Below are 144,179 nucleotides of genomic sequence, written 5' to 3'. Positions count from 1 at the left end.
AAAGAAATTAAATTATCTAAATTATCATAATCTAGGTACATTAATTTTAGGTGTCAGATTTGTGCCTCAAGATATTTATTTTTTCTTGTGGAGGTAAAATGCACTTTTCTAGCTTTCTGAAAAATTGAAGTGCTTGTTGGATCTACATAAAATGACACTACCTCCCTCTGGAAAGCCACTACTTACTTGAGGAAGGGCTTGTGGAATCTGTTTCTGTAGCTAGGATGTGAAGGTTTAAAAGAAGTTAAGTCACTGGGTGTCTGGTATTGGGAATAAATGGCTTGGTACTAAAGTGCTTTTGTGTTATTGGAAGTTTCCCTGAGAAAGAACTGTAGAGTGAGTTGCAATGTATGTGGAAACTTAGGCTTAATAAAACTCTTTATGATTATTAATTGTTTTAACATTTTACACTTTTGTTCAATTCCCTGATAATCCTTTTGGCAAGCACTTATTTAATTATTCATGACTCAGATTAAATGAAGGTTTTTAAAATTATTTTCTCACAATTCTTTCAGACAGATGTCAATCCTATCTCTTTCTGTTACTTTCATAGCACTTTGTAAATAGCACCCCTTTAGCACTCACAGAGCTGTGTGGTACTTATTTGTCATGTCTCTTTCTTCCAATAAGACTATGTACTTGTACATGACAGGGCCCTTTTGTTCATATTTATATTGATACCTCTCATCTGCCCTTACTATACAGGTGATAACTATTTGTTAAACTGAATAACATATAAAAGGCATTCAGGGATTGAGATAAGAAAATAGTAATGATAGGAACTAAGGATAGCTAATTAAGGAGTGGTGGAAAGTAAAGCTGGATTAGTAGGGCAGGATCTGAATAAGAAGGATGAGGAAAGTTAGTGTAAGAGCAGATGACTTAAACAAGGAGAAGTAGCTAATAACTGAAGATTCCTGAATAAGAAAAACCTTGAAACAATGTAGAGTGTTTTACCTACCAAAAAAGCACAAATTTGATTACCTTAAAAATTTCTCATAATCATAATATTAATATTCTAAAAAATACTTGAAGCAAAGTACAAAAGAAGCAAATATTTTAGGCTGTCCTCCCCTGCACCATCTCCCTCTCATATCTTAAGGATATTTTCTAAGTGCTGTGAAACTGTTTTTTTTAAAAAACACTAATATAAACTTTCAGCATTTGCTCTGAACACTGAAATTCTTTCAGAAACACTCAACAGTTTAGCACCACCATATAGATTTTACAAGAAACTTTTTCTTCATATTAGGTTTTGGTAAACAATGTGAAATCTTTTAAAATAGTATCTGGCTGCCAGAGGAGTGAGAGAATTTAATAATAAACAGAGAGTGAATGGCTTAAAATGTCTAAATCAGAATATGGAGATAGCAAGATTAGTATATAAAGTATCAGGTGACCCCAGTTTTAAAAAAATTTCAAAAATACTGCTAACTTATTGGAGGTATGGTAGAGTTATGACGCCTCCAAAATAATGGCATAACTATGTTGTGGAAAAATTATTATAAAATGAAGTTAAAATCTAATATACAAAACTCAAATTCAGCACAATCCAAAGCCAAAAGGACGCCGTTCATCGGGAGTACATCCTGCAAATGATGCGTTGCTTTATTCCTAAGTCACTCCTTAGAGCCTCTCACTTCAGCTCTAGACCATCCATTCCTGCTGCCTCTTAGAATATCTCACTGGGATCCCACTCATACTTTACATCAGACATGCTTAATATATAACTCAAATCACTCCCTCCTTCCTTTCTTTTTTTTCCCTCTCTTCCCTCCAACTTATATGTTTTGCCTTGCTATTATGTGCTAAGGACATGGAGATAAAGACACACATCTCTTTGTTCAAGGAGAGGGAAGATAGGCATGTAAACAAAGTAAATTTCATGTGATAAGTTCGATAAAAATGCCAATGTGAGCATTATTCTCCATTCATCTCCGCTTCTTCCTAGACTCCTTTCTGTCTTTTTACCACACAGGCAGGCACTGCTGAGGACACTATCTTTCAGACTCTCTTGCCACCTGAACTTCTGATAGTTTCTGCCAAAGAGAGGCTGCTCATGATGAAGGACAGGTAAACCCCGAAAACGGGGCTTAGCCCAGGAGGGTTCTTGACTGCACCCAGAAAAGAATTCAAGGGTGAGATAGTGGTGAAAGAAAGCAACTTTATTGAAGCAGCAGTGTATAGCAGCTGCAGAGGTACAGCTCCTTGTGGAGCAGGGCTAAGTGTGTCCACAGTAGCAGCATATGGGCTGTTGGCTAGCTGTATTTATATCCACATTTAATTATATGCAAATTAAAGGGCTTTCCAGAATTAGTGTCATTTTATGTAGATCCAATCAGCACTTCAATTTTTCAGAAAGCTAGAAAAGTGCATTTTACTCCCACAAGAAAAAATAAATAGCTTGAAGCACAGTTGACACTTCAAATTAATGTATCTAGATTATTGAAATTTAGATAATGTAATTCCTTTACTTAGAAGGAAGAAAATTTATTTAGAACTTTCTAGAAAAGGAGCAGGGAGTTGCTGATCTCTTACCTCACTCAGGTGTTTGCCTCTGGCAGTGGCTGAGTTCCACCAGGACAGAAACTCTCTTCCTCCACAGCTCTGGCTCTCACTGGCCCTAGAAACACTCCTTTCTCCTCTTGCTCCTTCATCCCTAGGGTTTGTGATGGCTTATTAACATTTTTAGTCTCTGGAAGTATCAACAACCTTGGTTTGTGCTTTTGTAAGTAGTTTCTTTATTTGAACCATATAGGGTGTTTTCTCCAAGCTCCTTCCTCATATAAAACATTGTAGGAGCTTAAGAGAAGGTTGTTAACTCCATCTGGGGAAGTTAGAGGAGTATATTTTTGTATTGATACTTAAAAGATAAATAATTACTTTCCAGGCATGCTGGCAGGAGGAGACAATTACAGATAGAAGAGACAGTTTCTACAAAGGAGAAAAGTATGAGAGAGCATGCTATGATCACAGCATTATTTATAAATAACTAAATATTTCTGAGTATGAAGTACAAGGCACAGGTCATCAAGAGTCAAATGCTTGAAGTTAATTTAGCTGATGTTCTCTAAATTGACTATTTTAGACAATTTATCAAACCTTGTAAAAGTTTCTTATTTTTAAAAATTATGATAACAAAAACTATCATTTGTCAGCAATTATGTATCACAAACTGTTTTACGTTTTTTGTTGCACAATTGCTGTGTCATATGCTGAAGTGGACAAGTGCAGGGTGGAGAACGGGAACAACTCTCAAAGAAATACCTAAGCATAATATTTAAAATGGAGTGTCCATGTATCTGCTATAAACAACGGCAAAGACAGTTTAGTCTTTAAAGCAAAAATATTAAATAGTAAAGCAAAACAGGAGACTGTAAATACTACATTTAGAACTCATCTGATGACTTGAATCCTCTTTATCAAGTCCATGCCATGTGGGTATTCCCAGGATATATGTAAACTCGGGAACAGGGAATAAAAAACATCTTGGAGCTCCTTTATCCTATCTTTGAACAATTCTGACAATAGGACAATCGTTCTTCAGGATGAGCTGAAAAATAGCTCCTCATTCTGTCCATTAGAACAGCATTGCAAAAATTCATTCTGTACTATTCTAACATTACACATGCTCCCTGGGAAAAGATTTCTAAGAAATATAAAAAGCACTGCAGAGTATTTACTTCATTTAAAAATTGCATAAGTAAATCTATTAAATGATATTTAATACAAAGTTTCCCAAAAATACTTGACTACTGAATATTTCTTTATTGTTACATTATTGCATAATTTAGTAACATCTGGGAACTAGTTGTTTTCACCTAGGTCCTCTAGAAAGCAAAGCCTGGGGCAATAGTGAAAGTGGAGATACTCCATGTAGGTGATTACAAGCCCAGGATGGAGGTGGTGAAAGGGGAAATGGAGTGGGTGTAAGTACAACGTGCTGACTGCCACTTCTCAATGAACCAGGAAACACAGAAGAATGCTCCACAGCGTCTCCCCCAAAAATGTGACTGTTCATACAAGGTACAAAGGAAGGGGAATTTATCTGTCATGCTTCCTCACACCTTCTTTTGCTATTGGTCAAGCACTACCCCAGGCAATGACTAACCCCTCTCTATCTTCAGGTTGCAGTAGCTGTCTCTCAATGGTCACTCAGGGAGCCAAATTCCAAGTTGCCTATTTGAATCCTAAAGTGGAGGGGATGAATTCTCAAGTGTAGGCCCAACCTGTGGGGTATAAGGGCCATTCAGGCCCCAGGCTTCAACCCAGACTCCAGCCAGCTCGTGTAGCTTGGCTTGTGCTGTGTAGCTGAACGGCATCTTCAAGGGGACATGAAGTTGAGTAGTTGAGTGAATCCAAGAAGCCACACGACACTGCCTTAGAGGCATGCAGGATTTGAATTCTCCTTTCACAGTCATTCTGTAAATATTAGTAGGTTGATGATATCTCTGAAGATTTGTAAAGTTAACATCCTCAATTTCTTAGACTGAATCCCCTTGTCTTCCTGTCCTTTGGTTGTTCTTCTATTTATTTGTAGTCTATTTTAAAAAGATACTCGGATCTCAAACCATGGCCTAGGTGTCTGAGTGGATTTGTCCATATTCTAGATAAAGAAGTACTTCTGTTCATACTGCCAGAGATGACACTGCTTTTTAACGGCAGATCCATCACACTCTGCCTTCATAAACCTCTGAACTGTTTCTTTTCTTACACTACTACCTACCCATCCTAGAGTTGGAGAGTTGAGATTTTTATTATCTAAGAGTAGTACTGGAAATTTATCTTTTTAAAATGTGCTATAGTTATTTTGAGTCTGTTGCTTCAATCATCTGGTTTAGCCTAGTATCTTAAATAGCTATCCTTTCAGATTTAGGTTGCTTTTACATTCGCAAAGTATGCTATCCAGCTCTTCATTTCCCATTATGCTACCTGAAATCTCCCTTTAGGCTTGCACTAATCACCTAGTCCAGGGGTTTGTAAACATTTTTAAATTCACCTCTTGATAATAAAAAAAGTAATTAAAAGAATTATATGTGTGCATAAATTACATAGATTATTATAGTGTTACATTAATCAATTCTCAAGAAAGCATCTAAATGTTGTCACCTTTAATGGAATTTTCTATTAACACTGGGATACATTTCAAATAACTTTAAATATCAAGGAAAAAAAAGAGGCTTGCTTTATGGTTTGGGTGCCTAGATTTTAAATGTCTTGGCAATTATTACTTTATGCTATCATTAATTAATATCTCAATACAGAATGTGCTTCATTAATTAAATATAGTGAATGGAAATTTGTATATCAAATACTAAATAATATTTTCTAAATTTAGGGTAAACTTCTTTTGGGATCTGATTAGATTAGCATTCTTTTCCCTTTGAATTTGGCTGACAACAACTTTGGAGTTTCAGCTCTGTCATTTTGCTGCTGTTGTTGTACACTTGTGTTTATGTTATCTATGTTATCTTCAATTTTTAATTTCTGTATAGGAATCTTTATAAGCCACTTATCTATTTTTTGAAAATATTAATTTGCTGATAGCCAGATAATGCAGTTCAATCCACTCAGTTCAAAACATTATAGTACCTTGAAAGCTAACGAGAGAGTGAGGGTGAAGCTTCAAACCACTCAGCCTTAGGGAGAAACTCTGTATATTGTATGTGATAAATGACTGTCTGATATGCAAACCTAACACAGGTGTCACTTTTAGTCCCTTATTAAATATTTGTAAGGTCTATTATCTTCATTATTTTTAATACAAACATACATATAAATATAACTTCTAATATTTTCTTTGTAGACACAAGGATAATTTGCACAAAACCTTTTGATGACCACGGTTTTCATACCTGATTTATATGATCAGTTGGGGCAACTAATTCACCTCTCTGCACCTCACCTTTTAGTAAAAATAAAGATAGACATTCCTGTTATAGTTTGGGGTCCCAATTACATATTACTTGTCTCCTTCAACACCCAGGAGTAGAACAGGGAGATAAGTGAAAGTCAGCGTCATCCTATTTAGGGATGTCTGTTACTCTCAAAATCTAACGTTCCCTGGTAAAGATGGAATGGATGATGTAGCTGATAAATGCAGTCAACATGGCTGCCTCCTGCCTCATCCCTCTCCCCAGTCTAGACCTCAGCAGCTAGCTGTGGGGATGAGCAGGGGCTGCAAAACCACCTCAGAGTACTTACTCTGTCTGCTGCTTAGAGAATCTGTCTGTCTCACAGTGACTGGCAGTGATGCTCACCAACCACTGCCCACAGGAGAAGACACCAGAGAACTCAAACGTGTACAGTGGGTGGCAGAATTTATCCTGGATCTGTTACTGCAAGGGCAGAGGGCACTGAACGAGTGCTCCATTTCTCTCACTTACCTTTTTTTTTATTATTATACTTTAAGTTCTAGGGTATTCTACTTTATATTTGCTCCTCCACAAGGGAGGAAGGAAGGGTAATGTGACTGGTGGGAGCCTCATATACATGTGCCATGTTGATGTGCTGCACCCATTAACTGGTCATTTACATTAGGTATATCTCCTAATGCTGTCCCTCCCCACCTCCCCTCACCCCACAACAGGCCCCGGTGTGTGATGTTCCCCTTCCTGTATCCAAGTGTTCTCGTTGTTCAATTCCCACCTATGAGTGAGAACATGTGGTGTTTGGTTTTTTGTCCTTGCGATAGTTTACTGAGAATGATGATTTCCAATTTCATCCATGTCCCTGCAAAGGGCATGAACTCATCATTTTTTATGGCTGCACAGTATTCCATGGTGTATATGTGCCACATTTTCTTAATCCAGTCTATCATTGATGGACAGTTGTGTTGGTTCCAAGTCTTTGCTATTGTGAATGGTGCTGCAATAAACTCACTTATCTAAGACACAAGCAGCTCAGGAGAGCCAAGAGGACCTTCTCTCCCACTGCCAAGAGGCCACAGTGCATGGGATGTGTGGGAGGTGACCTACTGGCTACAAGGCTCCCACTAGTCATATTACTCCTCCTTCCTCCCTTATGGAGGAGCAAATATAAAGTAGAGAGAATAAAGTCAGAAATATTCCATTCAAAATTTCCAAAACTGGGAGAGAACATGAAAATCCCCTTCTATGGAAATGGAAAGACAGAGGATAAGTGTTACTTCCTAAAAAACCTATCTGGCAGGACTGGCAAAATGAATGAATGAAGTATACATGGAAACCTCCTAAACACCATACACATAGTAGGCATTCCATAAAATTAGCTTAAAAATTAATAGTAGTCCTTGAACTAATTGTCTGAACTATGGTGGGAAGAAGCCAGTAATTACTAGTAATGACAATTTTTCTACAAGCACTTTAGTCACATTTTATATATTATTGCTGTTATTAAGTACCTAACAAGGTTTGTTGGCATAGAACAACGCATTGCCTTGAATTGAAAATAGGCAGGAATTGAATAGAAAAATTTATAGGCAGTGTAGATCCCCTTAAATTGAATTAGTTTCTTAAATATAGTACTTATAGTACCCTTGATGTAAGCTTTTTTAAAGCATTAGAGGAATCAAACAAACAAGATCTATATTTTTGCATAGGGTGTTTTATGTTCAATGCTACAATATTTATGTTTGGCACTATTCACTCCATGGGAAAATATAGGCTGTGTGTCTTTTATTTGCTTGATAGTTCAGACTCACTGATACCCAAGGGCTCACTACACCCACAGATTTTGTCACAATACTTATATTCCGAAAAGGAATTTTTACCATTCAAAAGCAAGCTAAGTCTAATTTTGTAATTGTTATATACTGTAAGATGTTATTATTTAGTATGTGAAGTACCTAGATCTGTCATAAGTGAATGTGACATAACATAATCTATTTTACACAGTAAAATGACTTGCCCGGATCTGTTTCATTTCTAACCAATGGCCAATTTAAAGAGTCTTACTCTTTTTTTTTCTGCTTTCTTAGCCAGTTATTAAATTTACTATCAAAGCAATAAAAAGGAAAGAAGCCAATTCTCCTATACCTATTTAGAATAAATGGAATCTGACTTCATGTCAACTGATGCTGCCTATAGACTATTTAAGCATTCCTTTCCTTGAGAAATCATGATAGTGCAGGTCTTAAAATAACAATAGTGAAGGTCAACTCAGCAATATTCCTACTATCAAGGGCTATGCAGCACACCAGTTTTTCTCTCAAAAATAGCAGGAGATATAGGTAAATGTGAGCCATGGTGGTTTGCTGCACAGATCTTCCCATCACCCAAGTATTAAGCCCAGCATCCATTACCTATTCTTTCTGATCCTCTCCTCCTACCACCCACTGTCCTCCAACAGGCCCCAGTGTCTGTTGCTCTCCACCATGTGTCCGTTTGTTCTCATCATTTCGCTCCCACATATAAGTGGGAACATACAGTATTTGGTTTTCTGTTTCTGCATTAGTTTGCTAAGGATAATGGCCTCCAGCTCCATACATATTTCTACAAAGGACAGGATCTTGTTTCTTGTTATGGCTGCATAATACTCCATGGTATATATGCACCACATTTTCTTTATCCAGCCTGTCATTGATGGACATTTAGGTTGATTCCATGTCTTTGCTTACGTGAATAGTGCTGCAATGCATGATGTAACAAACCTGCACATCTGCACATATACTCCAAAACTTAAAAGTTAGAACTTTTTAAAATATATAAAAAAATTAAAAATAAAAATTTGTAATAAGTTGGGAGTGATGTATGCTTTATTATAAATAACAATTAAGTTAATACGTTTTTAAAAATAAAATGGTTTCTCATGGCAAAAAAAAGAAAGAAATAGCAGGAGACAGGCACTTTATCTTGCTTTTGTTTGGAAGGATCCAGTGACGTTTATTAGTTGGAAGTTGAGGATAGTAAAAAGGGACTATTATACAGAAAAGATGCAGCAGTCAGGGATCTACAGACCAAAAGTCAGAGTCTGAGGAAGGAAGAAGGTTGGTGACTATATAAGGTTCAAAGCTTTCCAAAAGGAAGAACTTACATTATAGAGCTGTACTCTTTCTCCTTCAGATGTGCTAATATTTGTTCTGCCTATGTACCATACCAGACTAAAAATACTGATAAATATAGATGCAATCAACAACAACAATAATTGAACCTATCATTTTTTGAGTATCTTTTATGTATCAGGAGCTTTACAGATCGACCTATGTGCTTTTTTTTTTTTGTTTTGAGATGGAGTCTCGCTCTGTTGCCAGGCTGGAGTGCAGTGGCGCCATCTCGGCTCACTGCAACCTCCACCTCCTGGGTTCAAGCGATTCTCATGCCTCAGCCTCCCGAGTAGCTGAGATTACAGGCATGTGCCACCACACCCAGCTAATTTTTGTATTTTTAGTAGAGATGGGGTTTTACGATGTTGGCCAGGATGGTCTCCATCTCCTGACCTTGTGATCCGCCTGCCTCAGCCACCCTAAGTGCTGGGATTACAAGTGTGAGCCACTGTGCCCAGCCCTAAATGCTTTTATATATAAGGAAACTGAAGCTCAGGGAGGTTAACTGCATTGAGCAAGATCATGTAGCTTATAGATCATGGAGCAGGGACTCAAGCCAGTTCAAAACCCACATTTTTCCACTATACCATAATCATGTAAGAAAAGAGCTGGCCAGGTGCAGTGGGTCAAGCCTATAATCCCAGCACTTTGGGAGGCTTTAGATCAGGAGTTTGAGACCAGCCTGGCCAACATGGTGAAACCTTGTCTCTACTAAAAATACAAAAATTAGCTGGGTGTGGTGGTGCACGCCTGTAATCCCGGCTACTCAGGAAGCTGAGGCAAGAGAATTGCTTGAACCCAGGAGGCAGAGGTTGCAGTGAGCTGAGATCACGCCACTGCACTCTTGCCTGGCAACAGAGAGAGACTCTGTCTCAAAAAAAAAAAAAAAAAAGAAAAAGAAAAAAAGAAAGAAAGAAAAGAAAAGAGCTAAACTCATCATTTGTGTTTAATTCATATAATAAATCTAACCTATTTAAATCCTGGTCCATTGCCATTCACAAACAATATTTCTGTAGGGAGGAACTACACTAATTTCAATTCAACTATGCTTACTCAAAGGCAAGGGTTTATGATTATAAATACTTCTGTGATTTGAAAAGGCAACCATTCTTCCATTTTTCACATCCATCAATTTGACTGTTTGCTTAAAAATAAAACACTGCTAAACAAAATGTTTCATGTAGATGTAAGCTTTTTAAATAAATTGAATTAACACTAATTGTCCCAGGTTTTCTGTAAGAATTCACTTTCTCGATCCTAAAATCATTATATATTATCCTAAACTTTAAGGAAATGGAAGACATATTAGTTCCATTTTATACGTGAGAAATCAAAAGCTCACAGAGAACAAGTCAATCACCAAAGAACAAAGAGAGTGTTAGTAGTTAAGCCCTCTTGAACAACAGGTAGTGGCATCACAGATGCAGAAGTAATGAGACAGATCTGGGGTTCAGTTCTGGTAGGGCCCCTAACCATAACAATGCCAGGCTCTGACCTACACATAGGGATACCAAAAAAGACTACGTTGCTTGCACTTAATTAACTTACATGTAGCAGTTCTTTTGATGATCCAGTTCAGTGGTGTGGCTTTTGAAAGTCGTTTTTAAAGTTTTTATTTTATTTTTAGATTCAGGTGGTACATGTGTATGTTTGTTACATGGGTATATTGCTTAATGGTGGGGATTGGGCTTTTAGTGTATCAATTACCCAAATGGGAAATATTGTACCCAATAGATAATTTTTCAACCCTTGCCCTCTTTCCACCCTGTCCCCTTTTGGAGTCCCCAGTGTCTATTATTCCATGATCATGTCCATGTGTACAAACTGCATATACATGCTTATACATTTATAAATTAGAACATGTGGTATTTGATTTTCTGTTCCTGAGTGAGTTCACATAGGATAATGGCCTCCAGCTCCATCCATGTTGCTACAAAGGACAGGATTTCATTCTTTTTTATGGCTGTGTAGTATTCCATGATGTGTATATACCCCATTTTCTTTATCCAGTTAACCTTGATGGAAACTTACGTTGGTTCTATGGCTTTTCTATTGTGAATAGTGTTGTGATTAATGTATGAGCACAGGTGTCTTTTTCATATAATGATTTCTTTTCCTTTGGGTAGATACTCAGTAGTGGGATTGCTAGGTCAAATGGTGGTTCTATTTTCAGTTCTTTGAGAAATCTCCATACTGTTTTCCATAGAGGTTTGTGTTAGGCCATTCTTGTGCTGCTATGAAGAAATACTTGAGACCAAGTAATTTGTAAAGAAATGAAGTTTAATTGGCTCACAGTTCTGCAGTCTTTACAGAAAGCAGGGTGCTGGCATCTACTCAGCTTCTGGGGAGGCCTCAGTAAACTTAAAATCATGGTAGAGGGTGAAAGGAGAGCAGAAACATCACATGGCCAGAGCAGGAGCAAGAGACAGAGAGTGGAGTAGGTGGTGCCACACACTTTTAAATGATCAGATTTCATGTGAACTCAGAGCTCACTTATCACCCAGAGGACGGTTCAAGCTATTCATGAGGAATCTGCCCCCATGATCCAAATACCTCCTACCAGGCCCCACCTCCAACACTGGAAATTACAATTCAATATTTGATTTGGGCGGGGACAAATATCCAATATAAGTCAAGGATGAAATAATTTACTTTCCTACCAACGGTGTATAAGCATTCCCTTTTCTCTGCATCTACACCAACAAGCTGTCTTCTGACTTTTTATAATAGCTATTTTGGCTGGTGTAAGATGATATGTTATTGTGGCTTTAATTTGCATTTCTCTGATAATTAGTAATGCTGAGCAACTTTTCATGTTTGTTGGATGCTTGTATTTCTTGAGAAATGTCTGTTCATATTCTTTGCCCAGTTTTTAATGGAGTTGTTTGTTTCTTTCTTGTTGAGTTGTTTGAGTTCCTAGTAGATTCTGAATATTAGTCCTTTGTCAGAGGCATAATTTGCAAATATTTTCTCTCATTCTGTAGGTTGTCTGTTTACTCTGTGGATTATTTCTTTTGTTCTGCAGAAGAATTTTAGTTTAATTAAGTCTCATTAATCTATTTTTGTTTTTGTTGCACTTGCTTTTGAGATCTTCATCACAAATTTTTTGCCCAGGCCAATGTCCAGAAGAGTGTTTCCTAGGTTTTCTTGAAAGTCATTCGTAAAAGCTCAACCCAGAGTCTGTTTCTTCAGTCTTTCAGATAGTTTTTAACTATCTAATATCCTGTAATACATTCCTTCCTGCTTAAAGGAGTAGATTGGTTCTTTGCATTGAATTCTTATTGATACCCATGTGAATACAATGGATTCTGCATCATAGATTTACTGGTTAATGGAATATACGTTTTGAATCAGCCCACATTATTTATACTTTAGTGTTTCTTAATATTTTATGCTTTAGGCATCACAGTGAGGACTTGGCTTTTCTTTAAACTCAGAAAACCTGGGAAAAGATAGGACTAAAGAAAAAACAATGCAACAGATGCAGCAACCCAGGCAGGATAAGATGCCAGTTAAAGGGTTGCCTGCAACATTCTTTCTTCTTCTTTTGCCTTATCTCTTATCCTGTGTTTAACAAAAAGAGAAAGACCAAGGAAAAGAATAAAATAGTCATGGCCAATATTATAAAAAATTACAGACTAGGGGAAAAATCAGAGAACAGATCACACAGAAAGATAAAAACACGGGTCTAAAGAGATCATGTGCTAAGAAGTTCTGATTATCCCATCATCTTTGGTTAGCAATATAGTCTAACCTCAGTGAGGAGATTTCTCCCTTCTCCAGCTCCTGCTTTTTTATCCTCCATTTATTTCCAGAGAAAGCTTAAACTTTAGTTAGATATAATTGAGCTACAAAATTATACATATTTAATGTGTACATCTTGATGAGTTTGGACACATGTGTACACCTGTGATACCATCACAACCAAGGTACTAACACTTGTCACTTCCAAACATTTCCTTGTATTCGTTTGTGAAGGGTTTTTTTTTTTTTTGGTGAGAATATTTAACATGAGATATGAGATCTATCTTCAACATACTTTAAAGTGCACAAAGTCTTATTGTTAATTATATGTACTATGTTGTAGAGATGATTTCTAGAACTGACTCATCTTGCACAACAGGAAATTCATACAAATAATTGAAAAGACATCCTGTGTTCATGAGTTGGAAGAAATAATATAGTTAAAATATCCATACTACCCAAAGCTACCTACAGAATGAATGTAACCCTTATCAATATTTCAATGGCATATTTTATAGAAATAGATAAAAATCCTGAAATTTGTACAGAACTACAAAAGACCCCAAATAGCTAACATGATCTTGAAAAAAAAAGAACAAAACCAGAGACATTACATTTCCTAATTTCAAAATATATTACAAAACTACAGTAATCAAAATGGTATGCCACTGTCATAAAATCAGACATACAGACTAATGAAACAGAAAAAAAGAGTCTAGAAATAAATCCTCATATATATGGTCAATTGACCTTGGGAAAGGTTACCAAGAGCCCATAATAAGGAAAGAATAGCTTCTTAAACAAATGATGTTGAAAAAATTGAATATCCACATGCAGAAGAAAATTGGACCCCTATCTTATACATACAAAAAAATCAATTCAAAATGGATTAAAAACCTAAATATAAGACCTGAAACTGTAAAACTCCTAAAATGAAATGTAAGGGGAAAACTTCTTGACATTGGTCCTGGCAACGATTTTATTTTTAATATCACACCAATGCTCAAGCAACAAAAGCAAAAATAGACAAGGGACACTACATCTCACTAAAAATCTTCTGCAGAGCCAAGGAAACAATCAACAGAGTATAAGGGCATACTACAGAATGGGAGAAAATATTTGCCAACCATCTATCTGATAAGGGGTTAGTATCCAAAATATATAAGAATCTTCTACAGCTCAGTAGCAAAAAAACACAAAAACAAACAACCTGACTAAAAAGTGGGCAAAATACTTGAGTAGACATTTATCCAAAGAAAACATATGAATGGCTACTAGTTATAGGAAAAGATGTTCAGTGTCACTAGTCATCAGATAAATGCAGATCAAAAACCACAGTGAGAAACCTCACACCTATTAGGATGGCTATAAAAAAAAAACAAAAACAAAAACAGAGGAACAAAAAATAATGAGTGTTAAAGAGGACGTGGAGAAACTGGAACCCTTATACACTTTTCGAGGGAATGTAGAATGGTGCAGCCACTAGGAAAAACAACATGAAGTTTCCTCAACAAATTAAAATAGAATGACTATATGATTTAGTAATCTCACCTCTGGGCATATATCCCAAAGAATTGAAATCAGAATCTGAAAGAGATACTTGCACCCTCATATTCATTGCAGCATTATTTATAATAGAAACAACCCAAAAGGTCATTGAAAGATGAATTAATAAAGTGATACATACATACAATGGAATATTATTCAGCCTTAAAAAAGAAGGAAATCCAGCCATTTGTGACAACATGAATGAAACTAGAGGAAATTATGCTAAGTGAAATAAGCCAGAAAGTGAAAGGCAAATATTACGCGATTCCATTTATATGAAGTATCTCAAATAGTCAAACTCATAAAAGCAGAAAATGGAATGGTGTTCACCAGGGGCCAGGGAGAAGGAAAAGTAGGAAATCGTTCTTCAAGGGGTATAAAGTTTCTCTTATGCCAGAGGAAGTCTTAAGTGTATCCGAGTGAGTGGTTGGAGTCTTCACAATAAAATCAACCACTTTTTCTGGCCCTGTCCCTAATCACCCAAACCATTTAACTTACTGACTTTGTCTTACCCCAAGATGTCAAGAAACCAAATTATTAAACTGAATCATGGCCAAACTCAATGTAGTAGCAATTCTTTTTACAATATCCCTGAAGAATGACCATTTAAACTCTGACTGATAATTATGTTAATACTTTTGTTGCCTAATTAATTAAGAGAAGGAATTCAGGCCAGAGGTGAAGCATAGTTAGGTACTCTTCCTTAAAAGCAATTAGCCAGTTGATTTCAACATTTCTACTCTTTGAAAACAGTATGTTTATTTACATTATGCTTCCCCCAACTCCATTCAGGTGTAAACAGAGTGATACGTTAGCCTTCTCTGGTGCATCTGCCAATACAGTATTAACTTCTAACAGCTGAGGATGGCTGGACCTTCACCTCTACTTTATTTCCTCAAAATAACAGTTGTCAGATGCATAAATACAGCACAGACATGTCTATATAAATAAAACCCCAGAAATAAACATATGCAGAGAATCATATGCTCAAACTAAAATACCTTAACATAACTCGATCAATTGATATTTTAGCCATTTTGAGTTCCTGTGATAGTCAAATATTTATTTTCATGATGGTTGATGTGGTCAACCACACACAACGACAACATAGCTGGGAGCCCGTGAGTGTTTAGGTATGCCAGAAAGCAATACAATCATTTTTCTATATTGGGAACAGAGGTTGCAAGCTCCAAGCCAGTACACAGAGGCCAAGCAGATGATATAAATTAGGGAAGCAGTGAAGGACTGGGATCTATTGGAGAGGCTGTGCCCCTGCAAAATAAAGTTCACACCACTCAGCACTAACAAAGGTTTTTTTGTCAACGGATATAGGTTCAGTTTCCCAGATTTTTCTATTTTTAAAAAGAAGTCAGGCAACTAAAAAAAATAAAGAAAATCTCTATACTTTTAAGTGTTGGGAACAAATTCAACTTAAGAATAACCAAAACAAACCACTGACCAAATAAAATATATCTGCAGGCTCATGTACCTCCAGTTTGGTAATTTGTTTCAGACAAATGGGCCATTTTTAGCTTCTTTTCTAAAAGTCTATATTTACATTATTTATTTGTATTCTTAGACATGAATAAAATATTTCTCTAATTTTTAAAAAAGTGCTTAAGCTAAACTACATGGGAAATTTCTTTTAAATAAGTCATCTTAGAGCAATGACCGCTACTTGAGATGGAAGAAGTTGTGCTAGTTATGAGGACAGGGAAGCCAGAAAAAAAGAAAAAAGGGAAAAACACACTTTCTTGTAGAAATTATTATTAAAGACAATCTTAGGGTCACTATCCCATAAAAGTTTGTACAATGATGGAAACATTGTATATCTGCTCTGTCCAATATGATAATCAGTAGCCACATGCAGCTACTGAGAACTTGAAATGTGGCTAGTACAACTAAGGAGCATAATTTTAAATTTTATTTAATTTAAATTAATTTATTTTTAAATTTAAATCGCCACATACAGTTAGTGGCTGCTATATCAGCACAGCACTAGGTATATAACCTAGAATAGAACATCTTGTTCAAAAGATATTATTCCTATGTGCATCCTTACAGATGTCAAATTGATTTCCAGATTGGTTTTACTGATTTATATGTCTAACAATGATTTTTTAAAATATAATTTATGTTCTTCAACACTGGCATTGTCAAGATTTAAAATTTTTGATAGTCACTTGGGCAATAATGGCAGCTCTTGGTCAATCTTTATTTTCCTGATCATGAAGTTTATCATCTTATATTAACCATTTGGCTTTGTACTTTGAATTGCCTGTTCATATACTTTAAATCATGTTTCTACTGGGATATTTGCTTTTCTTTTCTCTCTCCCTTCTCTCCCTCTCTTCCTCTCTGTGTTCCCTTTTTCCTTCCTTCCTACCTAACTTATAGAAGCAATTTACAAATTATTAATTTTTAATCTTTTACCTGTTATGTGAATCAGAAATGTCTTCTCCCAGTCTGTGAATTTTATTTTCACTTTGTTTATGTTTTTTTTTTTTTTGATCAGAGGCTTTACAATTTGAATGTAGTATGGTGGATTTGTCATTTACTTTATGGCTTGTGCAGTTTATCCCTTATTGAAAAAACTCTTGCTGAACCAAAGTCTACTTTATCTGATAATAATATAGCTTGGCCAACATTCCTTTGGTTTAGGGTTGCTGGATTTAGTAAATAAAATTATAGTATACCAGTTAAATTTAACATTTAGATAAACAGTAACCTTTTTTTCCTTTTTTTTGTATAAGTTTGCCATATGCAATATTTGGGACATAATTATAATAAGAATATTCACTATTTATCTAAAATTCAAATGTAACTGGTCATTCTCTATTTCATCTGTCAATTGTATTTTGCTTAGAAAATATCTCTCCATGTATTTTTCTCTCATTTTTCTTCCAAATTTCCAAGAGCCTTATGCATTACGTGTCTCCCTCATAATTAGCATTTAAAAGAAATATAGTTCATTACCCAACATAAGGATCTGTCTCCCAAAAGGCAGATTGAGGCCACTTACATTTATTGTGGTTATTTCTTTTTAAATATTTATCATGCTTTTTGTTGTGTTTACTTTTCTCTTTTTCTGCCCTTTTCTATATTGATTGGGTTTTATTTATTTCTGGCTTTACACTCTACTAACTTGGATAATATAACTCTATTATTTTAGTTGTTGACCTTAATATTTTAAGCAAACTTTTTGTACCTGTAGTTATACTCAGTTATTTGAGAGATCTTCATGCTTTTTTCTCATATTTGAATGAAATGGTTCTCATTATTTGAATTCTTTTTTGTGTGTGTATTTTTCTTTTTGTAAAGTTTTTGGAAGACGGCAATACAATGACCACATCTATGCTTTACAAAGAAAACTCGGCATCTATATGAAGAATAAATGATGGAGCTAGGCTGGAGAAGTACACTACTTGAAGTCAACAAGAAAGCAGCTGGTGAAAGATGTTGAGACACTTATTAGAGGAAGAAGCAGTGAGGATGGAAGGGAGAGAAATATACACTAGAGGCACTGGAAAGTGCATCACCCAACTTACTGAGTCATCAGATGTGATATTCTGAATTTCCTGGGTTAGGTAATAATTAAAATGGAAATTGTAAGAAAATAGCATCTTATTTATTTATCTATTTATTTTTAACAAAACAAAAAATCCAAGATTTATCAAGACAGAATGTTGTTTAAAGATACTGCAAATGGCCAAGGGTAGATGGGAAAGTGAATAGTTTTAGCTACAGCTGCTGTCACATGGGAAAGTTACTACTGTCTTGGTTGGAATGGTGGGTGGGGATGGGTGGGTCGAGAGTGTTGGAAGATTTGGAGTGGGGTGAGAAGGCTTCCAGGGCACAAAGTTGGAAGTAACTCTACTCACACTGGAAAAACCCTCATGGGTAAGGTTAAACATATTGCCAAGATAGGGGGCTCCTGCTTGGAAAACCACTGGGTCCCCACCAAGAGCAATTGTGGTGCTGCTATGGAGTGTGGTTTAGATTGAGATGGCTGTGAAGCTTGGGCTTCAAGGATGAACTTGAAGACCCATTCTCCAGCCCTTCTTCTGCCTTTAGATTTCTCCTCCACACCTGTAGTTTACTATATTTTAAGCACTGGTATGTAATCTTTATATTTAGAATTTGTTATATCTATATTCTCTTGAGGGTCTAGTATTTAGAGCCTGTGACTCTTCCTCCCTGCAGATCAATCCAGAGATTTTGGAGAAGAGAAAATATTGCAGGAAGAAAATATTTTAATTCATTATCTTGAGGATATCAAGGGAAAGATGTGTCTGATATTAACAAAGAGGGCTTGTTCTCATATAGTAATGTCTTTGGCCAAAATACAGAATGAAGGAAGAGAAGCAGACACTTCCTGTCGTGCAGCTCAAGCTACTATATGCTTTTGAGGACACCTACATCACATTCTTTTGGTACCATCATTCAATTCTCCATATTAAAGAAACTTTCAAAAAGGGTTAGTTTTCAACATTTGGTTATCTTTGGATTTCTGGCAACAGTGAGGAGATGGAGTTGCCTCTCTTTATGCAGCCCTTATGCAGCCCAGAATTTACTCTATTTTTTTTTTTTTTTTTTAATGGCGTTTCGCTCTTGCCTTCCAGGCTGGAGTGCAATGGCATGATCTCGGCTCACCACAACCTCCACCTCCCTGGTTCAAGCAATTCTCCTGCCTCAGCCTCCCGAGTAGCTGGGATTACAGGCATGTGCCACCGTGCCCAGCTAATTTTGTATTTTTAGTAGAGACGGGGGTCCCCCATGTTGGTCAGGCTGGTCTCGAACTCCCGACCTCAGGTGATCTGCCAGCCTAGGCCTCCCAAAGTGCTGGGATTACAGGCGTGAGCCACCATGCCCAGCAAGTTTACTCTACTTTCATATGGATTTGTGAGGGCAGTAAATGCAGGTGGGGACATGATGGTGATCCAATATCTATTGGTCTTCTTGTCCATCCATTTTGTCCCTTCCTGGAGAGATGGAAAGGGATATCTGCTTTTAGCACAAACCTGTCAATTCTCTTAGGAAAGGCTCAATTAGCAAAGGTGATTTCCTCACTGTCTATTGGAGGCAGCTCCTCTGCTGAACTGCTGCTCCCCAAAGAGCAATAGCAGCATTTCAGCTGATTTAGGCATGATTGATGGAGACTGTGAGGTCTCAACTGTCAGTTCATTGTATCAATAAGATTGAGCTTTCCTTTGGGGTGTCTAAGACAGTGGATGCAGCACAGATCTCCCACCCTTTTCCACGAAGAAGAAACACCGTATTCAATATTCCAGATTCCCCTGTTTCATTATCTCACGGTCCTCAGAGACCTAGGATTTCAAATTTAAGTTTGTCCTGTACACTGAAGGTAAAAACCTGGCACAATGTACACAGGGTGATACTTTCCTAAAAAGCAAAACAAATGAACAAAAAAACTATATGTTTTCAACAAAACAGTGGAAATTAAAATTTTAAAAACAGAAAAATAAATCTATGTGTAGGCTATAATACAAATATAAACCAGAACCTACCTTTAATAGAAAAGCCCTTTGCCCGAGGGCTTTCTCTGATCACAAGGGCATTCTCATCTTATGGACAAGGAAGGCTGGAAAAGCTTGGGAAGAAAATAAATGAGGAGGAAAATAGAATTAATACTCTGACATTCTCAACCCTCAGGTGGGTTCACCCTGAGTAGTGCTCTGTATAGCCTTCCAGAGGTCCGTTAGCAGTGTAAAAGGTACACACACACACACACACGCCTCTAACAAGATTCCTATAAAGATTAAATGCAATAAAATATATGCAAAGTGTCTAGTTCAAAGTAGATGCCTAATATGCATCCTTACTATTCTTCATTTCAGGAGTTTTCAGTGATACAGATGATCTATCCATTACTTTTCCAGCCACTGGTAATCTCTATTCAGACCCAATTTTTCACACACAATAAATACTTAGAAATATATAGATCAGTGTTTCTCAAAATATGGTTGAGAAACCACTAGCATCAGAATCACTTATGGAGCTTATTGAAAGGGAAATGTCTAGGTTCCACTAAATTTGAGTCTTTGAGGATGGGCTCAGGAATGTGCATTTCATGAGAAGCAATTATTTGTGTAAAGCTAGGGAAAACTGCCTGGGAGGTCTGAGACAGGACTCCTCATCTTTCACCATTGGTAGGAGTCAAACACAACGGAGAACAGACTGAGGATCTGGCTTGAGACTTTGCCAGCTGAAAAATCATTGCTGTTAAGAGTCTGGGCTTTGAAGCTACAAACACTTGAGTCAAAATACTGGTTTTGTCACTTACTTGCTATTGAATCTTGAGCAGGTTACTTACTCATTGTGAATCTCAGTTTCCTCCTATGTAAGACATGAGTAACAATGGTAAACACCTCAGAGGATTTGGAAATGATTAAAAGAGATAATAATGCAGGTACTTTATAAAACCTGGCACTTGGCACAGAGTGAATGACTGCTAAACATCCATCTTTATCACCACTGTCATCGGATTGCAGGAAAGCACTGGAAGTATATGAGTAATAAAGTATTTATTGAAAACTCCCAAAAGTTGAACTGTGGAATGGTGGGTTCCTTAGTGGGACAAGACAGCTAGAAAATAAATCTTAGATTTAAAATTGGGGTGCCATAAAATTTACTATCCAACTACACCATTTATATCCAGGATAAATGCTAAAACCAATGGAATGCATGTAATAGCTGAAATCTGGGATTTGCACAGGCGAAACAGAATATGGTGTCACTTGATTCATAATCTGACCTCCACACTGCAGAGAACTTGTCTTCAAACGGAAAAATACCAGCATTGCACAGTCTGTCACTTTCTGCTGGCATCTAAGTAAAGGTCATCTGTATATGCCCCCAACTGTACAAAAAATCAGAGTTATAGCTATGCTTTCTATATTGGTGTTCAATAAATTACTTCGTTGTTTAGCAGGCTGTATTTTCCAGGAAAAGTTTCTTTTTAGGTTTGTCTCCTATGCAATTATTAAAATTATAAAAATACTGTGTGAGCATGTTATAACTTAGGTTCTGTAGTTGGAAGTGCAAGTATGAGGCAGAGGAGAACCATAAGTAAAGATTTACAATAGTTAGATTATGTGGCTTCTATTCTGGTGTCATCACAGCTGGCTGTGTGATCACAGGGAAATCACTAACCTTTGCTGTGTTATACAACTCCATCACCTGCAAAACAAGAAAAATGCCACCTGCCCTAAGTCCCTCAGAGACTGGTGATAAGATCAAATGAGATGTCAGAGTAAGTGCTTTGAAAAAGTATGACAAAAGAACGCTCATTTTTAGTAAAGAATGGAGACTCACTTCTTAAACAGTGAGCACCCATATCTCCTCCTAAGCCACCAAGTAGAATTGTAAGAGGCAATGTGTAATTATAACAAAGCTCAAAAGATCTGGTCTCCTGGGCCTCATCTTCCTCACCCTCCCATTGTTGTGGCAGGTGATTAATCATCAGGCTTCTTGACTTCTCTCTTTGCTGGCTGGCCACCCTAGGGTCATAGCCACTTTTCAAATCTGTCTTTGGGCTTTGCAGCTACGCAGGGCAAAAAGCCTTCCCTGGTGTTAGGGCATGCCAAAGCTGAACCTGGAGCCACCATTAGCCTAATTGACAGCACGACATTCCCCTGAGGAGAAGAGTGATAATCTAGCTATTTATCTTGTCTGTAGGTTTATCACCACTGTGCTAAGGCAGAGATGCTGAAATATAAAAATGAGGTAATGCACATTCTTCCCAGACTATGTGCTATTAAAGCCAGGTTGGGGGTCAGAAGAATAAAAGGCGAGCATCTGGGATTGTGGTACTCTCTGTTGCTGCTTAATATCTCAAGTGGCCTTGGAGTAAGGGGCTTCTCATGAGGGCACTAAAGGACATCTCATTGTAATTGGGAGCAGGCTGGAGCTGTGTGGTCACTGCTACCTATGGAGTGGCTGCCTGCAAGCGACTAGACTGCTGCTTTTCTGCAAGGCAGGAGAGGCCCATTAGAAACACGAAGGGGTGGTTTAACTCTGCAACAAGATGTGTACAAATGTAAGCCTCCTATTGAAACCCATGCAACAGCTTCCAAAGTTAATTAAAAGCTAATTTTCTAATGAGGTGGCAACACTGGCAACAACATGCTATCAGTATGAGAGCTACAGCCAGCAGCCGGTAAGGGAACAGGCAACCTCCCTCTTACAGGATGGAAGATCCTACCTGCATCCATTAATTAGTCTCCAGTTGTATTGTTTTAATGCTAGCCACCAGTATAGACTGCTATAAAAATCATAAATTGCTTTGGCATTGCCACGGTATTGTCGATACTTATTTTACAGCAAGGCTATTTCTAGGCATAACATCTCAGGCAATGAAACCCACTCCTGGAAATATTAAATCTAGGGGTAATGCCATGGACACTCCGTTAGGTCAAGTGCCATGGACATTTTAATCCTTTTGGCAATTGTTAATTGTAAGCCAGATTTGCAATTAGCTTTAATAGAGAGAAAGTGCCTTAAATTAACCGCACTTATGTTGGTTTTGCCTCTTGTTTCAATTTCAAACACATAGTCAAGCAAGATGACTCTTAGTCATTGTCTTAATGATATGGGTCTCCTGGCCATAGTCAGAATGTGCCAGACACCTGTGGCCATTCCTAGGCATTCTTCACAGGGAGTGTATAATGATGTCATGCAACTAGATGCTGAGCATCACCAAGAAACAACACACATTACTATAGAAACTCCAAGATTCTGGATACTTAGGAGATAGCTTGTTTGTTAAATTCTATCAGTAAATAGTTTGACGAACTATTTAGAGTCTCTAAGATAATCTAAAAAATTGAATAAAACTTTATCATATAGTCACTTAATGGTAAGCAGAAAGTAGAAAAATACTCTTCTCTTATTCTTTGTCATATATTCTCTTTCTCATAATCTCTCTTTTAGATTCTGCCTCATCTCTTCATTCATTCATATTCTCTCAATATCATGTTTTTTCATTGTTTCTTTTTACTCTTGCTGTCTTATACTTATATTCTAGTGCTCCCTAGAGTTATCTGAAGCTTAGAATATGGTGGTAAAGCTACATGGTTATCAATTCATTGAAACTTCAGGAAATCCCACCCCACTATTTCACTGGACAACATTGAGTCATATGCCCACATTCAAGCCAATTACCAGAAAGGGGAATGAGACCATATAGTTTGCTCAAAGTAATGAAGACTGGAGCTAGAACTGGCCTGACCTCTCCAGAAACAATGGCTACAGGGAGGAGTATGGATAAACACCTGGATAAACTTTGGGTTCTGTTTGGCAGGATAAAGGGGAAGATGCCTGCTGGAGGATTATAAGTGTCTGCTACAGAATTATAAGTAGTTTTTAGGGTGTGGCAAACAAAGAGGGGAGAAGAATCTGAAAAATACTCTCAGGATTGTTCCCAGAAAATAAGATGACTAAAGTTGGACCCTCTAGAGAGGAAGGAAGTAGGGCTCCATGTTCTGTGATACTAAAATCTGCACGTGTTAGCAGGTGTGAGCAGAAGTGAGGTTTTAGGAAGAGGAAGCATCACATATCATTGATTTTTAACAAATGTTTGTTGAGCGCCTGGCACTACAGATAGAGTATTAAATAGGACAAAGTACTTACTCTCAGAAAACTTATTCTCTAGTGGAGAAAAGAGATGAAAAGCAAATTAAACATATAAATAAAGTCATTTTAGATTGTGAAGAAACTCAGATTAATACAGCAGAGTTCTTGGCTTAGGACAGAAGCAGTTAACATTAGCTAGGTTTGTCAAGGAAGGCATCTCTGAGGAAGTTATGACAAAAATGAAGTAGTAATGGGAATTTTCCATGAGCTAAATATCTGCTACAAGTGACAATCAGCTAAAAGGCACGTTCCAGAAAATTCTTTACTTGACTTGTGCTGGTTTTACTTGACTTGTGCTTTCTTCGCTTGTGCTTCATTTCTGAAGTGATAATTTAATAACTGTGATTAAGAATCATTACTAAGGACATACAGTCTGCTACAATTTTGTTTAAGTTATTGATTCACTCAATAAATATTCATTAAGTACCTACTATGTGCCAGGCATTATCCTGGTCAAGTGGTGAGGAACAACATTAACAAAACCAAGGACATTCCTGCTCTAGGGGAGCTGACATTCCCATCAAATTCATCATAAACCCATTATAAAATTCATCATCAAACCCATTATAAAACAAGCAAACCAACAATGAGATAGATCCTAAGCACATTTGCAAAGGAGAACACTAGCTTAGAGATATTAACTACCTTGAATTACATTACAGTTCAAAGTACTGAATTTTTAAGTTATGCACACTGCCTTAAATAAACCAATAATACAAAACAACTGTGGTAGAAATTCAGGCAGTAACTAAATCTGATGAAGGTAGTCTTCAAATTATTCAGAGTGAAGACTTATGTGAAACATGAATGTATAGGTGCATTATTCCAGGAAGAAAAGCCCAGAGTATTTTCAAACGGGTTTGTTAATTCAAAACGTATCCAGAATCACCAATTTAGAAGTTACATATACCCCCCAAAGGGAGCTTTCAAGTAGATTCAATGCAAAAGGGAATATTAAAGAAGAGTACATACCAAGAAAGTAGCAGTGATTTCTAAAGAATACCATCAGTGACTCTAAGCCCCCAAATGTATTGAGGTGGGTGAAAATTCCCAAAGACAAATATTTAAAAGTTTTAGTTGTTTATGTTCCAAATAAGAGAAAGGTCAGGGAGGGAAGGTCCAGGTTTGCCTGTTGCTCAGGTCCAGTTGTATAACACTGACAATCAGTAGAAAACCAATCTGATAAGGCCCCTTGAGTTTTCTGCTTTCGTTGTCAAGGAGAATCATCTTCATATAGGAAAGGCAGGACAAATGCTGGTAAAAGGAAGTTGAAGCCCTAAGTTTATAAGAAAACTGTAAGAATTTGTCTGCCTCAATTGTCCCTTAGTGTTTATATGTTACTTATTTAGAACTTTAGGAAACTTAATCAGTTTATCCGTCTACCCTTGGTATTCTTAAGAAATCATGAAGAATTCAAGTTTTGGAAGACTAGAGGTAGGTAAACTTAGTCTTTACATACAAAAGGTCAGAGAACTTGACTCCAGGCAAGAGTCTAGAATGGACTATTTAAAATATATTTTGTGAGTACTTGAAATGAAGTCAACTTTGTTTAACAAAAACCTATCTTCGGCTCATTTTCTTTTGAGATAATGTTTCTCAAATAAAACGTTATGGAAATGCAGTAAACTATACTACATACCACACTGTGTTTAATCAATTCTCTATTTGGAAACTTTTTTTTTCTAGAGCATAGTACAGCATGACCTTAGATATTAAATATAAAAACTGGCAAACTAAATGGAAATAGTATGACCTACTCAAATATATCTCTTACTGAAAGAACAATTTAGAAGCTAAATAAATGTAGTTAAAAAAAACTGGCTCTAGAGTCAGACATTTTTATTTGGCAACCAAGATCCATTATTTCTAGAATATGATCTTGAAAAAAATTATCTAAGCTTTAGATTCCTCAAAGTAAATCGGGAATAACAATATTATCTATTTTCTGTGGTTCTGTGAGGATCAAAGACAATGATACACTTAAAGTGTTTACCAGTGGGCCTAGGGTGACAGAGTGCTCAATAAATGATAGCTTTCGTTGCTATTTATTCCTTGCTAATTAAACATAGTGGTTTTGGTAGTTGTAAACCTAAGCAATGCTCAAGGAAAAGGGGCCAATATAATAGCATAATAAATTTAAAAACTGTTAAAGAAATTATCATATGAAGAATATTAGTAATAAGCCCTAATCTTCTCACATGTTAATATAACGCTCCATTAAAATCATATTAATAATCATTAATGTTAATTTTATTTCAGAGTGAGCCCTGCCAAAGTAGTCAGAGAACTGTGAAGTCATGCATAATGAATGCCTAAAACATTATAAAATCATGTGAAAAAACAGTATTGATGCACACATAAATGGCTCACTGAAAATAATGAAGAAAACACGACCACTATAATTTGCATATTTTGGTGCCCAGTTAGAGCTGTGGAAAAGTACTTCCCCACGAATCTGTGCTGTACCCACCAGTCACTGAGATGCCTTGTTAAGCACCATGCACCCAACCAGACAAGAAATTCATTTTTCAGTCCTTAATTTGGGAGTGTGCTAGGCAGTTCTGGAGGCTGCTAACTAAATGACCATTTCCTAGTGACTAGTACTGTGCTATGGTAATATGAGGCACATTCCTATTTACTTATTCTTTATTCAATCCACTGACTGAGTTCCAGCTACAATACAATGACAATCTAGGAAAGAAAAAATTAGACATGCAGTCAGCCCATGGAAAGATAGCAGGCTACAGAAATAATTCTAATGCTTAACGGGCTGTGGAAAGTGCCTTATGAAAGGTACAGTTGAAATACTCTGATGAGAAAATGTAATTTCAGTTGAGTCTTGAAGCACCAATACTAGAGATCTGTGACTGAGTAGCTAGTGACAATGGAGAAGGAACCTAGAAAGTAGGCACAGAATGATCCAAGAGCAGAGAGGGGAATCATAGGTGAGCATCAGGGAATAGAGGAGGCTAATTAGATTGGGACTAGGGGTTCATGTAGATAAGACTTTGAAGAGCTAGAAGAGGACCTCAGACTGAACCCTAAGAACCACTGAATTTTAGGGCCAAAGAGAAAAAAAGGGAGGCCACAGAGTAACCTGTAAAGAATCAGAAAGGAAAGTGAAAAGGTAGGAAAACATGGTATGACAGAAGCCACAAGAAGGAAAGGTATCAAGCAGAAGATAGTTTCAAACAGTATCAAATGCCAGAGAAAAGCAAAGTAAGAACTGAAAAGTGTCCACTGAATTGGGCATTTAGGAGATTATTAGTAAGCTCAGCTAGAGCAGATGTGGTGGAGATGTAAGAATATAAGCATAAATACAATAGATCAGGAATGAAAGGAAGGTGAAAAGGAGATATAGTGAATGGAGATGAAACTTAATAGAGAAATGTGACATTCGGTTAGAAGAGAAGACAGAAATGGTAGCATTCAAGGCCTGAAATAAGATGCTCACAGTAAGGAAGAATAGGGAAGGATTCAACAGTGAGCACAGATGTGAAATGGACAGGATACGAAGCCACCACGGATTGGCATTTGGCTGAGAGGGAAGGAAGAGGAATTGTGTAGGTTTTTACAGAAAGATGTGCCATTAATAGAAGCAGAAAATGTTAGAAGATGAAGAGAACAGAGAAAGAAAGTAATGGAGTCTTCCTTTGGATGATCTCAATCTAAGGTCTTTTTGAATCTTATTTTCTAGATCAATGGTATCTAAAGTAGAGATTATGCATCTTCAGGCATTCAATATGTTCTCTGCTCATTGGCATCTCCGCAGTGCAGTTTATGTGCTACAATATTGCAGGTGGCTAATTTTGTAAAAATTAGAATTTTTATAATACTTTTAATGAAACTAGAGTTATAATAAAAATCTTTTTACAATGCAGAATTACAGAGGTTATCTTGTAATATAGTACTTAAAAGAGTGGTAAAACAAGAGATGTCACATAAAACTTAAGAGATTTCCTGGGCTTAATTTGCTGATTTTTAAAACTTTTTCATAGGACTTCTCTATTTTTACTCATTCCCCAGATTTCTTCAAATTTTATGGCTGAAAATGTCACCTTATATGACTCCCATATTTGCATTTCCAGCCTGGACTCCTCTCCAAAACTCAAGTCTTAGATATTCAACCATCTATTCAACATCTCTACTTTAACCAACTAACAAGTATTCTTTGAGCACTTACTGTACGCCAGGCACTAGTTTTAGCACTTTGAACACAACAGTAACCAGACAGAAATCTCTGCTCCTGTGGATCTTTCATTCCAGTGGAGGGAAAATGAAAATAGACAATATGCATAATAACTAAGCAGAATAGATGGGATGTTCAAAAGTGATAAGCATTGAGTAGTAGAGAGGTAATATTATGGCAAGTGGCTTAGAAGTGCTCTGGCAGGACAGGAGGCATCAGGTTGAAATCTTAAATAGGGTAGTTAGGGTGGTACCTCAATAAAGAAGGTGACATTTGGGGAAAGATTAGAAAGAGGTGAAAGAGTGTGTAGTACAGAAGAGTCATTGTAAAGCCCCTGAGGTCAAAGCATATCTGGAGAAATCAAAAGAAGTCTGAATTATGGTTGTGGCAGAGTAAGTGGGGCAAATGGAAATGCTGATCTCCCCCTTGTCTGTCTTCTTTTTCTAAATAGCACTTCTCACCACCTGGAATAAAATGTGTGTTATATTTGCATGCATTTTTTTTCATTTTTAAATTTTATATCTCTGTTTACCTACTTCTCCAGAATGTGAGTCCTATAATAGAAATTCATCAGTTTTAGTTTGCTGCTGTATTTCCAATAGCTAAAAAGTATCTTGCATGTAGTAGAAACTCAATAAATATTTGTTGAGTGAATAAGTACATTAAAAAGAATATAGCATCTACTAAAAATACAAAAAATTAGCTGGGTGTGGTGGCGGGTGCCTGTAGTCCCAGCTACTCGGGAGGCTGAGGCAGGAGAATGGTGTGAACCTGGGAGGTGGAGCTTGCAGTGAGCCTAGAGCCGCACCACTGCACTCCAGCCTGGGCGACAGAGTGAGACTCTGTCTCAAAAAAAAAAGAATACAGCAATACAATATGCTTGTATCTGCCTATATTTATATATCTTTTGATTTAAGAAAGCAAAAATTTGGGTGTTCTTATAATCAGACAGAGAACAGGGAACAAATAATTTACATATTTTTAAATGAATATGAAGGTTTCATGAAGTCTGGGAGGCTAAAGAGCAAAACCACAAATATATAAATATTAACAGAGGATATATCTGGGCAATATAATTTGGGTTTATTTTTTATTAGCTTTTGTATTTTTTGTATAATGAACATATAATTGTATGTTAAAGAGTAACAAAACTATAATTTTATCTATCTATCTATCTGCATATACATACGATCTAAACCTGTGATCTGCTGAATTGATTTGAACTTTTAAAGTAGAGACAAGCGGGTCAGTGTATGTGAGCCTTGATTTGGGATCTTATTATAATTTTTGGTTGAGTAGACTATAATTGTGGTGTACCTCCACAAGCCACAATTTAATGAACCTGGAGCCTCATTTCTAGGACCAAAGAGAATTGGGAACCTGGAGCTCGATAATGCTGTTTTGTTTCATTAAATGTTCTTACTGTCTGTGTGGAAATAAATGTGACTTATCCCTGACAGATGATAAAAGGCAGCAGACATCATTAGTGTCCATCACATGATTCCTGACACCTACCAGAGAAAGGGCCTCTTGCTCATGATCAGAAGTAAAATCTTTCTACCGATTGATTTGAAATTGCTTCTTAACTTCAATGTTCAGATCTAGCCATGAAACCAAGAGTGGTTTCCTATTCCAACCTTAAAAACCTTCTTCTGAGGTTTTAAATCATTTCAGCTCTGTATTTCAGGGTGTTTCAAGGGACAGCCATGTTCACAAAGGAAGGAGGCTCCGTGGAATGCTTTATTAGAATTTCAAAAAAGTGCCATCTCTCAAACTGCTCATTACCAGGAGCAACCTGATGCCAAGCGATTTATGGTTATTAAAACATATAATTTGCATTTAAATTAAATGAATTAATAAATAGCAGAGATTAAAATAATGTGTTATATTTTCTTATTGTTTGTTGCCTTAATTTTTACACATGCTAAAATAAAGAATAAAATTTATGGGTCTTCATTTATTTTTGTTTTTTTTTTGTATAGAGTAGGTATTGAGAAAAATAAGAATTGGAGAAATTAGTCTCTATTATTTCCAGATCTTTCATGAGAATATGTTCTTAGATGCATGTTTTCCTCAAAATATGGCTGCTTTAAAAAAGAACTATATTTTATTTGTTTTAGAAGATATTTCTCAATGTTTTCAATGTAAGAAACTTTTAAAGAACATGAATAACCCAAATGCTTTGCTTCCAGTTTCTTATATAAAATGCTTTCAATAAATAATAATCTTAACATCAAATAATTAATATTTATTGAGAAACTATCATGTGTAAGTTATTATACCAGACAGTATGGTGAAAATCAAAAGTATAAGACCCCCCCTTTACATAAAGTATTGAGTTCAATTATGGATATACAACTTAAGGCAGGCCTCAAAAAACTTTTTAAATGCAAAATATAAAAATTCTATAAAAAACAATTCCAAGGTGATTTTACTGCATATGGTCAACCTGGAAAGCGATTGATTCAAAAACTCTCTTTCCAAGTAAATTCTGAGACTTGGAAAAACGGTGCCCTCCTGAACCTGAATCTCTCCTCAAGTCCTCCCCACAGATGATAGTATCAAAAAACAGTGCAGATGAAATTACAAGTGATTCAAGACTTTAGTATTCCCAGGAAATAGAAAATCCTATGAACATCAGTTTGTCTATAAATACAGATATAAATGTCACATCACAACAAACCTCCTGACATAACTGTCAGCCCATGGGTGAAGAAGAAAGAAAGAAGAAGAGAGAGAAAGAAAGAGAGAAAGAGAAAAAAGAAAGAAAGAGAGAAAAAGAAAGAGGAAGGAAGGAAGGAAGGGAAAGAATGAAAGAAAGAAAGAAAGAAAGAGGAAACTAAGACACATCATAAAAATGTAGAGCACATAGACAAGGCACAGACCCCAGAGAAAGAAAGTACAATACTAAGTGGAAACACTCTGGGTATGGTATCTTGTAGTTCACAACACTTGGTATAGGAAAGATGTTTAAAAGTGAGTAGTATTAAAGCAGCCAGTAGCTTTGTAAAGCATTCCTTCTTAGAAAAAATCATAAAAGTAGAGAGAGAATTATGTCCTGATGATGTAGGAGAAATAAGAAAGAAGAAGAGGAGATAATTGAGGATCTTTCAGAAATTAAACAGTAACAGGTCATGCCAGTTCTTTGCTTCTCCCATACCACAATGACATTCATTAAAGAAATGGCCTCACTATACTGACAGAAGCAGGGATTTCTGGGCTGAGAACCCTACCACTACCCCCAAAATGCCCAGGAATAGGAAAAAAAGAAAAAAAAAGCCAATGACATATAGAGCTAATGGAAGAAGAAAACAGAAAATTTAAGTCAAAATACTTCAGCCACTGAAATGTTATTTATCAAAAAAGAAGAAAACTGCCACAAAACCAAAGAATAGTCTAACACAATTTTTTTCAGTTCAGCTTAATTTCAAATTTAATTAAAAAAATCTCAAACAGCTTTTGGAAATTAGATATAGATATGTAGATATCAATAAGGATATAAATATAAACTAGAATCAGAAATTTAAAACAAAGAATATCAGTGGAAAAAAGAGGAAGTAATGCAATAAAAGTTTATTGATCTTAGTAAAGAAATATAAGGAAAAGACAAGTCCATTTCAGAAATAAAAAATAAAAGATATCCCAGATTTATAACAGATTCTACTGAAAGTTTAATAAGGGACTTTGAAGAAAAGCAGAAAAACAACAAAGAGAATAAAAATAAGATAAATAAATAAAAGGGTCAAAGAAAAGATGCTTGAAATGGAAGATATGCAAAAAATGTTTAACACACATATAATTGAAGTCTCTGGAGAAAAATTAACAGTCTAATATAACTGATATATAAAACTATAATCTTAAAAATCAGAACCAAAAAAAAACTTATTTTTACATATTCTATGGCCCCATTGTATGCATGGAAAACTCAAAAGTAAGAAAGTCTGAGATGGCTCCTAGAAAACAACTAGAATTTAAAGAAAAAAAATCATTGAAGGTACACAGGCAATAAGATCAAGTTACTTACAAGGGTGAAAAATTAAACTGCAGAGAAAGCAGAGTAAGATTATTGGCTGTTTTATAAGTAATAGATGAGAGTAAAAGGGTATAATGTAAGATTTACAGTCCACATAGTAAAAGGTAATTTATTTAAAAAAGTATATTAAGGGCAATAAAAGTATAAATACTAAAGTAACCATTAGAATAAAATTACCCACTTTCAAAAACACCAAAATGTTTTTTAAATAGCAAGGAAGCACTGAACAGAGAAACACAGTATATATAACAAAATACACACAGTAGCAGCAACATAAACTTAGGTATAGAATTGATACCAACATATCAGCCACATCAAAAAGTAAGAATAGGTTTAATTCATCTGTTGCAAGGAAAATTTTCAAATTGGCTCATAGAGCAAATCCCAACTTTATTTTCTATGTGAGGGGCAGACAATATACAGTGATTCAAAAAGGCCAAAATTACAGGGATGGGAAACGATATAGCAGGAAAATTAAACAATAAAACAGGAAGAACTGCAATATTCATATAAGAAAAAGCAGAATTCAGGCCAAAGCATTACGGATACTCTATAACACTTAAAGCTGCAATTCAAAGATGTAACAGTTATGAATATCAACACAGCAAATAACAGAGTCACCACCTTCGAAAATCACAAAGTACAGAAGATGCAAGGAGAAAAAACATAATAAAAGATGAGTTTAAAATATGACTCTCAGTAGAAACAAGTCAAATTAAGAAAAAATAAGTAAGGATATAGAAGATCTATGAAGCATAATTAATAAGTCTCATTTTTTATATCAAAACTGGACAATATTCCTTATAATAGACTGTATCCCCTTCTTCAGTATGAAAGAATCATTCCCATAAATGGATCACATATTAGGTCAAATAGAAAACATCAGCAAACCTCATAAAACAGAAATATTGCAAGCAACTCTAATTACACCATGGTAAAATTTAAATTTAAAAATTAAATTTTAAACATAAAGCTCTTCTACCTGTAAGTATATGTATATGTACGTCTGTATAAATAAAAATAAAATGTATTTTATATAATATAAAACTTTCTATTAAAGAACTCTTGGATAAAACACATACATATATAAAACACACACACACACACACATATATATATAGCACAAATATACATGTAACTCCTTATTAAATGACACTTGGATAAAAGGGAAAATCCAAACAGAAATTACAGAATTTCTGAATGATGAATTTCTGTAAAAAACTAAAACAGATATATGAAAGGATATTTAACATCTTAAACATCTAGATCAGTAAAATAAAATAATTTTAAAATGTAAATTACATTTTCAACTTAAGAAAATAAAAATGTAGTAAAATACTAAAACCAAGAACAGCACACACAGTAGGTTAAAAACCATAAAAATATTAGATCAAAAAAGAAAAATCTTTATTCTTTGAAAATAATCAACAAAAAAACCACTAGATAAATTAATCAAGAAAAGGTGAGAAAATCCAAATATACAACATAAGAATGACAAGGGGAAATAATTATTGATACAGATAAAACATTTTAAATAAAAAGAGAATACTTTTCTAAGCTAGTAAGAGACTACTTAGTGATAACTTGAAGACCTAAGTGAAATAGATAATTTCTTAGGAAAATACAACTTACCAAAATTAACCTCAGTAGAAATACAAATTTAAATAGGCCAATTCCCAAGGAAGAAAGAGAGAAAATACCAAAGAAGCACTTCACAAAATAACAAGACATAGATGACTTTTCTTAGGTAGAAATAACACATCATAAATTGATTCAGTGTATATAGTGAAGAAAAACTCCTAAATTCTTTTTATAAAACAAGTGCAACGTTGGTGCTCACTTCTGAAAAATGTATCACAAAAAATTAAGGAACAATATCGTATATGACTTTGATGCAAAAATAAAAAATAATTAGCAGACACACCTCCTCATAAAAAAAGTAACACAGCAAGGCAAGTAAGATTGATACCAGTAATGCAAGGATAGTACAATATTATGAAATGTATCCCTATAGTGAGACTTTCACATAGAAAAGTAATATGATTATTTCCATAGATGCTGAAATATATGATGAAAACATTCAATAACTATTTTAGTAAAACTTAGAGAACAGAAATGTATGGATACTTCTTTAACATAAACATACACTGGATATATATATTCATGCATTTATTTTATGTATTCATGAATTATATGTAAATTATGTATTTATACATTATGTACTACATGTTTATATAAAATATATAAATACAGTTTTATATATGTAAAATTTTATTAATTATATTACTCATATACAATTATATATTCACTTATTTGTATATTATATAATGGTATATAATTTTATAAATTATATATGATAAATTATATATGTGATTTGATAATTTGGTAACTTATAATCCATTTTGTATTTTATATAATTGAAAAATAACTAATTACATACCATGGACTAGATATACGTATATATTCCCCCCCACCCCACCCCACACACACACATAGGCACACACAGAATCAGTCCTAAAGTAAAGCCAGATTTTTATTTAGTAGTAAAACACAGTAATTCTTAGTAAGGTCAGGAGTAATGATGGCCACTATCTCTATAATCATTTAACATTATGTTGATGGCACTAATTACTCAATGTTCTTAGATAAGCGGTAACAATTAATGACATAAATTGGAAAGTATGGAAAGGAGGGGGCAACTCAATAAATGGTACTGGGACAAGAAACATAGAACTAACATGAATGTGACAGGTGGCAAGAAGTGCTCGAGAGACAATTAAAGCAGGGTAAAGGGGGATGTCCCAGGGTGGGTGAAGAAGTTATGATTTTACGCTGGGTGATCAGGGTAGGCCTCACTGAGCTAGTATTAGGCCAATGGAAAAAAGTTAAACCTCACACCATGTACAAAATCAATGCCAGATGAGATTAAAGACTTAAGTGTAAGAGCAAAAGCACTGTAAGAGAAAATACAAACATATTTTCATGACCCTGGGGCAAGAAGCCTTTCTTTAAATCTCAGTAATTGTTTAAAATGACAAACATTGATGTGTTTGATTACATTAAAATCAGGAACTTTATTAATAGATACCACAAAGAAAGTGAAAATAGAAAACGCAATCTCTAATAGTATATTTGTGACACACAAATACACACATGAAACTGATGAAGATTAATATTAGAATATAGATATAAGTAATTCTTACTCTTTTTAAGACACAAAAAGTTTTCAAATGTGCAATAAATGTGAACAGAGCTTTCAGAGAGAAAATATAAATGGATAAAGTATATTGAAAGATGTTCAATTTCAATAGTAATAAATAAAATAAAAATTTTAAAATGAAATATTTTTATACACACTTCAAAATGGCAAAAATTAAAATAGCCAAGCAATACCAAATGTTGGTAAGCTGGGCTCTGAATACATGGGTATTCATTTTATTATTTCACTGACATATAGATATATATACAATATACGCATCTTTTATAAGTGAATCATTTCAGATTACAAAATGAAGAGAAAATGGAGATCAGACATGATTAGCGCGTCCATGAAAAAGTTACACGGTAAACTTTCAAAAACTCTCTAAGAATTAAATATCTATTTCTAAGACATTATTTAGCTATTGTATTAGTCCATTCTCACACTGCTATAAAGACATCCCGAGACTGGGTAACTTATAAAGAAACGAGGTTTGACTCACAGTTCCGCATGGCTGAGGAGGCCTCAGGAAACTCGCAATCATGGCGGAAGGAGAAGAGACACATTTTACATAGCAGCAGGGAAATGCATGTGTCAGCGCGGGAAAAACTTCCATTTATAAAACCATCAGATATCGCGAGAATTCACTGACTATCATGAGAGCAGCACGGGGAAAACTGCAATCACTTTCCACCAGGTCTCTCCCTCAACATCTGGGGATTGCAATTCAAGATGAAATATTAGGTATTGAAAATTCTACATTACAAAAGGTATTAAAAAAACTGCATCAGGAGTTTTGTCTTAGAGTGTGTCTAAAATTTCTTGAAAAAAACACTAGCTGGCCGGGCACGGTGGCTCACGCTTGTAATCCCAGCACTTTGGGAGGCCGAGGCGGGCGGATCACGAGGTCAGGAGATCAAGACCACGGTGAAACCCCGTCTCTACTAAAAATACAAAAAATTAGCCGGGCGTGGTGGCGGGCGCCTGTAGTCCCAGCTACTCGGAGAGGCTGAGGCAGGAGAATGGCGTGAACCCGGGAGGCAGAGCTTGCAGTGAGCCGAGATTGCGCCACTGCACTCCAGCCTGGGCGACAGAGCAAGACTCCGTCTCAAAAAAAAAAAAAAGAAAAAAGAAAAAACACTAGCTTATTTATTTGATAAAAGCAACATCTTAAAGTCTTTCCTCCTTTCTTTTGAAAACAAAACAAAGTTGCAGTACCACTAGGGATGTGACCAGCAAGGTGGGTTAAATGCAGACATCTCTCATCGTTACATGTGATGTCCCCCATCTCTCACAAGCACGGTAGTCAGTATAGGAATTGAATCAACAAATAGTATGGAATTAAGAGTGCTTGGACAAAAAATAAAATACAATGCCTCTAATAAAAGACTCAAAGTAACTGAAAAGAAAGTCTCATTCTACTCTTCCCGATTTCCACATTATATTCACTGGAATTTTCCCATAGTTTTCACATAATTTCACAGTGCTAGGGCAGTGGTTCTCAACAGTACAGATAGGGGTGATTCTGGACCCCACAGACATTTGAAAATGTCTGGAAACATTTTTGGTTTTGATAACAGGCAGGAGAGGTACTGCTGGCATGTAGCTGCATACTAGCATCCAGTGATGCAGCTAAACATTCTACAATGCACACGGCAGACACCCACAACAAATAATTATCTGGCCTCAAATGCCAATAATGCCAACATCAAGAAACTCTGTTCTAGGGAGTGTAGTATTAATTATTCAAAAATATTTACCGTGTGCCTGTTATGGGTCTGCAACAATGCTTGGCATCAGAGATACAGCAGTAAAACCCAGAGTTCCTTTCTTAAGGATCTTAGAATCCAGTGGGAGAATCACACAAATAAATTGATAACTATTGTGAAATAAATAAAGTCAAGTGTGGCTTTCCCTACTTGGAATACCGTCTCATCCTTTTTTTTTTTTTTTTTTTTTTTTTTTTTTTTTTTTTTTTTTTTGTTTGATGAAACAATCACCATCTCTCAAGATTACATCATAAGAACAGGAGTAAGTTGTGTTTTTGTTTTTAAGGTTCACTGATTTGTTGCAAGCACAAAGGACAGTGACAGGCATGTAGCAAGTGCTCAATAAGTATATTTCTTGAATGAACAATGAATAAACTCAAGTATCAGTTCCTTTTTGAAGTGTTCTTTAATTTTTCAGTGAATAAAGCAGACCCATCTTTTTTCACAGTGCTTTTGCTGTGGAATTGTGACAGATGACATATTAGCATCTAGAAGGGCAAGAGTTATCGGACAAATAAATATAGAATGAATGAGTGAATACTGAATAAACGAATATAGAATGTAATGGAAACTAGCAGGCAGATCTACTAGGTATATGGACTCAAGTTGTAGCTCAACAAAACATTTTCCTTCTAGTCCTCCCATAAGTTAAACACATAGAGACCGGAATCTTTAAACAAGATAGAATTGCTTCACATTAATATTTTATAACTGCTTTTTCACCCACTCCTAAATTAGACATTTACATTACTTTCACTTTTTTGGTCATAAACAGTGATGCGGTTAACACATTTTTGCATACTACTGTCATTGTCACATATAGACGAATTTCTGAAGTATATATGAAATGTAAAGCTTTTGAAACATAAGTGCGTTCCAGAAAGTGTGTGAGATTATCATTCCCTCAAGCAGTGAATGAAAGAGATTGTTTCTTCACATCCTTAATTAACACTGAGTACCAGGCTGCATGTTAGATTTTAATTTAATGTGTTATAATCCAACAGTATTTCCTTTATGATTTCTAACTCATCAATCAACGCCTAGAAATAATTTTCCCTACAAAAAGATTCTAAAAATGTCTACCTATAATTTCTTCTAATACTTTTTATGGTTTCATTTTTTATATAGAAATCATAAATTCCACCAGAATTCATCTTGTTTTAAGTCATGATATAGGCATCTTTTAATTTCTAAAAGGATACTAAATTGTTCCAATACATTTAATTAATAATCTATCTTTCCATCTGCATGACATATATAATGCATTAAATGAATATTTATATTTAGATCTGTTTCTGGACACTGCATTTTTTTCTGTTGATCTGTCTACTTTTCATTGACTATGACATTATTTTAGTTACTATAACTTTATAATATACTTTAATATATTGCAAATCAAGGTTTCCTTTTCTGTTTACAAAATAGAGGAAAATTTATATTTGTACAATGTTGAACCTTCCTATCCATGGAGACAGTTGGTGTCTTTTTAATTAAAACTTCATTATGTTATCCTGTAGAGCTTTTTTTTCAATGAACACTCATACATTTCTGCTAATTTTTTCTACATAGTCCATAATTTTAATTGCAATCGTGAAACACGTTTTTCTATTATGATATTTAACTAATTATTCTAATTATTGTGTTTATATAGAGAATAAAACTATTGATTATTACATACTTATTATCTAAAGAAACATGTTATATAAATCTTATACAATATTTTCTTAGTTTTCTAGTCAACCACATAATCTTAAAATTTTAGTTTTTTCCATTTTTTGCCATATTTATTATTTATTCCTGCTGTCTTAAAAACTGAATTACACTGGCTATCACTTTCAGAAAAATGTGTAACAGTGTAAAAGCATTAAACTGTCATGATTTTAATGAGAATACTTCTAATATTAAGCATGATAATTGAATTCTCATCTCAGTACTGAAAAGAATGATGATGGCAATGGGCTGAAACACATCATATATATAAAATATATAACTAGATTATAATAATAAAAGCAGCAACAGTAATAACAATGACAAATCTTCATTGGCCACCATTAGAGAGTGCTAATTCATTAATCTGAAATTTAATAAAGGGAAAGACTCAAGTATTTATCCTTCTTCTCCTGTATAAGCTGTATTTTCAGATGATCAAATAGTTGATAAAGAAGATTATTTTTAAAAATAATAATTCCACTTAATAAATGCTGAAGGAATGAAAGAAAATCACCATTTTGCAATGCCTAATGAGATAATGAATCCAGGAAAGGTGATGTTAATGAAAAAACCTTATTTTGCAGGAAATCACATTACTAGCACATCAACTCACTGGTAAGTCTAACATCACAAATGAGACCACCAAGTATTATGTAACTCATTAAGTACTACGAAATACTCTCAGCTTAAGAACTAACAAACCACAATCATAAAAAACTGGACCTAATCTAGCCTAATATCTCATTATCGGGTTATAGAAAATAAGAAAAATATAGGAATAAAATGACTAACACAATGAAAAGTACTAAATCTAGATTACTGGACATTCAAAAGGACAAATAAACAGCAAACAAAACTGCTGTTTTCTTCAGCAATTCAATGGCCTGGATTAATTTTTACAGAATAAAAGAAATTTAAGAGACATGCAACCAAATTCAGCATGGACTTAACTTTAAAATCTCTTGTAAATAGCCATCTTGGAAACAATTAAGGACATCTGAATATTGACAGTATTAGATTATATTAGGAAATAAGTATTTAATTCTACTAATAGCTTTCTGGTAATGTAAAAACAAGACAAAACAAAAAACCAACCAACAAAATCCCAACATTCTTGTCAGTTAGAGATGCATACTGAAATATTTACAGTAAAATGACATCATACCTGAAGTCTGCTTTAAAATACCTCAGTATAAAAACATGGTGAAAAGAGTGGGGATATATTAATAATTATTGAAACTAGGTAATGGGTAGATTGAGATTATTACATTATTCTCTCTACTTTTGTGTAATACATGTGGTTAGTGATAAAAAAGCAAGCAAGAAGTAAGAAAGTGGAAAAAGTAGGTGAGGATCAATGACGAGTCTAAATAAAAGGGTAGAGGTAGTTAACACAGTAAGTACATAGTTAAGTACATGAGAGTGCTAACCTATTAAAGTAGAAGTGAGGTTCAAAAAAAAAAAAAACTGAGAGAAGAGAGACTGCCTGGAACTTAGAATTAAGGCAAATAGGGTAGAAGTTGAAGAGCTGGAGAAGGGAGCAAAAGCACTCTTAAGCTACCTAGAAGGGCACTCCCTATCTGGATCTCAAATGTTTGGGAGCTAGCATCATAAAAGATTTTCATGTATGGGGTATTTCTCTTTAGTTTACCAACTTCCACACTGTTGTTTAGTGTAAAGCATCCTAATAGGCGCTAAGATTATAAACTCCACCTCATGGCCACTACAGCAAGAATTATATCCAACATTGTTTATAAAATCTTATTTTAGAAATTGCTGCAATTTAAGAGACTTTCAAGATATCTTCAATCTCACTATATCAACATGAAAAGAAAATCCCTCTGAATTTTGTGTTATCCTAGGACATACCTAGAAGGCAATCCAGTGAAGACCTGCCTTGTGACATTCAACAGAGTAATTGCGGAAGCAATTTGTTACAAGCAGATGCATAGTTGAACACTAAAAAGGATGATAAGCTAGAGAGAAATTAGATATTGAAATCAATTTCTTTTAGGCTTACCATGATACTTCAGTTTCACACAAACAATTGTATTTGAAGAAGTCAGGGAAAAAAATGCCATACTAAGATGGGTGCCCATGAAAACAGAACTTTACACATGCTATAGCCTTTATAGTCACCATTTACTTGATTGGTCCAAATATTTATAGTTCATTGTTATGACTGCCAAAACTGGCAACCACAAGGATTGTTGTCTCAATTAGGACAGTAAACAGATTGTCTCTTTTTTTAATGAAAAAATCTAAAATGTAATACTTCACAGTTTAACATGTTTATTCATCTAAACGAGCTAAAAAATAATGGTGCGACATCTGTTCGAGAGGCATTGGTACCTCAAATTTTGGCTGCCTCCCCACCAATTTGGTTGTTGTTTTAAAAAATGAAGAATAGGAGGGAGTACTGTCATCAAAAAATCTTCTGGCATGTAACGTATCTTATTTTTCTTGAAATAAGAATCACATATCTGTTGCTAGGGATAGAAAAGCTGTATAACAAGGAGGCACTATGCTGAATGCGGCTACAGTTCAATTGTTTAACTCAATTACTGACCCACTATGGATATTTCCATACTGATATAGTCCTTTACATGACTCTCCCATTTCCTTCTATACTTACCTTTAGCTAAAATATCAACAAAATGGTAAGAATGTTCCTGTAGGTTAAATTCATCTGCTACATTTTTTTTTTAACCGTGGGTTGCACTGATTCTAAATATGGTGTAAGTGGAACAAAATCTGGCAAACAGCATTCTATCCAGGCTGCATTGGAGCAATTCTAATAAAAGAAGGCAGTGCTGCTAAGGGAGAAGTGGTAGGAATCTCCCAGAGAAGCCCCAGGTAAGTGTAAAGAAGTCTAATTGTTGGTGAGGAGAGAATACAAAATTATCTTAGGTAGTCTCTGGCTCAACAACTTTATGTTATGGATGAAATACATTAAAATTGGCTGAGTTTAATTTCTAGAAGTTTATTTCTGATGCTCATGTATAGCACAATTTGCTCTACTGAATTATCATTGACTATATAATTTTAGAACCTGGAAAATATAGTGTTTTAGTAGTCACATAAACATTATAATGAAAATTGAGTTCTATTTTCATTTGGAGTGAAAATGCATGCTAAGTTGAATTCAAACATTGAGTATAGTTTTTAATAAATTCTAAGATAAAAATAGCATATTTGATTCCCTAGAAAAGAGCAATGTTTCTATTTTATAGCGACCTTAATGCTAGTTTTCTTGATTTAAAGAGAATCAGGATGAAACATATATATATATCTCAGTACAACCAAGGACCATAATTGGTAAACGCTGAGTTGATTGATATTGTGATTTTTAAGTTTTATTTATTAAATTCAAACATTTTTTGATCATTTACTTTACACAAAGAAACTGTGACAGACTCTGAGAGGACTAAAAGGCATCAACTTAAATTTTAACATGCATTTATTAAATTTATATGCAGATGACTACACTACTGCAATTACAGAAATGAGTCAGAACATACTCTCAAGATCTTACAGTCATTGGTTGGGGTGAAAGTATTTCTTCTGTCCTCATGAAAAATTAAAAAGATAGAAAATCTTGAAGTATTTTGCCACCTTAAAACAACTACCCACCCTACATTTGTACTAAAATAGGCTTTTGCTTGTTTTAAAAGAAATTCTAGATGAGGTTATATTTTTACAATACTGTATCTCGTCTCAAATAAACTTATACATTCTTTACCCTGTCTAAACTCGCATGCAAAATAAGAACCAGCAAGCCTTCAAACTTCAGTCACAGTATTCCATAGGCTATATTTTAAGTCTATTGCATTAGTTGAAATTTATTTTGCAGAGTATGTTAACAAACATATTCTAACATTTAAAAAATCATTAAAATTTTTTCTGTTTTTGTCTTCTAAATTACTCTGAGCAGTGAATTATTGGAGGGAAAATACCCATGTCTAAAATTTGTGTCTGGTGCCAGTCTCAGATTTATGCCAAACACCAGTAGGTATTCAAAAGTGTGGTCCCTTTAAAACAGCAGGCCGGATATCACCTTTCTGTCTTCAAAGATTCAAACCAGACTTCCAATCTGGGATTTCTTTACAGAGGGTTGGCTGCTTCCCAGTTAATGTGAGTTTTGCAAAATTTGCATTTCATGAAAACAGTGTTGTGTAAACATATATTGTGTCACTTTACCTGCTATTTACTAAAATCAGAGTTTAGCCTTTGAAATTTATGGTTCTCTGGAGCTATTATAAATCAATCAGTCATACGAACAGACAAGCTGTAGACTCAGGATATCAATAAAACTAGGCAGTGAAATTTGCCTATAATTATACTATATTTAGATTAATAGTTATCAAAAACATTTTTCCCCAAAAAAAACCTCAAGGGTAAAACAGAATGTTAAAGTTTTTTTCAGGATGATGACTTTTCAAACATTTCCAAGAGCATAATCAGCTATTTTAAGTACTGTAAACTCTGTTATATTTCATTTGGATAAGTATCTAATAAGCAATTATTACATATCCTCTCATTTAAATTACCACTGAAAACTAGAAATAATCTTTATTTAATACGACTGTTTTTAACACCATATGGAAGGGGAAACAACTGAATGAAAATTGTTCACGTAAATGTGATGGGAGTGGGGGGGTGGGGAGCAGTATTTCTTGACATGTGGCATGTCACTCAGGAAAGTAAAAGGCCCATCATATCCAAAATGCCAGCTTGGATATTCCCTTGCCACCCACTTGACGAACAGACATACCACATGGCATTAAATGCTGCAACCTTTCCTAAAAATGCCACTTGGATTGGTCCGCTGTGGTGAGTATATAAGAACTCTTGGTCTGTCTCTTGAGTTTGTGAGTTCAAAGGGAAGAATCTAGTAAATAACACTGGCTAAATTTTGCCCTCAGATGTTTGGCATAAATGATTTGTGAGGATATTGGAACCTTTGGCTGTTTTCACACCAATGAAATAAATTATGCTACTTGAAAAAAATTCTACAGAACATAATGCTACACAGTCACATTCGACTTTTTGCAAAAGTACCAAAGAGTATCTTTTAGAAACAGTGCTTATAAAGCCCCATATACTCCTCAGAGATTTCCCAAGGATTTCTTCTCTTGGCTAGTAGGAAAACAATCTTAATATTTTATTTATTCTTCATAAGTACAATGTATATAATATAAAACACTTTGTGCACATGTTTCCAACAATTTCATTTTCTATGCATCCTTACATAAGGTAGTAGCTAATAACTCTGTCTGTGGACACGTATTTTCCAGTTTTCTAAGCTTTATGTGTTCAAGCATTGTAAAAACATATTTAAAAATTGAATTACCAGTAAAAATATTGAATGTACAGGTCATTATGCTCCCACAAATACAAAATACATTGAAAAATTATATCAACAGATAATTACATATGAAATATGAGGCATATATTTTCTATTATTTATTTTCTCCCTAAAGAGTTCTAATTGATTAACTCTCAAGAGACAAAATGTAATTTTATAAAACAACTGTATTGTTCAGATTTAGGACACAACCTAAGAAGATGATTCTGAATAGGTAGGATTTTTGCTATTACTGTTATGTGAAAAAGACTGCACAATTAAATGACAAATTTTTACATATCTCCCTAACAAGAAGGGCAAACTGATACTACAAGCAGCCAGAACAATATAATTAAAATAGAATTCCAAGGTTATATTAATAGAGTAATAAGTTAATTAAAACCAAGATCAACTGAACTTCTATTTACACCAGTTCAGACAGCCCAAGAGGAAAAGAACTCTATTTTAGAGACATATGTGACTCTTTGAGCTTCTGTCATCCAGGTGCCATTTCTGATGGAGCACATGTGCACTGAACAGTTGGCAAAGAAGGAAAAAGATTACGGTAGATGTATGTGCAGATAGTCTCTGTAATGATATAAAATACATCCAGAAAGAAAGCAGGGCTTTGTTGTAAAATAAAAAATTTCCCATGACTTTTTGTTCTTTCTGAATGTGATTTGAGTATGTTTCTGTAAATAAGAATATATACTAACTTATGATGTATATAGAACAAAAATAGACTTAGTCATGGGGAAGTGATGGAATTATACACATAAATTGGCAATGACATTTGAAAAATTTAGGATCTGGTTTCCATTTCATCTAAATGTATCATGTATAGGGTGGCTGTCAAAGCAGAAAGATATATTAAAGTATCCAGTAGCACATACTATACTGCATTGCTAGGTAAGGTTCTTTTCTTCACATCCTATGCAACTATTAAAAATCATATGTCTGCAAACTGAAAATATTAGCAGAAAGAATTAAAGATGTTACAGTTTCAGTATTGAAAGTTTTGGTCCCAAAAGGTGCTTTCGTAAAGTCATTTCTCTTTCATGCACTGATTGTTGCTTAGCTAATCTTCATCTTGGTCCAGATCAGGGTCAACATCCGTGGTGAGTCTGAGATAAAAGAAAGCATAGAAAGCCAGTAGTAGTGCCAATATAGCTGCAAGTACAAGGCCAACTTCCTGGGAAGAAAAAAAAAGTAGACTTGAAATTGATGAAAAAAGATTGGTTAACGTTATTAGTTTCACCAGATAAAATAACCGTATTATTCCACAGTCTAGAACGAATAATTTGAACCTAACAATCATATCCATTTTGTTTACCATTTTTTGCCATTAAGAAACTTGTTTTGTACTTGGCAAGTCCCAATGAAATGGCAAATACACCAGTGGGTGGGTCATTGGTATTATTATTTCTAGCTAATTTGTTTTTTCCTAATAGTAATATTAAAAATGTATCATTTTAATATATTTTTATAGTTTGGATATCAGGATGTTCGATATAAGCAATGCAGTTTGTATCTACACAGTTGATCTGTTTTCTATTTGAGTGTGTTTAACTTTATTTGTGGCTTCAATACATTCAATATTAATGATAGCATTTGGGCACAGTTTTTTTTTTTTTAATTATCATTCCTTTTCATTGTAAAGAAACAGTCGTAACTGGTCTCTAGATTATATCTAGATGTATACATCCTCACTAAATGTGACTGTTGAAACTCTAATTTTTAAATTCTAAAGTCTATAGTTTACATTGCAGAGGAACAAAACAAAGTACTCTTCACTCATGAAGCATAATACAGTACATTTATCACAGCTTTGAAGCATGGGCCCAGATTTTTCATTTGTGATGTCATGTGGATTAAATTAATCAACCATATTGAAATAATGATAAAAATTTACTCATATATTATGATAAAAATCATATTCTCTCTCAAAAAGTATGTATATGTATATATCTCTGTGTGTGTATACCTTCCAGAACTTTCTTAACATTAACATATCATTTGGCCAAATCAAAAAAGAAAAAAAAAGCAAATAGAATGCCAGTTCAGTATACTAAAGGGCTTAATATTATATTCTAATTTCTACTGTATATTATGCCCTTTACCTGGCACTGCTTTACAGAGAAGCAATTCATTTGCATTTACATGAATGTAGTTTACATTTCACAAGAAGGTAAAATCAGTAATAATAAACTTTAAAAACATTAAAATGAATTTGGCTTATAATCAACATGGAATTTTTACGTGAATGTTGAATTTATAAATAGATATTTTATATAGATTTTTAGCTTCATAATTACATTTATTTAGATGTCCAAACAATGAAAATAAATATTAATAAACACCAAGAGGTTGAAAAACTCAGTGCCAAAGATTTTTGTAAGGTTTCATTTTTTAAATCTAATATACCAATATAATGTCAAAGGAAAGTGAATTTTTTCTTTGTTGCAGTTGAAACACTTTGGCATCTCAAAAGGGCATGGCAGCATCAGACAGGTTTCATTTATTTTCTTATATCCACAGCTGTGTTCCCAGACCCATCTGGTTACATAGCTACTAATTTTAAGAGGATGTAATAAACAAGTGACACACAACTGCAAACTCCATCTGTTCTGTATAGTGGACAACAAAACTCTTCAATAGCAGTCCCCATTCACCCAAGCTTAATGCAAGAATTAAGTTTGTACTCTTGATTGGAGGTCATGATTCATATCTTATTGATAGTCAGTTCTAATTGCTGCTTTTCAACTCCTTGTCCTTAAAACAACTCTGTATAATTTCACTAAGTATTTTCAGAACATCCAGAGGCATGAAAAGGCATTTAAGGGATAGGAAGCAGAGAATATTCATAGAACATAACTTCAGAAGACCCATTAATTCATTACATCTGTTCAATGTACAGTGTGGGCGTGGCTTAAAGGTACTAGGTGGAAAGGTATAGCAAATAATTTTCTTCAAAAATTATCTCTTCATTGAGGAGACAAGCATTGTAGAGGCTGAATGTCTGGAGAGTTGGAACAATGGTAAAATTTGAAAATAATGCTTGCAGGATGCTGGTGACACTAACCATAACTTAGAGACCTATAGGCATTTATGATTCCCTTGTCCCCTTTGGCTATTTTTAGCTTTAAATCAAAAAGAACAAAAAAGAACAAACATAACATTTCAAGCTGGCTCATCCCAAGGGGTTGTGGGCAGGATCTGGTTGGCACTTGAATATTTTATTTATGTAACAAAACTAAACTTGTGATCCGTATTCTTTCATTATAATTATACTTTTCATATAAACCTTTTAAATAAAAAAAGCTCATTAACAAATGTGAATCCTTTCCTTCTAAATGCTAGAAAATCAGTATTTGCATTCTGAAAAAAAGTTAGTGATGCTGTAATTCTTGAAAAAATAATCTTTTAATTGAGCAGCAACTAAATAGCAAACTTAGCTGTGCAAACATTTTTTAGGCGGCACTCATGGCATTACTGGGCCATAAATTATGGCATTTTCCTTGTATTTCTAAAACACAAAAAATAAAAAGTACCTTCTCAGTAGAAATCAAGTCTAGGTTTCAGAACAATGTATTAATATCTTATATGGAAATTGCTAACTGTTCCCTCAAAACGCTATTACTAAACATACATTTACAAAAAGCACTAGAAGCCTCTGAGGGTTAAGCCCCTATTGTATAATTCTGCATATCTCTAGCCCATGATTTCTCAATCAGTACTGTTGATTTGATATTGTAATTAAATCTATAAGTGATTTCTTATATAAGCTCTTCCAAGATGATCATGTCTTATTCATCTTTCTTTTCACAGGTGCTATACTATTATAATATTTATCGTAATTTATGAATAATGAAAGATTGAGTAAAATTTATATAATCTTTATACAGGGGTATCAAAATTAGTAATGTTTTTAAAACTTTATAACACTAATATCCATAATACTACCTCCAAAGCCAATCTAAGAACATTTTGCAATATATAATATGGCAACAAGATGCACACTTTAAGAGGGTATCTTAAGGCTGATGACAAACACTGAAGGAGAGACTTACTTACACAAACTGGGAATGGCTAATTCAAACAAATGTTTTCTCAATCAGCTAATAATTTATAAGTGACTTCTACGCATTCAATTTAATGTTCAATGTTTCTAGTGTATTATTGAACTCTCCTGACAACATTATGAGGTAAATGGCAAAATTTCCATTTTATAAATGTGCCAACTTAGACTTAGCTGGATCATGGCAAAAGGAAGAGGCAAGGGGGATAGGATTCTAGGCCTCCTTATCCTGAGCTCAGTGCTATTTTCATTGCTGTTATTTTTATATCCATGCATCTGTTCATATTTTCTATAGATTTGAATTAAATGAAGAGTATATCTACGATTCATTCAAAAGACTACATAGTAAAGTGATAAGATACCACAAGGTTATGGTCATTCTATATCAACTAGGTAAGAGTACAATACGCTCGATGTTCATTAGTCCTTAGTTGCTTCTCTGACGTTATCAATATGGATAAAATCACTCACTGGGGAAATTAAAAAGCATTAAATGGCAATTGCTGAAAGAAACTTTGTTATTTAAAATCCTATGCCAAAATGACAAAGCAATCAAAGTTTGACAAGGCAAGCTAATTAGTATGCCAGATTTGAAATGTAAAACACCTTCAAGGTTCTGATTCTAAAAAGTTTCATATCATCTTAATAGGCTCTCCACATAAATTGTCAAGCAAAGTAAGTAATATTTAAGGTTAAAGTTTTGTTTTCCACAGGTTTACAAATCAAAATGATGTGCTAGTTTATTAAAAAGGAGCTATGTTCTGCTGCCAGTTTCAAAGTTTTCTGTTGATACTTTAAATATTAAATAAAATCTAAGAAAAATGTTTTCTCATAGAAAGACTAGCAAATTCTACAGTGTTTTTAAAAAGACACTAGATAACTGCACTATAAGGTAGACCTTATCTCATACTGGGAACATTATTATTTCTTCAGATTTAAAGAATAACAACAATTATAAGAGCAAATGTATAAAAAAGATGTGTGTGTATAAAGGTGGTATATACATAAATAAATAGCTGCACTATTTCTCAAATCCTGATATTTAACTTATCATATTGTGCCACAAGAGGGTTTTGTTACCCCATATTTTTCTAAGAAACAAACAAACTAATTAAAACAACAAAAATCCCACTGTATTGTGAAAGATAAAAGTAAATGACATATTGCCTTTGAGGGCAATGACAGACCACGTTCTCGCTTCAAGAAATGATCATCAAGTAGCCAAATGTAAAATTAAAAAAAAAAAAACTCAACACTGATTTTAAAAAAGTCACGTCATAAAGAATTTTTCTAATGAATGAAATTTCACATGAAATTAGAAAAATACTTCAAAAGATGAATCTTCTCTCTTTTAAACAAAAAGGCAATTTACTTTTTTTCAATAAAAACTGACACACAGCACGGAAGAGATGGTGTTGTGCAAACACACTGCATCACATGGCAATGCTTGATCAAAATCAGCAATCAGGAGCGAAAAGAAGGCAGTGTTTCGTGATCATAATAGCAAATTCTGGAAGACAACCAAATATATCATCTGGCAGTTCAACAGCTGTTACAGCTTGGTAGTAATACCTTGGCATTTGCTGTAAGCTATAACTTAGAAAAATTGATTTTTCATCTGCCAGATAAAACCCAAAATCTCCTTTTAACATGTTAATATTTAAATAAAATATATGTACTGGTCATTTTTATTTTACACCTTTCATAGTAGAGTTGCCAAATTAATTCTTCTATTAATAGTTTAATTCAACTCTAAATACCTGGCAAAAGATTGACATAGGCAATAATGTAAATGCAATTTGTTGAGTTTCATTGTGTTAGCACATTAAATTAATATCTGCTAACATCATTCTCAGTTGCATTTATCCCTCTTAAGCAGATAAAACACTGGTATTCTGAAAGAACAAGTTTAGGAATGTCATTATAATTTCATCAGAGAGTACTGACAACAATAAGTAGAGTAAAATTACATAATTAATGATCTCAGTATATATAATTACAACTACAATTTAAACAACTATAAAATGAAATTTATTGAAAAATGAAAGAAATTTCTGATGAAGGCCACATACATCACCGAAATGTCTGAATAATACACACAGTAGCTAGAGAGAAAATAGATTGCACCTTTAAGTATAACTGATTCTCTTAAGTAACACTGTTTTAAGACCCTTCAAAATCTCAGAATAGGAAGGATGTTTTCCATTAAGTAAATTCTTTACAAAAACCTTCAAGTCTGGCATTCTATTTAGATTGTGAAATGTCATACAACATTTAGAATTCAACATTTATGCAATCCAGTTTTAGAAAATGAAATGGCATGCACATATCAAATTTTAAAGTTATCAAATAGAGGTTCACCTTTATGCCTATTGCTGTTTTCTTTGCTTCTGCTTTTAATTTGGTTGCTCGTAAAATAGGTTTAGTCTTTTTATAATCCTGTTTACCTAGAAAGAAATAGTTTCAGACAATGAGTTATGCTTATATATAATTAAGTTTAACAATCATTTGAAATGTCAAAGAATGTTTAAATACAGTGAAACAGGGACACAGAGTTGCAAAGTAGTTCCCAGTGGTGGTAACCATAAACTTGTCACCAAAAGGTCAACTTTTCCTTCTCTCTTACTTTTTCAGGAAGAAGATACTGACGGACATCTTCGATTTGCTGTATAGCGAATGTCAAAAAAGATAAAAACTTGTTTTAGAGAACACAAAATTTAAAGTAAAGAAAATAAGCCTTTTGGAAGCATTTGGAAACAGATGCACAAGTAAATAAGTATATGTAAGATCCCATTAACAGGTAAAGTTAACTTTGTCTTCCTAAGAGTAACAGCTCATTATAAATGTTTTTTATTATGGATACATTAAGCATTCAAAACATAAGTGAGAAATATCCCCATGTTTCCTTTAAGTAAAAGACTAAAGAAGAAATCTATAAATACTTAACTTTTAGCCCCACCCTGAATTCATTAGAAAAATATGTATTTGGCCGTGCGCGGTGGCTCACGCTTGTAATCCCAGCACTTTGGGAGGCCGAGGCGGGCGGATCACGAGGTCAGGAGATCGAGACCACGGTGAAACCCCGTCTCTACTAAAAAACACAAAAAATTAGCCGGGCGTGGTGGCGGGCGCCTGTAGTCCCAGCTACTCGGAGAGGCTGAGGCAGGAGAATGGCGTGAACCCGGGAGGCGGAGCTTGCAGTGAGCCAAGATCGCGCCACTGCACTCCAGCCTGGGCGACAGAGCAAGACTCCATCTCCAAAAACAAAAAAAACAAAAAAAAAAAGAAAAATATGTATTTAACTTTTATTTCCTCTTAACAGAGAACAAAATTAATATGGCTAGATAGAAGTTATAGGATAGCTACATTTAGATACTAGTTTCAATAATCTCTTCCACATTTCATAGCCAAAAATGTGCGAAACTGAGTTAGTGTCACAAAATTTCCTTTGTGTATCATCTAGTGACTCCGGCAAAGAGTAACAAGAGTGGATTACACAGCCTGGGGAGAATATAGGTTTAACAACAAGAACAAGAATAGTAAAAGCATTCATTACAATGATATACTTTTTGTAAGCCAACTCTTAACTAGGAACGGAGTCAAAATGAGCCTCAAACATAACAATATAATATGTTATTCTCAGGAGGAGTTAATACATGATTGTATAATCTCTCTGGCTATTTTATATTCTTATTTTGCTTTATTTTCATCTTTTCCCCTTCCTTTCGATGACCAGTTCCTTTACAAAACTCATCGCTACATTCCCTTCATCTAAATAATACAAATTCTAACTTTAATTTCCACACCTTCTTCACATTGAAATAAATTGAAAAGCAGTTGGTCTAAACTCAAGTATATCATAAAAATTTAATGTGCAATATATCTTAATGTGTCTGCTAATGATTCAAAAGTATCTTTAAAATTTCATACAGAGTTTTAGAACTAGAAATGGTAGTCAAATGAGAGTCAAATGGATGGGCGTAGTGAAGAAACACTATATTTGTGTCCATTAGACACATAAAAGTGTTTGTTTGGCTGGAAAGCAAGGTATTTTGTTTTTAAAGGATTGTATTCTCTTACCTTAAATGCTATTGTATAGCAATAACCCTGGATCAATGAGCATGCAGAAGCTTAATAAATATTATTTGATGATGGGGTCTGATGATCTAGAAATGAGCCAATGGTCATAATATGAATCAAATGATCTAAATTTAAATAATGGAATGAACAAAATACATGAGAAAAATGTTACTCTGACCCATTTTAAATTAGCAATATTTAATTTTGATGAAAAAAATCTTGACAAGTGTTCACTCTAATTTCACATCTCTACAGTCAAACTATTCATGTCATTATTCCTGCTGAGCTATAAACAGCTCAGAACAATGAAAACGGTGACACATCAAAGGCCTCTGGTCAGGGTTACCAAGCAAGTTTCTAACTGGAATTCCAAAAAATATTTGAAGATTGTAGATTTATCACAAAGTAACTTCTTGTTTTATCCTATATATGCCCTATAATAATCTCTTGATGCTATGGTGGGGGGTGGGGGGTGAGCAGTGGGAATAAACAGATGCAAGAGGATAATCTTTTTTTTTATTATTATACTTTAGGTTTTAGGGTACATGTGCACAATGTGCAGGTTTGTTACATATGTATCCATGTGCATTGTTGTTTTGCCGCACCCATTAACTCGTCATTTAGCATTAGGTATATTTCCTAACGCTGTCCCTCCCCTCTACCCCCACCCCACAACAGTCCCTGGAGTGTGATGTTCCCCTTCCTGTGTCCGTGAGTTCTCATTGTTCAATTCCCACCTATGAGTGAGAACATATGGTGTTTGGTTTTTTGTCCTTGTGATAGTTTACTGAGAATGATGTTTTCCAGTTTCATCCATGTCCCTACAAAGGACACGAACTCATCATTTTTTATGGCTGCATAGTATTCCATGGTGTATATGTGCCACATTTTCTTAATCCAGTCTGTCGTTGTTGGACATTTGGGTTGGTTCCAACTCTTTGCTATTGTGAATAGTGCCGCAATAAACATACGTGTGCATGTGTCTTTATAGCAGCATGATTTATAGTCCTTTGGGTATATACCCAGTAATGGGATTGCTGGGTCAAATGGTATTTCTAGTTCTAGATCCCTGAGGAATCACCACCTGACTTCCACAATGGTTGAACTAGTTTACAGTCCCACCAACAGCGTAAAAGTGTTCCTATTTCTCCACATCCTCTCCAGCACGTGTTGTTGCCTGACTTTTTAATGATGGCCATTCTAACTGGTGTGAGATGGTATCTCACTGTGGTTTTGATTTGCATTTCTCTGATGGCCAGTGATGATGAGTGTTTTTTCATGTGTTTTTTGGCTGCATAAATGTCTTCTTTTGAGAAGTGTCTGTTGATGTCCTTCGTCCACTTTTTGATGGGGTTGTTTGTTTTTTTCTTGTAAATTTGTTTGAGTTCATTGTAGATTCTGGATATTAGCCCTTTGTCAGATGAGTAGGTTGCAAAAATTTTCTCCCATTCTGTAGGTTGCCTATTACTCTGATGGTAGTTTCTTTTGCTGTGCAGAAGCTCTTTAGTTTAATTAGATCCCATTTGTCAATTTTGGCTTTTGTTGCCATTGCTTTTGGTGTTTTAGACATGAAGTCCTTGCCCATGCCTATGTCCTGAATGGTATTGCCTAGGTTTTCTTGTAGGATTTTAATGGTTTTAGGTCTAACATTTAAGTCTTTAATCCATCTTGAATTAATTTTTGTATAAGGTGTAAGGAAGGGATCCAGTTTCAGCTTTCAACATATGGCTAGCCAGTTTTCCCAGCACCATTTATTAAATAGGGAATCCTTTCCCCATTTCTTGTTTTTGTCAGGTTGTCAAAGATCAGATAGTTGTAGATATGCGGCATCATTTCTGAGGACTCTGTTCTGTTCCATTGATCTATGTCTCTGTTGTGGTACCAGTACCATGCTGTTTTGGTTACTGTAGCCTTGTAGTATAGTTTGAAGTCAGGTAGCGTGATGCCTCCAGCTTTGTTCTTTTGGCTTAGGATTGACTTGGCGATGCGGGCTCTTTTTTGGTTCCATATGAACTTTAAAGTAGCTTTTTCCAATTCTGTGAAGAAAGTCATTGGTAGCTTGATGGGGATGGCATTGAATCTATAAATTACCTTGGGCAGTATGGCCATTTTCACGATATTGATTCTTCCAACCCGTGAGCATGGAATGTTCTTCCATTTGTTTGTATCCTCTTTTATTTCATTGAGCAGTGGTTTGTAGTTCTCCATGAAGAGGTCCTTCACATCCCTTGTAAGTTGAATTCCTAGGTATTTTATTCTCTTTGAAGCAATTGTGAGTGGGAGTTCACTCATGATTTGGCTCTCTGTTTGTCTGTGATTGGTGTACAAGAATGCTTGTGATTTTTGTACATTGATTTTGTATCCTGAGACTTTGCTGAAGTTGCTAATCAGCTTAAGGAGATTTTGGGCTGAGACGATGGGGTTTTGTAGATATACAATGACCAAACCTACGTCTGATTGGTGTACCTGAAAATGACGGGGAGAATGGAACCAAGTTGGAAAACACTCTCCAAGATATTTTCCAGGAGAACTTCCCCAATCTAGCAAGGCAGGCCAACATTCAGATTCAGGAAATTCAGAGAATGCCACAAAGATACTCCTCGAGAAGAGCAACTCCAAGACACATAATTGTCAGATTCACCAAAGTTGAAATGAAGGAAAAAATGTTAGGGGCAGCCAGAGAGAAAGGTTGGGTTACCCACAAAGGGAAGCCCATCAGACTAACAGCTGATCTCAAGGCAGAAACTCTACAAGCCAGAAGAGAGTGGGGGCCGATATTCAACATTCTTAAAGGAAAGAATTTTCAACCCAGAATTTCATATCCAGCCAAATTAAGCTTCATAAGTGAAGGAGAAATGAAATACTTTACAGACAAGCAAACGCTGAGTGATTTTGTGACCACCAGGCCTGCCCTAAAAGAGCTCCTGAAGGAAGCACTAAACATGGAAAGGAACAACCAGTACCAGCCCCTGCAAAAACATGCCAAATTGTAAAGACCATCGAGGCTAGGAAGAAACTGCATCAACTAACGAGCAAAATAACCAACTAACATCATAATGACAGGATCAGATTCACACATAACAATATTAACTTTAAATGTAAATGGGCTAAATGCTCCAATTAAAAGACACAGACTGGCAAACTGGATAAGGAGCCAGGACCCATCAGTGTGCTGTATTCAGGAAACCCATCTCACGTGCAGAGACACACATAGACTCAAAATAAAGGGATGGAGGAAGATCTACCAAGCAAATGGAAAACAAAAAAAGGCAGGGGTTGCAATCCTAGTCTCTGATAAAATAGACTTTAAACCAACAAAGATCAAAAGAGACAAAGAAGGCCATTACATAATGGTAAAGGGATCAATTCAACAAGAAGAGCTAACTATCCTAAATATATATGCACCCAACACAGGAGCACCCAGATTCATAAAGCAAGTCCTGAGTGACATACAAAGGGACTTAAACTCCCACACAATAATAATGGGAGATTTTAACACCCCACTCTCAACATTAGACAGATCAACGAGACAGAAAGTTAACAAGGATATCCAGGAATTGAACTCAGCTCTGCACAAAGTGGACCTAATAGACATCTACAGAACTCTCCACCCTAAATCAACAGAATATACATTTTTTTCAGCACCACACCACACCTATTCCAATATTGACCACATAGTTGGAAGTAAAGCTCTCCTCAGCAAATGTAGAAGAACAGAAATTATAGCAAACTGTCTCTCAGACCACAGTGCAATCAAACTAGAACTCAGGATTAAGAAACTCACTCAAAACCGCTCAACTACATGGAAACTGAACAACCTGCTCCTGAATGACTACTGGGTACATAATGAAATGAAGGCAGAAATAAAGATGTTCTTTGAAACCAACGAGAACAAAGACACAACATAGCAGAATCTCTGGGACACATTCAAAGCAGTGTGTAGAGGGAAATTTATAGCACTAAATGCCCACAAGAGAAAGCAGGAAAGATCCAAAATTGACACCCTAACATCACAATTAAAAGAACTAGAAAAGCAAGAGCAAACACATTCAAAAGCTAGCAGAAGGCTAGAAATAACTAAAATCAGAGCAGAACTGAAGGAAATAGAGACACAAAAAACCCTTCAAAAAATTAATGAATCCAGGAGCTGGTTTTTTGAAAAGATCAACAAAATTGATAGACCGCTAGCAAGACTAATAAAGAAGAAAAGAGAGAAGAATCAAACAGATGCAATAAAAAATGACAAAGGGGATATCACCACCGATCCCACAGAAATACAATCTACCATCAGAGAATACTACAAACACCTCTATGCAACTAAACTAGAAAATCTAGAAGAAATGGATAAATTCCTCGACAAATACACCCTCCCAAGACTAAACCAGGAAGAAGTTGAATCTCTGAATAGACCAATAACAGGTTCTGAAATTGTGGCAATAATCAATAGCTTACCAACCAAAAAGAGTCCAGGACCTGATGGATTCACAGCCAAATTCTACCAGAGGTACAAGAAGGAGCTGGTACCATTCCTTCTGAAACTATTCCAATCGATAGAAAAAGAGGGAATCCTCCCTAACACATTTTATGAAGCCAGCATCGTCCTGATACCAAAGCCTGGCAAAGACATAACAAAAAAAGAGAATTTCAGACCAATATCCTTAATGAGCATTGATGCAAAAATCCTCAATAAAATACTGGCAAACCGAATCCAGCAGCACATCAAAAAGCTTATACACCATGATCAAGTGGGCTTCATCCCTGGGATGCAAGGCTGGTTCAACATACGCAAATCAATAAATGTAATCCAGCATATAAACAGAACCAAAGACAAAAATCACATGATTATCTCAATAGATGCAGAAAAGGCCTTTGACAAAATTCAACAGCCCTTCATGCTAAAAACTCTCAATAAATTAGGTATTGATGGGACGTATCTCAAAATAATAAGAGCTATCTATGACAAACCCACAGCCAATATCATACTGAATGGGAAAAACTGGAAGCATTCCCTTTGAAAACTGGCACAAGACAGGGATGCCCTCTCTCACCACTCCTATTCAACATAGTGCTTGAAGTTCTGGCCAGGGCAATCAGGCAGGAGAAGGAAATAAAGGGTATTCAATTAGGAAAAGAGGAAGTCAAATTGAGGATAATCTTAATTCATACTTTTTTATACAGATATGAAATATTTTGGATAATGTATCTGTCATAAAACACACTCAAATATCTAAGAGTCAATACTAAAATGAGAATTTTTCACTCTACTTCAACTGCCATATAACCATTGGTTACATAATGTATTCTATTTCAATTCAACTCTCATATTCTTAGAGAATAATACTTTCATATTTGTATTCAAGTTGATATTAACATTTGAAACTGTATTTATAATAAAAAGACAGTATTAAAAGTTATTGTATACCTGGTACTTTTCCAAGCAGTGGATCTGTCATAAATTTAGCATTCTCCTTGTCGACTATGATATCCAAAAGTGTATATTGCAAAATGTGGTTTTAGTTTACTAAGTGAAAACATTTACAGGAGTGTCTGCTAAGTTCTTTATAACTAAAGCCAGATCATTCCATTGTACCCAAAGAGGTTTTCAACATTTAAATATTTATGGCTTCAAGAGAGATACCTATGCCCACATGATTGTAAAAAATATAAAATATAGAAGTCCCTGATTTCTGAGTACTTACACCTAGTGGAAAAAAAAAACACAGTTACATAATCTAGATTTTATATGTAGACTGTTTCTTGAACACAACTGATTCTGATTTTGGTTGTATCAGTGATGCAATAACCAAAGTAGCTATTTGACAGTTGCTCATTAAATCGTATGTGGAGAAAAAAACTTGGTAATTCAAGCCTATGAAGCCAGTCTGGGGCCTCAATCAAGTCCAATGTCTGAGCCTCCTTAGGAACAGGTTCTACTGCATTTTTCTGTGTATGAACTACCCTATTAGTTCTTTATGTGTTTCATAATTTTAAATTGAAAATCAAACATATTTGATAATGTAATGTGGAAACTGTGCAAACTAGATCGCCCCTGAGGTTTGTTGTTACTGTTATTTGCTCTTTGTTGTTGTTGTTAGAATCCCTTTGTTTAGTAACTTTACTGAACTAATTCTATAGAGACTGTATTCAATAGTATACGGTCACTGAAGTCTCTGCACATTTACCTTAGTGGTCATCTGCTGTGGTTTAATGTGTCCCCCAAAATTCATGTTGGAAACTTAATTTCCAGTGCAACAGTTTTGAGAGGTGGGATCTGTAAGAGGAGAGTGGATCATGAGGACTTTGTCCTCATGAATAAATTAATGCCATTATTGTGAGAGTGGGTTAGTTATCAGGGAAGTTCATAACACAAAGATAAATTCAGCTTACTTCCTCATTCTGTCTTGTGCATGCTCTTTTGCCCTTCTGCCTTCGACCATGGGATAATGCATTCACAAGGCCCTTGACAGATGCAGGCCCCTCAAGCTTAGACTTCCCAGTCTCCACAATTGTAAGAAATAAATATCTGTTCTTTACACATTTGCTAATAGCAGTTTTGTTATAGCAGTTTTTTTTATAGCAGTTTTGTTATAGCAGCACCAAATAGACTAAGACAGAAAACTGGTACCAAGAAGTAGGGGTGCTGCTATAAACAAACACCTGGAAATGTGGAAGTGGCTTTGGAAATGTGCAATGGGGAGGGGCTGGATGAATTTGAAAGAGCAGGCTAGAAAAACCCTGTATTGCTACGAAGGAAGCCTTAAAGGTGATTCTGGGGGTGCTCAGAAGAAATGGTGAGCTGTAAGGAAAGTCTGAATCTTCTTAGGGATTATTTAAGGGGTCATAATCAGAATGTTCATAGAAACATGAAAAGTAAAGGCCATTTCGATGAGGTCTCAGATGGAAATGGGAGACATCTTATTGGGACCTGGGGTAAAGGCTATCCTTGTTATAAATTGGCAAAGAACATGGCTGAATTGCTTCCATGTCAAATACTTTATATGGAAGACAGAATGCACGAGCAATGGACTAAAGCATCTGCCAGAATAAATTTCTAAGCAAATTACTGAAGGAGTTGTATGACTGCCTTTGACCTCATATAGTGAGATGTGCAAAAAAAGGAATGATTAAAAGGTAAAATTTACAATTAAAAGAGAAACAGGAGGAAAAGATTTATAAAACTCTCAGCCTGGCCATGTAAAGAATAAAAAAAAAAGTGTGCTGAGGAGAGAATACTAAAGGTGTGACCAAGCAACCCTTTGCTAAAGAGATTACTGGGGAGAGAAGGGGACCAGGTGCTATTCATCAGGACAATGAGAGAAAGACCTCAAAGGCATTTTAGAGATCTCTGAGAATGCCCCTCCTAAAATAGATCCAGAAGATCTTAAGGGCAAGGTCTCCAGAGAGGCTTCCAGGGGACCTCTGTATTCACTACCTGGAGTTGCCTTGGGACTCTGTTTCTCACATTCCAGCACAGCACCCCTCAGCCATGCCAGCTGTGGCTTCAGCAGGCCCAGGTGAGGTTTGTGCTGCAGCTCCAGGGGGCAAAAGGGATAAGTCTTAGCAGAGTTCATGCAGTGCTGATTCTGCAGACTTGCTGATTTCATGAGCTGTGGGGCCATGGAGGCCTCCAACTAGACTTCAAAAGATGTTCTGGACAGCCTGGGGACCCAGGCAGAAACTTGTTGCAGGGATGAAGCCACTGCAGAGAGCCCTGACTAGGGCAATGCCTAGTGAAGCCACAGGAGAAAAGCCACCTCAGAGACTCAAGAATTGTAGAGCTACCAGTGTGCAATTACAGTCTGGGAAAGAACTAGGCAAGATACTCCAACCTGTGAGAGCTGCTGGGTGGTTTGAGCCCAGTAAAGCCATATGAGGAGGGTTGCCTGAGGCCCTGGGGGCCCAATGCCTGCCCCAATGTGACCAGGATATGGGACATGGAGTCAAAGGATATTATGTCCAGCTTTAAGATTTAATGTTGTTTTCCCTGATGGGTTTTGGACTTGCTTGGAATCTGTTACTCCTTTTTTCTTGCCTAATTCTCCCTTTTGGAATGGGAACGTCTGTGGTATGCTTGTGCCAACATTGCACTTTTTTTTTTTTTTTAGATGTTGTTTCATTCCTGTCTCCCTGGCTGGAGTGCAATGGCACAATCCTGGCTCACTGCAACCTCTGCCTCCCAGGTTCAAGTGATTCTCCTGCCTCAGCCTCCCGAGTAGCTGGGATTACAGGCATGCACCACCACACCTGGCTAATTTTTGTATTTTTAGTAGAGATGGGGTTTTGCCATACCGGCCAGGCTGGTCTTGAACTCCTGACCTCAGGTGATCCACCCACCTCGGCATCCCAAAGTGCTGGGATTACAGGCATGAGCCACCACGCCCAGCCCCAGCATTGTACTTTGGAAGTAGATAATTTGATTAATTCCACAGGCTCGCAGATGGAGAGGAATTTGCCTCAAGACGAATGATGCCTTGAGTCTTACCCACATCTGATTTTAAATGAGACTTTGGATTTTGAAATTTTGAGTCGATACTGAAAGGAGGTAAGACTTTTGGGACTACTGGGATGGAATGAATGTATTTTGCATTGTAAGAAGGAATGAACTTTGAAGGCCAGGGCTAGAATGCTATAATTTGAATGTGTCCTGAAAAGTTCATGTTTTGGAAACTTAATTTCCAATTCAACAACATTGAGAGGTGGGATCTTTAAGAGATTATTAGGTCATAAGGGCTCTGCCCTCATGAATGAATTAGTTATCACAGGAGTGAGCTCATGATAAAAGAATGAGCTTGGTCCCTTTCCTCTTGCTCTCTTGTATGTGCTCTTTTGTCCTTTATTCTTCCCCATTAGGATGATGCGTTGACCTTTCCAGACTCCAGAACTTTAAAAAATAGATTTCTTTTCTTTATAAATTACCCAGTCTCAGGTATTCTGTTATAGCAGCACAAAATGGACTAAGACATCATGTAATGACTGGACAGATGTTTCCTTAAATGCTTTGAACCACTAAGTCTCTTAATTTTGCTGAGGAGCTGTGTGACTATTTGTGGGTGTGTCTGTATATGTGCATGCGGGTATACGTATATGTTTTTGTGTTGGGGTACATCTCCATGCTACAATAGAAATTTATAGTTATGCCTTAGCCTTCACTTCTGCTTGTGAAGAGCCTTAAGTCCACCAAGAGGTAAGAGATTATAGGCTCCTCACATCTTTAATGGGCATGATATAGCCCTGCTGATGCACATGACCTTCTAGATTCTCAGGAATCTGTCAGACCTTTTAAAAAATTCTACGGGCATGTTATTCCCCTGTTTTTGCTTTTAAGTTCTTTGATCAGTCTCATGTTTAACCCCAACTAGTAATGATGCTTCAGGCAGCTACAACATTAAACACTTGTTGTTCGTTGTTTTTGTCAAATGCCACAGAGAAAGGGCTCTTCACACAGAGTTAGCTCTAAGTAAAGTCAAATAAAGACAAGTTTTGAGAAAGGGGCTTTTCAGTGAGTTTCCAGACTGGTCAAATTGTGACAAGTCTTGAGGATGGGGGCTTTGCATATCTCCAAATGCATTTTGCCTTCTCCAGTGGCTACTACACTAACGTTTTCCGTAACTACTGTAGTTGCAAGGCTGAAGAAAACAAGATGGCATTAAGACAAGTTAAAACACCACAAAGATTGCAGATATTACTGAGATTCACCTGTTTTTCTTGAATAAACACTCCTTAGATGGTTTTAAGATTTTAGTTAATTTTCAGGTTTCTGGAAAACATTGATTTTGATAGTTTTCACCAGTGTTCTCATTGGCTTTATATAAAAGCAGATTTTCAGAGGATTTTACTTTCCATTCAAGAAGTACTTCTCCTCCATAGCTTTACTTTTACTATCATCACATTTAAAGTTAGTATGTTGGATTTTTACATTAATTTTCATTCATTTACAATTTTTATAACCATAAAATAGGATACAATGGCTGAGTCAAACAGAGGTGCTGCGTAAAAGCTCAGTGTTGGTAATCTATCAGTTATTTCAGGCTGAATGTTTCAAATTCTTTTTTTGTTTTTTACTTAATTTTTGCAGGTACATAATAGGTATATATATATATTTATGGGGGTACATGAGCTATTTTGATACAGGCATATAATGCATGATAATCACATCAGGGTAAATGGGGTATCCATCTCCTCCAGAATTTTCCTTTCTTTGTGTTACAAACAATCCAATTATACTACCTTTTTTTTTTTTTTTCCAGAGTCTCACTCTGTCATCAGGCCACAGTGCAGTGGCACCATCTCGTCTCATTGCAACCACTGACTCCTGGGTTCAAGTGATTCTCCTGCCTCAGCATCCCGAGTAGCTGGGTTTACAGGCACATGCCACCATGGCCAACTAGTTTTTGTATTTTTAGTAGAGATGGGGTTTCACCATGTTAGCCAGGATGGTCTCAATCTCTTGACCTCGTGATCCACCCACCTTAGCCTCCCAAATCACGCCTGGGATTACAGGCATGAGCCACTGCACTCGGCCTTTTTCATTATTTTTAAATGTACAATAAGTTTTATCAAATACTAGATCTTATTGATTCTTACTAGGTTTTTGTACCCATTAACCATTCCCACTCCTTCCACCCCCTCCCCACTACTCTTCCCAGTCTCTGGTAACCATCCTTTTATTCTCTATTTCCATGAGTTCAATTGTTTAAATTTTTTTAGCTCTCACAAATAAGTGAGAAGATGCCAACTTTTTCTTTCTGTACCTGGCTTATTTCACTTGACCTAATGACCTCCAGTTACATCCATGTTGCTGCAAATGACAGGATCTCATTCTTTTTTCATGGATGAACAGTACTTCATTGTGTATAAGTAACACATGTTCTACAGCCATTCATCTATTGATGGACACTTAGGTTGCTTCTAAATCTTGGCTACTGTGAATAGTGCTGCAATAAACGTAGGAGTGTAGATATCTTTTTGGTATCCTGATTTCCTTTCTTTTGCGTATATACTTAGCAGTAGGGTTGCTGGATCATCTGGTAGCTCTATTTTTAGGTTTTTGGGGGAACCTCCAAACCGTTTTCAATAGTGTTTGTACTAATTTACATTCCCACCAACAGTGTATGAGGGTTTCCTTTCCTCCACATCCTCACCAGCATTCGTTCTTGCACCTTTTGGAATAAAAGCCATTTTAACTGAGGTTAGATGATATTTCATTGTATTTTTGATTTGCATTTCTCTAATGATTAATGATTTTGAGCACATTTTCATACACCTGTTTGCTACTTGTATGCTCCTTTTGAGAAATGCCTATTCAGATCTTTTGCCCATTCAAAACTCAGATTATTAAGTCTTTTCCTGTTGGGTTGTTTGAGCTCTTTATGTATTCCAGTTATTAATCCTTTGTTAGATAGTTTGTAAATATTTTCGCCCATTCTGTGGGTTGTCCCTTTCACTTTATTGATGGTTTCCTTTGCTGTTCAGAAGCTTTTTAATATGATGTAATCCCACTTCTCCATTTTTGCTTTGGTTGTCTGAGCTTGTGAACTATGATTCAAGAAATCTTTACCCAATCCAATTTCCTGGAGAGTTTCCCCAATGATTTCCTTTAGTAGTTTCATAGTTTGAGGTTTAAGTCTTTAATGCATTTTGATTTGATTTTTGTATATGGTAAAAGATAGGGTTCTAGTTGCAGTCTTCTGAATATAGATATCCAGTTTCCATAGCACAATTTTTTGAAGAGACTGTCCATACCTTAATGTATGTTCTTAGCACCTTTGTCAAAAATGAGCTCACTGTAGATGTAAGAATTTGTTTCTGGGTTCTCTATTCTGTTCCATTGGTGTATGTGTTTGGTTTTATGTGAGTACCATGCTGTTTTGGTTACTACAGTTCTGCAGTATAATTTGAAGTCAGTTAATGTGATTCTTCCAGTTTTGTTCTTTTTGCTCAGGATGGCTTTGGCAATTCTGAGGCTTTTTTGGTTTGATATAAATGTTAGGATTATTTTTTCTATTTCTGTAAAGAATTTCATTGGTATTTTGATAGAGATTGCATTGAATTTGTAGTTTGCTTTGCGTAGTATAAACAATTTAGCGATACTGATTTTTACAATCCATGAACATGGAATATTTTCCCATTTTTTGGTGTTCTCTTCAAATTTTTATCATTGTTTTATAGTTTTCATTATAGAAATCTTTAACTTATTTGCTTAAGTTTATTCCTAGGTATTTTGTTTTATTTGCAGCTATTGCAAATGGGATTACTTTCTCGATTTTTTTTCAGACTCTTTGCTTTTGTCATATGGAAATCCTACTGATTTTTGTATGTTGATTTTGTACAAAAATCACCTCCAGCAACTATACTGAAATTGCTTATTAGTTTTAATAGTTTCTCATAAAGTCTTGTTTTTTCCAAATATAAGACCATATCATCTGCAAACAAGGATAATTTGATTTCTTCCTTTCCAATTTGGATGTCCTTTCTTTCTTTCTTTTGTCTGATTGCTCTAGCTATGGCTTCCAGTGCCACGTTAAATAACAGGGGTGGAAAGTGAGCAGTCTTATCTTGTTCCAGATCTTAGAGAAAGGGCTTTCACTTTTTCCCCATTCAGTATGATACTAGCTGTGGGTCTGTCATATATGGCTTTTATTATGTTGAGGTATGTTCTTTCTATACACAGTTTTTTTGAGGGGTTTTTATCATGAAGGATGTTAAATTTTATCAAATGCTTTTTCACCATTAGTTGAAATGACCATAGGGTTTTTGTCCTTCATTCTATTGATATGATGTATCACATTGTTTGATTTGCGTATGCTGAATCATCCTTACCAGAATTTGGTTGAGGATTTTTGCATCAATGTTCATCAGGAGTGGCCTGTAGTTTTCTTTTTTTAAACATGTTCTTGTCTGTTTTTAGTATTACAGTAATACTGGCCTTGTAAAATGAGTTTGAAAGTATTCCTCTCTCCCCTATTTTTTGGAAGTTTGAGTAGGATTGGTATTATTTCTTCTTCAAATGTTTGGTAGAATCTAGCCGTAAAGCCATTGGGTTCTGGGCTTTTCCTTGTTGAAAGATGTGTTATGGATTTGATCTCATTATTTGTTACTGTTCTGTTCAGTTTTTGGATTTCTTCATGGTTCAACCTTAGTGAGTTGTATGAGTCTAGGAATTTACCCATTTCCTCTAGGTTAACTAATTTATTGGCATTCAGTTACCCAAAGTAGCTTGTATTTTTTATTTCTGAAATATCACTTATAATGCCTCCTTTTTCATCTCTGATGACATGCACCCCAAGTCCACTGGTTCTGAGCCCAGCAGAGTACCAGGACTTGCCAAGGAATTGCAGTCCTTGTGGCCTAGACTGCCTTTCATGTTTATCTAGGATCCCAGAGTCTTTTAGTCCGTGGTGATGGGGCTTGCTGAAACTCAGGTTCGTACCATCAGGATAGAAGACTTTCCTCTGGCTAGGACTAGTCTAAATGCTCCCTCTGTGGGCACCAGCTAAGTTCTTCCCTGTGTGGCTTTCCACTGTGACAGGGCAGCACTGAGTTCCAATGCAAATTCCCACAATCACTGCACTCTCCCTCATGCAAGTGCACAGATTCTCTCTTAACACCACATGGCCAATGATGAAGTACGGGAAAGGGGTGGTGTAGTTGACTCAGATTGTCTTTCAAATCCTCTTCAGTGCCTCTTTCCTTAATACGATGTTAAAGCCAGGTACTGGTTCACCTGTTTATTGCTTCTTATGAAGGTGCTTTTTTTGTGTGAATAGTTGTTCAGTTTGCTGTTCCTGTGGGGGGATGATCACTAGAGGATTCTGTTCAGCCATTTTGCTCATGAGGTTAATTTCTTATATATAGCCTATATTTAAGTAATTTTATAAAATTTCAATGTGAAAATCTGTCCTTTAGTATGTTTAGGTGTTTACATTTAATAAAACTATTGATATGTTTTCATTAAGGTCTAACATTTTTTATTTGTTTCTCTTTGTTCCCTTTGATTTTTATTGCTCTTTCATTTTCCTTCTTATTGTATTACTTGAAAACTTTTTAGTATTCAATTTAAATTATGTATTGTGATTTTGACTCTAGATTAATGTTTTAATGGTTGCCCTAGAAATTATAAAATATATACCTAACTTTCCAGACTAACTCAAATCAATTTTTATTCAATTTCCTATTTTTAAATATATTCTAAATTATGTTTAAAATTTTAACATTTTAAAAACTTTAGTAATCCAATACATTTTACATTTTAATGTAATGGAAATAAGAAGTGTATTTATTTTTAGTGTTGGCTTTGCTAATTATTGTTTATATCATTTGACTTTGCTGTGCTCATTTAAGAGCAGCTTTGACATTTGTCATTGGTTATGGAAGTTTTATCCAGACAGTAGATTTTTTAAATAATTCAGGCACTTAAATGTCTACATATAAAGAATTATACAAGTGAATATACTATTGTAGCACAGATGTTTTTGATCATTAAATGCCAGGCAAGACATTGGTGTCCCTGCTTGATGCATGTTCTTATTATAGCCTAATAGTTTTGCAATACAATGTGAAAGGTACATGCATAGTTAGGAGGATTATTATACTCTGGTTGCTGACATTTTATATTAATAATAAAAACTGCAGGCTATATGTGCCTTTGATTCTGTTGCAGAATAAAATTTCCTATTACTCTTTTCTCATGTTGTGATCTGTTTAATTGAAGAGTATCCTGAAATTGCTACATCTGTACTATTAATAAGATAGTTATCATATTTAACTATTTATTTGTATCAATAAATTTTTCTCAATAGTGTGTGATCAAAACAAAGTACAGAAATTAGTATTACGTTCAGGGTGATAACTAATGTGTAAATGAAACAGGTCAAGTGCCTGTTATCCCAAACCTTGTGTAAAAGACAAATAATAAACAAACAAAAATTGTTCAATTTATCAGGCGATAAAAAGCACTAAAAAGAAGAATACAGTTGGCAATGGGCAGACAATGAAAGCGAGATATGTATTGTTTTAGATATGGCCGTCAAAGAAGTCCTCCTTAATAAGATTTCATTTGAGCTTATACTCAAATGAAGTTAGGAAAGAAGCCATGTGGGTAGATGATAGAAGCAATTTCAAATATTGGAAATATCGAAGTGCAAAGATTCTAAAAACACTAACTCCTAGAAGGAGTTTAACAGATAAGTTGATAAAAAAAAATCAATTCCTAATGGCAGACTCAGTGATCCAGAACAGACCTTATGTTCATTTTCCAATTTTTGAATACATGGGCTCAAATGATAATGGAAATAGACAGGATCTCCAGCATGGTTCCCCAATATGTGATCTAACAGCTATTTTGTTAATGAGTGTGAAGTAGAATTATTACTTCCTTTCTTTGCTAAAATGGTAAAGAAAAGGAAATGTACACTCCTGGGGGAATTTCAGAGGTTGACTATATGATGAAAAACTTTATATGTGCAGTCACCCTGATTATTTTCACTGGCCTGTTTATTTCCTCACTGTGATTAATTATATCATGGAAACCAACTAAGTACTACTGAAAATTTAAAATTAGAGTAGAATTTTCTTACTGTAGCAGAATAATGAAGTCCCTAGCACATGGTCGTAACTAGCTAATTAATCAAGCCAATGCATTTTTCTCAGGCCTGATCACAGATACTGCAAGAGGCTGTCTGTCCTTACTGGAAAGGACAGCAGTGTACTTACAGTCCTACTGCAGGAGGAGATAAACTCCACATCTCAGTGTTAAAAATATGATTCCCAGAGATTTTAGCTGCTTCACAACCCCACAGTATACCACAATGACAATGATATGATGTAAGTCTTGGAGAAGCCATGCAAAGTGTCTGAGACATCTCATTCAGATATATACATAAGAGAGACAATAATAAACATTCTTTTGAAAGAGGTTTGCTACCTAAGTCTAATTTATGGAGGTCTGCATGTTGGAATTGTCTCCCAGAATTAAAGGTTAACTTGCCACACCCTATTTACCATTACCATCACCAGCAAGCATGGTGCATAGGCTCAACTTCTTAAAAAATAAAAACAACACTCACAACTTGATTATGTTACACATCCATACTTATGATACAACACTCTTCTACTAGGTATATGTTGCAGGGAAACTTGTACATGTAAACCGATGAACAGACGTGTCTAAAAATATTCATAGAAGCATCGTTCATAATAGCATTCATAGAAAAAAAAACTGAGAATAATCTATAACTGTCCAAAATCAGGAGACTAGAAGAAAAATACCAGTATGTAGAAATAATGGAATGTCATAGGAAATGAATGAACTATATCAACAGCCATGAACAAAAATAAAACTCTAAAACATGATGTTCAGTAGAAGCAAATTTTATAACAATATATACAACATGATTTTATTTATATAAAGATCATCTATATAAACTGACAAAACTGAATGATAGATTACTGGCACAAATTTAAGTGGCAAATACTTAAAGAGAATTAATACAAAATTAATATTGTGGTTATCCCTCGGAAAGATGGAGGGCATTGCAATTGCAATGGAGTATATAAGAGGCTTCTCAGCTACTGGTGTATTTTCAATTTTTAACTTGGATGATGGATACATGGTTGTTCATGTTCTTGTGTTTTAAACCTATAGTACTTATTTTATCTAGGTAGGGGACCTGAAAAGTTCCTAGAGTTGAGTAGAGCATGGGACAATAAAAGGTTCTCCAGTAGATTGCTGTGACAGATACTCTATCTCTTGGGGTCTATGACATGGTAGATTCAATGGAATCTGAAGTACTGTTAGCTAACTGAGTCACAGAAGCATCCCTTAAGCAGGTACGAATAAAAGTGTCAGTCTCTATGGTTTTGGAACAGTGCCATACCTCCCTTCAGTAAGTAGCATCTGCTAAGAAACAACTCCCGATTTCTACCAAATGGATGGAGAACTGACTACCTTGTCATGAGACTCAGGGATCATCTGGCCTGAGCTATCAGTCATGAACTGGAGGTTATCTAGTTCAATAAACTATAAGATTAGGTATTTTAGCATAAAACGTTTGTACATAGATCTTTATCATATTCTCACACCAACTAGAAATAGACTGCTATGGTATTAGAGCTATCGTTGAAGATGAACCCAAAGGACAATGAAAAAGGGAAATTGTCCCAGTGGCCAAAATTTGAGTAGTACATTTTGTTCAGTTAACCTGGAAACAGAGGTAACCTAAGAAAAGATACAATACTAGTTCTCCTGAATTGAAAGCTGAGCCAGCCACCTAGGCAGTTTGAATTCTACATACCTATAGGCAAACTAGTAAAATGGGCAATCATAGTGTTGGCTGAGGTAATTTATGCTGGTTATCAAGGTCCGTTGAAATGGTTTGTTAATACATAGTGCATGCTAAAAGGAATATAGGAAGAGGTAAGGAAATTCCTGAGACAACTCAAGTACTACTTTGACCAATGATAAAATTTAATACAATTTTTAAATTTTTAAAGGCAAAGACCCTCAGCAAACTAAGGTTCTTGAATTAAGAAGGGAAGTCGTAAGTTACAACTACTATGACCAACTAGAGAACTGAGATTGATAGCCTGAACCTGTATTTCTTTGCTTGCTCCTGGAATGTAACACTCATCTTCCCCATACAAACAATTTCCCTGTAAAGTCACCATTATCAAAATTTTAAAAACATTTCTTCCTCTTCCTTTAGGCCAAATCACAATAGAATAAAAGGAAGACTACTAACGCGGGTGAAACCTCGTCTCTACTAAAAAAAAAAAAAAATTAGCTGGGCGTGGTGGCAGGCGCCTGTGGACCCAACTACTCGGGAGACTGAGGCAGGAAAACGGCGTGAACCTGGGAGGCGGAGCTTGCAGTGAGCTGAGATAGCCCCACTGTACTCCAGCCTGGGAGACAGAGCGAGACTCTGTCTCAAAAAGAAAAAAAAATCCTGGACTTAATGAACAGCAGCTCAAGCTTGATTGGGATATATGTTTGGGTAGCTGTGGAGGATGCTGGAGATATCCTTAGATCATTTTCAGAATTATTTTCATTGTCAATGACAGAAATCCATCTTGAAATAACATGAAAATGGGAGAGAAAGAGATTGAGATTGATCGATTGATTCCAAAAGATAAGGGAAAAGGAAAAGTTTTTGTAGGGATTGACGTAAGTTGAAGTTTTGACACTGAAGGACTTTCTCTTTCTACCATCATTTCTATTTCTTGTTTTTCTCTGGAATCATGGCTATTTCCATCTGTGGCTCACATCCTATAAAACTAAGACCAAAGTGGAATGGATACTTCTGCCTGGGATCATTTTAAACATCGTTCTCATGCCCTAAAAGATCCTACCTTTGTGAATGGTTTCTTCCAATTACGTAAGACTAAGATTCACTTAACAATGTGTGTATAGCTACCAATTCAAGCAAATTTAACAAACGAAACTAGTTCTTCTCTGTGTCCTCCTGTTAAATATGGTTTAAAAATATATACTTGAAAACTCAAGGTAATAATCAACAGAATTTCCCGCTTCAAGTCTTAAACAGGGATTATGAGTATTAACTAAAAGCAAAGTCGTTATTAAAAAGTAAACTTTAACATAAAAGAATTTTCAAATTATTTCTGGAGTTTTTGATAGCAAAGATGGTAGCACACAACTTCATAATTTTTACTTGCGTATACAATACAGACAATCTGTAGTGTCAGCTTTTTAAACAAAATACTTTAAAAGCCATTTTAAGTTATAATTTCTAATTAGTAGCTGTTATCTGTTAAAAGTTCCTTTGCTTATATATTCAGTATGAATAAAACATGTTTAACTCTGGCATTAGTGCTGTCCCTATAAAAAAACACACATTTATGTACATACAAAGATATCTACTAAAACAAATATTAATATTGATATATAAAAACATATTTAATAAAAATAATAACTATTTAAATACCTTATTGTTATCATTTACCATTCCTCATATTACACTATTTTAGGGATGGATACAGTCATTTATATGTTCTAAAAAGTTATCTATGCCAGAAATTATTTCATATTTAAAGCAATCATTTTAACTGTGACATGGTTTTTCATAGGAGCTTCCTTAGTTTAAATAAAAAAAAAAATAGATTACTTTACTGCTTTTGGCTTTTTGCTGTTCAATTCCTTACCCTTGCCCAGAAACAAGACTACATCTTTGCCCTTTGTTGATATTGCTGCTCAAGCTCATTATCACGTGAATATCTGGTTATTGTTTTATAAATGTTCATTTTCTAGAAGCTCACTGTTTCTTTCTTTCTCAACAGTCGACTTTACACTAGCCACACTCATTATCATCATGTGGCAGTACTGCTCTTCCTCTGCCTTTGCTGCTTTAAAAATTAATGCACTGTTATTTTCTGAATACTGCATAAGCTGCTTATGAGTACATTATGCTATCAAGCAAGCACATGCAGAAAAGCTTCCTAAACTGTTATTCTTTCAATGAAAATACAGCTGGTTCTGCTTCAAAGGCACATCTTTTCACCTGCAAATGGACTTGCTCCTGCACTTATTCCTCAATTCATTGTCTTTTATTTGTGTCTAGAAATCTTTAATTGCCTTTAATTAGAAAAAGTAAATTCAGTGCTTTAATCTTGCAAATACATTCAATCATAATTCTGTCTGGGATGAATACCAAGTTCTATTCACTGTCTGATCTCTATAACAAAGATATATAATTTATTGTCCATTTATATAGACCACACCAATTAAGATACAATAGAAAAGCGGAGAGATAAGAGTCAAAATATTTGAAAAGAAAAATTTGCAATCTAAATTTAATTACTCAAATGAATTATTGGAAGATGAGTTATTTACAGCATGCCAAAAATACTGGCAAATAATATTTGGTAATTGACAATAAAGAATTTATATTTCCTTCAACATTTTTAGAATAAATCTCATCAAATGCTTCGAATCCCTCCTCCCTTTGTCAAAAAGCAGTACACTACCTGGAATCTTACTTTTCTTGTATTACCTAAGTTACATATAAAAGTAACACAATTTGTCATATAAAGTAAATTCGCAACTGCCATATGAACACAATTTTTAGTTATCATATTACAAACTACAAATATCTAAAGAAGACTAATTACAAAACTAGGGGTCAATAGTCTTTCAGATGGAATCTTGTTAAAAAAAACTCTAGTAACTATGTCAGTAAACAAATGGCCTGCATTTTAACACCTTCAGTTTGAATAAAATTACAAATGCTCACAGGAAAATAACTAGGTAAAAAATTAACCAATCAAACTGATAAAATGAAAATAACTAGAAAGCCAGAAATAATCCAGTAGATTACCATCAGCATAATGTACCTTTACATTTAATAAATCGTGCAAAGGATAACAATTTCCTTAAAGAAAAAAAGCAAGTATTATCTACAAAAGTAAACTATGCAAAAAGTAAAACTTTTCTCAGAATTATTTGGAGATATCCAGAATATAGAGAGCAGGCTGGTAAATTCATCATTGAAAATAAAAATCTCGTGCAAAATTTTCATTTTAATTTTGTTATAGAAACAATTCAAACCAATGATAATTTTTCAATGCTTGGACATAACAGCTTGTCATACATTACCATTACAGAAAACACATCATCATTTAACACCACATTAAGTACTAAGAAACAAGCACTAAGCTTAGAGCTGCTAAAGATAAACCAAGTTGCTCATAAAATATAAATTAATTTCCAAGAAAATTCATATTAAAATGCTAACCAAGCAAAAAGTTATACATGGAGGGGAATTATAGTTAAATAGAGATGTTATAAATAATATCAACTTTGGAGTTTGCAATTAGTGCACAAAAAAGTCCACAAACATTTAAGAAGTGGTTGTATCCAAGGTACCCATGGAGATGTAGAGAAGTAAAAGAAAGACAAACAACAAAAAGAATAACAGGGAACCTAAAACTCAAAATTAAGAAAAATTAAACAACAACATATTTCAGTAAGTATTCAATTTAGTTAAACATACTATTTCAAGAAAAATGATAAAATACTCAAATTAATGTAAACAGGTAAGGTTAAACAAAGGGTATATAAAATTGTAATCACCTAAGAATTAGGACAGTTGCTTTATTGATTATTTAAATATTTATTAAGTACCTTCTGTGAACATCATTAGAGATGCCAACAAAAATTAGATGGAGCTTCTGTCTTCAAGAATATTTAAATTCTAGTAAGTACAATTAAAAAAAATGTGAAAGATAGGAGAAAGTAATCACATTTAGAAGTTTAAAAATCCTATTGTCTGGGTTAAATAAGGATATTAATATACTTTATTAAGTCAACTATGAAAACTTGAGAATCTCCTCTCCCTTTCCCAAAACAAGGAAAGAAAAGAAAAAAAGGAATGGAAAATGTTGAAAATTTGAAGAATGAAAAAGAAAACATAGTCAAAAGTTTCAAGAAAAAAGGTTAGAGCGGAGATTAGCAAAGGAAAAATCACTACAAATGAAAAACATAAATAAAAATGTGAAAATATATCAAGATTTTTAATTCATAGTAAATTATATAGAATTAAATTTGCTTGCTTGAAAACAAAGATTCTCCAGCTATATTAAAAAATCAGTTATATCATTAATTTATAGATTAAAATAAAGGGATAAGAAAAATACCAGAACACTTAACAAAATAACAAAAAGTATTTTACCAATATTAATATAAAACAAAAAGAAGTCTAAACAGAAACTTCATAAGAACTTTATAAATAAAAAGGTCATTATATAATAGAAAAGGGGAAATCATCATAAATATATACCAATTTACAAATGCCAAGCAATGAAAACATAGCTTCAAATATATAAAGCAAAAACTGATAGCATTACAAGAATTGAAAACTGTAGTCTTAGGGTATTTTAATTCTCATTTTTCACAAAATGACAGCTAAAATATATAAAAAGTACACAATAGAATTGAAAACTATAATTAATATAAGTAGTACTGAATCCTAATGTTAGAGAATACCTATTCCTTTCAAGCACAGGGAATGCTAACAAAATTGACTGCATACTAATTCAGAAAGGAAATACTAATATCAAAAACCGATATCACACACAAAACATTGTCGGTGCAAGAAACAAGGCTAAAAATCAATTTGAGAAAAAGTAAGAGTGGAGCTTTTGAATGTTATTAAAGTTAAGCTATTATCAGCTTAAAATAGACTGTTATGTTTTATGGAAGCCTCATGATAACCACAAAGAAAAAAAACTAATAATAGATACAGAAAAGATAAACAAAAAAACTAATATTAGATTCAGAAGAGACAAATAGAAAGAATCAAAGTATACCACAACAAAAATTATCAAATTGCAAAGACGATACCAAGCGAGGAAGAGAGGAACAAAAGAAATACAAAACAGACAGGAAACAATTAGCAAAAAATGACAACAAAAAGCCCTTACTATCAAAAATTACTCTAAGTGTAAATATATTGAACTGACCAATCAAAAGATATAGAGTGCCTCAATGGATAAAAAAAGGTTCAGTTATATGCTGTCTATTAAAGACTAGCTTTAGATTTAATGACACACACAGGCCGAAAGTAAAGAGATGGGAAAAGATATTCCATGCAAATAGTAACCCAAAAACAGCAGGAGTAGCTATGCCTATACCTGACTAAGTAGAATTTAAACCAAAAACTGTTACAAGAGATGAAGAAGGTCATTACATAATGATAAATGAATTAACTTAACAGGAAGATATAACGATTATAAATTTAAAAATACAATATATGCATGTGTGTACATAAATAAATATACATATATGCATATATACATGTGTATATATGTACATACATGTATATGTATATATACATATCTACATACACAAGTATATATGTATATATACATATCTACATACACAAGTATATATGTATATATACATATCTACATACACAAGTATATATGTATATATACATATCTACATACACAAGTATATATGTATATATACATATCTACATACACAAGTATATATGTATATATACATATCTACATACACAAGTATATATGTATATATACATATCTACATACACAAGTATATATGTATATATACATATCTACATACACAAGTATATATGTATATATGAGTGTACATATATATGTATATGTGTGTGTAGACATATATATATATGCACCCAACATCAAAGAATCTAAATACATAAAACAACCATGGAACTGAAGAAATAGAAAGCAATACCATAATAGTAGGCAAAAATGGATAGATTATTGAGACAAAAAACTCAAGAAAAAAACAGATTTAAACAATACTACAGAACAAATGGACTTAACAAATATATACAGAACATTCCAAACAAAAGTAACAACATACATATTCTTCTCAAGTGTACATTAACATTCTCCAGGAAAAATCACATGCTAGGTCACAAAGTAAGTTTTAACAAATTTAAGAAGACTGAAATCATTCCAAGTATCTTTTATGAGCACAATAGAATAAAACTAGAAATCAATAACAAAAGGAAAATGGGAAATTCACAAATACACGCATTCAGTAAAAGAAATCAAATGAAAAATAAGAAAATGTTTTGAAAGGAATGAAAATGAAAACACAACATAACAAAATTAATGGGATGCAGCAAAGGTAGTACTGAGGAAAAAGTTTATTAACAATAAACAACTACATTTAAAAAGAAATATCTCAAACAACCTAACTTGATACCTCAAAAAATTAGAAAAAGAACAACCCTAAGCACAAAGTTGCCAGGAAAAAGCAAAATAGTAAAGATTCTGGCAGAAATAAATGAGATAGAGAATAGCAAAACCATGTGGAAAAAATCAATGAAACTCATCACACACAAAATAGCAGACATTACAACTGATGCCACAGAAATGAAAAAGATCATAAGGGGCATTTAGAAACAATTGTACACCAACAAATTGAATAAACTAGAAGAAATGGGTAAGTTCCTAAAAATATGCAACCAAGCAAGAATGAATCAAGAAGAAATAGAAAGCCTGAAAACTAGTAACAAATGAGACTGAATCAATAGTCAGAAACTTCCCAATAAAGAAAAGCCCAGTACTAGATGACTTCAATTCTATGAAACATCAAAAAAAATCCTTCTGAAAGTCTCCCAAAATATGGAAAAAGAGGGAACACCTTCAAACTCATTTTATAAAGCTAGCCAGCGTTACCTTGATTTGAATGCCAAAGACACCACAACAAAAGAAAACTACTGGCCACTATTCTCTTATGAACATAAAACAAAAATCCTCAAGAAAATATTAGCAAACAAAATTCAACAGCACATAAAAGAGATCATATACAATGACCAAGTAGGATTTATCCCTGGGCTATAAGGATGGTTCAACATATGATAAAGTACATTAACAGAATGAAGAATACAAATCACATGATGATCTCAACAAATGGAGAAGAAGCATTTAACAAAAAGTTCACCAGGAACTTAAACAAATATACGAGAAAAAAACAACCCCATCAAAAAGTGGGCAAAGGATATGAACAGACACTTCTCAAAAGAAGACATTTATGTGGCCAACAAACATATGAAAAAAAGCTCAGCCTTACTGGTCATTAGAGAAATGCAAATCAAAGCCACAGTGAGACACCATCTCATGCCAATTAGAATGGCAATCATTAAAAAGTCAGGAAACAACAGATGCTGGAGAGGATGTGGAGAAATAGGAATGCTTTTACACTGTTGGTGGGAGTGCCAATTAGTTCAACCATTGTAGAAGACATTGTGGTGATTCCTCAAGGATCTAGAACCAGAAATATCATTTGACCAAGCAATTCCATTACTGAGTATATACCCAAAGGATTATAAATCATTCTACTATAAAGACACATCCACACTTATGTTTACTGAAGCACTATTCAAAATAGCAAAGACTTGGAACCAACCCCAATGCCTATCAATGATAGACTGCATAATGAAAATGTGGCACACATACACCATGGAATACTATGCAGCCATAAGAAAGAATGAGTTTATGTCCTTTGAAGGGACATGGATGAAGCTGGAAACCATCATTCTCAGCAAACTAACACAGGAACAGAAAACCAAACACCGCATGTTCTCATGCATAAGTGGGGGTTGAACATGAACATATGGGCACAGAGAGGGGAACATCACACAAGAGGGTCTGTCAGGGGGTGGGGTGTAAGGGAAAGGATAGCATTAGGAGAAATACCTAATATAGATGACGGGTTGATGGGTGCAGCAAACCACCAAACCTGCATGTTCTGCACATGTATCCTAGAACTTAAGGTATAATAAAAAATAAAATTCCGCACCATTTCTTGATAAAAATTCTCAATAAATTAGATATAGAATGAATGTCCCCCTTCTTTTTTTCTAGTAGTTTTATGTCTTATATTTGCCTTTAATTCATTTTTATTTCTTGACATTGGTCTTGGCAATGATTTCTTGGATGTAACACTAAAGAACAGGCAACTGAAGCAAAAACAAACAAGTGAGACTAAATTAAACTAAAAATCTTCTGCATGGCATAAGGAGCAATGAACAAAATAAAAAGGTAATCTATAAAATGGGAGAAAATATTTGTACACCATGTATTTGAGAAACAGTTAAATCAAATTATATAAGGAACTTATATTTTACAATAGTAAAAAAGACAACTTGATTGAACATAGCTGACTAGAAAATGGTCAAAAGATCTGAATAGACATTTCACCAAAGAAAATGGAGAAAATGACAAACAGGTACATGGAAAAGTCCTCAACCTCCCTAATTATCAGAGAAGTGCTAATCCAACCACAATAAGATAATGTCTCACACCTGTTAGGATGACTATGTTAAAAACAAAACAAAACATAATAAATGTTAGTGAGGATATAGAAAAGAGAAAATCCTTGTATATTCTTAGTAGAAATGGAAAAAAATAGTATGGCGGTTCCTCTAAAATTAAAAATATAACTACTATATGGCCCAGCAATCTCTCTCCTAGGTATATACCCAAAGAAAATAAAATCTCCACATTTTAGAGTTACCACGTTCACTGCAGCATTATTCACAATAGCCAAGATATGGAAATAACCTAAGTGTCCACAGACAGATGACGGGATCAAGAAATTATTTTATACATATATAAAAATATATTTCACCCTTTAAAAAGGAGGTCCTGCCATTTGGGAAAACATGGATGAAAATGGAGGACATTATGCTAAGTGAAGTAGGCCAGACAAAGAAAGAAAAATACTGCATGATCTCTCTTATCTTTTCAATCTTAAAAAACAGGTGTCAAATATGCAGAAAAAGAGAGTGGAATGGTGTTACCAGAGTTGGAGGGAAGGGGAAATGCAGAGATGTAGGTCAAGGGTATAAAGTTGCAATTATGTAGGATGAATAAACTATAGATCTAATATACCACATGAGAACTACAGTTAATAATATTGTATTGTACACTGGATATTTGCTGAGAGTAGATTTTAGGACTCTTACCACACACTGAAAAGGTACTATGTGAGATGATGCATATTTTAATTGGTTTGACTGTAGTAATCATTTACTGTGTGTGTGTATGTGTATATGTGTGTGTATAGCAAAACGTCATGTTGTACACCTTAAATATGTAGTATAAATGTTCTTTTTTTTTTTTTGAGATGGAGTCCCACTCTGTCACCCAGGCTGTAGTGCAGTAGCACGATCTCTGCTCACTGCAAGCTCTGCCTCCCGGGTTCACGCCATTCTCCTGGCTCAGCCTCCCAAGTAGCTGGGACTACAGGCGCCCGCCACGACGCCCGGCCAATTTTTTTATTTTTATTTTTTTATTTTTAGTAGAGACAAGGTTTCACCATGTTAGCCAGGATGGTCTCGATCTCCTGACCTTGTAATCCACCTGCCTCAGCCTCCCAAAGTGCTGGGATTACTGGCGTAAGTCACTGCGCCCGGCCTGTACTATAAAAATTCTTGATTGGCTATATGTATTCTAAATATTTTTTACTTTGTTTGCATGTCTTTTGTTTTTCAGAAATATATTTTGCCTTATAGAGCATACTTTTTGTGTCTTATTTATGAAATAGATATATACTATATTTTGGTATCAATTATTTATATTTGTTTTCTGACTTCTAATGTAACTTCTTTGTTTATCCTTTAGTTATTTAGAAGTGTTATTTTTGTTAATTTATTTTGTATTTCCAAAGCAATGGTAGAGATGGAAAAAAAGTGCACTAAAGGAGAGGGTTGGGTGAAGAAGGGGAAGTTACCTTTTTGCTTCTAACTAATTTCTAATTTACTACATTTGATTTAAAAATGCAGTTATAGGATATTGATTCTTTATAACTTGGGATACTTTCTTTGTGACTTAGTATGTAGGTAGGTAATTTTTTAGAAATACTCCATGTATCTTTGAAAAGAAAATCCTGCACCTAGAGCTTAATTTAAAGTAGATAAGCTTCCTGTTATCTTCCTGTGCTAAGTGAGCTTTTCTAGTCCACAGTTCTACTAGGGTAGTATCTCTTTGAAGGTCCAAGTATATTTGGGAGTCTCTATTCCATCTACACATCCTTATTTCGAGTCTTCCTTAATCCTTCTTTCACATATGACCCCTGGAGAATTCTCTTTCTTTTTTTCTGAACTCAGGTTTCCATATAAAAGAACATTTATTCTACTTTATTTAGCATATTTTACAGGAGAATTTAGAAGTTATCAAATTATTGCCAATAAGAGTCAACAGAATTAAAAGTTATAATATGTATACAAAGGAATGATTAAATGGATTATAAAATCAAAAATGCTGATTATATAAAAGCATTGAGTCTAAAGAATAATATTTATTTTTTGTTTTACTAAATTAATTAAAATTATAAGAGCACTGAAAAATTGTAAGTACACGAAGTTCATATCTTTACTGGTAAGCAGGACTGCATTTAATTTTGCTTCCATAAAACTCTATAAAGTCCTTTTTCACTCATATATTTCTGTGTATCATATGCATTAGAGAAAATTTATTTTCTTAATATACATAATTGTGTTTTTATCTTAATTAATAGGAGTGTATCAAAGATAGTTCATTGCTTACCAATTTGTTTTCTGTACTGATCAACAGGAAGTTTTATAGTAGAAGCATCTTTTCTACCCATCTTTGATCTCCAAAATGCCTGCTGAAAAGAAAACAATTATAATGAAAATTTTTTTAAAAAGGAGTATCTATAAAATCCAGAAATAGTTTATTCTATAAAATTCATTTTTAAAGCAATGGGTACAAATACTTTTGACTTATTTCCATTAAATATTCATAAAGAAAACAAAATTCTTTTAAATAAGTTATCAATGATACAATTGCTGGTAATTAAATTTCTCAATCATTTGTTTTTGATAACATTCATCTTATCAAGTACTATCAGTGTTCCATTAAACCATATTGTTAAATAACATTATCTGTAAATATGAAAATCATGTAGTATTTACTTAGCTAGGTTGGGGCTTTTGGCATGCTTTTGGCAACATGTTTATTTCCAAGTATATATAGTTTGGATATATACTTACTATGTTACATTAAAAGTAAGGCTAAAGTTTGAATCTCAAGTATTTTGTATTTTATTTTAAAAAGCATGACATATACATACAAAGCAGATGAATTTCAGTTCTAGTTCTGTCCCTCTTAATGTAAACAATAAAAACTACTACCATTTATTAATATTTTCATGCTTATTACATTATATGCACTATTCGATTTAATCAGCCTATTTATATTGATATACAATACTTGTACCTACTTTGGGTGGATATATGTAATATTTTGATACCTGTATACAATGAGTAATGGCCAGTTCAGAATAATTGGGATATCCATCACCTCATTTACAAGTTCTTTGTGTTGGGAGCAAAACAAATCTTCTAAGTATTTAGAAATATATAATAAATTATTGTTAATCATAATTTTCCTACTGTACTATTGAATACTAGAAATTATTCCTTCTATCTAACTGCATTTTTGTATCCTTTAACCAACTTCTCTACCCTTCTACCCACTTCCCATCCCTGGCTCTGGTAGCCATTATTCTACTCTCTACCTCCATGAGATCCACTTTTTCAGCTCTCACAAATGAGTGAGAACAAGCAATATTTGTCTTTCTGTGCCTGGCTTATTTCTCTTAACATAATGACCTTCAGTTCCATCCATGTTGCTGCAAATGGCAGAGTTTCATTTTTAAGGCTGAATAATATTCCATTGTGTATAGAGACAACATTTTTGCTATCCATTCATCTACTGATGGATGCTAAGGTTGATTCCATATCTTGGTTATTGTGAATAATGCTGCAATGAACGTGAGAGTTCAGGTATGTCTTCCATATACTGATTTCCTTTCTTTTGGATATATACCCAGGAGTAGGATATCTGGATCATATGGTAGTTCTATTTTTAGTTTATTGAGGAACCTCCATATTGTTTTCCATAATGGTGTACCAATTTACATTTTCACCCACAGTGTATGACCATTCCCTTTTTTCTCCACATCCCCACCAACACTTGTTATTTTTTGTCTTTCTGATAGTAGCCACTGTAACTAGGATGAGATGATATCTCACTGTGCTTTCAGTTTGGATTTCCCTATTGATTAGTGATGTTGAGAATGTTTTTCATATACCTGTTGGCCATTTGTATCTTCTTTTGAGAAATGTCTATTCAGATCTTTTGCCGATTTTTAATTGAATTGTGTTTTGCTGTTGAGTTGTTTGAGCTCCTTATATATTCTGGGTATTAATCCTTTGTCGGATGAATATTTTGCAAATACTTTCTCATATTTTGTAAGTTGTCTCTTCCCTTTGTTGATTGTTTTCTTTGCTGTGAAGAAGCTTTCTAGCTTGATGTAATCCTATGTGTCTATTTTTGATTTTGTTGCCTGGGCTTTTGAGATCTTACCCCCAAAAATTTTTGCCGGACCAATGTCCTGTAGTGTTTTCCCAATGTTTTTTTCTAGTCATTTCATAGTTTTATGTCTTACATTTAAGTCTTTAACCCGTTTCGAGTTGATTTTTGTATATGGTGAAAGATAAAGAATCTACTTTCATTCTTCTGCATATAGAAACCAGTTTTCCCAGGATCATTTATTAGACAATCCTTTCCCACATTGTAACTTCATGGTACTTTTATAAAAAATGAGTAGACTCTAAGTTTGTGGATTTAGTTCTGGGTTCTCTGTTCTATTCTATTGATCTATGTGTCTGTTTTTATGCCAGTAGCCAATTGTTTCGTTACTATAAATTTGTAGTATAATTTGAAATCAGATAGTGTGATTCTCTGGCTTTGTTCTTTTTGCTCAGAACTGCTTTAGCTATTTGGGATCTTCTGGGGCTCCATGTGAATTTTAGGATTGTTCTTTAGGATTTTTGTGGAGAATGTCATTGGTATTTTGATAGAGATTGCATTAAATCAGCAGATCACTTTGGGTAGCAGAGAAATTTTAACAAGATTAATTTTATCATGAAGGAATGTTAAATTTTGTTGAATACTTTTTCAGCATCTACTGAAATAATCGTATGGTGTTTATCCTTGATTCTGTTGTTGTGATACATCATGTTTATTGATATGTGTATGCTGAACCATCCCTGCATCACTGGAGTGATCCAACTTGATCATGATGCATTATCTTTAGAACGTGTTGCTGAATTTTGTTTGTAGTGTTTTGTTGAGATTTTTACATCTATGTTCATCAGGGATATTATCTTGTAGTATTCCTTTTTTACTGTGTTCCTGTCTAGTTTTGGTATCAGAGTAATGCCAGCCTCGTAAAATGAGTTTGGCAGTATTCCCTCCTCTTCAATATTTTGGTATAGTTTGAATAGAAACGGCATTAGTTCTTCTTTAACTGTTCGGTAGAAGTCAGCAATGAATCTATCAAGTCCTGGGCTTTTCTTTGGTGGAAGATTTTTTATTACTGCTTCAAGCTCATGATTCATTTTTGGTCTGGTCAACCATTCTGTCTTGTCATGTTTAATCTTGGTAGGTTTTATATGCCCAGGAATGTATTCTTTTCTTCTAGATTTTGCAATTTGTTGGTATATAGTTGTTCTTAGTAGTCACTAATGATCTTTTGCGCTTCTGTGGTATCAGTTATAATGTTTCTTTTTTGTTTCCCATTTTATTTGAGTTTTCTCCTTTTTTTCCTTGGGCAAGCAAAGATTTGTTAATTCTACTTATCTTTTCAAAAAACAACTTTTTGTTTTGTTGATTTTTTGTATTTTTTGTCACAATTAAAATTTATTTCTGCTCTATAAGTTTTAAGATTTTTATTGAATTTAAATATTGTGGCAAGAGAGTACAACCTGATTACCACATTCATATTCTTCTTTTCTTCCTAGCACAGACTATATCTCCTAGTCTCAATTACAGTATGTCATTAGTTATAGAACATGAGTGTTGCAGTTGTAAGTATTCTTCAAACTGGTGTCTGTAAGTTGTTCCTCATTCCTTCTAGTAAGGCATTACAAGATGAAGATAAAGTCAGACAAGAACTGGTCATGTCACAAACAAAAATATAGAGAATAGAAAGTCCAGTAATTTGGGGCTAAAAATGTTGGAAAAGCCAACTTCTTCTGAGAACCAACAGGAAAAAAACGAAAACAGGCTTTGAAGAACAAAGACCCATTAAAACTTATCAGCTTGAAAAAAAAGAAAAAAGAGAGAGAGAGAGACAAAGAGCAGATTAGGGGTTTTCACTGTCTCACCTGAGCCTATCATTTCAGATTACTTCAAAGTAGACACTATTGGGTAGAAAAAGAGAAGCCTAGGAGTTCTAAAGCACAGAAAGAAAGTGGACATGAGAATTAGGTCTAGGAAAGAAATTGCACTGTGTTTGTTGGCACATGCAACTAAGTAGAAATGGTAAGAAGGTTACTAAAATGTGAGGGAACTATATTTACTAAGAAACCAGAAACATAATCTAAAAAAGTCTTTGAATGAAAGCCAACTTTTGGGCCTCTACATTTAAACCAGTATACAGCAGTACCCAAGGAAGGCAAACTCTATAGAGTTTATAACATCTACTTCACACATAACTAGAAAGGAAGAACCATCTAGAGGGGAGAGCCATGAAGAATGGACAAAAAGACCACAAACTGAAACTTCTACTTCAGTACAGTGGATCTTCTCAGTGGTCTCGTGAGCAGAGGTTTTATCATCACAATGGACCAATGACTCCTGTGGCTGTTTTCCATTCTTCACTTTATAAATGGGAATGATTATTGCAGGTATAACGCAGTTATCCACTGCTTACCAATTATCTCTTAGGGGTTTTGTGATGCTGGGGAGGAGTAGAAAAATGTCACAGGCAAATTGAAAGAGGACTGTGTGTTAGCTTGAGATCCTTGGCTTGGAGTTAGAAGCAATAAATGCTAGATGTTTAGGTTCTCTCTACTGGGGAGACAGAAAAAGATAATGTGCATAGTTATTTCCATGCCAGAAAGAAAAATTATTAAAAAAACTGTTGACTACTCACTAAAATACATGTTCTCTTTTTTTTTTCCTCTGGGTACACTTGACTAATCTCCCGGCCTCCTTTGATGTCAGTTGTGGGCACATCACTTATTTTCAACCAACAGAATGTGAGTAAATTAATGTTTCCTACTTCTAGAACTGACCTATAAAAACTTTCCTTGCATACTCATTTATCTGGTAAAATGGAGATGACCTCCAGGGTAACTCTGAACATGATGTGATGAAGATGATGACAGCCTGGATCATGAATGACTGCATGGAGGACAGCTATCCAACCAACTTGTTTTTCTGTTTCATATTGCTGTGATAAGAAAAAATAAATTTGCAGCATTTGCAGTACTATACATTTTTTGCATTCATTTGTTACAATAGTTGTCATCACTGAAACTAAAACAAACAAGTATAGATGTTTCCATATAAACTGATGCAATTATCAAACTGTAATTTTTCTAAAGAGCTTTATTAAGGTTCTGAAACACTGAACACATTTGAAATCTGTCAAGACAAAATTGTATTGTTTATCTACATACAGTCACACAGATAGTTAACAATGATCCCACCCAATACAGTGAAAGCCATCTCCAACTTAATAAGTTTTATCCATATGTAATAAAGTTATAAGTTCAGCTAAAAACCTATTTTTCTAATCATAATAATCTTCATATTTATGGTATTATTGCAATATCTAGGAATATTCAAATTATGACAAAGTCAAATAAGTTAAATTTTCATCTCTAATAAACCATGTAGTTATTACATCTAAAAACATTTTAAAATTCTGGCAATAAAACCAAGACAGCGCCTAATTCTATAGTCTTACTTCTTATAATTCAAAACATTAAAAATAATTCTGTCAAGACAAGCACCGCACTATAAAAATTGTCAATAGATATATTATAATTTATTCATATAGCAATCCTATTTGCATAGTATTTTGCATTTATTAATTGTAAATAGGAATCAAGTTATTTTAATCTTAATTGTGTGTGGCTAGGGAAGATACCACTCCATTTTAGGAGAGAAGTTGGATTAAATGAATAAACACTCAAGATACTATTCCCTTTTCAATTTAGTTTTGTTCTTTGCCTTTACAGACTATGCTTAATTTTTTTTTAAAGCAAATCACTGAGGCTATCTGCCAAAATGGTTACTCATTATGCTTCTCCCAATTCCTTTCTGGTCATTTAAACCAACATCCCAGCAGAGATAACACTTCAGAGGTCAATACTTTATTCATTCACTACCTACAGAAAATAAAAAAGTAAGAGGTTTATCAAAAATATATTTTCACCAACCCAGCTGAATTTTACTTATATGTTAATATACTTTACATTAAAAATTATGCCAGGGAAAAATCTAAAGAATCTAAATTTTTAGAGGGGCCTATGCTCTATGAACAGACATTTTATATGTATAATAATCACTGAATATAAAAGCTTCAAAAGAATTTCAACCAAGATACATTAGAGAAAAACTGGTTTAAAATTTCTGTTCTAGCTATTTTTAGTGGTTTGGTAATATTTAATCAAAATTTCAAAATTTAAACTTTCTCATTGTCTTTGAAATTATTATATTCTATACAGTAAGTAAAATAACGTTTTACCAAATGATAAAACAAAAAATGCTTATAGAACACATTCTTACATAAATTACTTACATTTTATTAGCTGCAAGAAACACACAAAAAATAGAAAGCATTTTGCCTTACTAATAAACACATTGAGGCTGTTTTAAATGACCTAAAGAGATACCTATTCATCTGTATGGTGCAAACTGTCAATGACTCAGACATGTAGAACCTTTAAAATGTTCTGACTTTTCTTTGTTCTTCAAAGCCTTGCAGTAATCATCATTCATTTTTATTGCTTTGATGGTTAGATAGCAAACTCCCAAGAAATCCAGGGAGACATTAGCACATACAGCCGCAATTTCTAATAAGACAGCTATTTGCATACAAGATCAGCCACAATTTAAAATGTGTTGTGATAGATGCGGAAAGGGAATAACAGACTTATATTAGCATGTACAATACCAAGATTGTTTTCACAATTTAATTCCTTGGAGATTATGTCTCATCACCTTCTTTTGTAAAGAACATTGCATTCCCTGAGGAACTAACTTGCTCTGAGACCTAGCTAAACTGAAATATGGATTAATAAGATAATATTTATTATTTATGAATTTTGCTGTAGGAATGATTTCAGATTAAATCATCACAGAAGTTTCCAACATTCTTGAAACTTGATACCACATATTTAAAGAAGAAAAATGCTGATTTTATTTAATACCTAAATTGGATATTAAAATAATTCAGATAATTTTTATCTAAACTTTACACTTATTAGGACTTTGAAGATTAAACGTAGCATTTTTGTTTTTAGTATGCTTTCTTAACCTGAATTTTCCAGAGCAATTTTGTCAACTGTATTTTAAAGCATAATACATGACCTTTAAAAACAAACAAAGGTAGTATTATATTCAATCACCTTCCGACCAAGTTATTTTATTGCTCATTTATACCTTTTTTATGAAATCCAGAAAGAACAAGTAAAGAAATAAGAAATCTGAAGCCTTCACATATGTCTCTGCTTCCAGAAAAAGCATTAAATCCAGACTGTGACATTTAAATACATATCAAAACACAGGTTATTAAAAAAAGTTCAACCCATGTCCACAGAAAAAATAATTACCTTAGTTTTTAAGGCTAAAAGAAATACTAAGAAAACTCTTCATTAAACATGAAACTATAGTTAGGCAGAAAAGGCATTTGGTTATGGCTGGATCAAAGTTGAGAACCGATCATGAAAATACAACCTAATGCTAGATGCTGAGGATATAATAAACAGAGAAGATATTTGTCCCCGATCTTATTGCACATTAACCATTTCCAGAGTATTACAAATTTAAAGTTGTTCATTCACTTAACATATTTAAGTCATTGAAATGATGACACATTTCCTCGATAAAGCAAAAATCCTTAATATTAAGAACCATTAATGATCTGAATTTGTCATGTGTTCCTTTCTCATGTTCCAGCGCACTAGGAAATTCAGCTTTTAGTTCCTTGACTTTGACAAGCTCATTCATGTTTCCAGGAATTTACTATGTTCTGCAATTTGCTTTAAATGTCCTTTCAATACATCCCCACTTGTGAAACCTATATATTGTAATATTGCACACAAGAGTTATCTCTGAGTAATCATTCAGATCTTGCCTAAGAGGCATCATTCATGATTCGGAGCTTCAGAGATAGTTCTCCACACTTAATGAAATGAAAAAAAAAAAAGGTCTTTTGAAAGACTATCAAGTGTGAAGTGGACAAGGTATACACAATTATAATATTAAAATGAAGTATTATAAGTAATATTAATTATTTCAATATTATAAGTCATATTAATTATTTCAATTATATGTATTACTCATATTAATAGTATTATCACATTGTCATTGAGACAAGTTATTACGTTGAGGAACAAATTCTTACTGTATAAAACCGGAGAGCCAAACAGTTGTTATTCTAAAGTTTTCAGAGATCAAAGTGCCCAGTTCACCTACACTTTGACAAACTAATTTCCTTTATAGCTGCAGAAAAAGTATCTAAAAACTGAAATATGTGAAAAGATGATTTCTAAAAATCCTGATCACTTGCCAACATTGATGTGAAAATTTATATGAAAAGTAAGTACAGGACACTTAATCTGTGTAAACCTAAAAAGTTTAAAAGATTTCCAGAAAAGAAATCTTAGTAGTTGGGACTCACCTTCCAGCCAAACTATGGAACTAAAACACAGTATTAGGAAATAGTGTGAGAACAAATACATTTCCTTAAGAAAAACAAAACAAACAGCCAAAAATATTTAACCCCTATCTCATATCATACACAAAAATTAATTGAAGATAGATCATACAACTGAACAAAGTAGCTAAGACAACAAAGTTACTAGGGAAAAATATCATATTCATGACTTTGTAGAGGCAAATAGTTATTGAAGAAAGCATAGTAGGGTATTTCATAAAAGAGAAAAAAAGGATGAACTGGATTACATCAAAATTAATATTTGCTTATCAAAATACACCAATAAGAAAATAGGTTATTACAGATAGATAGTATTCATAACATATGTATCTGACAAAATAATTTGAATCCAGAATGCATTAAAAAACTATTTAATAATATAAGGTATACAACCTAATAATTTAAAAAGGGGTCAAAAACTTGAACAGGAACTAGAAACTTCAGCAAATAAGATATATAAATGACAAGCACATGAAAAAGTTCTTAATACCAGTAGTAATCAGCAAAGAGCAAATTAAAATTAGAACTGAGATTCTACCACATATCTACTAGAATGGTTCAAATAAAAAATATTTCATATACAAAATATTGAAGAGAATGTGGAGCAACTGAAATTTCTGGTACAACTTCTTTATAAAATTGACAGTTTCTACAAAGTTAACTACCAGCAATTTTTGCACTTCTATTCCTAGATATTTATGTAAGAAAGATAAATGTATATGGTTACAAAAATACTTTCTACAAAAAAGGTCATGGCGGCTTTGTTCGTAATAGTTGAAAATTAGGGGCATGGTGGCGGGTGCCTGTAGTCCCAGCTACTAGGGAGGCTGAGGCAGGAGAATGGCGTGAACCCGGGAGGCAGAGCTTGCAGTGAGCCAAGATTGCGCCACTGCACTCCAGCCTGGGGAACAGAGCAAGATTCTGTCACAAAAAAAAAAAAAAAAAAAAAAAAAAAAAAAAATTGTAGATGTCTATTAGGTCCACTTTATGCAGAGCTGAGTTGGAAGCAGCCCCAATATTGATCAACAGAAGAGTTGATAAACTGTGGTTTATTCATACAGTGTAATACTACCCAGCAAAAAAAAAAAAAAATACTGAACATAGGCAATGGAGATAAATCTCAACAATATTATGCAGGGAAAAAGAAACAATGATGTCTCTGTACTTAAATGGTCATTCATCAGTGTTATTTATTCTCGCAGCATCACTTGACAATGGTGACCTCTACTCCCTTGAAAATACTTGAAAAAAAATACTTCCTACGGGCTAAAGAATAAATGTCAGGTGAGAAAGCAGAAATGAAAATTACAGACCAATCCATTATAAAATAAATACAAGGAAGGAGACAGATAGCATAGTAAGTAGAAAGGAACTGAGGTTGAGGAAGAGATTTTTTTTTGTTATGCTTTGTTTTTACTCTTTAGGGCTTGTTTCTGATTAAAGATGAAAATTTGAGTTGGTCTAAATAAAAATTGGCAGGAACAACCAGAAAGCGAGAGGGTGAAAATACAGAAAAAAAAAAGTAACAATGAGTGAGGTTTCCAAATAGAGAAGAAAGCATAGAATCCAGTATTCATTTCAAGTAATAATCATAGCACACTAAGTCCGTGAGTCACTTTAACAAGAAAAAGAGAAAATAACGGGCAAAATTACACATAAGACTTGAGGTCTGGTAACCAAAAGTAGAGGGATATCTATGCAGTAGCTCTGTTTTCACTATGAAGTAGAAGGCAAGATTATCTCCTCATGAGAGAAAGGAAAGGTGGGAAGTTTGGAGGTTTGCAAGTGCAGAGCTGGAATTAATGCTGTGGAGGAATGGAAAGAGTTGTCTAAAGAAAACAGGATTAACTGGGTGCAGTCAGTTGTGCCTGTAATACCAGCTACTCTGGAAGCTGAAGTGGGAAGATCTCTTGAGCCCAGGAGTTCAAGACTGCAGTGAGCTCTGATCATGCCACTGCACTCCAGCTTGGGCAACAGAGTTGAGGCCCCATCTCTAAAAAATATAAAAATAAAAAATGAAAACAGGATTATGGGCAACACTAAGAGACCAAAAAAAATTGTAACCATGAATCTATTATAGCACTGGACTATCTGATTGCAAATAATATTTTTCTTTCTGAGTGCTTAGCTACTTAGTGCTGACATAGGGAAGGGTGGTCTACTAGAGTAAGCAGAATTTAAGTTTTCCCAGATAGGCATGACAGAAAACTTTAGGATACCACAAAAAGTGGGTGACTTGATGTTCTATGGCATCTAAAGGTAGAAAAGGAAGTGAAGACAGTAGTGGTTTAGAGTTAAGCAGAAAGTGGAACAATCTTTGGACTTAATAAAGGTAAATAACCAAATCTGAAAGTAAAAAATAACCAAATAACAAAATTTCGGAGTAAAAAAATAACCAAAAACCAAATACTAGGAGTGAAAAATTAGTTATTTGACTAGAGAAGAAAGGTTATTAAAGGTCACTAGTCAGTGTGAGTGTGAGGTGATTAATATTATTATTGAGATGGAGTAAGTTTTGGTCTGGAAGGACTGAAGTGGTAGGAAAACATTATGGCAGATACGTTAAGGAACTGAAAGACCAGGATAATGCACACGTCATACATGTGAATAATGAGGGTACCCAGGATGGTAGCAGGATTTGGGTGAGGAAGCAAAGAAAGACTCAGAGTTAGAAAGACTGAGAAGGGACCTGGATGTCCATAGATAAACAGCAAGAAAGAGAGGTAGAGGACACTACAGTCAAATGGAATGAATCACCAAGGAGCTGGGCTTCTTGTTTGATTTGTCTCGTTTGCTTTTATATGCAGGAAATGTAAATGTTCTGGAAGTGGCGATAAAAAAATAAAATGATAAAAATCAACCTCTTGATCCACAGGTACGTGAACAATGGAAGAATAGTTTCCATTTAAGATGGCTTCAGGAAAGTGGTGTTTATAAGAAGAATCAAGTTCCAATTAACGTCAAGAAGTAAAATTAATAAAGCGTTTGGGATTAACTGGGTTCAAGGGAAATATAAAAAAAGAGAGGGAAAGGAATAGCAGGAGATTAGTCCATGAAAAACCAAAGATAATACAGAATAATATGGGCATAAGTATTTAGTGGAGGACCTATAACCAAATGGGCCAGGTAGGGCAGTGAGAAAAGTTAACAGGAATGTGTAGTATCTTGAACTACCCTTATCTCAAAACTGCAATGAGTACTCAGGCCTCTTCAGGAGTCAGTTGTAGCCTTGGTAAATGGAGGAGTTCTAATCCCTCCAGGAAAGGTCAGCTGGCTAGAATTCAGCACCACAGAAGAAAGCCTCAGATCTCAAGAGTCTAGTTAGTACCACCTATTTATTGGGAGAAACTGGAGGGTCCAGATCAACATTTGTCAAAGTATGGTCCATAATCACCATTAGAGTTGTCTGGGATACTCATGAAAATGCATATTCCTGGGCCCCATCACAGTCCTACTCAATCAGAATCTTAGGGGCTAAAGTATATGGATCTCCAGTTTTGTTTTGTTTTTAAATTTCCCGTGTGATTGCTGTCACCATTAAAGTTTGAGAACCATTGATGATCTTTTTAACAAGGTCACAGGCAATTCTTTTGCACAGTAGCATTTGAGAAACACAGCTGGAAGAAGATGGGAGGCCTGAGCAGGGACTGTGAAGCCCTTCAGCCTCTCTGGTGGACCAGCAAGTCCTGGTTGGTGTGGCATAATCAAATTGTGGACGTTTCTAACGATCCCCTGAAACTTTAGACTTTTTCTGAATTCAATAGGAAACCATAAAAGGATTTAGTGCAGTGAGGTAATCAAATCAGATACTTTTTAATAAGATTAGAAAGACTAGGAGGTTTGAAGTTAACTAAATAGGCTAGAAAAAAAAAAATCCAGCTAAGTTCCAAAAGTAATCTACTAAGTGATAAATCAATGCAACAAGTAGAAAGGAAGTTCTAGTTGGTGTTTTACTTTTTAGAATATAGCAACAGCTTGGATGGGGGCAATGAGGCAGAGGAAAAACTGAAGATGATAATGTTTTTCAATTTTAGTGATAGTTAGCTAAAACACAAAGTCCAGGCCTCACCCTTCAAAAATACCCAGTCAATAATGTTGGGGAGTGGCCAAGGAAGCAGCATTTTGAATATGCACTTACTCACTGCCAGTTTTCAAATTCAGGTGGCTAGTGGACCATACTTGGCAAATATTGCATTAGACAGATGGTAATGTCATTAACAAAAACAGGTAATCTAGAAGTAGGTATGGGGTGGCTGACGAGGGTGGAGGAGCATTAGAAATCTACATTACAAAATGTTTAAAACAAGAAATAAGAAAACAAAGCACTTGTTTCTCCCAAAACCTAATAGAATTAATTAATCTAAACATAATTGTGTCCCAAATAACCCAGCCCCCACCAAAAAATACCCACAAATATTTTACTTACTTTTATTTTAATGCTTTTTTGATGCACAGATTGTTGTGGCATCTGGACACATGACACACTTGAAAACAACACATTAAATTTATACTGCCCGGAATAGACAAAAAGCTGCCTTGTAAGCATCATCAACAATGCTCATTATTGGGGGAGGGGTGTGCTGCATTAGCTGGGTCCCATGGAATTATATTTTTAAATTCCAAACTTTTCACAAGTATAAAAGGGATAGGCACTTCAAATCTGAAAGGCCACATGAGGGAGATAACTTCTATTAAATAGCAATTTTTTCAAGTAGGAAAATGATTGTTATGATTCACCAGGGTTTGACTTCAACAGTATGGGAAATGTACTTGAGTTAATCTTCTGGATTATATTTGTAAAAGAAGATAGGTTAGTTAAGCTAGGATTGGTCTATAATGTAACTTTTAGTAGTCAAACTAAGAAGTAATTAATCGCGTAAATTGCACTATCCTTTAAATAAAGATTTTTTTTTATGTAAACTGTTCTTTCTAAAAGTTTTAAAAGCTTTCTAAAAGTTGTGCACATGTATCCTAGAACTTAAAGTATAATAAAAAATAAAAATAAATAAATAAATAAATTTTAAAAAGATTACAATAGGCCCAGCACGGTGGCTTATGCCTGTAATCCCAGCACTTTGGGAGGCCAAGGCAAGTGGGTCACCAGAGGTCAGGAATTTGACATCAGCCTGGCTAACATGGTGAAACACCTCCCCACCCACGTCTCTACTAAATATACAAAAAATTAACTGGGCATGGTGGTGCAAGCTTGTAATTCCAGTTACTCAGGAGGCTGAGGCAGGAGAATTGCTTGAACCCGGGAGGTGGAGTTGCAGTGAGCCGGAATTGAGCCACTGCGCTCCAGCCTAGGCAACAGAGTGAGACTAGGTCTCCAAAAAAAAAAAAAAGATTACAATAATATGGTACCAAACAAATGAAACTGCAGACCCTGTTTTCAGGATTACAAAGTGCTGATACAAGAAGAGACACATATCCAAACATGTAAAAAGAACAAACATCTACAATTCTGATGTAAAGCCAGTAAGGCAGGCAGCTTGTACCACTGCACGCTAAGAGCTTAATCAGACAAAAGGTATGAGAAGAAGTAAGGGTACCATTAGCTTCAGGGATTTTGAGGTTCACAAAGGGCAGTTTCATTTCCACTTGACTATTACCCAACAAACCTTCAGACTGCTTTTCCTGATGAGACAAAGAGTAATTGAAAATGGGGTTGTGATCTGGACTATCCGATTGCAAATAAAAATCACAAACCTTGAGTTTTCAATGCTTACAATCCCTCTAAATTGGATTATTTTAAGAAAATTAAATAAAACTCAAGATTGTTTGAATTATCACATGAATAAAAAACTTTATTTCATCCAGCTGGTACCAAAAACTGGGCTAAACAATGAAGGAAAACAATAAGCTCTAGACGTAAACATCTCAGATGGCATCTACTTTTATCTCTGTAATTCCTGACTAAATGGATGTAATTTCTTGTATCATAATTCCTCTATATGAACTGCCTTTTCTTGGCTCTAATGGAGTATTAGTGAATTCTTATGATTCAGGATTTTCAATAATTTTTTCTGAAACAAAAACTTACTAGCAAAAAAGACACTGCCTTTATGTTTAGCCCAAATGTTAATTGCATTTGACTAAGAATTTCTGAGTAATAGATCTGTGTTCAGTGTAAATGAAATGTTCTGATACACTTTAAATCTTATCAAAATCACTACTAATAACCAAATTTGTTTTATCCAATGTTAAAATTTTTATTTTTCTTAATTTATATGCATTTTACATAGAAACAAAATGTGAATCAAGTTCCCAAAATTTGCTAGTTTTAGGATAAAACTACTATTAACAAGTTTTGGAAATCTACTGAAAAACTTTTCTGAGTCTCTACATGTGCTCTTGTCAATCTAAGAGGGGGCTTACATAAGTCACATTACCCAATGTTATTTGCCCGATTTCTCAAACAGTGCACATTATCATCCCATGAAGCCTCTGTTTCATGTAAAGTTTGGGAAATAGAGGCCTAGATTATTGGAAAGCTAATTAAAATGGATTATAACAGAACGAAATAAGCATTTTGGTTAATGAATAAAAGATATCAAGAACTGGCTAAGAGACATGCTTATCACTTTCCCCAGCTTGTGATAAAGGAATATCCTGTCATCAGAGACCTGTAATAGGATGACCATATAACTTACCATCCAAGCCAGAACACTCTTGAGAGTGAAAGAGGGCCCCATTCATTACATCAAGATAAATTTAAACCAGGACCATCCAGGACAGCCCTTGCCCCAACTGTGAAGTACACAAGGACAGTTTACCATACACCATAGCTCAGTTAGTTTTATCACCCATAAGGTGTTGCAGTACGAGGAAAGAATGGCAAGTCTTCTTTTAAAATACTGCATTTCAGAAAACCAATTAATATTTTAGGCAATACCTGAAACAGATACGAGAATATCACAATAATAGGTTATGCTGAGATAAACTGTCCTTATTTACAAAATAAATCATCCTGTGGCACGTGGCACTACTGAATACTCTGTTGTCAAACTTCAAGCCGTAGGCTTCTAAGTCAGCACTTTCCTGATTCTCCTACATTTCAATTTCTTCTTTACTTCTTTCATTAGCATTCTTCCTCTAGCTGCCTATGAAACGATGGCGTTTGTATTCCCATGTTCCCCATAATTCATTCACTTTATATATTATGCCCTCCTTGGGTAACTCATTCCCTCAAATATATTCCAAGGGCCTATATACCTACCCCTAACTTCTTCAATCATGCATCTAGCATCATTCTAACAAAGCATAATCAATGTGAATTTCTCATTTTTCCTTTAACTAGCAAGTTTCTCCTGTTTTCTACCTTGTTTGTTTTAATTAAACTGACCAATACAGTGTTCTCATTGCATGCTATCCTCTTCTGACGGTGTTAACTTGGATCACTTGATTAAGGTGGCACCTGCCTAATTTCTCCACTGAGAGAGAATTTAGTCTTTTCCCCTTTGTAATTAATAAGTATTTGGTGTGGAGGTGCTTTGAAACTATGTGAATATCCTATTCATCAAATTTGCAACTACTTGGTTAGCATTTATTGATGTTTCTTGGTTGAATTAATTATACTCTGACAGGTGCCATGTGATGATTTTATAATTTCCTCATTTCTTCCGTATTTATTAGTTAGTATCCTACTTTATTAAAAAGCATTTCCTTCTCTCCATTTATTTATTCATATATGTGTTTATAGCAGTATGTACTCATAGTTTTTTTATTCAATTAGTTAGAATTAACGCATATCATTTTTAAAATTTTGATTCCCAAATTGTCCTGGATTTAGCTAGTGAAAGTTCCTTCAAGATGGTTTGTGTCCTTTTGGCATATCACCATCCTTTTTTAAGAACCTCTTTATTTTCTGACACACAAGATATTTACGGTTTAGCATGTGTTTTCTCTGCTCCTGCACTAGAACCTGCCATTTCTCTAAGGGGCCCAGTTCCGCTTTAGTAGAGAATGTTTTTTAGAAAGCAAGATCTGGGGACAAGATATGCTCATTTCTAATAAACTGATACTGTTCACAGGCCTCCTAAGTAGAGAGAGCTAGGAAATATATGTATTGGTATGAGCTCAGTACTTCCAATTTCCAATCCAACATCACACAGCTCTCATTCTACTTTGCCCTTTCCACATTTATATTTGTAGCTTTCCTATCTAACATTAGGAAACCTGTCAGACATTACTATCAATGTAAAGTTTTCATGTTTAATTTTTTGTATAATATTTTATAAAACAATTAATACCTAATATTTCTAAAATTTGTGAGTCACCTTTGAAACAAAGAATAAGAACCAATTTGAATTAAATCTACAGAATAACCTGTGCTCATATAGACCAACTTGGTGATAATGGTAATATCAAATATTAAATACCCCACAGAGATCTATCACCTTATTTTACACCTTACAGACATATGCTGCATGCTATGGCAAGGAAAATGAGACTGTGCTTAAACCAACCACACCTACTACTGAAGCTGGCCATGGGGTCTATTTCTCCTAAACATATGACTGTCTGCAAAAGGGGTAGATAAAAGAATAAAACCAGTGTTCTTTGAAGATAAGGCATAAAGATTCTAGAAAGAAAAGTAAAAGCATCATTGCTATGTGTAGCCACATACTGTATGTTTACATAGGTATTTATACATTTAAAAATATAGCTTGTTTATATCAGATTGCTAACATTCAAGATATATATTGTGAAATCATGTTTCTGTATATTGATTCATCACTTAATCTAAGGTTTAGACACAATGATTCTCACACTTCTGACTATAAAATACACAGATAACATATCATTCACTGAACCTCCTTGATCTATTTCAGCGGCAAGCATCGCTTATGCTAATTTTTAGTCATTTCTATGTGTATTATCAATTTCAAGTAATTAGGTTTCCAAATTCAACAAAAAAATCCTTAAGTGACTAGGTTAAGTCACTCAGGTCCACACAGAGAGAGCAGGAGAGAAAGTGTGAAAGAAATAAAAACCTCTATTGTTTTTGTAATGGTGGCTATTTCAATGGTGAATTGCAAAAGCAAGTTCTAGTTTGGTACATGGATAGTTTCCTAAAGACATTCAATGTTTATCCCTTGACAAAATAAAGAAAAGTAGGGTAATGTACCAGACAAGAAGGCATAAAACCTTAGCCATGTCTTTTCAATGAAAGACTAGACGACATTGACAAAGTCAATCAGTTTCCCTTCTTACACAATTGCTAAATTCTCTTCCAGTTTAAAAAACATAGAATACATAAGCATATGTATCAGGCTAAGGGTAATTATTTTCATGCCGAGAAACACATCCTTGAATATTAAGACAGAACTAACAATAAGTACATAACTTTTAAGCATATATACCTTAAAACTGATGGAAATTATGTGCACTGAAATAAGCTTAAGTATATAAGAGGAAACAAAGAGCTCAAGACAACAATAAGAAGGCCCTTTATGGAAATTTTGCTTCTAATATAATAGTTTCAAAATGCTGTATGACTTATTTAAAAGAGCTTTATTAGTAATTAACTGTCAAAAGTATAAAAACAACTGGTATATATCCAATTTCATAGAAGTTGTACTAAACACATTCATTATATTGAAGTCCCAGGTGATTATAGCATTAGCACTTTGTTAGTATTTGCAGACTGCTAGTTTTCAAACAGATTGTGGTATTATAACGTATATTTATCAACTATGACGCAAATTATGCTTTTAAAATACCACCGAATTTTTCCACTAGAGAAATACAATAAAGAATTTTGAGCTTAAAAAATTGAGAAAACAATGTGGAAAAAGGTTAATGGAAATAAGCACTAGGCTATTAGCTAATATAACTCTACAATGTAGAAACAAATAAATAAGTAAAAATAGATGGAACAGTACAATACGAAAAAGCATAAGTAGATTTCCTGTTACAATGGATTGATGGAGAAAAGAATTTCCCAAGGTAAACTGAAATACAAACAAAGAACTAGAAGTTCTACTTTGTGCCAGCTTTTTATCTTCCATCTCCTATTCCCTAATTCCCACTCTATCAAATCTATAAAGCCTTTCATAAAGTATTTCATTTAAAAAGATGTCAAAGTTCTGCTTGATAGTTAATTGTTGGCCTTTTTAAGAGTATTCAGTCTCACAAAAAATAATAAACAAAGAAAAGCTAGCAAATGAAAATATGAAAAATATGATTTTAAATAAACTGTTCAAGAGTAATAAAAGATTCCAACTTGATCAATGTTGTGAACTACAAATATTAAAACACTTCAACAGCAAATGTTTAGAAATTATTGCTAAAATAAAATAATCAGGGTTTTGGTTAAAAGCGTGTTCATTCTGTGAAAATTCACCATCTACATATTCTGTTTTGTGCATGTTCCTTTATGTACAGTATTATGCATCAACAGAAAGTTTTGAAAAATTAGTGATGTAGCTAAAGTGATAAGTAAGCACAAATTAGAAAAGGCCAAAGATTGAAAAATAATGAACCAAAAAGGAAATAATAGAAAAAGAATAAAGTCCTTCAAATTACAAAAAGTCATAAACTAAAAGCAATAAATAATTAAATTAAAAAAACAGAGTCAAAAGGGATGATCAACATAGACAAAAACTGAGCCTTTTAAAAATGATAACATGGAACAAACTCTTGTCCTGACGGAATAAGAAAGAATACACAAACAGTATTAGATATTTTAAAAAATGACTCAATATTCAGCAGAGATTAACATTATATAACAAGAAGATTCTATTAAAAATGCCATATCAATAAATTTAAAAATTAAAACACATTTCTTAAAAAACAGACTTACCAATAGCAGCTGAAGAAGGTAGAGATCAAATAGAATAAAATTCAATGGAACTATAATTTTTTTAAGTCAATCAATGTTTAAAAATCTACCCTTAAAAAATAAGACACGGCCGGGCGCGGTGGCTCACGCTTGTAATCCCAGGACTTTGGGAGGCCGAGGCGGGCGGATCACGAGGTCAGGAGATCGAGACCACGGTGAAACCCCGTCTCTACTAAAAATACAAAAAAATTAGCCGGGCATGGTGGCGGGCGCCTGTAGTCCCAGCTACTCGGAGAGGCTGAGGCAGGAGAATGGCGTGAACCCGGGAGGCGGAGCTTGCAGTGAGCCGAGATTGCGCCACTGCACTCCAGCCTGGGCAACAGAGCGAGACTCCGTCTCAAAAAAAAAATAAGACACACACACACAAAACAGGTAAGATTAAATAGTCAACAGGGAAGTTTTATTAACCATTCAAGGAACACATAATCCCTACAACAAGCTTTATAAGGTATATAAAATATTAAACTATTTTGAAGCCTAAAAATTGGCACACTTCTCAACTCATTTCATAAGGCTAATAGAATCTTGAAATGAGAACAAGGCAAGATCATTATGAGAATGAAAAATTACAAGCCAATCTTACTTATGAACAAAGATATAAAAATCCTGAACATAATATTAGACAACCAAATCCAGTATGTATAATCATAATGATAAAATTTTCCATGATGAAGCTGGGCTAATCACAAAAATGAAAGGACAATTTAACATTAGATATTATCTTAACAGTATTCTTCTTGTTAACTGATTAAAGGAGGAAAATACTGACAGACCTCAATCAATACAGAAAAATAAAAGTTACATTCAATACCCATTCATTATTACAGGGAGAGAGAAGGAAGAAAGATAGAAGATGAACAGAGGGAGGCAGGAAGGAGAAAGCAAAGGAATTTAGTAAATAGAAATAGAAAAGAACGTTTTACCCTGTTGATGCATAGGCAAACAGACAAAGCAAAGATTATCCTTAATAGAGAAAAATTAAAAGTTCTCTTTTAAAAATCATAAGCAACACAAAGACATTGTAGTGAGACATCCAGATAGCACAGTGAGACAAAAGGGGAAAGAGCATAGGGGATTGGAAAGGAAAAAGAAAACATTATGATTCACAAATAATATGACTCCCAGGTGGCAAAGTGGAGAGAAACTACAGACAAATATTTGAATCTGTATAAAATTATTTATAAGAGCTCAGCCAGGTTATGATATATAAAGTTTATATATAAAATTCTAATTTAGCATAGCAACAAAATCTATAAAGCAGCTATAAATACTATGGAATACCTCTAAAAGTATATGCATGACTACTTATTGAACTGTTATAGGAGCTCAGATTATTACAATAAGGTAAGAATAGTAATTAATAAAATATTTGAGGGAGCAATGTGGCAATACCCAGTAAAATTAAAATTATGTACATACAAGAACCATTAATCAACTGCTAGTTATATGAACTAGGGAAACAATTCTATATGTGCACAAAAACACTAGTAAGTACACTCACTGAAAATGTTTTTAATAACAGCAAAAAAGAAAAATAAAACTCTGTATGTCTACATAATTTATTCATAAGTGAAATATAAAGGAATTAAAATGTGTGAACAAAGACACATTTATACACTTACAAAACAACTTAAAACATGACAATCAATAGTCAATATTATTTAGGGAAAAATATACCTATACCAACACACACACACGCACCCAAATGATAAACGCCAAATGCTGTGGTTATGTAGCAGGAATGAGGAAGTACAATTAAGATCGCTTGCACAGGGTTATTTATTTAATCAGATTTCTTGACAGTATATTGCTGGGTCTTGCTTGTTTTACCCAGTTGAAAATATGTGTTTTAAATGTACAATTAAGATCATTTTATTTAATGTAATTATTGATATGTTTGCATTTATATCCATCATCCTACCATTTATTTTCTATTTGTCCCATCTGCTCTTACCTCATCTTCTTTGTTCTTTTTAACTTGCTTCTTTGGGATTAATTGAGCATTTTTTAGTATTTTATTCCATCTTCACTTTTATTAGTCATTCCTCTGTTTTACATTTTTAGCAGTTACTAGAATTTATAATACATATTATGTAACATTTCATAATCTGTCTTCAAATAATATTATACTACTCTACACATCATATAAGATCTTGCAACAGTAAACTTCCAATCTCAACCCTCTATCTTTTGGGATATTATTGCCATATATTTCACATCTACGTTTTTATCAGTATAAACCATTGATAATATTTTTGCAGTAAAGAGTCAACATATCTTTTTCAAAACCTTAAAAATGATACAAATGCCTTTTGTATTTACCTACATATTTACTATTTCCAATATTCTTTGTTCCTTGTGTGATGTTTCATTTTCCTTTTTTCTGAAGAATTTCGTTAACATTACTTGCCGTGCAAGTCTTTAGGCGACAAACACTCTCAGCTTTTGTTTAGAGACAAAAACTTTTATTTTGTCTTTAATTTTTGAAGAATATTTTTCTTCAAATAGAATTCTAGGGTTCTAGGGTCACAACTATTCTTACAGTACTTGAATGCTAACACTCCTTTGTCTACCGACTGGGATAGTTTTGTGGAACAGTCTTCAAACTTATCTTTAGGTTTACCTTCTTATATTTTAAAATTTTTAATTGATATATATATATATATATATATTCGAGGTGTACAACATGATTGGATATATGTATACAATTTGTAATGATTGTTACAATCAAATTAACTAACACATCCATTACCAACCATTTTAAATTTATCTTTAGTTTATATTCCTTACCCATACTTGCTACTTTTAATGATTTTTGCATTATTGTTTTCACCAATTTAATTTTGATGTGCTTTGGTGTCTGTCTGTCTACTTTTATACTGTTCAGGCTTCTCTGAGCTTCTTAGATGTATCGTTTTGTAATTTTCATCAAATTTGGAAAAACTTCTCACATGGTTTCTTGAAATACTTTTTCTTTCTTCCCCTGCCCCTGCCACTATTCTGAGACTACATCTACACATATATGAGACCATGTGTTGTCTCATAACTAACCAAGGCACTGTTAATTTTTGTTGGGAGGGGCAATTATTCACTCTGCCTTTCATTTTGGATCAATGTTACTGCATTATCTTCAAGCACACTGAGCTTGTCTTCTGCAGTGTCCTATCTGCTGTTAATACCATAAAGTGAAATTTGTAACTCGAAAATTATACTTTTCACCACTAGAAGGTCCTTTGATTCTTTCTAATATCTTCTATTTTCCTCTTATGTTAAGGTTTTTCTTTAAATATTTAAAATTATAATAACTGATTACATTTTTTGCTGGTAGTTCTACCAAATCTGTCATTTATAGATCTATTTCTATTGACTGTTTTTCTCTTGGTTATAAATCACACTTTCCTGCTCTGTGGCATGACTAGTAATTTTTACCAGATAATGGAACTGCAATTGTTACATTGTTTAATGTCTAATGTGATTTTATTCTTTTAAAACATTTGCGGCTTTTTGTTGAGAGGAGAAAGAGAGTTAAAATCAGTATGGTCAGGTTTTACTTAAGTTTTTTCTAGGTTGCATCTAAGCAACCTTTAATCTAGGAATAGATCAGCCTACTTCTAAAACATTATCCCCAATGGGGTCTCAACTAAATGCCCTGGTTGATTATGAAGACATGCCATTCTGAGTGGTCCAAACCTTAATATCTCCCCACTCTGTGTGAGCTCACAGAATTGTTTTATTTGTGAATTTGAGAGAAGCAAAGGGGCTAGAATGGCTTGACCCAGCAGGGTAAACAGCAGCTCCACACAGCCAAAATGCCTACCCAATGACTCCATATGGCAGAAAGACTCCCAGCTTCATGGATGTCAGAGACATGAAGGGATATCAGAGAAGGAAAGAAGCTACGCTGGCTTTGCCCAGGAAGGTAAGCAACGGCTCCACACAACCAAAAAGCTCACCCTACAACCTCCCCAGGCAAAGAGATGCCCTCCTCCACAGATGTCAGAGAAGCAAAGGGGCTATACCTATTTGACCTGGGAAGGCAAGCAGTGTGGCTCAACACAGCCAACAAACCCACCCTACAACCCTACTCAGGCAGAGAGATTCCTGCCTCTATGCATTTGGGAGAAATGTAGGCACTAGTCCTGCTTGATCCGAGAGGTCAAACAGCCACTCAATTCAGCCTAATGCCCATCCCAGGGTACCACACACAGAGGGAAGCAAACCCTCATCATGCATTCCTAAGGAGCATAGCCTCAGGTCCCACCTGCCCAGAGAAGCAATTCCACCTAACCTTGCAGCCTGCACCCTTGCCCAACCACAGATCCCAAATAGCAGAATTACCCAGCCAGGGAATATGTCTTATATCTGGGCTAACCAGAAGCCACTGCAGTACCCAGCCAGCAGCTCCACCTAATAGGAGAGCCCGGTCAGTGGTCTCACCAGTCAGCAGAACCCAGAGAATAGCATTATCTGACATCAGAGAGAAGGTAGTGGCCCAGCCAACTAGAGAATACATAAATTCTCTTCAGGGTCATCACCAGCTGACCCTTCATGAATCACAGGCTAGACAAAATAATGAAATTCTATCCATGTCAAAGAACTGTAAATGTGAGAAGCGAGGGCGGTCTCCTCAAATGTACAGACCTATCAATAATCACCTTAAATGTAAATGGATTAAATTCTCCAATTAAAAGACTTAGAGTTGCTGAATAGATTTAATAAAAAAAAAAAAAAGACTCAACTGTATACTGTCTGCAAGAGAATCACTTCACTGTCAGGGACACAAACAAACTGATAGTGAAGTAACACAAAAAGATATTGCATGCAAATGGAAAGCAAATGAGAGTTGAGTAGCTATACTTATATCAAATAAAATAGACTTTAAATTTTAAAACCATAAAAGAGACAAAGAAAGTCATTATATAATAATAAACGGGCTTTTCCAGCAAAAGGATGAAATGTTTGTAAATACATATGCACCCAACATTGGAGCACCCAAATAAATAAAGCAAATATTAGTAGGTATAAAGAGAGAAACTGACTCCAACACAATAATAGCACAGGACTTCAACACACCACTTACAGTAATGGACAGATCATGCAGACAGAAAACTAACAAACAAGCATTGAATTTAAGCTGCACTCTAGGCCAAAAGAACCTAACAGATGTTTACAGAATACTCCAACCAACTGCTGAAGAATACACATTCTACTCAACTGCACATGGAACATTTCCCAGGATAGATCATATGTTAGACCCAAAACTAGTCTTAATAAATTTAAGAAAACTAAAATAATATCAAGTTTCTTTCTGACCACAATGGTATAAAACTAGAAATCAATAACAAGAAGAACTTTAGAAACTTTACAAATACATAGAAATTGAAAAACATCCTTCTGAAAAATGAATGGGTCAATGAAGAAATTAAAAGGGAAATTTATTTATTATTTATTTATTTATTTATTTTGAGACAGAGTCTCATTCTGTCACCCAGGCTGAAGTCCAGTGGTGTGATCTTGGCTCAATGCAACCTCCGCCTCCTGGGTTCAAGCAATTCTCCTGCCTCAGCCTCCTGAGTAGCTGAGATGACAGGTGCCTGCCACCATACCCAGCTAATTTCTGTATTTTAGTGGAATATTTATTTTGTATTTTAGCCTCCCTCTTGGCCAGGCTGGTCTTGAACTTCTGACCTCAGGTGATCTGCCCACCTTGGCCTCCCAAAGCACTGGGATTACAGGCATGAGCCACTGCACCCAGCCAAAAGGGAAATTTAAAAATTTCTTGAGACAAATAAAAACAACACATCGAAACCTATGAGATACAGCAAAAGCAGTTTGAAGAGATAAGTTTAGAGCAATAAATGCCAGCATCAAAAAAGATCTCAAATAAACACAATAACATTGCACCTCAAGGAACTAGAAAAATGAACAAAGGAAACTTAAAATCAATAGAAGGAAATAAAAATCAGAGCAGAAATAAATAAAACAGAAACTTTAAAAAAATACAAAAAGTCAACAAATGAAGAGTTAGTTGTTTTTTGCAAAGAGAAACAAAATTAGCAAACTCTTAGCCAAACTACATTTTAAAAAAAGAGAAAAGACTCAAATAAATTGATGGAAAAGAAGGCATTGCACTGAAATCACAAAAATGCAAAAGGTCACAGGAGATAATTATGAACAAGTATATGACAACAAATTGGATAATGTAGAAGAAATGGATAAACTCCTAGAAACATGCAACCTACCAAGATTGAATCATGAAGAAATAGAAAATCTGAACAGAACAATAATAACTAACCAGCTTAAATTAGTAATAGAGTCTCTCATCAATGAAAATTCCAGGGCATGATACCTTTCTGTTGAATTCTACCAAACATTTAATAAAGAACTAATACTAATTTTACTAAAATTATTCCAAATAATTGAAGAGGAGGGAATACTTCCAAACTCATTCTATGAGGCCATAATTACTCTGATAATGCAATCAGACAAGGATGGAACAAAAAAAGAAAACTATTCTGATGATTATAGATGCAAAAATCCTCAACAAAATACTAGGAAGAGCCCATATCATTAATTATGATCAAGTGAGATTCACCCCAGGATGCAAGGATGGTTCAATGTATGCAAATCAATAAATATTATACATCACATTAACAGAATGAATGACAAAATCCACATGATCTTTTCAACAGATGCAGAAAAAGCATTTGACAAAATTCAACATCCCCTCATGATAATAACTCTCAACAAATTAGATGTAGAAGGTACGCACCTCAACACAAGGCCATATGTGACAAACCCACAGCTAATATACTGAATGTGGAAAAGTTGAAAGCTTTCCTCTAAGATCTGGAACAAGACAAGGATGCTCACTTTTACCACTTCTATTCAACATAGTACTGGAAGTCCTAGCCAGAGAAATTGGGCAAGAGAAAGAATTAAAAGGCCTCCAAGTTGGAAAGGAAGAATTTAAATTGTGCCCGTTTGCAGATGTCATTATCTTATATGGAGAAAATACTAAAGATTCCACTAGAGCTGCAGGATTTGAATTCAACATACAAAAGTCAGTAGTATTTCCTCTTTTTTTTAGACAGAATATAGCTCTGTTGCCCATACTGGAGTTCAGTGGCACAGTCTTGGCTCACTACAACCTCTGCCTCTGGGGTTTGAGCAGTTCTCCTGCCTCAGCCTCTCAAGCAGCTGGGACTAAAGGTGCCTGCCACCACACCTGGCTAATTTTTTGTATTTTAGTAAAGACAGAGTTTCACCATGCTGCTCAGGCTGGTTGAACTCCTGAGGTCGTGCAATCTGCCTGCCTCAGCCTTCCAAAGTGCTCGGATTACAAGCATAAGCCACTACGCTTGGCTGACAAAAATCAATGGTATTTATATATACTAAAAGCACACTATCTAAAAATGAAATAAGGACAACAATCTTATTTACAATAGCTAAAAAAAAATGGGACACTTAGTAATAAATTTAACCAAGGAGGTGAAAACTCTCCGCAGTGAAAACTATTTTTAAAAACTGATCAAAAAATTGAAGACACACATAAATGGAAAAGTATTCCATGTTTATGAATTGGAAGAATCACTATTGTAAAAATGTCTATACTACTCAAAATCATCTACAGATTCAATGCAATTCCTGTCAAAATCCCGATGACATTCTTCATAGAAGTAGAAAAAAACTATCTTAAAATTCATATGGACCCAGAAAACATCCTGAATAGCCAAAGCAATTTTGAGCAAAAAAGAACAAAGCTAGAGGCATCACATTACCTGACTTTCAAATATACTATGAAGCTACAGTAACCAAAACAGCATGGCATTGGCATAAAAACAGACACAGAGACAATGAAACAGAATAGTGAACCCAAAAATAAATCCATACACTTACAGCCAACTGATGTTCAACAAAGGTGCCAAGAACACAGAATAGAAAAAGAGCAGTCTCTTCAATAAATGGTTCTGGGAAAAGTGGACATCCACATACAGAAGAATGAAGCTAGATTCCTATCTCTTGCCATATACAAAAATTAAATCAAAATGAATTAAAGGCTTAAATGTAAGACCTGAAACAATAAAACTGCTAGGAGGAAACCGGGAAAACACCATATTGGACACACATTGGATTGAGCAAGGATTTTTTTGGGTAAGACCCCAAAAGCACAGGCAACAAAAGCAAAAAATAGACGAATGGGATTCTGCTAGAAGCTTTTTAGAAGAGGAAAAAGCAGAGGAAACAAGCAATAGAGTAAAGAGAGAACCTACAGAACGGAAGAAAATATTTGTAAACTATGCATGTGTTAATATCCAGACTATATTAGGAAGTCGATCTACTCAATACAAAAAAACCCCAAATAATCCCATTTTGAAAATGTGCAAAAGACCTGAATAGACATTTCTCAAAGGAAGACATACAAATGGCCAACAGTTATATGAAAATATCATTAATCATTAGGAAAATGCAAATCAAAACAAGACAGCACCTTACACCTGTTAAAATGGCTATTATCAAAAAGATAATTAAAAAGTAACAAATGGTGTGCATGTGGAGAAAAGGAAAACTCTTACACACAGTCATGGGAATGTAAATTAGTACAGCCATTATGGAAAAGAGTATGAAGGTTCCTCAAAAAAAAAAAAATACAACTACTATATGATCCAGCAATCCTACTGTTGGATATATATTCAAAAACAAATAAAATCAGTTTGTCAAAGAGGTATCAGCACTCCAATGTTTATAACAGTACTATTCACAATAGCCAAGAGATGAAATCAACCTAAGTGTCTATAAACGAATAAGTGGATAAATAAAATGAAGCATATATATGTAATGAAATACTATCCAGCCATAAAAAAGAATGAAATCCTGGCACTCATGGCAACATAGATAAATCTTGAGGACACTATGTTATGAGAAATAAGCCAGGCACAGGAAGACAGCTACAGCATGATCTCACTTACATGTGGAATCTAAAGAAGTTGATCTCATAAAAGCAGAAGGCAGAACGGTGGTCAACAGAAGCTACCAAGGGAAAAGGAGGTGAGTACAGGTAAATTTTGGTTAACAGTACACAGTTACAGTTAGAAGGAATAAATTCTGGTGTTCTATTGTAGATTAGGATAGCTAAGGTTAACAATATTGTATTGTATATTTTAAAATAGACAAGAGAATTTTGAATGTTCTCACCACAAAGAAATGATAAATATATAAGGTGATGGATATACTGGCTAAATGCCCTGATTTGATTTTGCACAATGTATACATGTATTAAAACATCTTACTGTACCCTATAAATATGTATGTTTATTATATCTTAATAAAACAAAGTTAATAAAAAAATTAAATAGATAATGAGTGCTAACTATGGTGTAGGTACTGTCAAAGGTGTATTTACATATGATAAATAATTTTTAAAGAAGCAGAACAAATGCAATCATTACCCATTATCCTATGTTGGGCCCAATTTATGTATCTCACCCAATTCACTACATACCGGACTTTCAGTCACTTGCCCAATGGACAGCACTGGCCATTACCTTCAACTCATTTTCCAATACCACTGATTGATGTGGCTTCCTCTGTAGTGAAGATGAAGGCACAGCCCTATCACCACTTTCACAGCTACAGCAATATCTACACCCTGATGCATGGAAGCTCAGTTCCTCCTGCCACCTCCAGATTCCAGTGAAGCCACAAAGCATACGATGTAGGATCTAACTTCCCCAACAATCGCCTACTGGGGTCAGGGGACATAATCTGAAAGTACAGGGACAGTGACATACCATAAGGTGAGCTTTGACCAATGTGAAATGAGAGATAGGAAGATGTTGGCAGATAAATTATTTTTCTTCCTCAATCCAACTGACTTGTCCTGTACAGCCTGTCTGGAGATGCTTCACATGACTAAGCAAGAGTCTGTGTTTGCTCGTGCAGCTGTGGACAGCTTAGTGACCAACTTACATTTGTTTTTTCCTCCTTATGTACTATATGGGTATGTATATAGATACATATTTGTTCAAAGATTATATGCATGTGCAGGCATGGATATTCATTCCAGTTTTAGCATGTGCCCCAAGAAGTAGCTATATGTATTAAATTTAGGATATAAAATACAGTTAATTATCAATTAACTTATTTTAAAAAGTACTAAAACATGTCCAGAAAAAAGTAACATTTCTAATTAAAAATAGAAGCAAATAATAGAAAATAAAAAGAAAAATATATATCTTAATTTAAATAATATAACTAAGAACTAAAAATAAATTTACTTTCCCAGTGAAAATATGCTCTGGGCAAAAAAACAAATGACTAAAATATCAAAATGGAAAATTAGAAAGTGGTCTATTTAATAACAAAGGCTAAGCCTTAATGAAAGTCTACTACATTTCCTAGGATACTTTGATGATATATAGAAAATAATGAGTAAATTATTTCTCAAGTGTGATATATCTAGGAAATAGATCAGTGAAACAAAAAGAGTAATATCACAGCATACAAACAGAAAATTCACATATAGATGGAAAAAATCACAGTTTACATTGCATTCATGTTTAAAATCAAACATTACTTTTTCACATTTTGAAGATTTCCCCCCCTAAATATGGAAAGAAAAACAAGCCAGAGCTTTAATATAATATTTTTTTCCAACCTGGAACAGCTGCAAAAAACAAATCTTGCTGGAGATAAGCTTGGTTATAAATATCAACATTCCCTTTAAAGAAGGGAGTCCAGTTTTCATACCATCTGCCTCTTTCTAAAAGGGAAAAAGTATGAAAAGCATAAACCAGGACATTCCCTTTCAAATAAGGCATTTAAAAATGAATGTAATAAAAAGGCTATGAACTACTCTGAACCCCTATCTTAAAAATTGCCCTATTTAGCTCAGATCAGAAAATGGGATGTTTTGAAAGCAAACAACTTTTATTCAATGAATAAACTGCCTAAAGCAATTAATATTTTTGTGTTGTTTCCTAATTTTTTCACATTACTAGCCATAATAATATTCTCTGATTGAACCATATTTCTCCTTTATGTGTCATACTCCCTACCATTTATTTTTTATTTTTTATTTTATTTTACTATTGTTTTTTTGAGACAGAGTCTTGCTCTGTTGCCCAGGCTGGAGTACAGTGGCACAATCTCGGCTCACTGCAAGCTCTGCCTCCCTGGTTCACGCCATTCTCCTGCCTCAGCCTCAGAGTAGCTGGGACCGCAGGCGCCCGCCACCACGCCCAGCTAATTTTTTGTTTTTGTATTTTTAGTAGAGACGGGGTTTCACCGTGTTAGCCAGGATGGTCTCGATCTCCTGACCTCGTGATCCGCCCACCTGGGCCTCCCAAAGTGCTGGGATTACAGGCGTGAGCCACGGCGCCTGGCTCATTTATTTTTTAACTACATGTGTCACTTCTACTTTTTCTAAAAGGTTTTTAGAGCCTATTCTAAAGACCTCCATGTTATCTCTAACAGTACAAAAATCTAGTTATTAAGAGACTAGACTTTTCTTTTAATACAGATTCTATCCTCTGCAAAAATGCTTCCTATGCCTCTCTCAACAGTGTTTATATATATATATATACATATATATATATATATATATATACATATATATATATATATATATATATATATATATATATACATACACTTAAGTTTGGACTTTATCTTAATGCCTTGTTTCATGGCCAGGTATGGTGGCTCACGCCTGTAATCCCAGCAGTTTGGGAGGCTGAGGTGAGTGGATAACATGAGGTCAGGAGTTCGAGACCAACCTGGCCAATATGGTGAAACCCTGTCTCTACTAAAAATACAAAAAATTAGCTAGGCATGGTGGTGGACGCCTGTAATCCCAGCTACTCAGGAGGCTGAGGCAGGAAAATCACTTGAACGCAGGAGGCGGAGGTTGCAGTGAGCTGAGATTGCGCCATTGCATTCTAGCCTGGGCAAGATGAGTGAAACTCCGCCTCAGATAAAAAAAAAAAAAAGCCTTCTTTTTTCTTTTGCCCTTCACTATTTTTCATTCTTTAATGGCCTTGTGATTGAACATTTAATTTTTTCACTGTACCACATAATTACTATTTCAATAATGAAGCCCATAAACTACATTCATTACTTAATTCTTTAAAATATTCACAAGAAAGAATTAATACAAGACGGTTTACCAAATAGAGCAGTCCAGAGGGTTGTACTGGTTACATCTAACGTAAAGGAATATTAAGTATAGTAACACTGAGATGACTTGAGGGATGGTAGAAGAAAAATAAGACAGGAAAAAAATGGTGTCTTCTATTTTAAAAATATATGTGTTTAGTCAATTCCCTGAATTACAATGATAGGATTCTGAAAGGCTACTGAAACAAATGCACATAGGGAGCCCTGACATAATTAATTCTCCTTTTCATATTCATTCTCTCCCTTATTCTTTTTCTCATACACATAAAAACACACCCATATACTGCAAACAAAAAGAACAAAACTGAATTTTTAATCATGCATTTGTAGTAAAGGCACAAAGATTATGCTTAAATTTGTCCTTCATAGGAAAAATACATCCTAGGACCATTTTTTATTTTTTAATTCACTTTTATTCTGTTTTAGCTATGGACCACCTAGGTCTGTAATCATAGAAAACAAAGTTGCTCTACAAATGGCAAATGACGTTTAATTGCTTACTTGGAATGCTGCATCTTCAGTAAAGAGGAAGGAGAGAGAGAAATTTCGCCACAGTAATGGTCAACAACATTTAATCTCTAAGTATTTAAAACAAATGATCATTTTACAGCAATCAGTATTTCTTCCTTTTCATGATTAATGTAGATATTATGAAATGAAATAAACAATGAGATTATCATTTCATTGCAACAATGAATTCATTGCAACAATATGATTATCAATATCATATCATTGCAACAGAAAAGTTGTTTTACCTTATACCTATCAGCTAGTTTAAAATGTTTAAAAGTTTTTTTCATATTAAATTTAGTCCACTGTTTATTTCCTCACTTCCCTGAACAAGAATGCAGGGATCTTTGTTTTGTACACTGAAGAATCTTAAACAATAAGGACAATGTCTGCACATAGTGTATGCTCAATAGACATTTTTGAGTAAATATTCTCCAAAAGACAATTATGTTAATTTGAAACATACATATTTGATGTTTAATTATGGTAAACTTAATTGAAAATGCTTTGAGTTTTCAAATATAAACAATTGTTAAGTTTAGCCCAATGCTGCCTCCTTATATATTCTAAATTTGACCTAATGGTTTCTCTGTGCACAGTAAACTGTAACCAGGTCTCTCTGTGCACAGTAAACTGTAACCTTTCCGTGTGTAAACAGACTGCAACCGTCTTTTGTGCCAATCACTGAGGTTTGGCCAAAGGTGGCCAACTGTTCAAACCAGGCTCAAATGAGGCAAACACCAAGCTGTAACCAATGCGGCTGTTTCTGTACCTAATTTCTGTTTTCTGTACATAACTTTCCTTTTTCTGTCCATAAATCTTCCACCACGTGGTTATGCTAATCTCTCTCTCAGCCTATTCTGGCCTGGGAGGCTTCCTGATTAGAGAATTATTCTTTGCTCAATTAAACTTGTTAAATTTAATTTGTCTAAGTTTCTTCTTTTAATGCTATATTTTATGAGAATCTGAGCCTGATAAAGGGTAGGTTAACTCTTCCATACTTGTTTCCTTTCTGATTTTGATCCTTTTTGGTGATTAACTAAGATAGGCTTATTTTCCATTTTCAAAATAGGTACAGTAAGAATACCTATCTCATATGGCTATGTTATAATGGTTAAATTAAATAGTTAATTTATATTAAGTGCTTCTCACATAGTAAGTGCTCAATAAATGTTATCATCATCATTACATCATGCTGATGTAATCGATTACTATTGAGGCAGTATGCAGTCAAGGAAGAAAAAGAAAGAAAGAAGGAAGGAAAGAAGGAAAAGAGAGGACAGGAGAAGAGAGGAGAGGAGAGGAAAGGAAAGGAAGAAAGGAAGGAAAGGGAAGGAAAGAAAGAAAGAGAAGGAAAGAAAGAAAGAAAAGAGGAAGGAAGGAAGGAAGGAAAAAAGAAAAAAATACAAACTTGATCTCACATTCATTTTTGAGCTCCAATTATTTAAGATTCTTAGGATATAAGAATGTTCTCAGCATACACTGAGCCTATAACAACTTAATTACATATACAATGTACAATTTCTGGTGTAATTTGATCTTTTAAATATCTTCTATCATCAGCTAAGTGGCTTCAACAAAAGTATCTTTGAATAACTTTTAAAATGCCAAATTATGTATGCTATCTTATTGTTCATACATGTTTGAAACTCTGGATTAGTAGAGTAACAGTTACATTTAGAAAGTAAATTTTTGTATACACTAGTTTCTCCTGAGGATAGACCATTTTAAGAACAGAGTGCTGTGGTGTATTTCAAAATGGTTCCTTTTCCCCTCCCCCAGGGATTTTTGTCAGATATTTACTGTGAGAACCTAGTCTCACAATATGTATGTATTTACATACTTAGTGCATGTACGTCTGTACATACAAAAGGCTTACACACTGGTCCCCATTTTTAAAGCTGGCAACTTAATCTCTAATCGTTGTAGGAATTTGCAAATTATCCTTCAGTCTAAGAAAAAATTTCTCAGGTAAACACTTCCACAATTCTTTATTCTGTATTCTCTTCAAGAGTTGTAAACTTCTTGATGTTTTTTCTACTAAGTCTGTAAGTCACAATTCCTTTTATATATCCACTACATGCATTGTGCAGGTTAATACTGTTGCTCTTACTAGAGCAATAGCCTGACTTTAGATAAAACTGGCTCTGCCATAAAAGCCTCAAACCTTTAATTTCCAATGATAAGGTTAGCATCTCAAATATTTAAAGTAACCCTAGGTCCAACACATAATAGCAAACAAGAAATACAATTTTAGAAAACCCCTTATAGTACATTCCAACGAATATCTTCCAAAACCTTTAAGAAAATTTCCATAAATAGTCTACTTTTCTATTTTCTTTTTGAATATTAAACTTTAGTATAACATTATACAGGTCTCCCTCCATAGCCATCAGGGATTGGTTCCAGGACTCCTGTGGAAACCAAAATCCACAGGTGCTGGAATCCCTTACATAAAACGGTGTAGCATTTGCATTAACCTATGTTGTACATTCCCCTGTATTCTTTAAATCATCTTTAGATTATGTATAACATTTAATACAATGTAAAAGCTATGTAAACAATTGTTTTATTGTATTTTTCTGTTGTTTTTTACTGTTGTATGGCTATTTTTATTGTTTTTTTTTATCCTGAGTATTTTTGATCTACAATTGCCTGAATTCATGGATGCAAAACCCCTTGATATGGAGGGCCAACTGAAAATGTCTTACTAAAAAAATCTATCATCTAAAAAATCTATCATAGGCTTCCAGTTTCCATTTCTGTATGTAAGGAGCTTAGAAGTCACCACTCCGTCCCTTTCCCAAGTAAAAAGTTAAACAGACTGAAAAATCAGCACTCTTTTTGGATTCTTAAGAAAAATGAGGACACAGAGCACAATTCTGACTCTCAAGGTTGGAGAAATAGGCAAACGCAGAGTCACAGCTTACCAGACAGAAACCCGTGAGAGGAGTCACAGGAACCAGTGCTGTGGTAGAAAAACCTGAACTGTAATTGACAAATTGCTAGAAGCTCAGGATGAAAAAGTCTGAATGAAAAACTCTAGGGGAACCAAGACAGAGAAGGACCTCACACTCCGTGAGTTTTACCCCCAGGAGCTCGACTAGCTTCTCACAGTAAATACCTGAGAAAAATCCCAGTGGGAGGGGAAAAGGAACCATTTTGAAATACACTACAGCACTCTGTCATTCTTAACAAGATCTGTCCTCAGGAGAAACTAGTTAATCAAAGGCTAACTTGCTGGGTACTGTCAGAGCCTAACTGATCTGGGGAAAGGAAAACCCCCAACTCTAGCCCACTCCAGCTTTCCATGTGGAGGAAGAGAAATACTCAACTCCAGGCATCCTGTCTTCACTAAAGTGGGGGGAAAAAGAAACTGAGAAACACTTGTGAAGTTCACAGTCCAAAAGCCAATGCTCACTAAATGACTAAGACCTAATAATAGGACTACAGAGTGCACCACATAGCTCCATACTTTACCACCATGTTACTAGAGGCCTATTTACAGCAGGTCCTTTTACCCAGTACATCATATCTGACTATCAAGAAAAAATTACAAGGCATACTGAAAGGGAAAAAAAAAAACACAATTTGAAGAGATACGCAAGCATCAGAACCAGATATGGCAGGGATGTTGAAATTATCAAACTGGGAACTTAAAATAAATATGATTAATATGCCAAGTGCTCTAATGGATAAAGGACACTATGCAATAACAGATGGAGAATGTAAGCAAAGAGATGGAAATCTTAAGAAGGAACCAAAATAAATGCTGGTGATCAAAAACACAATAGCTGAAATGAAGAGTGCCTTTGATGAGCTTATTCATAGATTGAACACTAGCTGAGGAAAGATCTCTAAGCTTCAGGTAAATCAATAGAAACCTCCAAAACCAGAAAACAAAGATAAAACACACACACACACACACACACACACACACACACAGAGAGAGAGAGAGAGAGAGAGAGAGAGAACAGAATACCCAGAGATTGTGGTACAACTCTAAAAGGTATATGCATAATGGGAATATCAGAAGATGAAGAAAAAGAGATAAGAACAGAAGAAATATTTGAAACAATAATGACTGAGAATAAATGTCAGACACCAGACCATAAATCCAAGAAACTCAAAGAACACCAAAAAGGATAAATGTCAAAAAAACTATACCTAGGTGTATCATCTGAAAATGCTTTTAAATATCTTTTACTTGGATATCTTATACTCCTTTAAATCAGTACAAAGGTATGACAGTCATTAATCAACTCATTAATCTTACAATTCCCCTTTCCCTCTGGATAGAAGGAAGTACTGCACTTCATAGTTCCCCATTCAAAATTTAGCAATTTGCTTTGACTAATGAAACTCTAAATGCCATTGCATAACGAGCCACACTCCCTTCCCACTGCTGCAGTGATCATGGAAGTATATTTGGATAAAACCTTCTATATCTTGGATCCAGAACCGTGCTACCAACTCATTTTGGATATGTAGTCTGTGTGTTGTGTTAAGACATTGAAATTTGGGCTTGCTTGTTTCTACAGCACAACCTGAGCTCCTCTGACTGATACAAAGGGTTACTTTTCCCCAGAAGCCTTTCATAAGTACAACATAGTCTGATTTAAATGCTGCTTCTCCAAGTGATGACAGCATTCTATTCATAGTCTTATTATAACACAATACTATAGTAAAATGGCGGCTGGAATTATCCATTTCCTTTGTTAAACTATACTCCTGAAGGTAGGAACTGTCAATGCCTAGCTCATAGTAAGTAGTTAAAACACATTTACTAGATTCATTGATCATTCATACATTCACTCATCAAGGGCCAGGGGCCACTCCGCTTACTAGAGATGAGTGAAAACAGAGCAAACCAAAATTCCTGACTTCATATGCCTTATATTCTTATGAAGGATAATGATAATAAGCAAGACAAATAAGTATAAATATATAGTTTAATAGATAGTGATAAAAATTACAGAGGAAAGAAAGAATATAAAGCTTTGGATGGTCATCAGGTAAGGCTCCATTTAGACGGTGAAATTTTAATAACGACCAAAAGAAAAGTAAGGAAATTGGTCATACAATTGCTATATATGGATGAAGAGCAATTCAGTAGAAAGAATAGCAAGTGCAAAAATTCTGAGATGAGAAAATGCCTGGCATGTTCAGAGAACAAAAAGGGAGGCAGTATGCCCAGGGCAAGAGAATGACGATGAGCAGAGTTAAAGATGAAATTAGAGAAATAACAAAGGTTCAAGTACTGTAGAGACATTTAAGCCAGTTTAAAAGCTTTATTTAGATTTGATGTTGAGTAAAATGGAGAGCTATTTAAAGGCTTTCAGTAGAGTGAGGAGTGGGAAAGAACAGTAAGCGATGAGGTCAGAGCTAAACAGAGGCCCATATTCTTCCATTTTATATCATATTTCCTCTCTCCACAATACATGAGAAAAATGGATGTATCAATTTACTAAGAAATATTGCTGAGTAAATGATATTTTATGATGATATTAATATGTTTATTACTTAATATGCAGGAACAGTGACTAAAACCAATAAATAATTATCAAAATATTGCAATATACCAAAGTATAATAATGTACTGAACATCAAGACAGACCAAGCATTTAATGTAGCAACAAATCTTTAATAGACAATTGATAATACTAAACATTTAACAAATAAGTCAGTTATAAATGTATAGCTTTATAAATGTTACTTCATTTATTTGGATTTGCTGAAATATCACAAAATAAATACAAGTAAAAACATTTCCTTATTGTAATACTGTCTTCCATAAGAAAAACCTATGCTTGGAGCCCAGGTTCATTGCCAGAAGAAAACAACCCAGAGCAATAAGTACAAAGTGAAAGAAAACAAACCACAAATCAAAACACCTTTTGCAAAATGTTAAATCAAATAAACACACCTTGCGTTGTGTCTTTGATGCTGCCAAGTCTAAACTCTGGAGAGCTGCCAAGGGGTAAGATGTTTCCAAAGCCAAGGTCTTTAGTTAGGTAGCAGTGCTAGCATTCCTGGCAAATTCAATTCCAAATACCAAAAATAATACTCTTGGTGACTTTTCTTACTGAAATTCAAAACAAAGTATATAGAAATAGTAAATGGATGATCTCCAGTTCCCTAATTGTCCACAAATTTAAATCACAGGGAAATCATTTCCAAAAGGTGTTTCTTGGTTTGCTAACTCTGTTATTTATTCAATCCGAATATGTTTCTATGCCAAATATAATTGGAAAATGTTGCATATTATGCCCCATTTTAACAAGGCACATTTTCATATTATTATGAAGGCTCTGAGAAGTCCTGTAACAGAAAAGTCTACTTAAATTTATGTGACCCAGTGTGTCTTAAACAATTATCTGAAAATTAGCAGGAGATGCCTCCACTGCTTTCTAAAGTCAAGCATAAATGTAAAGAGACTGATATAAAATTATTTTCTGTTATTTTAATTTGCACAAGGTTGACTTTAAAAACAATTATATTTATTCAGTTATAAATGTTTAAGTATATGTTAATTTCTAAATGCACATTTTAAAAGCAACATGGAATAATAAGCAGGTAATGCATGATTTATTCATTTTTGTTCAGTGAATATTTACCGAATACCTATTAAATGCCAGGCAATGAACTTATGTCAAGTTTTACACTGCAATTGCTCTCATATGGATAAGGGCATAAAATTTAAATATTTCCAAACTGGGGTCTAATAATAATACCAACTCAAAAGTTAACCCCAACTATTTGGGAACACAAGCTTTACTTTACTAATTCTAATGAGATAATTAAAAGTAGCAATTTTGGGGTTACTTTTAAATAGTGTTAATAATACAAGTCAAGAGTAATAATATGAAAGAATAATCCTTTTTAACAAAGGTGCTACAAAATAATAAAGTTGAACCCTTCCTCACACCAAACACAAAATTTAATTCAAGATGAATCACAGAACTGAATGCAAAGACTAAAACTATAAAACATTTAAAGGAAAACATAGGAATAAAACTTTATTACTTTGAGTTTGAAAATAGTCTTTTAGATACAACACCAAAAGCACAAGCAACAAAATGAAAAACAGACAAATTGAACTCCATGAAAATAAAAATTTTATGCTTTAAAGAACATGACTAAAAAAGTACAAAGACAGTCCGCAGAATAGAAGAAAATACTTGCACACCATATATATAATAAAAGTCTTATATCCAGAATATATAGAGAACTCTCACAACTCAACGTAAAAGATCAAATAATACAATTTTAAGTGGGCAAAGTATTTGAACAATTTCCCAGAGAAAACATACAAATTGCCGAAAAGCACATGAAAAGATGCTCAACATCATTAGTCATTAGGAAAATCCAAATAAAAACCACAATGAGATACCACTTTACTCCTAGTAGGATGGTTATTTTAAAAAAAATGCAAGTGGAGATGAGGAATGTGGAGAAATTGGAACCTTCATACATTGCTGGTAGAAATGTAAAATGATACAGCCACACTTTGAAAAGTTTGGCAGCTCCTCAAAAATCCAAACACAGAGTTACCATGTGACCAGCAATTTTACTCTTAGGTATATATCCAAGAAAAATGAAAACATCTCCACACAAAAACTTATATACAAATGTTCATAGCAGCATTATTCTAATAGCCAAAAAGTAGAAACAACTCATGATGAACAGGTATATAAATGTGGTATATATCTATATGGTGGAATATTAAAAAGAATGAAATATTGATAATGCTGCAACATGGATGAACCTTGTAAACATGTATCTAAGTGAAAGAAGTCAGTCACAAAAGTCCACTTATACATAATTTCTATTGTTCCCTTTATATGAAATGTCCAGAATGGCAAGGTCAATAGAGAAAGAAAATAGATTAGTGGTTCCTTAAGGAAGCAAAGGCAGAAGGGATGGGAACTGACATAATGGGTACAGAATTCCTATTTGAGATAATGAAAATATTCTGAAATTAGATAGTTGCACAATATTGGGAATATTCTAAAAACTCCTGAATTATACACTTTAAAATGATAAACTTTATGATTGTGAAATATAGCTCAATAAAGCTGTTATTAAAATACAAGTGTCATAAAAATACAACTCTACAGTCCTTATCTAAAATGTTTGGGCTAGATATGTCTTGAATGATTTTAGATTATAAAAATGTAACAAATCCCACCTACCATAATTACATAACACTCCTGAAAGGATGTGGGGGAAGCACATTAATACTTCATAGAAAAATCTTATGCCAATTAATTACCTAAATAGTCCCATGTCATTTCAAGTCTGTTTTTCGTCTCAATTAAGTTTGTAAAACACTTGACAAAGTTTAATTTTGAAGAACTTTTGGAGTTTGAAAATGCAAGTGATGGGTGTTGGGAGCCTTATTAATGATGATTGTTAATATTAGTAATAATAGCAGCTAAGCATTTGTTGACTAGCAACTACCATGGCAAACACTGCGGTAAGCACATCACATATCACAAATTTTCATAACATTTCTGTATGACAGGTACAATTTCCCAACTGAGGAAATTGAGTTTCCTAATGATTAACTGACTTGCCCAAGCATGCAAAGTTGATAGGGAAAGGAGCAGATTAGAACTCAAATCTATCTGATTATAGAGCTTACTCTCTTTCCTCTATGTATTAGAGTATGTTCAGACCATTCACCAGAACTACAGACTCTACCTCTGTAAAATGGAGTAAGAGCCTTTTTACATATACATACATGTATACATAAGCATATATACATATATGTATGTATATAAGTATACATATGCATGTATGTACACATAAAATTAATGTATGTACATAAAATATATGTATATTTATGTATACATACACATACAGATACACATATATAAACATATATATATGAAGTAAGAATGAAATGAAGTATTTTTATGGAAATGTGTCAAATATAAAGGTCTACATAAATATGAGACAATATCATCTGAGTAACTATTTTCATTATATATCTAGATCAAGGTTCAAAGGGGATGTTTTCAGTTAAATTTTACAAAGGCATTCCAAACAAACGTATTAATTTTATTAGAAGAAATGCAAAGCATTAATTTAAACATTGTTTTTAAATATCTAAGCAAAGAAAATCTAAATACATTCAAGTGGTCTATAACTAAACTTCGATCATCTCAAACTTTCACAAAGTTTTTATAAGCCATATATAAAAGTGGTGCAGTATGCAAGCATATACGTTATGTTTTGTCTTAAAGCAGTTCTATCTACTCAGGAGAAGCCAGAACAGATTACGTTTTTACTTTATAAGTAACTTCTTAATATTCTAAAAATGTTTAATGACGTACATTTATTTAACAGCCTGCTCACATAAGTTTACCTACCACGTAAGTTCCTAGGGTAACTAGGGGATTGTTTATATATTCCCCCTTAAAGGAAAACCTATGTGTACCTCAAAACAACTTTTATTCCATGAAAGTATAATCATAGAATTAAAGAATTTTAGAAAGTGTGGTACAGTATTTGAAAAAGCTTCAGAACCATTTCAAAATACCAATTTGATCATGTTGCTCTCCATTTGAAAACCTGAAATGGATCCTCATTGCCTACAAGATGCAAATAGTTTTGCATGTCATATAAGAGCCTCCTCAGCCTTTGCCAGCAGGTTCATACTGCCTCGACTCTAGCCACTTTTCTCTAGATTAGGCCCCAATCACTAAACTTCTTTTAATTTTCCAATCACAAGAACCCATTGACAGCTTAATAGCTTTACAAATCTTGTTATACTTATTTCAATGTTGCTCAGCCCTAGCCTTGTCTAACTTGAATTCATAGGCACCCTTCAAGACCCCATTTCAATCAATTACGTACTTTCTCTGTATAATTCACCTATACCTGCTGGACAAATCTTTGGTTATCTGATTGATATGTAACTCACTTATTAAATATTGTACATACTTATCTCTATAAACATCTAGAATTTTGGCATATAATAGTATCCATTATTTCTTATTATAATATTGAGATATTACCTGATTTTCATCTTTGGAAATAAAACTGTAAAATATTTACATGAATTTTGTTTCATTTATGGAATAGAGATGGAAGAGAGAAGACGTGGATTATAAAATGCAAATAGTAATAGATTCCTGAGGTTAACCTTAACCCATATAAGACCAAAGAGATGCTGGGGTAAGTCGAACACTGAAGGGCAAAAATTGAAAAATCTGAGTCCCTTGAACTGAAAAGAAAAGTATACTATGGCTTACAATTCAGGTCAGGAGTTGGAAAACTTCTTCTGCTTTCTAGATACAAATACTATAGGCTTTGGATGTCAAGTGGGAAAATCAAATTATAACAATGTGACTATGATTTTAGTGTGCTGAGATGCAGAGCAAGGCAATGAAAGTGCCTCATGTGCACCTCTGTGGCAATTACACAGCTCTGCTGTATTGTATTGTACTGTAAAAGCAGCCACAGACAATATGTAAACAAATGAGTGTGATTGTTTTCTAATAAAACTTTCTTTATAAACAATTAAATTTGAATTTTACATAATTTCCACATGTCACATGTAAACGAATGAGTGTGATTGTTTTCTAATAAAACTTTATTTATAAACAGTTAAATTTGAATTTTACATAATTTCCACATGTCCACATTATCCTTTTGATGTTTTTCAACCTTTTAAATATGTACAAACCATTCCAAGCTCACGGATCATAGGATACACAAGGTGAGCCAGATCTGGCTTGCTGGTCATAGTTTGCTAATCAATTGTTTGGGGATATTTTTTAATCTATTCATACTCTTGGATTATCAGGTTTCCCCTCTGGCATACATGAGTCAGAAGTTCACAAAATTTTATTTAAATCTAGGTCTTTCTTATTGAATTAATTGTACAGTATATATCTTCTCATGCAAGCAATGTTTTATATTAGCAGTCAATTTTTAGCTATATTTAACAAAATTATTTAAAGCCTGGGATATACCATCAGTTATATACACGCATACACACACACACACACACAAAATGGCTTTTGTGTTAATATTGCATTATCTCATAATAAGCTGGTATCTTACGGTCTTTTTCCTCAAAAGGAAACATGAAGTAGTTTAGATTCCTTTATACAGATGCTCCTCAACTTACCATGGGTCAAAAATATCTTAAATGGAAAATGCATTTAATACCCCAATAAACCCATAGTAAAATTAAAATATTGTAAATCAAACCATCTTAAGTCCAGATGCTTTTCAACTTATGATAGAGTTACATACCAATAAACCCATCATGAAGTTGAAAAACCATAAGTCAAACCATCGTAAATCAGGGATGGACTGTATACGTAAGAGTGGTTTTCTGTTGCCATCACACGAGAATTACAAACTGCCTGGGAATTTTTTTTAACTATAAACATGTTGCTCTGCTGTTTTCTGGCATTTCATACTACAGAAAAGAAGTCTGAGGCCAGCCTAATAACATGTTTTTTCCTTTTCTTTCGAGATATGGAAAACATTTATTTTCTTTATCATCATCAATTTGACAATTTTGTGATTTTTGTGTCTCTTTAAGTTGTCATGCCTTACATGAAAAAGGCCTTCCTTCCTTCATGGGTCTTTTTCAGCTCAGGAAAGTTTTTTCTCCTATTTATTTTTAAAGTTATTTTTCTTTCAAATGCTCTGTTCTCTTCTTTAGGAACAACTATTTGTCCATCTATCTATCTATCTATCTATCATGTCTCTTTTTCAGAGACTCCAAATATCCACACAGTGGACTCTATTCTTTATTCTCCATATATCATCTTTTTATGATTTCCAATTTTTTAACTAAAATAACCTCTCAAATCTATTCTCTACACTGACTAAACTTTGTACAACGACATCAATTCTATTTGTTACTGCCTCAAATACAGACTTTTTAATGCCTTTGTGATAGGCAAAATAATGTTCCCCCAATCCAAAAATGTCCAAGTCCTAATTCCCATAACCTACAAATAAGTTACCTTAGATTGCAGAAGGGACTTTGCAGACATGATTCAATGAAGAACCTGAAAATGGAGAGATTGTCCTGAATTATCTGGATGTGTCTTCAGAAGTAGATAACCCTTCCAGGTGTGGTCAGGAGATGTGACAACAAAATAAGTCAGATTGCTGCAATGTTGCTGGCTTTCACGTTGGAAGAAGGGGGCCATAAGCCAAGGAATGTGGGCAGCCTCCAGAAATTACAAAAGACAAGGAAACCAACCGTCTCTCCTAGAGCCTCCAGAAAGGAATGCAGCCCTGTCCCAATTTTGATTTCAGCCCAAAGTGACCTATATCAGACTTCTGAACCACAGAACTGTCAGATACTAAATTTGTGTTGTTTTAAGTTACTAAACGTGGGGTAATGTGTTATAAGAGGAACAGAAAACTGATATGGCTCTCATATTTTCAGTTTCTCATCATTTTGTTTTCTCTTACTATCTTCTGTCACTTCATCACTGTCTGCTATTTTTACATGAAGTTCTCCTATCCATAGAAGCTATGTATTATTGAATGTGTTGTATAGCAAAAAACTCCCCGAAATGTTCTTCCTTCCTTATCTTAAAATTATTTTTAGAGATTCATAGGTATGCCTCTGAGTCTTCTACTGATATCCTCTGCCTTGATTTTGTAGGATGTCTTGTTTCACTTGATTTATTTTCAAATGTTAATTTATCCAGAATATTTTAGCACTGAAAAAACTGTATAGATAATTTCTACATAAGCCAGTGTTTTCCATTTATCGATAAAGGGGACGGTGTTGAGGGGAGGCAGAAAATGAACTCCCTAGGAACGCAGACAAAGCAGAATTGGAAACTGGGAGGTTCTTTTTAACACTGTACCTTCCCATCCTGAAAAAAAACATCTGATATACCTCCTCTGCCCAGAGAGATTCAGTACTATATACTGAGTCACTGTGAATGATGGCAAGCATTATAATGCTCAAGCATGCTGTTCAAAAAAAAGAAAAATCTTCAACCTTTTCCACATAGATAATTAACTTGACTGGCAAGTTATTAATACCCAACAAAGGATATTTCTACCTACAGAGCTAAGTCTAAAACTTTCAATAGAGTGCACCTTCCACCTGCTGTAGTTAATAAACTGTAATCCACAATTAGGACTTTGCCACAGGTATCCATATAGTTCATTATTCTATACCCTGCAATATTTGAATATTTTAACATTCAAAGTATGTAAAACAAATGTTATTTGGATTAACCTATCTTTCTTTTGTCGTTGTCAAAATTGTAAATTGTTCAATATAATTGGTCTGTTATTTTTGCAACTACGTCGCTAAATAATACTACTACAGAAGAATTAAGCTACTTTATGCTGTTGTCATTCTCCATTTCAGTGGCTTAAAAGTCATGCGACAAACAAGAGTCTTTCATTAATGGAACTGTCTTTGCCTTCTGAGTGAAAAAAAACTGTTAAACCGCTGAATATGGAGTATTTACCTTTTTACTGTTTAACATTTCAAAATTACGAATTAAGTAGGAATCATTTATTTTTCATGGAAACATATACCTATCTCACTCTATTGTTGCAAGGATGCTGAACATTTCTACCATATAAAAAGGGTCTAAATATATATAATGGTATGAAAAATTAGCTCTAGACCTACATGATCCTTAACTGTTTAATAGGAAATTTGAGAATATCAAATATGATCATATATGTATCACTATTTTCCATTTGTATTATTTTAGTCACTCTGGATGAATACCAAAAAACCCACAAAATTCTAAAGTAATATTGTTCAAGACATTAACACTTTGAGTCAAATCTACTGATATCAAAAACACAGACACATATGCACAAAGATTAAGGAGAAAGCTGGCTGAGTTTCGCGTTTCTACATAGAGGAACGTCCACTGGAGCAGGGGCTCTCAAAAGATGCTTTGGCATTGGAGTAAGACAAAGAAATTCTTCACTGAGCTGATAGACCTCTACATTGCACAATATTTATCATCTCTGAACTTCAGGATCCCAAAAGCCAGTAGTACTTCCTTTAAAGAAATTAGAATAATTTTAAAACACCCTGGCATATTTCAAATACCCCAGAGGTGTCACCCAGAATGGAAAACCAGAGCACTAGATTAACAGTCCTGGCCTCAGATCCCACTTCTTCACAGCTTACCAAAAAGAGACTTATCTGACTGGTTCATATTACTCCACCAGTAGAGCTAACCCATTATAAACCAGTAGGCACTGGAGATTTTCCGTCTTTTATTACTCTCTCTGCCCTAGACCATGAAATGCAGTAATTGTAAGTAAGCATATCTGTTCGCGGTCTGAAATTTTTCTCTCAGCTGAACTAAAGTCTAGGTTCTGGGAAAGAGAGTAGGAGTAAAAGGGGATAGGAAGTACTAGTACTCATTTTTGGATAAAGCACTATCCCCAATCCACTTGTTATTGCAAGTTGAAGTTGATATGGCAGGCGCCACATGTCTGTTTACAAACTCAAGAGAGGAGTGAAAGAGCTATTATTGAGCCCCTAAAAATCTCTAAATCCATTGTAATGCTCTCTCTAAGCCATTTGTCTTTATCCCTGTTTCTCTACCAGAAACGAACAGAGTTGAGTAAAGAAAGAACGAGTCAAGTACCAAACAGTTCAAATAAAATTACAAGTACTAACGAAATAACAGGTACTCCTATATACATTCATGCATTTTACAAAAGCAATAGCTCTTTACCTCTTCAAGTTTTTCCTTATCCAATAACAACTTTTTATATCTACTACTGATGTCCACTTTTATTGATAAAGCTAGATAGGGAATCAGACCAAAGAAAATAATGAACTCTATTTACAGATTTCTATATGAATATAGAAGTCAGGAAAAGAGCCACAGTGGAAACAACCACATTCTTTTTAGCCACAAATTAAAATGTTATAAAAGATTATTCACTTAGGTTTTTTTTTTTAAAAAAAGAGTTCTAAGTATCAAGTAATGATATTCCAGTGGCATGTACTAAAAGTAATCAGCTTTTCTTTGTCCAAAATGGACCTGAATAGATGAGAAAGTTTATGTATTTAATGTTAATCTCAAAAGTACAATTTTGGCCAGACGCGGTGGCTCACGCCTGTAATCTCAACACTTTGGGAGGCCGAGACGGGCGGATCACCTGAGGTTGGGAGTTCGAGACCAGCCTGACCAACATGAAGAAACCCCGTCTCTACTAAAAATGTAAAATTAGCCGGGTGTGGTTGTGCATTCCTGTAATCCCAGCTACTCAAGAGGCTGAGGCAGGAGAATCACTTGAACCTGGGAGGTGGAGGTTGTGGTGAGCTGAGATCGTGCCATTGCACTCCAGCCTGGGCAACAAGAGTGAAACTCCGTCTCAAATAAAAAAAAAAAAAAAATTACAATTTCACATTTTTCTCAAAATATTTGATAATGTTCTTTTTACTTGTTTAAATACCATAATATGCTTTAAGAGGTTATGATCAAAGGGCATTTGGGATAAAACATGGATTATATGGTTTTGTAAGATCGCAACAAATAACTGAACATTAGTAGTTCCCGTTTGTTAGCGCTCAAAAAAAAAAAAAAGTACCACGGGAAAGGGGGCCCCAAAAGGCAACTGCAGATGACTGAAGGCCCTGAACTAAGATATGTTATGGTAAGAGGCACTGTGGAAGAAAGGCAAAAGCCCCACTCTGCTCCCAGCTATGTAGCCTTGGGTAAAAGTTACTTAGTCTCTCTGTAGGATGAGGCAAGTGGGAGAGAATAATTTCCTTATCCCCAAAGAAGTTGAACAAAAACAGGGTCCATTTAGGCTTAAAATTGTGCGTTTTTCTGAGGATCAAGTCAATAGCTTTCCCTGGTTTCTCAAAGTGGCAAATGACACCAAAAAGGTTAGTCATCCTTGCATTAAAAGGTAATGTTTCCCAATCCTTTCAGGTATATATATATATCTAGTGATATTAAAGAGGAAAAAGTGTCATTCAAGACATTAAAGGTTCTAACCAGAACCAACACAGAATCAATAATGAATAGACAAGTGAATTTCTTCCCTATTTCTAAATAACCCTAAGATTAAAAAAAAAAATCACAAGGGAAATTTGAAAATGCTTAAAGCTGAATGGCAATACTTATATGTGTTTATAAATTCGGATCATATAGACAAAAAGATTAAAAGCGTAATCAACAATGCTTTACATTTGTGTAGATCATTAATGATAATTTCACAATCAATTATTCCTCCTTTTTTAGGAAGGAAGGGCATATCCTAGAGTTCCCAATTGACAGATAACAAAATAATTATTGCCCAAGGACAAACATTTCTTAACCCTGCCAGTTTCCTGACTTGTAGGCCAATGCTCTTTCCAATGTTAACAAGCAGTATAAGCTTCCTTCCTGGGGGTTTACACTGTAAACCTGGCAGAGGAAAGTAAAAGATTTTTACCTCTTTTGTGTTTTCTCTCTAGAATGTTTGTTGTGCTGAATCATTAGGAGACAGAGTATATGAGCAAACTAAGATTTGAAATGGTTATCTGAGGTTACCATCTCATACCATACTTGTTGATCATTAATTATGAGCCCAGTGAAGCAAAAACAGCTCTACAGGTTTAGCACACCTCTCCACAGTAGAGAATGAAAGGGAGATTATACATTGGGGCTCCTCTAGCAATAAATTGCTTCAACTTCTTCAGGAGGCTTATTAAGCTCAAATAAGCAGCAGAGAACTCCAAGTGGAAGAAACCTAATCTCCAATCCCCTTTTCCTAGTCATCCACGCGGACACCAACATCTGATGGATTCAGGAATACACCAAGCTCCAAGAAAAATACCGCCGCCTCCCAACCTCACCACCACCAATAAAGCCACCTAGTCCTGTCTGAATCTCTTCTCCGCAAATGTTTTGGTATGCAAATACTCGTTCATTAATAAGAGGAAGCAGGAGAAAGAGTGAAGAGGAGTACCATGGGAAAGGGGGCCCCAAAAGGGAACTGCAGAACCCAGAGAGCTGCACAGAGAAGTAAGCGGCCGCGAGTTATCGGACAGCACAAAGGAGCCAATCCCGAGCCGCGTGGAAGACCTTGGGAGGTGGGCGGGACTAACGTGTCCAGGGCCCAGCGGCTGGCGCCAGACACGCTGGCAGGGCGGGAACCGCGAGTTCCTTAGCAACCGCAATGGCCACGCCCACCGAACCCAGCACCCTCCATCCTCCACCCCGCAGCCAGCGCCCTGCTCAACGGGAACGAGTCCTTCAGTGATCACCGTACCTACTGGGTTTCCCGGACTTCGGGTTTCTCTTGCAGAGCCTCCCTCCGCCCAGCTCGCCCAAGTGCCGCTCCCAGGGACGGAACGATCGTCTCCTAAACGCTTTAGGGCTCGCTAAGGAGGTGCGCCCGTTTTCATTCCCGGACCCCGAGCTTCCCAGACAGGGTCTCCCCAATCCCCTCGTACTCGCCGGACACACACCTCAGCTCTGCCAAGGCAAGGGCCGACAAACTTCGTTTCCTGTGGGAAATGTTGCTGTCCACGGTCCTGTCACTCAGGGGCAGGGGCGGGACGAGCCAGCCGCACACCCCTACTCCCAAAGGGTGAGGCGGGAAAGAGGCGGGGCTCTGCCCGCAGGGGCGGGACCAGTCCTCAGCCTGCTCTCGGATTGGTCGGCCTTTCTCCCGCCTCTACGCCGGTCCACGACGCAATGGCGCTGGCCCTGAGGCCTTTCCCTCATTTTGATGCCACTCCGGAGTTCTACTACCTGTCTCACGAGGTGACTGTAGAAATTAAAAATAAAGACTGTGACTTGTTTAGTAAATATAAAACGGAAAAATATGTTATTTTGATTATTGAACCCTCCCATCTCACACACACACACTCCCCAATTCACAGGATCATTCCTAAGGAGCATCCCTAAGTGGAAGGGCGCACTGTGTAAACAATCAATTCATTTCCCATTGAAATAGCAAAAAAAGAAAAAAAAATCGTTTTATATTAACATTAACCAGAGATTAATAAATTTAGGAAAGACTGCAAAAACATGACCGACAATTAGGAGCCTATGTTCAGGTACTCAATTTTCACATCTACAAAATGGGAATGAAATATTAAGATGTTAGTTATCGAAAAAGTACTCGAATATTGAATGCTTTATAAATTATACTCATGTAATCCTTACAAAACCCACTAAGAGTATTATCCACAGCCTATGAACAATGAAACACAGGCTAGGAAAGGCTAGATTTATTCAATCATTCAACAAATCTAAGTGCCTGCAGCCATCATTTTTTAATATTGTGGTAAACTAAATCTAAAATTCCTTCAAAAAATTATGCAACCTCCAATTTAATTTTTCTCTTGCTCACATAAAAGTCACCTTCCTCTAGGCCAGCCCCATCATATCTTTTTCCAAAAGCCCTTGAGAAAGAAAGTAGCATACAAAAAAAAAAAACTGAGACAAGTATAAATAGACTAACCAGAAGGCTTTCTGAAATCTCACAGGATATTATGGCCAGGAATTGAATCCAAAATGTAATTTTATTTTCTGTCCTCCTAAATCATTTTCTGGTCTCCAGTTCCTCTCCCAGAAATAAAGGTAGAGTTAAATGAGATTATATTAATACACTTAACCAGATTACTTATGTGTGTGGCTTTAAAATAGTGAAACTCTTTTTCCTTCCATATTAAACCAAAACCCAGAAGGGTTTATCTTGTCTGATACGGTTGTAGTAAGAAAAAAGAAAAAAAAATACCTATGGACAAGTGCCTTGAGATTCAATTAAAATGTTCATCATACCGTGATGCAATTGTTGGAATAAAAGAAACCCATTCCAATTACAAATAATTTTACACTCTTGACCTGCGGAATATCCAAATTCTTCTGAAAGCTTGCTAAATGTGAATAATTCTCTGTAAAACTTTCTTGATTTGTATGACTCAGAGTCCCCATTTTCTTTAATCTTTTAAAAATATTTGGCTTGGCCAGGTGTGGTGGTTCACGCCTGTAATCCCAGCACTTTGGGAGGCCGAGGTGGACAATTGCCTGAGGTCAGGAGTTCCAGACCAGCCTGGCCAACATGGTGAAACCCCATCTCTACTAAAAATACAAAAATTACGCAGGCATGGTGGCAGGCACCTGTAATGCCAGCTACTCAGGAGGCTGAGGCAGGAGAATGGCTTGAGCCCAGGAGGCAGAGGTTGCAGTGAGCCGAGATTGCATCATTGCACTCCAGCCTGGGCAACTGAGTGGGACTCCATCTCAAAAAATAAAAATAAAAAATTGGTTTTAGACTAAAAAGAAAGAGTTATGATTATATATTAATAAGTATATAAATAAATGCTGTAAGATTTAAATAAAAGCAGTGAATGTACTTGAGTCCATTTTCATTACATATTTAAAGATGCACAGCAAATGCATTTGTTTGAATATTCTCACATACATAAGATATCATACATTTAAATAAATGTATTATATGCATGTAAATGTGTAATAATTGAAATAAACACAGCTGTATACTCCCCATATGTACAGCTCCAGATGTTTGAAGGATGCACTCAAATTTCTGGAACTTTACCCCTTGGTGTCTAGTTAAACATCCAGTAGAAAATACGTTCTACATATGCATAGAAATACATTTTAAAACTGTATGTATTGTTTCGAAGTAAGAATGGAACAGCAAATAATGAGTCTCTACCACTGCATTTCTTTTGTGAACATATTTTTATGAGATGAGCTTGTCCTAGCTAATTGTTCTACAAATAGTTTACTAATCTATAAAATGGGCACTAACCAACTTACTCTATATGAATTTAACTATTGTAAAGTTGTCTTTCAAGTGTTTTTCAAAATAATTAAACTCCTAAATATTTCTAACTAATACCTCCGAGTAGAACATAATTTCAAGTGTGTAGTGCCAGCTATTTCTTTTACAAATGATATGTAGATAGAAGAGGTATATTGTAAATTTTGGAGTAGAGTCTCATGCTATTCAAACTTCAAGTATTTATTTTTTACCTCATGTTCTGCTATAAACCTTGGAACATGTTTAATTTGAAATCCTTCCATAGGCCCAAATGTATATTAGAAGAATGTATGAAGAAAAACATAATTAATACAATAAATAATTATATCTTAGGGAAACTGAACAAGAAGTAAATAGCTTAATGTAAAATTAAAGCCTCCAGATGTATGTTATATGCTTATTTCTTTATCATATAAAGACATATATTATTGACTTACATTTCTAGCAAGTTGAAATATAAACTAGAATCTAATAATTGTATGTGCTAAAACCTTTGTCCTAGATGAATATGCATATTGCTTGAAATTTGAAACAAAATTCTATTTGAATCATTTGCAAAAATTTGTTTTAGAAACATGAAGCTCAAATATCTTAACAAAATTATGATTCTGTCAAAAGTGAATGATGCATATTATTTAATCTTATTCAGCAGTCCTTTTCCCTAAATTGTAAGACAAAATAATTATCCAACCTAACTCTCTGAGTAGCTTGGATTGCTTAATAGATCAAACACACATATTGCTATTTCCTTTCAATCATCCTAGGACAATATCAGGGAGGCAGTTAGGGCGAATTTTGATTAAAACACTTTAAGCAATGATTTCTCGTGTAAGTTCATTTAAGAAAGCCCTGGGATACCCAAAGTCTATGCTTGAAAGTTTTGATTTTAACTTATAGTACTATATTTTAAACCACTTAATAAAAACCAGAAAATGGGTTTGCTTGTCTTATAGAAAAATTTCCTTTTGAAAACTCAGAAAAGTAATAAAACACAAAAACATTTTCACTGACTTATATATTATTTGAATTTATAGTTACATAGCACTTATGTAGAATGAACTCCCTGGAAAGGATGCAGGACAAGCAAGCTCAAAATTGAGGCTTAGGCTGGGCAGGTTCTTGGCTTTGCCAAGAAAGAATTCAAGGGCTAGCTGATGATGATAGCAACTCTTATTAAACTAAGAGTATACATCGGCAGTAGAGGTACTGCTTGGCAGTGTGCTCGGAGTAGCACCTCAGAGGCAGTTCTGCACTCATATGTATACCCACTTTTAATTATATGCAAATTAAGTGGTAGTTTATGCAGAAATTTCTAGGATGAGGGTGATAACTTCCAGGTTGTAGGTTCGTTGCCATGGAAAGGGGCAGTAACTTCTGGGTTTTGCTATGGCAATGGTAAACTCACATGGCACAGGGGTGTGCATGTCTTATGGGGAGGTGCTTCTGCCTTAAAACTGTTTTAGCTAGTCCTCAGATTGGTCTGGTTTCCAAGTACCGCCTACAGAGTTTAGTGCGGCCTCCTACCTCAGAAAGAATGGACCTACATTATAAAATGCATAGTTCAATGCTTTTTCGCCTTTTGAAGATTTGAATTCAAGATTATCTCGGAAATCTAGAAAAATATTATCTCAAAATATTCTTCAGATATAAGAACTTATGTAGATAATTGTTTCATAAGTGGAAGAAAGATGGAGTCACATATGCAAATATATTGATATAATTTCAAATGTGTAACTGCCAGCCATTTCTCTCTCTCTTTTCTTTTTTAATTATACTTTAAGTTCTGGGATACATGTGAAGAACGTGCAGATTTGTTACGTAGGTATACACATGCCATGGTGGTTTACTGCACCCATCAACTTGTCATCTACATCAGGTATTTCTCTTAATGCTATCCTTCCCCTAGCCCCCCACCCACGACAGGCCTCTGTGTGTGTGATGTTCCCCTCCCTGTGTCCATGTGTTCTAATTGTTCAACTCCCACTTATGAGGGAGAACATGTGAGTGATGTTTGGTTTTCTGTTCCTGTGTTAGTTTGCTGAGAATAATGGTTTCCAGCTTCATCCCTGTCCCTGCAATGAACATGAACTCATCCTTTTTTATGACTGCATAGTATTCTATGGTGTATATGTGCCGCATTTTCTTTATCCAGTCTATTATTGATGGGCATTTGGGTTGGTTCCAAGTCTTTGCTATTGTGAATAGTGCTGCAATAAACATACGTTGGCATGTGTCTTTATAGTAGCATGATTTATAATCCTTTGGGCATATACCCAGTAATGGGATTGCTGGGTCAAATGGCATTTCTGGTTCTAGATCCTTGAGGAATCACCACACTGTCTTCTACAATGGTTGAACTAATTGACACTCCCACCAACAGTGTAAAAGCATTCCTATTTCTCCACAACCTCTCCAGCATCTGTTGTTTCCTGCCTTTTTAATGATCACCATTCTAACTGGCATGAGATGGTATCTCATTGTGGTTTTGATTTGCATTTCTGTAATGACCAGTGATAATGAGCCACATAAATGTCTTCTTTTGAAAAGTGTCTGTTCATATCCTTCACCCACTTTTTGATGCAGTTGTTTGTTTTTTTTCTTGTAAATTTGTTTAAGTTCCTTGTAGATTCTGGATATTAGCTCTTTGTCAGATGGATAGATTGCAAAAGGTTTCTCCCATTCTGTAGGTTGCCTGTTTACTCTGATGATAATTTCTTTAGCTATACAGAAGCTCTTTAGTTTAATTAGATCCCATTTGTCAATTTTGGCTTTTGTTACAACTGCTTTTGGAATTTTAGTTATAAGTCTTTGCCCATGCTTATGTCCTGAATGATATTGCCTAGGTTTTCTTCTAGGGATTTTATGGTTTTCGGTCTTAAGTTTAAGTCTCTTGTTCATCTTGAGTTAATATTTATATAAGGTGTAAGGAAGGGGTCCAGTTTCAGTTTTCTGCGTATCGCTAGCCAGTTTTCCCAACACCATTTATTAAATAGGGAATCCTTTCCCCACTGCTTGTTTTTGTCAGGTTTGTCAAAGATCAGATGGTTGTAGATGTGTGGTGTTATTTGTGAGGCCTCTGTTCTGTTCCACTGGTCTACCTATCTGTTTTGGTACCAGTACTATGCTGTTTTGGTTACTGTAGTATAGATTGAAGTCAGGTAACATGATGCCCCTCTTTGTTCTTTTTGCTTAGCATTTTCTTGGCTATATGGGCTCTTTTTTGGTTACATATTTAGAATTGTGTTTTTGTGTTTCCAAGTATTTGAGAGTTGTCTAATATCTTACAGTTATTGACTTTTAATTCCATTGTAGTTAGAAAATATATATTGTAAGATTTCAAATTTTTGAAAATTACTGACACATATATTATAACCCAACATATGGTTTATCTTTATGACTGTTCTCAGTGTATTTGGAAAAAAGTATGTGTATTCTGAAATTGTGGAATGCAGTATTGTCTAAATGTCAATTATAGTCTATATCCTTATGATAGGTTTTTTTTTTGCTTTTAAAAACATTTTATTTATTTATTTATTCTATTTTTTCATTTTACTTTAAGTTCTGGGATACATATGCAGAATGTGCAGATTTGTTACTTAGGTATACATATGCCATAGTGATCCTTACCAACGTTTTTAAGCATATTCTATCACTTACTGAAAGAAAGGTGTTAAATCTCCAACTATGCTTGTGCATTTGTTTATATTTTCTTTAAAAAAATTTTTTTTTTAATTTTAAGTTCCAGGATACATTTGCAGGATGTGTGGGTTTGTTACACAGGTAAACATGTGCCATGGTGGTTTGCTGCACCTATCAACCCATCCCTTAGATATTAAGCCCAGCATGCATTAGTTATTTATCCTGATGCTTTCCCTCTCCAAATCCTCCCCTAGCAGGTCCCTGTGTATGTTGTCACCCTCTCTGTGTCCATGTGTTCTCATTGTTCAGCTCCCACTTATAAGTGAAAATATTTGGTGTTTGGTTTTCTGTTCTTACATTAGTTTGCTGAGGGTAATGGCTTCCAGCTCCATTCATGTTCCTGCAAAGGACATGATCTCATTCCTTTTTATGGCTGCATGGTATTCCATGGTGTATATGTACCACATTTTCTTTTTCCAGTCTATCATTGATGGGCATTTGGGTTGATTCTATGTCTTTGCTATGGTGCATAGTGCTGCAATGAACATGCGCATGCATGTATCTTTGTAATAGAATGATTTGTATACCTTTGGGTATATACCAAGCAATGGGATTGCTGAGTGGAATGGTAGTTCTGCTTCTAGGTCTTTAAGGAATTACCACACTGTCTTCCACAATGGTTGAACGAATTTACATTTCCACCAACAGTGTAAAAGTGTTCCTATTTCCCCACAGCCTGACCAGCATCTGTTGTTTCTTGACTTTTTAATAATTGCCATTCTGACTGGTGTGAGATGGTATCTCATTATGGCTTTTATTTGTATTTCTCTAGTGATCAGAGATGTTGAACTTTTTTTCATATGTTTCTTGGCCACATAGATGTCTTCTTTTGAGATGTCCCTGTTCATGTCTTTTGCCCACTTTTCAATAGGGCTGTTTTTCTCTTGTAAATTTGTTTAAGTTCCCTGTAGTTTCTAGATATTAGACCTTTGTCAGATGGATAGACTGCAAACATTGTTTCCCATTCAGTAGGCTGTCTTTTCACTCATGATAGTTTCTTTTGCCATGCAGAAGCTCTTTAGTTTAATTAGGTCTCATTTTTCAATTTTTGCTTTTGTTGCAATTGCTTTTGATGTTTTGTCATGAAATCTTTGCCCATGCCTATGTCCTGAATGGTACTGCCTAGATTTTCTTCTAGGGTTTTTATAGTTTTGGGTTTTACATTTAAGTCTTTAATGCATCTTGAATTATTTTTTGTATAAGGTATAAGGTCGGGGTCCAGTTTCAGTTTTCTGCATATGGCTAGTCAGTTTTTCCAGCACTGTTTATTAAATAGGGAATCCTTTCCCAGTTGCTTGTTTTTTTCATGTTTGTCAAAAATCAGATGGTTTAGATGTGTGGTCTTATTTCTGAGTTCTCTATCTGTTCCATTGGTCTATGTGTCTGTTTTTGTACCAGCACCATGCTTCTTTGGTTACTGTAGCCTTGTAGTATAGTTTAAAGTTACACACACAAGGGAACAAGACAAGGATGCCCTCTCTCACCACTCCTGTTCAACATGGTATTGGAAGATATGGCCTGGGCAATCAGGCAAAAGAAAAAAATAAAGGGTATTCAAATAGGAAGAGAGAAGTCAAACTGTCTCTGTTTGCAGATGACATGATCCTGTAGCTAGAAAACCCCATTGTCTCAGCCCAAAAGCTTCTTAAGCTGCTAAACAACATCAGCAAAGTCTCAGGATACAACATCAATGTGCAAAAATCACAAGCAATTTTGTACACCAACAATAGACAAGCAGAAAGCTAAATCATGAATGAACTTCCATTCACAATTGCTACGAAGAGAATAAAATACCTAGATATACAGCTAACAAGGGATGTGAAGGACCTCTTCAAGGAGATCTACAAACCACTGCTCAAGGAAATCAGAGAGGACACAAACAAATGGAAAAACATTCTCCATGCTCATGAATAGGAAAAATCAATATCCGGAAAATAGCCATATTGCCCAAGGTAATTTATAAATTCAATGCCATTCCTGTTAAACTACCATTGACAGTCTTCACAGAATTAGAGAAAACTACTGTAAAGTTTATATGGAACCAAAAAAGAGCTCATATAGCCAAGACAATCCTAAACAAAAAGAACAGAGCTAGAGGCATCACAGTATCCAACTTCAAACTATATTTTCTTTAGTTGTGTTAATTCTTTCATTATATATTTTGAAGGTCTGTTATTAGGCTCATACACATCTAGAATTATTATGATTTCCTGATGAATCAACCCTTTTATCATTATGCAATGTTGATCTTTTTATCTCTGGTTGTACTTGGTCATGAAGAATATTTGCCTGATATTAATAATCTTAGATTAGATGTATTATGCCTATTGTTTCTACTAGATCCATTTCCGGGCCTTTACATTTAAGCTATCTATGCCTTTATAGCTCTAGCTCTTGTATACAACATATTGTTGAATTTGCATTTTTTACAGTCTGACAATCTTTGATTTGTTATAAAAATATTTATTCAATTTCCATGTAATATAGTTATTAATATGGAGGGTATAAGTCTATCATTTTTCTTTGTATTTTTTATTTTTCATTTTTACTTTTCTCCTCCATTTATACTTTCCTTTTTTTATTTGCTTTAGTCAAAAATGTTTAGACTTCCAGTTTGTGTTTCTAATGGTTCTTTAGCTACATTTTTTTATTATTTTATTTGTGGTTATTCTAGAGTTAACAATTTATATTGTTATGCTGAGAATCATCAATGTTGTATCCATTTAATATTATGTTCCAAGAGTAATGCCCTATGCTCCTCCTCCACACCACCCCCTAGTTTTCTCCCCAGCTCCAACTTTCTACTTGCCTTGGCATTATGCCATTTGGCATGGCCTCATCCAGGAGGGTGACAACACTGTCTTTCATACCCAGGCCAAGAACACAGGAAAGTGATGTAGAAGAGTGGATAAGGCCAATCCCACTAAGTAGAAGGCTAAGCAGTGCTGAGCCCTTAACAAAAGCCACAACTTCCAGCTGATCTTTACTGTGTTTCAAGACCTGTCACTCAGGGCCAGCTTCATGGTATGAGAACTGTACAGGCCCACAGCACCCATGGTCAGAAGGTTCCCCTGTTTGTTTAATGATCTACTATTGCTGTCTTGAAATTTTTAATAATTTTATCTTTGAACTTATTTTTTGTAAGTTCAGTCTAATGGGATAATGAAGCGTGTGCATGAGCAGAAGAGATATTCACAGTAAGTTCTCTACCATTTCTTGTGATCTCACTTGCACCTAGAGTTCATGGTGCCTCGTGAGCACACAATTCTGATGGACCCATCATATGTGAGAGTTCAGCGAGACTCAAAGCAAATGCGAGGTAAGCCTGTTATCAAAGTCATTCATTTCCATTGAGTATTGGTAGAATGTGTGCATATCAAGAAGTGAAATAAGAACAATTTTGAGTTGGTATTTTTGGCAGTTTCTACTGGTTCAGTAACAACAATATACATATGCATATATGAGCTATGAAATCTGAACTATGTAATTTCAGTGATTCTGGATACCAGTAAATGTTGTTATATTTTCATTTAGAACTGCAATTGCACAAAATGAAGGTGAACAGTAACAATCACACTTATGAGGAAAAATTTTAATTTCTCTACTTAGAGCAGCGTTAAATAGCAAGTATAAAACACCATGATAACTTGAGAGAGACTTTGGAAGAAAGCAATAAAACGTTTTCTATCTTATGCCTTTGATGGCACGTTTTACTTTTTTTTTTTTTAATTTTTTTAAACAATGGGCCACACACTTCCATTTTGTCCTGGGCTGCACAAATTATTTGGCTTGAGCTGATATCATTTCACAACTAAAATATATACAAGGTTGACTTTGGTGATCCAGCTTCTGCAGAGTCAAGATTAGTAAGGATAAAATTTTTGGTGCAAAGTGGGAGTAAGGAAAACATTAGCAAGGATAACATTTTCGGTGCAAAGTGGGAGAAGGAGAAGGAATAGCTCAGGAGGATGCTACCAAATTTGAGCCACACAGTATATTCCGGTCTAGTACATTCTGGTCCCCTATAGTACTCTGTTCTTTGCTCAAGGAGGAGTTCAAATGATGACCACTGTATGTGAGTCTGGGACCCCTTATCTGAAACTGTACCACTTTGGTATATTCACCTTGTGACATCACTAGCTTTGGGTAACTGCTTCCTCCATATCCTGCTGCTGGCTGCAAACCTGCCCTGTGCAGACAACCCGTTTCTTCTGCCTGATCTGCTCAATAGCTCCACATCAAGTGCTTGAAGGTCAAGTTACATTTCAGGCTGGTATCCCTGTGCCATCAACAGCAGCAACCTACATGTTTGTCACCTTATCAACAGTTAGCTGGAGGCCACATCAGAGAAGTGGAGCTCTTTGGCCAGGAAAGCCTGAAACAGGCACACTTCCCTGGCAGCAAGGACATACCCAGTAACAAACAGCACTTCTACATCTACCAGCTGCTGGACATCCTGGACTATGGGCTCAGCTTCCAGCTGCAGGGCCAGAACTTGTATACCATCCAACTATGACAGCACAAAGTCTTCCGGAGTGAGCCTTGTACCTTATCCAACAGCTCCCACCTCAAACCAATCCAACAGAAAATGAAGTCCAAGCTCTTCAGTCTGAATCTTTTTCAATGAGCTCATCTCATTCCAAAAGGGCCACACCAACACACAACCATGATTTGTGACCTCCTTTTTTAGGGAAGGGTATCTTGACTATAAGTCATGAAACAAGAAATTCATTATTCTACAGATGGTGTATGGAGACTCAAGCTTGGTTGTTGCTGAAGTTCTTCTCAGGAGAGGTTCTTAATTGACTGATAGTATCTAGATATAGATCTCAAAGACTGAACCATAAGGTAGAAAAGTTGAAGGAGCTCCATCACATCATCAATTGCAGGCTGTAATCCAGGCTTTCCTGAGCCCAAGCTTGATGCTGGCCAGTGGCCCTGACTCATTCACCCACTTGACACGTAATACTGAAGCTGAAGAAAGCAACTAGCCCAGTCTTCCTAGAGGGCTTTGTAAATGGATGTGGAGGTTCCATGGTACCTATGGGCACTTTACCAGTTTCAGCCTTGTGTCTTCTGTAGGGCCTTGCCTGGGACCAAGAATTGGATTTGAATCAAAAGGAGAAAGAAGACAGAAATAACTAGTTATTTTTTTCCACAGAAGCTGAGGAGAGAGCTGAAAGACAGCTTTGGTTTGAGGGTTCCATTCTCCTCTGAATCTGCCTCTACTGTCCTATTTCTGGCAGGCCTGGCTCTCAGGGATGCTCACCTTCTGCTCATGTTCCAAGGAACTCCCGCAATCAAGGATACCTGGTTGCTTAAGGTGTATTGCCCCCAGGGGGCCTGCTCTCATGGCCTCCCCAGTTTCCACAGGCTGGAGGAGCCAGGGTTTGATTTTGGTCTCAGAGATATGCTGGCCTCATAGAAAAAGTTTGAAAGTATTCACTTCTCTTCATTGTCTAGAAGAATTTGTGTGAATTGCCAGTGTTACTTTCTTAATTTTTGTGTAGAAATCTCCAAGGAAGCCACCAAAGCCTAGACTTTTTGTGGGAGGATCTTTAATACAAATACAGTTTTTAAAGCAGATGTGGGACTATTCAAACTCTCTACTTCTTTAGTGACCATTAGTAGTTTGTATACTGCAAAGAATTTGAACACATTATATATGCTGGCAAATTTATTGAGATAAACTTGTTCACAATATTGCTTATGTTCATTTTTATTTCTGTAGAATTGTGGTGACCTCACTGCTCATATTTCTGGTAGTGGCAATTTGTCTTATTTTTCTGATCTCCTTGGCTAGAGCTTTCATTTTATTAACTTTCTTAAAGAACCAGCTTTTATTTTTATTTTTTTCTATTGTTTTTCAGATTCTTATTTCATTGATTTCTATTTTTATTTTTATTTCATTTTTCTACTAACTTTGGATTTAATTTGCTCTTCTTGTTTTAGTTACTTTAGATAAAGACTGAAGCCATTGATTAGATAATTTTCTGTCTTTTCTAATATAGGAGATAAATGATATAAATTCCTCTCTAATCCATACTTAAGCTTCATCCCATGAATTTTAACATTTTTAAATTTTCATTTATTTAAAAAAAACCTCATTTCATTTTGATTTCTGATATGACTAATGGGTTACTTAGAATATGTTATTTACTTTCCAAATATTTGGAGATTATGCAGATAATTTCCTGTTAGTAATTTACTATTTAATTCTATTTAATTCTGTTGCGGTTAGAGAATATACTTTCTATGACTTTGATTACTTAAGATGTATAGAAACTTATTGTATTATATAGGTTTTCTTGGTAAATATTCCATGTACACTTGAAAAGAATGCACATTCTGCTTTACTTCAATAGCATTCTATAAATTTCAGTTATGTCTAGTTGGTTAATAGAGTTGTTCAGATTTTGTATATCTCTACTGATTATGTCTACTTGTTTTAATAATTACTTGAGAAAGGTGTTTAACTCTCCTACTATAATTATGAATTTGTGCATTTCTTCTTGAAGTTTTATTAGTTTTCATGTATTTTAAAGCTTTGTCATTATGTGTATATGTTATGTCCTCTAAGATTAACTGACTCCTTTATCATTATGAAATGACATTTTTCATCCCTGGTAATGTTCTTTGCTCTGAAACCTACTTTGTGTGATATTAATATAATCATGTCAGCTTTCTTTTGGTCAGTGTTAACATGGTTTTATTTTCCAGTCTTTTAATCAATTTGTGTCTTTATATTTTCAAGTGCTTTCTTTTTTTGTAGACAACATGTAGTAGACTCTTGTTTTTTAAAATCTAATTTGACAACATCTGCCTTGTGATTGAGGTGTTAGACCATTTATGTTACTGTGATTGCTGATATAATTAGGTTTAAATGCACCATCTTGCTGTTTATTTTCTATACGTTCAATCCCTTCTTTGTTCTATTTTCTTTTGCTGCCTATTTTGGAATTATAGAATACTTTTATGATTCTATTTAATTTCCTTTGCTGACTTCATAGCTGTAACTTTTTAATGGTTTTTTTGTGGCTTATAACTGTTTAACTTACCACCATCAATCTTTAAGAAATATTATATTATTTCACATATAGTTAAGGAAGCGTGATGCAGTATATTTCCATTTCTATGGTCTTTGTGCTATTGTCATGTATTTTATCTCTCTATATATTATAAACCCAACAATACATGTGATTATTTTTGCTGTAACAATTCAATATTCTCTTAAAGAGATTTTTAAAATGTGAAAAAATGTATATTTACCCACATATTTACCATTTCCAGTGCCCTTTTTTCCTTTGTGTAGATCCATGTTGCCATCTGGTATTATTTTCTCTTTACTTCAAAGACTTTCTTGAGCATTTTGTATGATGTGTGCTTTCTGGTGATGAGGTCTTTCACCTTTTGTATGTTTAAATAAATCTTTATGTTTCATATATTTTTGAATGATATTGTTGCTGGGTGTAGAATTCTAAGTCAACAGTTTTCATTTCAGTACTTTAATGATGTTCACTACTTTAAAGGGACTTCAAATACATATGCATTAGGCTACTTGGTATGTTCATATTTTTCTCTTTTTTTCTCTCTGTATATAATTTCAAATAGATTTTTTTGCTTCATAGCTATATATTCAAGTTCACTCATATTTTCCAATATTAATTCCATCTAGTACATTTTTAATCATTTATATTGAGAAGTTTAAATTGGTTTTTTAATACCATCTATATCTTTCCTTAACATACTTATCCTTTACCCTCCTGATCATTGGGAAGATAGTTATAACTGCTTATCATCCTTTTCTACTAACTATATTATCTATATTACTTCTTAGTCTATTACTATTGATTGAACTTTGTTTTCATTATCTGGAGCATATTTTCTTATTTCTTTTCATACCTGGACTTTTTTTTATTGACTGCTAGACATTTTTAATTTTACCTTGTTGGGTTCTGGATATTTTTGTGTGTTCCTACAAATATTCTTGAGCTTTCTTTTGAAGTACAATTGTCGTGTAGAAGCAGCGTAATCCTTTTGAGATTTAAGTTTTGTTAGGCAGAAACAGAGCAGCATTTAGTCTCTGAATTTTGTCTTACTATTGACCTAGTTCTAGCCATTGCTCTTGGAACTATGTTGTATTTCCATTTTGTCTGGAATAAATACAAACTACTTCTGAACATGAGTTAGTCTTATGGATTTTTCTCTGCTTTTTTCAGGTGATTCATTTCTCAAATGCTGATTATTTCCTCATATTCATTCATCAATCAGTACTCAGTTGAATTTTCAAGAGGAATGCATTGTATCTATCCAGAGCTCTTAATCTGTAGTTGTCTCCTGTCTGACACCTTTCCCTGTGAATTGTAGCTGCTTTGACTTTGCCAGACTCCCAACTACATCTTCTTAACTCAGGCGCACCACCAGGCTCTACCTGGGTCTCCTCTCCATGTGCTGTGGCCTGGAAACTTTGGCTCTAATCACAGGCATTCATAGCCCTTATGCATTTGTTTACTCTCCCTTAGGGATTTTTGTC

General features: G+C 34.7%; 1 protein-coding gene across 6 annotated transcripts; it reads right to left on the bottom strand.

Moving 5' to 3' along the window:
• Positions 1-42,198: 42,198 nt before the first annotated feature.
• TRIQK (triple QxxK/R motif containing) lies at positions 42,199-129,758 on the bottom strand. 6 transcript variants are annotated; one of them, XM_004090743.3, is made up of 5 exons: positions 129,621-129,758; positions 118,101-118,259; positions 80,427-80,508; positions 50,655-50,740; positions 42,199-45,407 (listed from the first exon to the last, which is right to left on the bottom strand). In XM_004090743.3, exons 3-5 carry the CDS (start codon positions 80,485-80,487, stop codon positions 45,294-45,296), a joined length of 261 nt encoding a protein of 86 aa, XP_004090791.2. In that variant the 5' UTR covers positions 80,488-80,508; positions 118,101-118,259; positions 129,621-129,758; the 3' UTR covers positions 42,199-45,293. The 6 variants fall into 6 exon arrangements, with proteins under 6 accessions (XP_004090791.2, XP_030651039.1, XP_030651037.1 ...); XM_030795179.1 differs by having other exon boundaries at positions 80,427-80,505; XM_030795177.1 differs by lacking the exon at positions 118,101-118,259 and adding an exon at positions 124,171-124,215 and having other exon boundaries at positions 129,621-129,735.
• Positions 129,759-144,179: the final 14,421 nt, after the last annotated feature.

Source organism: Nomascus leucogenys, chromosome 16 (assembly GCF_006542625.1).
Source record: "Nomascus leucogenys isolate Asia chromosome 16, Asia_NLE_v1, whole genome shotgun sequence".
NCBI classification, from domain to species: Eukaryota; Metazoa; Chordata; class Mammalia; order Primates; family Hylobatidae; genus Nomascus; species Nomascus leucogenys.
This window is presented reverse-complemented; position numbering and strand designations above follow the sequence as displayed.

Coding starts and splice junctions, on each gene's coding strand:
- TRIQK (XM_030795177.1), bottom strand. CDS start 124,200: ATGTCTGCAAAGTCCCTTCTGCAATCTAAG. Junction 80,509..124,170: donor AGTCCCTTCTGCAATCTAAG/GTAACTTATTTG, acceptor TTTTCTTTTCAG/CAGGCATTTTGGAGATCAAA. Junction 45,408..50,654: donor AAACAGCAATAGGCATAAAG/GTGAACCTCTAT, acceptor TTTTCTTCCCAG/GAAGTTGGCCTTGTACTTGC.